General features: G+C 40.1%; 2 protein-coding genes across 12 annotated transcripts; both read left to right on the top strand.

Annotated features, from left to right (window-relative positions):
- Positions 1–44,037: 44,037 nt before the first annotated feature.
- LOC18431105 (O-fucosyltransferase 9) lies at positions 44,038–94,728 on the top strand. 7 transcript variants are annotated; one of them, XM_088851666.1, is made up of 11 exons: positions 44,038–44,869; positions 64,338–64,410; positions 66,681–66,748; positions 67,674–67,795; positions 76,526–76,614; positions 80,841–81,038; positions 81,244–81,448; positions 81,582–81,749; positions 84,079–84,246; positions 84,460–84,650; positions 94,360–94,728. In XM_088851666.1, exons 4-11 carry the CDS (start codon positions 67,781–67,783, stop codon positions 94,526–94,528), a joined length of 1,203 nt encoding a protein of 400 aa, XP_088707792.1. In that variant the 5' UTR covers positions 44,038–44,869; positions 64,338–64,410; positions 66,681–66,748; positions 67,674–67,780; the 3' UTR covers positions 94,529–94,728. The 7 variants fall into 7 exon arrangements, 6 of the variants coding, with proteins under 6 accessions (XP_088707792.1, XP_088707794.1, XP_011622189.1 ...); XR_016044229.1 differs by lacking the exon at positions 67,674–67,795 and having other exon boundaries at positions 84,460–85,351; XM_088851668.1 differs by lacking the exon at positions 67,674–67,795 and having other exon boundaries at positions 64,338–66,222.
- Positions 94,729–111,638: 16,910 nt separating this feature from the next.
- LOC18431104 (putative magnesium transporter NIPA6) lies at positions 111,639–129,699 on the top strand. 5 transcript variants are annotated; one of them, XM_088851671.1, is made up of 9 exons: positions 111,639–111,959; positions 112,072–112,128; positions 112,226–112,337; positions 112,460–112,620; positions 112,736–112,863; positions 113,000–113,137; positions 128,347–128,439; positions 128,537–128,657; positions 129,120–129,699. In XM_088851671.1, the coding sequence occupies exons 4-9, from the start codon at positions 112,503–112,505 to the stop codon at positions 129,248–129,250; spliced, it is 729 nt and encodes a 242-aa protein (XP_088707797.1). In that variant the 5' UTR covers positions 111,639–111,959; positions 112,072–112,128; positions 112,226–112,337; positions 112,460–112,502; the 3' UTR covers positions 129,251–129,699. The 5 variants fall into 5 exon arrangements, with proteins under 5 accessions (XP_088707797.1, XP_006841299.1, XP_088707798.1 ...); XM_006841236.4 differs by having other exon boundaries at positions 112,247–112,337; XM_088851672.1 differs by lacking the exon at positions 128,347–128,439.
- The last annotated feature ends 14,480 nt before the right edge of the window (positions 129,700–144,179 follow it).

Below are 144,179 nucleotides of genomic sequence, written 5' to 3' on the forward strand. Positions count from 1 at the left end.
TCAAAAACGCCGAGCTACCTATCAAAGGGCCATGACCACCATCTTCGAGGACATGCTCCATGAAGAAGTCAAATGCTACGTGGACGACCTCGTGGTTAAGTCCAATAGCTAGAGTAATCACATAACAAATCTCGAAAACGTTTTCACGAAGCTTCACCTCCACCAACTCAAAATGAATCCCTTAAAGTGCACCTTTAGCGTGCGGTCGGGAAAATTCTTGGGATTCATTGTCAAATATAGAGGCTTGGAAATCGAGCCTATTAAAATTAAAGCCATCCAAGAAATGTCACCGTTGAGAAACCTTCGAGAGCTCAGGTCTCTCCACGACCAGTCGGCCTACATAAGAAGGTTCATCTCTAACCTGTCGGGATGGTGCTAGCCCTTCTCCCCTCTTTTGAAAAAAGACATACCCTTTGAGTGGGACGAGGCAATCAAACAGCTTTTTATGAGATCAAAAGTTACCTGCTCAAGCCTCCAGTTCTCTCCACCCCTCATCCTATACGTGGCTGTGTAGGATTAGTCACTCGGAGCCCTGCTGGCCCAAAACAATGATGAGGGGAAAGAGACGGCCCTGTATTACTTGAGCCGAATGATGCAGGGGGCAGAAGATAATTACTCACCAATAGAAAAATGTACCTAGCTCTTATCTTCACAAGGCAAAAGTTGTATCATTAGCTGCTAGCGCAGCCGGTTCAGCTCATTTCCCAAGCAAACCCGATAAAATTCATTTTATCGCGCCCTTGCTTGACAGGCCGACTCGCAAAATGGTCACTACTCTTCATGGAGTTTGACATCACATACATGCTGCAAAAGGCCGTCAAAGGTCAAGCCCTTGCAGATTTCCTGGCTGCCCATCCCCTACCGACAAGTACCCCTTCGGTCGATGATCTGTCTGACGAAGAGGTCTTCCATAATGAAAACGCGTGCGAATGGAAAGTGCACTTTGACGGGAGTTCCAATCTGAGAAGGGTAGCGCGAGAATGGTGTTCTCTACCCCCCATGACGGCCTCATCCCCTTATCCTTCTCTCTCCTAGGGATAGGGTCACATAATGAGGTAGAATATCAAGCGTTCATCCTAGGCTTGGAAATCTCCTCCTATATGGACTTAAAGTGCTTGTGCTAGACTTAAAGTGCTTGCGCTAGAATTAAAGTGCTTGAGCATCTGCGGCGATTCAGAATTGGGGATTAGACAACTCAAAGGGTTGTATGATGTAAGGAAAGAGAGTCTCAAACCTTACTTCAATACCGTCAAATCGTTAATCACCAAACTCGAAGAAGTGGTCATAGAACATATACCTTGAAGGCTCATTACGCAAACTAATGTGCTCGCCAAATTAGGGGTGACAATCCAAATGACACTAAAAGGGCCCACGCCGATATGGGTCGTAGAATGGAGGTGCGCCGAATTCATGAAGGAATTCGAGGGAGAAAGCGAAAAAGAGCGATCACCCACCCTCATGTCCTAATCAGGGTAGATACTATTGACGCATGAACCTTATCTATCCCTCCAAAATCCTTTATAATTGAAGAAGAGAGAGGGGAAGGAGAAAGATCAGAACCCTCAGAGAAAACGTGCACAGAAGTGGAGCGAGTGACAGATTGGTGTGCCCCCATCAAAGCGTATATGCAGCACAAGTGACTTCCCGAGGATCCTATTGAATATAATAGGATCCGAAGATTGGCCACGCGATATATGTGCCAAGACGATACTCTGTTCCGAACTTCCTATAATGACATGCTGCTCAGATGTATCAATCCTGAAGAGGCAAAACATGTGCTCAAGGAAGTCCATTCCGGGATTTGTAGGATGCACCAATCTGGCCTTAAACTTTACAATAGGATCATCTGGATAGGCTATTACTGGCCTACTATGAATACTGACTCCATCGTGTTCGCAAAATGCTATTTAATTTATGAAATTCATGCAAGCTTCATTCATTAGCCTGCTGAGCCCCTCCACCAAACGGTGGCATCCTGGGCCTTCGCTCAATGGGGTATGGATATTGTAGGTTCCATCGACCCACCTTCTTCCTCGGGGCATGCATTCATACTCACTGCAATAGACTATTTCTCCAAATGGGCCAAGGCGGTTCAACTGAAGAAAGTCCCCGGCCCTACGGTGGCTAACTTCGTGCATCACCACATCATATATAGATTTGGCATCCCCGACCGAATCATTTCTGATAACGGCCCCCAATTCTGAAGCAGCCAAATTGACAGGTTGGTCGAACAATTTGGGTTCATGTGGAAAAACTCGACAATATGTACCACCCAAGAGCTAATGGTCTGGTCGAGGCTTTTAACAAGACTCTTTGTGACACCTTGAGGAAATCTGTCTCCGACACTGAAAGAGACTGGCACTAAAAGCTTTCGAAAATTCTTTGAGCTTACTGTATCATGACCCGAGGCTCAACATAGTTGACCCCTACTTACTGTTGTATAAGGGTGAAGTTGTATTACCATTGGAAATATAGCTACCCTCCCTTAGGGTGGCCCTCCACTACGAAATGACATAGGAAGAATGAGCTACTATTCGCTATTAAGAGTTAGATGCGATCAATGAAGAAAGATTGCATGTGCAGCAGAACCTTGAGATCCACAAGAACCGCATGCAATAAGCCTTCAACAAATCGACCAGGATAAGAGCATTCGCAAAAGGGGAATTGTTCTTCGCAGTAAGGAGACCTGTCATCACCCATGGCCAAACGAAGGGAAAATTCGAACCAAAATAGGAAGGCCCATTTGTGGTAAAGAAAGCCTTCCTCAACGGGGCCTATGTGCTAGTCAATGCTGAAGGGGAAGAAGCTATGCCCCCAATCAATGGGAGATACTTGAAGAAATATTATCCCCAAAGGATGGTCGAAGTTATATGACCTTACATTATGTGCACATCCTGATTGCATGACGTTAAACTGCTTCGCGCAATGGTCTAAGTTATATGACTTTAAACTATAGCGTATGTCTTGTCTGCACGACATTAAACTGCTTCGCACAATGGTCCAAGTTATATGATCTTAAACTATAGTGCACGTCTTGGATGCATGACATTAAATTGATTCGTGTAATGGTCCAAGTTATATGACCTTAAACTATTGCGCACGTCTTGGATGCATGACATTAAACTGCTTCGCATAATGGTCCAAGTTATATGACCTTAAACTATAACGCACATCTTGGCCGCATCACGTTAAACTGCTTCACGCAATGGTTCAAGTTATATGACCTTAAACTATAGTGCACATCCTGGCCGCATGACTTTAAAACACCTCTTCAGAAGGGCATAATTCTTCGCTCCAAATAGAACCTGAAATTCCTAGAAAGAAACTGCTCTCTGCTCTTCACCATGGAGCCAAGGTCAAGAACTAGGAGCCAGTTAGAAGTGCAAACATATGCAAAAAGCCTGAGCAGAACACTCTTGCTTGCCATAGCAACAGTTCACCCAAGCGTTGAATAGTGAAATTGACCACATCACTCGATTGGTTAGCCAGCACAAGGAGAATTTTGTGCCAGAAAAGGCCATCGTCATCCACCATCACAGCTAGATGAACGAGATTAGGTATAGGCCCGACGACCCTCAAAGCATCATGCACTGCCTTGGACCTTGCGCTCTGAAGCACAAGCAAGAAGAAGTGAGTTGAAGGCATGAAACCTCCATCTAGCATGGGTTCATCAGTGCTTTTGCACCATCTCAGACTCACTCCAGGATTTGGAACCTGAGTGCTAACCTCAGGAAATGACATGGCCTCTCGGGAGGACGCTTCAGAAAAGAGGGCTCTCTTCTCTCTACACAACGAAGGACGAAAGGGAAGTTTCTCAAAACAACAAGACGAACTGCTTTCCCACTCACTCCACCACGCCTTCTTATAGGACCGTCATCAAAGCACTTCGCTTCCCAAGCATCACCCCGTCCAACCACATGGACGCGTGTCATTACAAGGGCTCCTCATTTGACTACCATTCAAGTCTTCTGACACCTCGCCTTCCAGGCATCATTTTTGAAATATCACCAGTCAAATCTCCTACCGCTCAGCCTCCCAGGCATCATCATCAGCAAATCACAAGACTGATCGCCGCCGCTTTGCCTTTCAGGTGTCACTTTCTTTGACCACGTGTCGTCTTTAGACGCTTTCTCATCCGAGCGCCGTCTTCATGCATTAATCCCTAAGCAATCATGCTTTTTGGACGACATTCCCCATGTACGCAGGCCAGTCACCAGAACAGTCCGCTTTCCCAGCAACAAGGGACCTCCACGTGGGTTCACTCTGATGCCTCTGAAGGCATCGTCAGCAATCAACAGCTGAAAAAGACAAGCGCTCCACATGCCTACAAGGGGAGCGTGACCAACTCACACTCACCTCCTCAACACATCATCCATGAGGATCGCTGCTCCAGTAAGCCTCCTCCAAAGAAGAAGCTGGGCACGATAGAAATTATAATGAGTAAAAGAAAAAGAGCTTCAGGTGGACATAGTCAATAAGACTATGGGTAAAATCACCAAAATAATAGAAAATGGGATTAGTGAAAACCCCCGAGGGCACCATGAGTAAAATGACAACCAGACATGGCCATGAAGCCATGAATAAAAGTGTCCTGAAAACAAGAAAACCGGGCATGGTAAAAACCCACAAGGGCTTCATGAGTAAAAATGGAAATCAAAAGGCGGACGTGACCTCGAAGTCGCAGGCAAAAATGCCTCATCAAAAGGACTTGGTGAAAACCACCCTCGTGGTGCCACTTCCACCCACCTGGTTCAACTGAAAACCTGCAAGGGCGCTTCAGCCAAACAAAAAAAATCTGGCATTAGCGCTAAAAATTAAAAAAATCCAGCGCTAGTGCCAACAAAAACTCCAGTCGTAGTGCCAACAAAAAATTCAACCCCAGAGCCAAAACAAAAACTCTGGCCAAAGGGCCAAACTCAACTCTCCAGCCACAATTCCGAACATATTTCTCCTACCCTAGTGCCAAACAAAAATCTGGCCCTAGAGCTAAAACAAAAACTCCAGCCAAAGGCCAAACACAACTCTCTAGCCAAAGGGCTAAACACAACTCTCTAGCCAAAGGGCCAAACACAACTCTTTAGCCAATAGGCCAAACACAATTCTCCGGCCCCAGTACCAAACAAAATCTGACCCCAACGTCAACAAAAATGTGGCCCCAGCGTCAACAAAAAAATTCGACCCCAACATTAACAAAAATTCAGCCAAAGGGCTAATAATCACAACTCTCCAGCCAAAAGGCTGAAAACAATTCTTCGGCCAAAGGGCGAAACACAACTCTCTGACCAAAGGGCCAAAAACAACCCTCCGGCCAAAAGGCCGAACACAATTCTCCTATTGAACACAATTCTCTAGCCAAAGAACCAAAACAATTTTTTCTTTTCTTACCAGCTAGATTGATATCAACACCTACAAAAGGGCAACCGCTAGCTAGGCCATTAGGAGATTCCGTTGGCATGGAATAGTAAGCCCTCCACAAGGAGGTCTATCAGCACTCTCTCCCAAAATACATACTCCAGCACGACTTGGACAAATCCCCTAAGCGTGGCCCCAGTCCACTAGAGACCAGCACACGCAATGGAGTCGTAAACAACCAAGTGAAATCCAATCCTAGGGAAAAGCTCAGCAAAGTCTACCCATAAAGGATTGTGCTGATGCTGGTGATCAAGGAGAAAAACATCTGTTGAGAGGAAATATGCACGTCTTAGTGAGGATTCAAGAGATGAACTTCGACAACAAAGTTTCATTCTGAATGTTGCACTTCTCGCTTCTCTCAAAGTGCAACATTCATCGGGGCAAGTTGTCAGACATTATTTTTGACGTACTTACATCTTCTACGCTAATAAGGAGAAAGACGGTAACATCTTGGTCTTATCGGTACTAGAGACATTAATTGACCAAAGTTGTATCGTGAAATAAGTCCTAAACCAGACAACCTAGGAGAAGTGCTATCATGCTAAGGAATGACCTTACAACTGTAGCCCTGTGCTAGTGGCTTCAGAACAATACCAGACCACATCCATTGCATTCAAAATGTCGAAAACCCCTGGACAACCAAATTTGGGCTCAATCGGACCACCCAAAATGGTTCTACACCCATACTGCCTCAAGATGGGTAGGTTTTACACTATCGCATTGCAGCTTCACCAAACCAGTCCTCAAGCATGAAGACTGCAACATCACATCTCCAGAAGGACTTCAAGGACCCATAGTACGTTCGCCTAAAACCAAAAAAAGCGCAAATTTGGACAAGTTCTAAATCGTGGCAGCCTCGTCATTTTGACCTAAGGTATGCACTATGGCACTACTCAGAGTCAGACTTCTTTTAGAAAGAAGGTGATCTCAAAACTAAAAAAATCAGGGTTTTAAGAAGAAGACATCTCGAACCTCATGAAGCACAGCTTGAGATTCGCACATCAGATCATCACGGAAATGAGTTCAATGCAACCACCTCACGAAGAGCTGCAAACTCGTATAAATGTTGTACCTGATCCAATGTCTGATAAACACAAATCCCAATGTTACAGCAACAGTAAATCCGCTTGATCGTCGGATTCCCTTTTTCTTGTGACCTCCCAAATTAGGAAATGCTACAAATGAAGACCAAAACATACCAAATTTGGTGCAAAATAACTTTGACAATATCCTCTTTCATCTATAAATAAGATAAAGACTAAAAGCATCAGCGATCAAACGGTATTAGCGATCAAAGTTCACAAATCTAATCGGACTTCCACCCTGTGGGAAAAGGCTGCTGAACACGATTAAAGGGCATCAAAATGCTCATAATCGAACAACCATCGAGGAAATAATGACAAACCAGTTGAACCATCGCTACAAGGTTCCGAAAAATCTTCCAAGATTTAGCAATGGCACGAGGGCCCTCAGGAAGGGATGGTTTTGCCATTTGTGTAAAAGGTTTTAGGGGCATTTTGGGCATTATACCTAATTTCGAGATTTTATTCCATTTTATTTAATTGTAATTACGCTTAGTTTTTGAGAATTCACCCCTATTCAGTCAGTTCTCTATATAAACAAGCTTAAGTCATTTGTAAAAGGGCGGATTATTCATCACTAAATCAGAGGCATAACGCTTGTTTTCACTCGTCTTTTGCTCCTGAACCCTTAATCACGTCGAGAGGAGAGAGAAAACTTTCAGAGAGAGAAAATACCCATGAGTGCGTGGTCTCGATCCTTCCCAAAGAGAGAAAACATCTCTGAGTGCGGTGACCAATTCTCTTACTCTCCTAAGCTGGGTCACATCCCGAGCCCCTCTCTCCCTTCTCCTCTACATGCCATCTACCCTGCACAGGAATCTGCATTCGCAACTGACGTGTGGTCCCGAGCCAACCCATGATTCCTAACTCTCGGGTGCTCTTGCACCCTCCCACCAGCCAGCCAGCCTCTCGAGGGAACCACCACAGGGAGGGATAATCAAGCCCCATAGCAGCTATAGGCAAGAGAGAGAGAGAGAGAGAGAGAAAAGAGATGCTTGGAAAGCATGAAGAGAGTCCTCGTCCAAACTGTACTAAAAGATAGTTGGAGGGCTTCTAAGAGGGCGAACCGCCCAGGTTTGTCTCACGAACCCCAAATGACGAGGTGAGCATCCAAACGCACCCCCACCATGAAAATCTCTCTCATTGTTGGTTCCTATCCGTGCCCTGGAGAGCCCACGTATGCGCACGCATAGGTGCCCAACACGTGCGGATCCCCGGGATTGTTTGAGAAAGGGTTTTGTCTCCCACGTGTGAACACCCTGCCCACACGAGGACCAAAGAAAAAACCAGGCCTCGACCAATGTGCTAACAGTTTAGAGAGCGTATAGCTTGGCCTGTTGTGCAAAGCAGTTTAATAGCATGCGGTTAGGATGTGTGCTAACAGTTTAGAGGTTGTATAGCTTGGACCATTGTGCGAAGCAGTTTAGCGTCATGCAGCCAGGATGTATGCTATAGTTTTTTTTAGGGTTGTATAGCTTAGACTGTTGTGTGAAAAAGTTTAGCGTCATGCAGACAGGATGTGTACTACAGTTTAAGGTTGTGTAACCTGGACCGTTGTATGAAGCAATTTAACGTCATGCGATAACAGTTTAGAGGTCGTATAACTTGAATCGTTATGCGAAGAGTTTAACTTCATGCAGCCAAGATGTGTGCTAACAGTTTAGAGGTCGCATAGCTTGGACCGTTTTGCGAAGCAGTTTACTGTCATGCTGCCAGGGCGTGTGCTACCAGTTTAGAGGTCGTATAACATGGACCGTTGTGTGAAGCAGCTTAACATCATACATCCAGGATGTGTGCTAATAGTTTAGAGGTCGTAGAGCTTGGACAATTGCCGTGCAGTTTAAGGTCGTGCGGTTAAGATCATAGCTCATGAATAATACTTTTTCAAGTATCTCCCATTGATTAGGGGCATAGCTTCTTCACATTCGGCATTGACCAGCACATAGGCTCCATTAGGAAAAGCCTTTTTCACAACAAAATGACCTTCGCATTTTGGCTCGAACTTTCCCTTGGTTTGACCATGAGTAACGATGGGTCTTCTTACTGCCAAGACCAATTCCCCCTTTACGAATGATCGTATTCTAGTTAATTTATCAACGGCTCGCTGCATATGGTTCTTGTGAATCTCATGGATTTGTTGTGCTTGCAATCTCTTTTCATCAAGTGTATCAAGTCCTTAATAATGAAGAGCAGCATGTTCTTCATCTGGCATCTCATAATGAAGGGCTATTTTGAGAGAAGGGAACTGAATTTCTAAAGGAAACACAATTTCACCCTTGTATTTCAAAGAGTAGGGAGTCAACTGAGTTGGACATTAGACCATAAAACGATAGGCCCATAGAAATTTAGAGAGTCTTTCATGCCAATCCCACTTAGTATCGGAGATAGAATTTCTCAGGGCATCATAAAGGGTCTTGTTAAAGGCTTCAGCCAGTTCATTGACTCTTGGATGGTACATGATAGATTATTTCCACTTAAACCAAAATTGATTGACAAGACAGTCAATTAGATGCTCTAAAATTGAGGGCCACTATCAGAAGTGATCTGGTCAGGCACACGAAATCTATATATGATACGTTGGCGCACAAATTTTGCTACTGCAAGTCCAGAGGCTTTCTTCAAAGGGACAGCCTCAACCCATTTAGAGAAGTACTCTATGGCAGTAAGTATAAACATGTGCCCCAAAACAAGATACCATCACAACACACATAGCATGTGCCTGACCTTCGGATTGGCTAACCAAACAGTCAATTTGATTACTTTAAAATTGAGGGCCATTATTAGAAGTGATCCGGTCAGGCGCACTGAATCTACATATGATATATTGGTGCCCAAAATTGGCCACTGCAAGTCTGGGGAATTTTTTTAGAGGGATAGCCTCAGCCTATTTAGAGAAGTAGTCTGTGGAAGCAAGTATAAACACGTGCCCTGAAACAAGATATTATCACGGCACACATACCGTGTGCCTGACCTTCTTTAAGCAGGTGGCTCACCTCTTTTTTGTCAATGCATCTAAGCAGCATATCATTATAGGAGATTCGAAACAAGATACCATCATGACACACATACCATGTGCTCGACCTTCAGATCTTGTTGCACTCAATAGGATCTTTAGGAAGCCGGTTATGCTGCAAATAATCCTTAATAGGGATGCATCAATCTGTTACTGGCTCCACTTTTGTACAAATATGATTTAAAGATTCTGACTCTCCATCCCCCTCTTCTTCCCTTATAGTCATGAAAGAATCATGAGAACTGCATGAGGCATGTGTAGTCTCTTGCTCTGTGATGACTGCCCCGAATGGATGAAGAGCAATTTTTCAATAATTGCACTTCATCTTCATTATCGAGCTTTTTAATGAACTCACAATATCTCCATCCAGCTACCCATATTAATGTGGACCCCTTCAGTGGTGCTTGAATTGTTACCCCCAACTTGGCAAGTGCATTGACTTGTGCATTAAGCCTTCGTGGTACATGCTCAAGAGTGACTTCTTCAAATCCAGCTACCAATGATTTGGCAGCATTGAAGTAAGGCTTGAGATTTTCCTTTCTTACATGATATACCACTTTGAGTTGCCTGAAGACCAACTCTAAATGTCCATAAATGCTTAATCATTTCAAGTCCATATGAGAAGTAATCTCCAAGCCTATGATGAGCACCTGATATTCTGCTTTGTTATGTGACTCTATCTCTAGGAGAGAGAATGATAGAGGGACAAGCCCATCACGAGAGGTCGAGAACACTACTCCGACACCACCTTTCTCGGATTGGAATGCCTAGTTTTAGGGCTGTTCTGAGATTGCAAAAATTTCTACTACTTGCTAGGCCTTTATTGAGCGGGGGCCTCATGTTGATGAAAAATACCTTCCAACAGCATGCCCTACCGAATGTTGTGCTTCGAGAGAATCGAGAAGTGTATTCATTTGGGAATTTTGAGGGATCTTTGTAGAGTCTGCACCCTCAAGAGACTATCTGTGGTTCTGGAGCATGAGGCCTTTGTCAGGACCTCCTCGTACAGAACCAGGCTTTTTTTAAGGCCAAATGCTACAAACCTTTGGTCGACATTGTCTGTTGCCACACCAGGTTTGCCTTTCATGTGCAGGGTATCCCTGTAGGTCCCATCTAACGGAGTCCAATCGGGGCCTTTTGATCTGTTCAAAAGTTTGGTCCCCTGCTGGCTAGACGACTTTGATAAGACGTACCCTTAATCTTGTGGCAACCCTGACCTTGTCAGTATCATGCCTTTGTAATGGCCCTTAGCATTTTTGGAGGGATCTTTTCGCCATCGTCCTCACCCTCAAGGGCTCTCTGTGGTTCTGGAGCAAGAGACCTTTGTCAAGACCTCCTCATACAGAACCAGGCATTTTTGAAGGCCAAATGCTCTGAACCTCTGATCGGCACTGTCTGCTGCTACATCAGGTTTCCCTTTGATGTGTAGGGTATCCCTGTAGGTCCCGTCTATCGGAGTCCAGTCGAGGGCTTCTGATCCATCCGAACGTCTGGTCCCCTACTGGCTAGAGGGCTTTGTGAGACGTACCCTGAATCATGTGGCAACCATGGCCTTGTCAGTCTCTTGCCTTCGTATTGGCCCTTAACATTTATGGAGGGATCTTTTTTTCAACTTCCTCACCTTCAAGGACTCTTGTTGTTGTTGAATTGGGGAGATCTTATGAGGCTCTCACTCCCTGATGTGTCGTTGAAATTGGAGAGATCTTGTGACCTGACGAGCCGTGGAAACTAGGGAGATCTTGTGAGGATCTCACTCCCTGACGAGTCATGATTACTAGGGAGATTTTATGAGTCTCTCACTCCTTGACGAGCCGTGGAAACTGGGGTGTCGGCTGAGACTATAGAAATGCATCAACCTGCTTTTTCGGTCCAAGCGCCCTTTCGTGGGTTTTCACTTGAACAGGGGAAGTGGCACCGTGAAGACGGCTTTCACCAACTTCTGTTATTTTTGGGCTCTTTTACCCATGACTTTGTGGTCATGTCCACCCTTTTCATCCATTTTTACTCACGATGCTCTTTTGGGGTTTTCACCGTGCCTGGGTTTATTTTTTCACGGAACTCTCTTACTTATGGTTTTGTGACCATGCCCATCTGTCATTTTTACTCATGGCATTCCCTTGTCCAGGTGTACACCATGCCCATTTTTTTGAGAGAATGCGTGTTTTAGGGTCGTGCCTTCGCGACCTATGCGAAGCCTTTTAACGTCATGTGGCTAGTACGTGCACTATAGTTTTAGGGTCATACAGCTGGACCGTAGCGGTAAGGAGTGGCTGTCTATAGAGGCCATACAGTGAGTCTGAGGGTGACTTTGACTCATTTGGGAAGGTGGCATGAAGCTGCCTGTAGAGAGTGGATTTGATGGTAGGTAAAAAGTGGTGACCCACTAGCTGGCAGCGAGATGTCTTGCAGTTTGGTGAGCATGGGTAAGACTTTGGGGAATGAGATGAAAGTGGATGAAGGTGGCTCGCACACACGAATGGGCAGGCTAGGGAAGACGTGTGTGGCGATGCATGTAAAGGGTGCATGCACATACGTAGTCTCACTGGGGAGACAATGGAAGTATTGTAAGTGGCCCACGCAAAAGAATGGGCCGGCTGGGGAGGACGTGCATGGTGATCCACGTAAAGGGTGTGCGGGCGTATGTAGACTCACTGGAGAGAAGAAGAAGAGGGTATGCACGCACCAATGGGCCGGTTAGGGAAGATGTGCGTGAAGATACACGTAGAAATGGAGATGTGTGCGTACGTGGGGCGTCTTTAAGGTCATGCCCCCTGGACCTAGGCGAAGCAGTTTAACAACATGCGGTTAAGACGTCCATTATAGTTTAAGGTCACATAGCTTGGACCGCGGTTACACAATTTAAAGTCATGTAACTAAGACCGTGCAGTTTAAGGTCATGCGACTAGACCTCCACTACAGTTTATGGTCATATAGTTTGGACCGTGACTATGTAGTTTTAAGGACATGCAGCATGGACCTTGTACGAGACGCCATGCCCATAGGGTAGCATGGGGGGTAGGTACGTGGCTAGCAATCTGACTCCCTAGGGATAAAGATAGTTAAGGCTATCCACATGTAAAGAGATGTAGATCAAGGTGGTGACCCTACGAGGGGCAGTTAACGGGAAAGGCTTCACTAGGGATTAAGAGGTCTAGTGTGACTCCATGGGGATAATGAATATCGGTGTGCATGGAACTCTGAGAGGCCAGGGCACCTCCCCGGGGTTGAAGGAAGGATGTCTTTAACTCTCTAGAGATGATGGGATGAGTATGACCCATACATGCGTCTAACTCCGTTGGGGGTCCAGTTGGAATTATGAGTATGGACCATTCGGCATGCTGCGCATTACAGTTTAGGGTCTTATAGCCCGGACCATGGTTGTGCAGTATAAAGTCATACAGTTAGGACCATGCATTTTGTGGTCGTGCAACTAGACCTCCGCGACAATTTAGGGTCATATAGTTTGGACCTTGGTGCTAAGCCTTTTAACGCCATGGGGTCAGAACGTGCACTATGGTTTAAGGTCACACAGCTAGACCATGGTCATAAGTTTAAAGTCCTGTAACAAGAACTTTGCAATTTGAGGTCGTGTAACTAGACCTACGTTATAGCTTAAGGTCGTATAGTTTGGACCATGGTCATATATTTTTTAGTCGTGAGATAAGGACTATGGCTATGCATTTTAAGGTCATGCAGCATGGATTTAGGGTCATGCAGCATGGACCGTGGCGATACAGTTTAAGGTCATGTAGTGCGGACCATGGCGATGCAGTTTAAGGTCATGAGGCACAGACCATGGCAATGCAATTTAACGTCATGCAGCGCGGACCATGGCGATGCAGTTTAAGGTCATGCGACGCAGACCATGGCGATGCAATTTAAGGTCATGCAGCGTGGACCATGGTGATGCAGTTTAAGGTCCTGCAGCGCGGACCATGGTAATGCAGTTTATGGTCATGCAGCACGAACCATGGCGATGTAGTTTAAGGTCAAGTAGCACGGACCATGGCGATGCAGTTTAAGGTCATGCAATGCAGACCATGGCGATGTGACTCCATGGGGAATAGAGCCATTACCAGATACTAGGCTCGTTAACGGGCGAGGTTGTGGTGTAGGGAATGAACTTCTTGAGGATATGGGCCGATCATCTGGAGGGGAGCGTCAGGGCCTACATATGTCGCTAAGTGCAACATTAGACCCAGATGATGGCATCAGGTCCCTTGGTGAAGCGCATAGCAGTAACCCTTGGCCAGACGCAAAGCGATAACTCCTTGACAGTGCGTGCAGTAATAACCTCTTGACGACGCGCTCGGTGGTAGTCCCTGAATGAGACGCACAGCAACAACCTTTTGAACAAGGCACACAGCGCTAGTCCCCTGGATGAAGTCTTGACTAGCCACGCAACGATGCTACTTCGGGTCTCAGGCTTGGTTGCCCTGGTAGGGCCTTATCGCAATTAAGAGCTGGGGACTAGAGCATCATTTTGAGTTTGTCAAGGGTAGTCTCCGGTACTGCGGGGTATAAAAGGGGGAGAAACCCCATATTACTGTTTTACCAAAGGGTAAAACAATAGAAGGGATTTTTAGAGAGAGAGTCAAAGCACCTGGCGAGGGTTTTTTAGCGGGCACTTCTCGGCCAAAACTTGTAGAGAAAGGTTTTTAAGGATTTTTCTAGCGAAAGTGTGGAGCATCGCAACGTGCTTGCGAACAGTTTTCGGCCAGCACCCCAGCTTTCTAAGCAAGGAAGAGGATCTCTCGAGGCCTTGACAGAATTGCAGAGGTGACCTGCAGGAGTTTGAGTGCTTCTCTGGCCATTCTGCTCCTGAAGGGGAGGTCGCAAAGAGTTCAGAGGGCTCTGCCAATTCTCTAATTATCAGAGGGGAAGGAGAAGGGGCTGCATTGAGCTCACAAGAAATTTAGTGGAATTTCTGTGAGCCTTGCTGAACTGCTGAAATGGGAAACCAGGGAGAAGGGCAATCCGCAGGGTCGCAGGGAAGCTTTCGGGGATTTTTGCCAACTCCAGCAACAAGCAGGAGACGGGAGAGGGTTTTCTCTGTGTACGGGAGTGGATTCCCGGTAAGAAGAAGAAAGCACCGGTGGAAAACCGAAGGGTTGGGTGATCGTAACGGGAGAGGAGGTGAGGACTAATGGGACAACGATTAGTCACCCTCCGCACATGCGGTGACAGGCCACGCCTCAAGTGTCAGGCGGCGTGCCCGGATTTCAAGGGCCGCACGTGTGGCGCATGTTGACGGCTGGAGCGAGACATTAATGCGCCTTGGTTCGCGAGACGTTGATGGTCCTTGATTGATCGTGAGATGACGACTCCCTCCTGGTGGAAGACCGTGATAGTCTTGCCCTTGACTACGAGACAGTGATATTTGGTGCCCCCCCGACACATGTCTCCTTGATGATCAGCCGAGGCTTCTAAAGCTTCTGGGAGACAAGCTTCTTCAAGCAGGGACCTCATAGTTATTGAGGATGAAAAGCCTCTTAATACTGAGAATGCATCACATCCCTTTCATCAACCTCCTGTCTCTGGAGGCGAGAGCGAGTATGATCAGATAATTATGAGCAATCGGGCGATTCCCCATGAAACCTTGAGGGACTCATGTTTCTTGTTCGAAGGGAACCCATCATAGGCGCATCTTTTGTAGTCACCTCATTTATGGGACAAGTTATTCACCCTCTTATTTGGCACAATTTGGGGAGGTTTTGTTGTTTTGCAGGCCGTGATGCCTTTCCCTACACAAATCACTAAGCTCAACTGCTGTAATGTCACTGCAGACAACGGATGCGATCTTTTTAGAGCCGCTTATCAACTCTTCAGTCGGGCTTCTCTCTTTGAGCTTATCATGATCCCCTCTTTGGTAAAGAGGCTAATAGACAACCTTTTAATCTTCGATGTTCCTTGCGCAGACTTATTCAAGACTAAAGTGATTGAGATGGCTTGACAAGCTAGGGAAGTTTTGTGTTTAGAAGAGCTGGCTTCTATTGAGGAATATCGCTCCATCAGACCTCTACTGAGGTACTTTCCTAGGCCTTTGACTACTATAGATTCTGCAATAGCACACATAGGAAACCTTAGAACTAGCTTGCTCATGTTTCAGTTCGTTCACTCAGATTTCGAGATTTTGCCCTCGGAAGTTCCTTCGATATTTAAAGAGGTCGCCTATTTTGAAAATGAGGAGGACATGGTGACTCTTGAATGTAACGTTGGTGATTTGTAAAGCTTGATTATCGTGGCCCGCGAGGTGGGAAAGGACCCATTTTCACCCCAGTTGGAGCGTGGGGAATATCCTCCTTTGGTAAGAAAGTTTGCACTCCTACAGGTGGCAGTCTCTTCCATGTGAACGGCATGTCTTTTGTTCTTTCCTTTTCTTTCGTTTCACTGCTTTTGCCCTTTCATGGTTTGAGATGAAGAAGAATAGCCCACTCCTTGCTTCATCTTGTGGCAGCCTATTGTGGCTTCAATGACCTCGAACGGCGGAGCACTTGCTTCCTCACCCCTGAGTGTTTGATTGGAGAGGGGCTCATAATTCATGGTTCTCATGATTTGATGAGCTTGATCACTGCAAATGCTCCAGTCTGGGGGAGCTTTGGCTTCGATTCAAGGTACATTACTTTTGAGCTCGTCGTAAGTCTAGGTGTCGGGGACAAACTCCCTTAATATTTTTGAAGCGACGTGCATAACCTTCAATTGATTCTAGAGGCTACCCACCACGCTTCTCAACACTGCCATGGGGTCTTGTTCCTGAGAGCCGGAGGGTAGACTCTTGTTCGCCTGTACTTCTTCGATAACCTTGGAGAAGTGTAAGACCTTCTTTTGGCTACTGGTTATCCCCTTGTTCAGGGAGGAAGGAACCTAGAGCACCATCTATGGCGGTTGGTGTGTCAGTTCTGTATCCAAAAGGGTGATGGGGACATGCAAAGATGTGTAGGTGTAGGTGCTGGCATGTCCACCTCTGGGGCTTCCTCAGGCTCAGGGGCTACTTCTGACTCGTCGTTTTGTTCTAGCGAATTAGAAGTAGAGGGAGAATCTTCACCTTCGAGAGAGGATACCATGACCTGGGAGAGGTGGCAAGGTATACGTGGGTGGATAGGGGTCAAAGGGAGGATCTTGCCTTATCTTTCCTCTTCTTTGAACATGTCTGTAATCATTCACCCCAAATCCTCAACGTCATCATGAGACGAAAGTCCCGTCTCTCTCAAAAACTTCTGATCATCATCTTTTGACTTTTTTGTTATGGGAAGGTCTGTGAGTTAGTACTTGGCATCAACGTAGTAGTCTCAGCTACGAGGAATGGTCTTTTGTCAGCATAGACCATGTGTTGTCTTCCATGTCAACTGTAATTGAAAGATTGGTGGAGCGTGGAAGGAACCACCCCCTGATCGTGAAGCTAAGGACGATCAAGCAGGACGTTGTAAGAGGTATCGGTGTCGATTACATGAAACTGAGTGTAATAATTAAGGTGACCGTTGTGGGGTGCTTTTAACTTCAAAGATAACATTTCGGGCATCTTTTTACACGTCGTGGAAGATAACGGTCAAAGATAACATTTCGGGCATCTTTTAACTTCATCACCCATTTTTGCCGGCTCCTGAGATATTGATGACTCAGGGCCGTCTGCCTGATTGGACCATAAGATGAGGCGAGCTATACCTGGGATGATGTCCCACGAGGTCGGTAGCGGAGCAAGGGGTCTGAGGAATTCTTCCTCGACTAGTTGAGGAAGATGATTCCTTCGGCGGGCTGACCTAGGTGTTCAACATCTCCTTCGGGATCCCCGAGGGGGTGTGTGGATAGCCCCATCAGGCTGGCAAGAGGTGGTAGCTTGGCGGACTGCCTCACATCTCAAGGACTTGAGCCTGCTTCGCCCATGTTAAACTTCACAGGGCTGAGAGGTCGAAGGCCCTGAGGAGTCCAGTGCATACTCATGAGGCGCCTATAGGGTGGGAGCCAAGGCTTGGACATGTTCTGGAAGAATCGCTCAGTCGATGCGACCTTGCTGGACTTTCTGTGTGACTAGGGCCTCAAACCCGGAGCAGTCATTGAGTTCGTGGCCCCACACTTGATGATAGGGACACCAGAGTTTTTCCATGCCCCTGGCAAGGCTCCTTAGCTGCCTGGCGAGCTTGGGAGTGATGAGACCTTGGTGGAGCATCACTTCGACGAGGGCCTGGAGAGGGTCTTGCTCAGCGCTTCCCTAGGCTTGCGTCGGGACGTATTCTTATGCAAGCGAGAGAGGGACTCAAGGGTGTCTAGCCGGGTCGCCTTGAACTTCTTGGCACTGCTGCATCTTTTCGACCAAGAGCTTATGTAAGCCAGTGCACTTGCTAACGTCGTGGCCTCGTATCCGATGATATGCGCACCAAAGGTTCTCGGTCCCTGGAGGCAGAAACTTAGGCTGCCTTGTCGGCTTTGGGGTGGCGATTCCTTCTTCAAGCATTATGGAGAAGAATGCACCAAGGATAGTGGGTGCCCTGTCATCTTCTTGGATTGTGATTATGTGAGATGCCTCAGCTGCCTCGAACGCCTTTCTCAATTCTTCGAGCTTTATCTGACCCTTGTTGATAAGGGCTTCGATAGTGTCATTGAGCTTATAACAGCCATGAGTGGGGTGGCAGACCCTCCTGTGAGAGGCACAATACTTCTCATTTGCCTCCTGCCCAGCCAACTCTATAGTATTGGCCTCCGGTAATTGTATCATGTTCTATTCTAGTAGCAATCGAAGTAGTGCAGGTGCCCACTCCGTGTCGAAGGGGTAAACCTTATTCTGGTGCTGACCCAAGTAGTCGCTTTGCCCAGAGTTTTTAGGAGGCGAGATGCTGTTGTAGAACTGCTGCTTGCCCCTGATCAGAGACGCCTGTGCCTTGGAGACGTCCAGGATTTGAGAAATTGAGCCTTTGGTGTTAGCCACGGTGACGGCCGCGCTGATTACTGCCTTTTGATTACCCCGAATGCCGGGGCGTGAGTATGAGTCAGCAGGTTATTGTTGGGTGTTGTCGTGCTTGAACAATCCCTCAATACGTAATGCCTTAGAAATAAGCGCTGACATGGAGGGTGGATTGGATGCCTCAACATGTAGGGCTATCTCAAGAAGCATGTTCCGTATGCAGGTCTGGACTGCTTCCTTCTCGGTCAAGGGAGTGGCGTGAAAGGTCGCCAACTCTCTCCATCAGGTGATGAATTTATTAACCGGCTCACCAGGGTCTTGCATTAGGGTGAAGAGCTCGATGGTTTCCATGTTCCTTTGGACTTCGTGGAAGCGTTGGTAGAACAACTGCTCCATTTCTTGCCAAGTATTCACCGAGTTCGATGGCAACCGAGCATACCACTGGAAGGCTGATCCTTCAAGAGTTTTGAAGAACTGGCAAAGGAGAAGACGTCCGTCAGTTGCCGTCTCTCGACAGGCCCCTTGGAAGTGAGTCGTATATTGGTGAGGAGACGTGGTACCATTGAACAGGGGGAGTTTCCCTATTTGGTAGTTCGGGGGAAACGACACTTGGTCACGGTACGAAGGGTACAGCTTTTGATAGAGTGGCATTTCCTGCATGCCCAGGACCTTGTTCTTGAGGCTATGGGCCACCATAGCATCTATGTCGGTTTGGGAGACCCTGCGAGAAGAGGAGCTGTCTTGAGAGACAGGTGGGGGAGCCTGTCTAAGAGCTGTGTCCTCACCAGCCAGGGAGTTAGGTGTAGAAGTGGCCTTGGAGGCCTCTAGGCGCTCCATCTTTCCGAGGATAGCTTGCATCATTTCCTCAAACTTATTCATCTATTCCTCCTGAGTGTCGGTCATTGATCACCATGACACTGACCGTTTCTTCTAGGAGGTCAGAGTCAGGTGATACAGCGGGCTGCAGAGGCTGGCGAGTCACGCACGACAAGTCAGCCTGGAGGGGCTCAGCTTGCCCCTACTAGACTCGGGCTTTGTATGCCGATCTTGTGATTGAGGACCGATTCTTGACGGTCTTGGGACCGTGGCTTCTGGGTGGTAATCACCGAACAGTACTTCTGGTCTTGCTCAGGCTCCGGCGTTTGAAGAGGGAAAAAGGGATTACAAGGCAGGAGGTCATCAAGGGTGGCGACTTCGGCTGCCTAGGAGGCTTCCCTGGTCAGGATCTATAGGCCTCTCTTTTGCTTGATCCTGAAGCGGTTGTGGACCTCATTCCAAAACCGAGCCTAAGACCTGAACTACCCCAAGGAAGTGGAGCAGGGAGTGGGGCCCAAGGATGGAGCGCAGCTTGGGTTCTTGTTTTGGATGCTGGAGGCCTCTGTCCAACATCAAGCCATTGCCCCGAATTCCTTTATGAGGCCAGGGTGTTCGGATTACCTAGGGCTGGCTCAAGATGGTACTCTTAGGGAAGACCTTTGAGTACCAGGGCTCGAGGTGCCTGTTTGGCATCGAGAGAGCGGTAGAGGAAAGAGGGGTCGGCTCATGACTCCACCTGAGTTTGGCTCCGAAAGGGACCTATGAAGATGGTGCGTATGCACCTTTAGGGTTAGCCATCCGGGTCACTTGGTGGTCAGCCCAGGCTCGGTCAATGGGTTCGTCCGGTGGAGGCTGAGACCCACGAGCTTGCGTTTGTGAGGGACGAGGTGGGAGCTTGTCTCTCACAACGTGAAGTTGTGTGTGTCAGGAGGGAAGACGAACGGTCGCTCTTGTGCTCGAGGTGGAATAGAGCTAGAACTGCTCCGAGCTATGGAAAGCAAATGCATGGCGCATGCAGGGTTTGGCCCGAGAAGGCTTAATCCTGGATGCGATCTCAAGGCAACATGAGGGTCGCCCTGAGGTGTGGCTCGAGTGGGTAGACCACGAGCCTTTGAGTATGTGCGAGGGGTAAAGACCTTAGGGCCTCTGCCTCTGTGTACCGACCCTCTAAGTGTGGGTGCTCGGAGTAGTGAAGAACCACGGGGGTTTGCCTTGCGGCGAACCTAAGAAGCAACGGCAGTTTGCTTACCTTTCGCAGGGATGGATGGGGCAACCTTCCAACATACGACAGCAATATGACTGGCAAGATATTTACCAGTAACAGGGTGCGCGGCAGCGGAAGTGCTACCTGGAGAGTCCACCAGGGCAAGAAAGCGGGGAGGCAAAGACCTTTAAATCCCCTCTTGCACCGTCCCAGGTGAGAACCTGGGAGCTGGACGGTGAGTCCTGACTTAGAAGAAGAGTAGGGAAGGAGGCTTGAGGGGCTCACTTCCTTAGGACAGCCACAAGCACAAGGATAAGGAAATCTCTGATCCGAATGAACGGGTCGAACAACCCAGTTGCCATAGAAATGAGGGCAAAAAGTAAAGAATGAAACTGGTCAAACAAGAGTGAACCAACGAAGGAGTAATAAGTCCCCAGTGGAGTCGCCAAAATGGTTAGGTGCCTCGATCTCGCCCTCCGGATCTAGGTCATCTGGTGGCATGTGTCTTGGGTCTCTGGTGGACTCGGTACGTGAGATCGCTCTCTCGGAACCTTCTTGAGGGCAAGGGCAGGTATACCAACCAATGAGAAAGGAATTTTAGGTGGGTTTGGGACTTACTCGAGCTAACTCATGTGAGCTCCCTCTTGGATCACGAAGAATGCCATCAGCTGCTTGAGCTGGTTCTAATTCACCTCCCTTGACCTGTAATCCTCATGTTTTTCTACACAACACTTCTGTGGTTAATTTGTAAGACAAGTGGGTCGAAAAGGACCCACCCTTGTCTTAGGGCAATACACATTCATAGGAGAAGGAAATGAAGTGCAAAGTTAAGCGAAAGGTAAAAAGGAGAAGAGAACTTGACAGAAGGGAAAGACTAGCATGACGGTCAAAAGTTGCCGACTCGGAGAGGTAGCAAGACGGCATGGTTCAAAGACCAGCACGGCAGCAATACTACTCGAAACCGAGGTCAGCGCATCGGTACTAGGCTAGGCCTACCCTCAATCAAGTGAGAAGAGAAAGCAATGGAGAGGAAAGAAAGAGACGATGAAGAGAAGGGGAAAGCCGGACGTCGATAGACATCACGGTGAGCAAAGCAAGGAGGCGGTGCATCCCTTGTGGATGCGTTAGCTCCTGACAAGGCACATAGCGATGGTTTCTCCAAGGTCACACAATGATGGGTGTGGGACGCAGGGGGAGCAGCGATAGGCACCAGACGTATGGAGGAATCTCACAGACAGCAATGACTATTGCCAAGGCCTCTAGTGGGCGACGATAGGTATCGCCGTCTACGTTAAATGCGCAGCAGAGGAAGACTCATGCAGGCGGCAACACACTTTTCGGTCTTGGTTCTTTATCGAGACATCAAAGCTATGTCTGTAGGCGGCGATGGGCAGCGCCATCTACAGACTTTACTGAGAGAAAGAGAGACGAGAAGGAGGGGAGGAAAACTCGCGCATGGTGCTGCCATCGCCATGCACGGCCTGTGAGACCAAGGGAGAGGCATGCATGCCACTACCACTATCGTGCAAACCTCTGCGAGGGACAAGAGAGGGGAGAAGGGAGAGAGAAGAAGAAAAGAAATAGAAGAGAGAGAATATTTACCTCAAATCTAGGGGTACCGATCGAAAGTTTCTCTCACCTCACCCTCTCTCAAGAGTAACACCACAATTATAAGAAAAATAAACTTGTATTAAGTGAAAACTCTCTCTTGTGTGTGTATGTATCTGTTGTCTCTCCTCCTTTCTTTTACGTACAATGATGGTATGAATATATAGAAGTGTGCCCCAAACATGGGTGGATGATCAAAAGTAATCCTAATTGCTAAAAATTAAGATTAAATTGATTTAAAAGAAATTAAAAAATAGGGTGAAAAATGATAGATTTGCCCCTTCCTAACAAGTTGTGGAATTCTAGAACAGTCCCAGTGTTGCCCTAGGATTTGCATGTTCGTGCACGGCTGATCCGGGGTCGTTCTGATGCCCGGTTGATGGTAAGATGATTGTTTTCTTGTAAGGTTCGACATGGCGATCGATTTGATACCAACTTCGAGCCATGGATCATGCTTTTTGTGCACGATCATGTGACTTGAATGTTGAGTAGATCTTGAAACTTCGAATTGATAGTGTGTTCGTTCCTTGACATCTTTCTGTATTTTCTTCACTGAATCACACTGAGCATGCTGTTAAGATCATGGGGCACCAAACGCAGCTCGATTCCGTGGCCGAACGAAGATTTTGCAAGTTTGGAATTATGGTCGGAGTCAAAGATTCCAGCGACAGAATTTGCAATCTGTTCGTCGGCTTTGTGTACAGAATCCGACCGTTCATCACGTACGGGGTTTAAGGCAGAGATGGCCCAAGACCTTACACCCGCAAAGGAATTGGTCTCGCATCGATCGGGCTCGAGAGCGGCGTGATTTAGATGCTCGAGAGAGGCATGATGCCACTGAATTTTCTGCACTTTCTTCACAAATCAGCAACTTCTCTCTAGCTTTTCTTCACGCTCGGGTATCGTCATGGGGCGTGCCACATATCGAATCTCTCGCCTTGACTAGACGAACATGCCCAAATTTGAGTGTGAACTGATGTGGGACGGTTGAGATATGAGCGTCAAAATTCACTAGTCGTGAATGTCCCTTTAATGATGTAGTGTTGCAGGGTGGCCGTATGGGAGTAGCGTGGGGCTCCTCTTGTTTCACTCTTCGCCTATAACTTCTTCCTAGAGGGTCCGTTTGGGTTAAAACTTGACTTCTAGGAGTTTTCAATCGTGTCGGATCCAATGGTGGTGGTCCCACAGTAATTTGAGTGGCCGAAAATATAGCTCTAGTTATAGGGGTCCGTTTCAAGGTGCTAGAGGCCGATTATGCCGGAAATATTCCTCAGTCTGCACTGCCTTAGATATGTCGGAATGTGAAGAAACTTGGTAGGAGACTTTTGAGAGACCTCATGAAGATCTTGGGCAGTTCTGGGATTGTTCTGAGACTATCGAAATTTCCACTACTTGCTAGGCCTTTATTGAGCAGGGGCCTCATGTTGATGAAAAATACCTTCCAACAGTGAGCACTTGGCACAAATCGTGCCGCGTGAGGTGCACTTTTAGCAGAAGTCTTAACTGACCCAAATCATAGTCTAGGTGTGGGGTTAAGCAACCCCTAAGAAGATATCCAGTTATGAGAAGTGGAACTAGGCACAACCTGGTCTAGTTGAGTGCAGCCTGAGTCGAGGGTGCCTCGATCAGGACACAGCCACTGGAGGGTGCAGGCAACCCTCAATTTTCTTTTTTCTTATCTTTTGGTTTATTATCTAGTTTGAACTAAGCATGGGAGAAGTAGTGAAGTCACGAATGCATGAAAAATCAAATAAAATAAAGTGAAAATCCTTCCGGGTTCACTAATAATGCTTCCTAGCAAAATATGTTTTTCATACTTTTAAAAATTTTATTTTGACCCCCAAATTTTTGTGCAATAGGAGCAAACGTTTTGAAATAGGGTTGTGGGGTACTAGGATTTTTTCGGGACATTTGGGTCTGGGCTACACTAGGGGTGTCTCCCGAGGGACACAGTTGGCGTCTCCTGAGTGACACAAGTTGTGTCTCCCCAAAAAAATAGGGTTTTGGGTCGCAAAAACCTCGGACACTGATAACAACTATTGTTTTGGTCTTTATGGACTTAGAAAAAGTGAAAAATAGTGAAATAAAATAAAACAAAATCGAAGCCTATACATAATGAAATTGTTTCAGTTTTTGTAACAAAATATTTTTTTGGTACTTTTAACATTTTATTTTGATACAAACATTTTTGTGCAAGTAGGGAAAGGGTCCAAGGACTGGAATGTGGGTCCTGGGCCTTTTTCGGGAATGAGTCTGGGTGACACAGGTGTTGTCTCCCAGGCGACATAGGTGGGGTCGCCCCAGACAGATAGGGTTTCACAGTCAAAAAAACCTTGGGTCCTGGTTACAGTCGAACTTGGAACTATTTTGGACAAAAAATCAGTGCAAAATAGCAAACAAAAACACGTAATTCGAAGCTCGGATCAAGCTTGAACTGCCCCATGGTTGGTGTCAAACTATTTACGATGCAAATCGTAGAGATCTTCAGAGGAAGATCCCTAAGATCCAGACAAAAAACTAATTTTTTAAAAGTGTGATAGAGAATGGGGATAATCAAATTCTGATGTCAGATCTACTTAGAAATGAGCAGATCTACTTTCAAATCTGTGGCTGAGCCAGCATCCATCTGAAATGAGAAATACTACATAAAATGCAATAAAAAATAATTTAATTATAATAAAATAAACAAAAATGAAAAGAAATATAGGAAAGAGTAAAAATGTACCAGACCAGGCTAGTTGGCTCCGAGTTCCCGAGGCCTCGCCCGTATCAAGACCGACTGAGTTTTTGTCATGCGTCCTCTTGGTTTCTCTACATGTTTTGATCGGGCCTTGGCTTGGATGGATGAATTTCTTAATCTAAGGGCTGCAGATAGCCTGAAGCTAAGGCTTTCTAGATTTAGGTTTTTCTCAGATCTCACAATCTTAAAGTTTTCTCTAGGCACACAAGCTAATAAGTTCTAACCCTCAAAATGATCCCAAAATGACCTTTTTAAAGGCTCAGATCGTATCAGAGTGGACATATTAAAAAATCCACCGATTTGATAGTTAAAACTTCCACTTCGGGTCAATTTGGGCTGGGCGACACCACGTCGCTCAGACCAAATCTGCTCATAAATGGCATATTCCAGTTCTGGAGTGATTTTTGGCCTTTGGGATGCCACCTGCTAAAAATCAATCGATTTGGGTCAGTTTGGGTTGTGCGACACTAATGGTGTCGCCCAGACCAAATCTGCCCACAGTTGATAGATTCTTGTCTAGGTTAATTTTGGGGCTGTTGGGATGCTACTTGCTAAAAAGCAGCCATTTTGAGTTAGTTTGGGTTGGGCGATGCCACTGCCCAAACGAAATTTGGTCAGAATTGGCAAATTCTTATTTGAGCTGATTTTGGGGCTGTTGGGATGTTGCCTACCAAAAATCAGCCGATTTGGACTAGTTTAGGTTGGCAACACCAGAATCAGTAGATTCCAGCTCTAAGGGATAAACGGGCTCTCGTGATGCTGCCTACCAAAATTTAGGTCAAAACAAGGTGATTTGCTATTTTTAATTATTTTTTGATTAAAACAGGGTGTTCTACAAGATTCTAGATCACATGGCAAGCACTATGGACTATTGTGATCTGTGGTCTGGGGGTTTACTGGGAGAGTGTAGTCCTAAGGCTGTTTATGGTTTAGAAAACCATCGAAATTACTAGTTCACAAAACGGGGGTGTATAAATGATTATATAAGTTCTAGTCAACAAAGTTATCTTTTAACTTATATATAGGGAAAAGAATGATGAAGTCGGTGGCTTGGCTAAACACATTTTTCTGTAGGATCACCTAATAGTCAGCTATTATCAAGTATATAACAAATACACAAATGTTGTATTTGTGAAGAATCTCAAGTTTCTTTGAAGAGATTTTGTATCCATTAATTGTATGAATGTACAGACATGTCTTTTATAAACAAATACATATCATAATAATAGAAATAAATCACTGACACCTATATTATATCCATACTTACCATAAAATACAAGATATTCATTCCCATATATATTGGTTACAATAATCAACTTCCATATTAACTTGGTAGACAATATATACTTTATGTTCACACTCCCCCTCAAACTCAAGATGTTATGAGAGAGAGCAGCTAGAGTTTGAACATTAAGTTGCAGAAATGAGTAGTTGGATCTTAAGGTGCATACTCAAACTGTTTGATCAACAAGCACAGAGGAACATCAAAATAGGGCATACTCAAGCAATGAAATATCAACAAGCCTCATAAACATAAAGCTTGAATAGAGTATGCTGAAGCAATAAATAAAAACTGCAAATCTTCTGCAGAGACAAAAACAGTTGAGTCAACCGAAAAAACATAATGGCACTTGAAAGAGCCAACAGAACTTAGTGTGTATCCGTGACCGATTTAGCAGCTCGCAAACTAGGAACAAGTAACAAAACACAAACATGACCATACAAATAAGAATAGAAAACACGAAGATGATCTCAGAAAAAACTATTAGCTTCAAAAGGGGTTCTCCAGATCGGGTTTTAGAGCGTTAATGACACTATCAGATCAGATCAAAGTGGCAGGGTAAGATTTCATATGATTTTGGACCCTGGGATCAAGATCTAGAGGTAAAGGCAAAAACATGCAGAGTAGCCTTTTTTTTTTTTAGATGGGGCATATAGGCTGTTTTTATAATCCAATTTTCAACGGTGGATTTAGAGGCAGTTTTCATATCCGGCTATAGATATATATAGCAGCAGCATGTAGGAGTAGGAGCAGGAACAGGAACTGAGATCTGTTTGGACAACCATCACAATATTTGTATCATCTCGCTCTTTACGGCGAGCTCATATTTGATGGCAGTAGCAATTGTGAAGGCAGCAGCAACTAAGGAGAAATGTTCTGGCAACTTTAAGGGCAGCAACAACTCTCTCTCACGGGTATGGATAGTGTTGGTTGTTTAGTCAAAATAATGAGTGATACCATGGGGATGGCGCTCTTGTTCTCCCTGGATGGGTTTGACTTTATAACGTGGTATAATCTCTCAATGTAAGTGAGCTTCTACTTGCGTATTGGCTTACTCTCTCTGAACCCTTCTCTAATATTTGTGTAACAAATCTCTTCAATAAAACAGAGAGTCAACAAAGGAGGAGATGGAATTGACGGTCAATGGCTTGGGAAACATGGAAAAGTAGTTGGGGTATAAAAGGTTTATAGCAGTGTGGAAGGCGTAGTTGGAGCATTGCAGACAGAGAGTATGCGCTTGGAGGGTGACCAAAAAGATTGGATCAAAACATGAAGCACATTGGGCTCAAATCAAAGGTTCAGAGAGTCGACAGTACGTCATAGAAGACCCAACAGTTTCACGGCTCAATCAAACCGGATAGGATTGAAGAATAACATATTAACATATTCATTAGTACATGAATGGATATGGTGAAGATGCATCTGACTTTGAGATCATGTGAAGAGTCTATGTTTGTTTTTGTTTCAATCTGACTCGAATACCATGTGAAAGAAAAGTATATATTGTTTACCAAATTAATATGAAAGGTATATATTGTAATCAGTATATATGGGAATCATAAGTACAATATCTTTATGGTAAGTATGGGTATAGTATAGGTGTTTGTAATTTATTTTTATTATTGTTATCTGTATTTAGCTATATGGGACAATATTATATATTCATATTAATCATTGGACACTGGGTCCTTCTGAGAAACCTGAGACTTTTCACTGTAGAAATATATCAAGTTTATAGTGAATGTGAGAATGTTGTATTCATTTTCTGATTTACATCAGTATATAAAATAGTAGAGAAATTAACACTAATATCCCCTTAAATTATTGATATTCAAAACAATCCCGCTCATGTGCTAGTTTGGATGAACTCGAAACTAGCAGATTTTTGGATAGTCATCCAAAAATCGAGTAATGAGTATATTGAGTTGTTTGAATAACACCAAATTTTTGGAACTGAAATTTAAAAGATAGTCCTTTCAAAGCAAACTGCCAAAAAAAAATCAACTATACTTAAGAATTTTTTTGGATGATAAGTTGCACCCTTCTCTCCGAACAAACCTCCTACACAACACCCTGACTTTGTCTCCCCCAACCCACCCAATGTGAAGCTCCCATCACAGCTTCCCTCTCTCTAAGGTCACCCCTTTAAAAAATGATATGCTATATGCTCAAAGAGCTGACCCCTCTCGATAACATATCCTATCATGAGAAAGAAAACCTAGTACCTCAAGAAAAAGTGATCCCATAAGAGAGGAAAATGCCTACCATAAGAGAGGAAACCGCCTTCATAGCTAGAGTGAGAAAATGTAGTAGATAGGGTTTCGTTCTTTCCCTATAAGCATGTCAAAGAAAAAGAAAACCAGTAGACACATTTGGTTTAGGTGAAAGTGTTTTCTAAAGAATGTTTTTACATGAATTTGGCATGCGGTCAACTATGGGAATAATTGGTCTTATTGTAACTTTTTACACCAATTGGCAACTAATTGATGTAAAAATATTCCTACAATTAACCACATGACAGAAGTTTTTCATATAAAAATGTTTTCTAGAAAACATTTTCATGCGAACCACACATATCGTAATATAGATTGATTAGGAGAGAGATTGGAGAGAGAGAGCACATAATGCTTCCATTTGATGGTAATGTGAAGTGTTTGAATGCAACATACAAGAACAACAACAGTTATCTTTTCCCAAACCTGCCTTCCTTCTCTCATATGCTTTGAATTTACCGTTGCTCTTTCTCTAGCTCACTTTCTCTCTCTTGCTTGAGGATCCGTAGCGAAGAGATTGTTAACTCATAGAATTGGGGGAAGGAGTTGCTTTTGGGGATTTTGTGAGTAGTCATGTTATGTTCTAGAGTAAAAATAAGTAATACAAGTTAATAGATCTTCTGGATAGGGGTGGATGTGGGTATGTGAAGAGTTTTGGGAGAGGAAGAGGAGGAGGAGGAGCAAAAGTAGGTAATACAGGTTAATTTTCTATACGAGAAGAAAATTAGTTATAATTTTTTAAAATGAGTATATGGAGTGCTCTTGTAAGTTTTTTTAACAACGGACAATTTTTATTTGACACCCAAAGTAGCCCAAGTTCATAGTTGTTTCTCTATATTTTTTTACTTTTTTCCGCCCTTACTTTGGACATGGAAAGTAATTTGAGTTTTAGGATTCGTATTATCAAAGTCTAAATTATGTTTATGAGAAAACCTCCCAAATGGGATCCAAAGTTGAGGCTTCAGATAACTTTGGGTCTCGAAGCTTTCAAGTTAGAAACTTCAACTTGAAGTTTTCTAGGTATAAAGAAAAGGTAATTAATTGATCAGTTGAAAGCCTAAAGGCTTTTCTAAATCATCAAGAAGGATTAGACAAGGAGACCATCTATCTACCTTTTTGTTTACCATTATAGGTGAAATTTTCAGTGTTTTTCTTCGGTTGTAGAAAAAGGGATGTTAAATAGTTTTCAGGTAAAAAAGAAAGGGACAATTGTATCCTATCTACAGTATGCAGAAGATACGTTGATCTTCCATGGTGTGAATGATATGGAGATTACTATTTTATAAAGATTCTTGAGGTGTTTGAAGTGGTAACATGGAAGAAGGTGAATCTGCACAAAACACATATAATTAGGGTGGCATGTGAGGAAAGCAAAGTACAACAATTTGCTCAATGTATTAATTGTGAAGTAGAAAGGTTTCCACTAAAATATATGTGGTTACCTCTCTTTGCAAATAATAGAATGGTGGCTCTTTGGGATCCAGTTATTCAAAAAATACAATATAAGCTTGATTCTTGGAAGTATAACCTATTGTCATTAGGAGAAGAATTACATTGATTAAGGCAGTTGTGGCAAATCTTATGATATATTTCATGTCAGGATGCCTAGCTATAATGCAAAAAAGATAAAAGATTTGATGAGAACGTTCTTATGAGATGAATAGAATAGAAAGAAAAAATATAACCTAGTTAAATGGGATAACATATGCTCTCCAATTGTTGATGGGGAAATGGGGTTGAAAAAAATGAAACTAATAAATAGCGCATTATTAACAAAGTAGTGGTGGAGGTGTGCAACAAGAAAAATCAGTTATGGAGAAGGATTCTAGGAGAGAAATATGGATAGGATGTTGAACACAGAATTGACGCAAAAGGAACAAATAATAAAAGAGTTTCATTAATATGGAAAGGAATTGTTGCCCATAGAATTTTTTTACTTGAGGAAAAGGAGACAATGAGGGTTTTTGCAGCAAAAGTGGATTGGATTCTAGGAGAGAAATATGGATAGGATGTTGAACACAGAATTGACGCAAAGGGAACAAACAATAAAAGAGTTCCATTAATATGGAAAGGAATTGTTGCCCATAGAATTTTTTTACTCGAGGAAAAGGAGACGATGAGGGTTTTTGCAGCAAAAGTGGATTGGCGAAAGTTCTCTGAATATCCAATTTCCTCTTCTTTTGCCAAAGTAAATTCCAAAGGTAAGTCTGTGTATGAAATGGTGTAAGGTAGGGGTTTCAATTTAAATTGGGATATATGTTTTTCTTATAAAATAGTTAATAATGATGTTGTGAATAAATATGTGCAATGTTTGGCGCTATTACAACTATTTTACTATTGTCTTGAGTTGGGTGATATAGTTGTATGGGAACCTAGTAGAAGTGGAAAGTATTCAGTTAGTTTGGGCTACAAACTGCTACATTGTGATCGAATTAGATGGTTAGATACACAGGCAGGTAAAATATGGAAATGGTCTATACCTTTTAAAGTAGGCTTTTTTATGGTTGCCGAAGTTGAATAGAATTTTAACTAATCGATATGCTGCGTAAGATAGAAAAAATCATTGTTAATGTTTGCATTATGTGTAAACAGAATGAGGAAAATATTTAGCACTTATTCTTCAATTGTGGATATGAAAAGGTGTAGACACCCCATTTTAAATTCACCAAATTATGTGGTTTCTTGAACTTTTAGGATCTTAACCTAAGAAACCCAAATCCATAGTTCACACAACCTATCTTGTGTCCCAAAACCAATCTGCTCGGAACCCTGCAGAAACCCTGTTTTGACCCAGATTTCTGTAAATGCCCTGTTTTACCAAAAACTCATTAAAAATAGCAAAAAAAACCGTTTTGACCAAAAACGTTTTTGGTAACTTCACAAGAAACTGAGGAACACACCTGAAAAGAAAACTTTCAATTTGGTGCATTTTTTGTTTGTGCGGCACTGAGCATGTCGCCTAGGCAACACGACTCATTCCACCCAGCCTTGGGCGACATAGGGCGTGCCGCCCAGGTGACACGACCTGTGCTGCCCAGGTGACCCCTATAAACCCTAGGTGACATGATCCATAGATCTGAGAGCAGATCTGCTCGTTTCCAGGCAAATCTGGCCTCTGATCTAAATTAAATTTGTCTCACTTTCTTTACCATTTTATTTCTTGCGTTTTCATTTAATTTAAGGTGTTAAAATCAAGAGATCATCATCGGAATATCTATTTAATTTTTCATCATAAACAATTTGGGTGCCCACTGTGGGGCATTTCGAGCTTGATCCAAGCGCCAAAGTACAATTTTATTTCACTATTTTTCACTGTGATCAGTCACAAAAAGTACAAAGAATCTACAGGAATCAAGATCCATGATTTTAGTGCTCCAAAACCCTGTCTAATCTGGGCCACACCAGAAGTGTCGCTTGGGCGACACCACCAATGCCGCCCAGATCCAGGGTGACACTCCCCGTGTCACCCAAAATTTAAAAGATTCAAAATTTTCTAAAACTTTGTAAATCTATTCTAGAGTCGTTTTTATGACATTTCAGAAAATTTCAAAGAAAAATAAAAATTTTAAAAATACCAAAAAAATATTTTACTTGATACAAATCTATGATATTTGCTTTTGCCTTTTTACTCTGTTTTAATTTATTCCATCAAAATTTTAGTTTTTTTCATACTTCTTCCAAGTTTAAAGTAGTCTTATTTCATCAATATTAACAAGATAAAAAAATAAAAATATATTTATGTTTTTGAGCGACTGTTTTCCTTGTGCGACAAGAGAAGTGCCACCCGGATGACACGAGGTGTGCCGCCCGGGCGACATGAGGCGTGCCACCCAGGCAACACAGGTAGTGCTGCTCAAGTCCGAGCAACACCCCCTCTGGTACCCCCATCGCCCAAGTCAGATTTTTTTTGAAATTTTGCAGGCTGGGACCTGGGACTCTCTTGTGACTGCTCAAAACATTTTGGAGCAAAATAAAATTTTTAAAAATACCAAAAACATATTTTTCTTGATACAAGTATGTTCCATCTGTTGTTCTTCTGTTTCACTTTGTTTTAATTTTATTTCATCAAAAAGTTTTATTTTTCTGCTTCTGCAAGTTTTCGTAGCCTTATTTCATCAAGGTTGAAAAATAATAATAAAAAAATAGAAATAAAAATATATTTTTTGGGCTACACGACCTGTGCAGCCCAACCTATAAGTGTGACACGACCTGTGCTGCCCTATCACAAAGGTCCTAGAAAATTCTTGGGACCTCACAGGCTTATTCCAAAGTCGTTTGGCTTCTTGTCCACAAAATTTTGGCTTAAAATAAATTTTTTAAAAATATAAAAAAAATATTTTGCTTTAGATAAGTTTGTCCTGCTCCTGACTTTTTATTTTTTATTTTAGTTTGTTAATTTTGACTGAAACCATATTTTCCCTGCTTTCACCATGCTTAGTTTAATTGTGTTTCATCAAATTTTTTTTAAAAAAAAAGATATAAAAAAATAAGAAAAGTACATCAAGGGATGCTCGCGCCCTCCTAGAATTGTGTCCCATTCGAGTCACCCTTGACTCGGGCCACGCTCGACTTAGCATGGACCGTGCGTGGTCACATTGTTCTGACTTTACCTTCTAGGGGTTGATTTCCCCTCCATCTATACTGTGCTTCGAGTGAGTTTTGCCTTGAAGCGTGCATCGCTAAGCACGATCAATGTCGAGAGCTCACTTATTTCCTTTCTTGTTTTGTGTGCATTGTGTGCTTGACTTTATTTTAATATCATGCTTCTTTACACACTCCAGCACACACCGAACCGGGAGTGCTTGGGAAACCAACAAACAAGTATTTCAAAAACCCTCAAAATCCATGTTAACGGCGTGAGGGGAACCTAGCTTTGAGAGTCGAGGCGGTTGGGATTCACGTAACTTTAACTATGAGTGCCCCTCCGTAATCATTTGCCTCAAAGCAACTCTGCGTATAGTCAGACTTGGTGAACATCCTATAACAAGAGGTCAGGACCTTTGTGGGGACCTATATCAGCCTAAGCACATTTGAATAGTTAGGAACCCACTCTCAAGCCAAGCCTACCTATAATACTAGGTAAAAAAATTTTGTGTGCTTGCGTGCTTATATCTGGCTGGTTAATCTTAGATCTCAGTTCAGACCCGCTTTTGGTCCAAGCTAAACTCTCTGGGTCCAAGTCTAAGCTTGTACCCAGCTTAGCCCTTGTCCGAACCAGGTCTCGCCTTGGTCCGAACTTAGGCCCCCTTTGGGTCCAAGCCGAAGGCTCGTTCCTAGGTCATCCTTGATCCAGTTCGGGTCCATACCGGGTTTGCTTATCAAAATTCTCTGGGTCCGAGTCCAGGCTTGTACCTCGCCTAGCCCAGGTCCGAATCAGGTTCACACCCAGGTCTGAATCTAGGCCCCCTCTTAGTCCGAGCCGAAGGATCGTTCCTAGTTCATACTTGATCCAGTCCGGGTCCACACCTAGTCTGATCATTAAAACTCTCTAGATCCAAGTTCAAGCTTATACCCAGCTTAGCTCAGGTCCAAACCTAGGCCACCTTTCGATCTGAGCCAAGGGCTCGTACCTAAACAACCTTTGATCCAGTCCGGGTCCACGCCCGGTCTGATTATCACAACCTTCTTGGTCCAAGCCCTGGCTTGCACCCAGCTCAGTCTAGGTCCGAACCAGGCTCACACCAGGTCCGAACCTAAACTCACTCTTGGTCCAAGCCGAGACTCATACCCATCTAGTCTAGGTCTTAGTCTAGGTTCTAGCATAGATCTATGCTTAAAGTTGTCTCTAGAGCTAGACTAGGCTTACCCTAGTTCAGGGTTCAAACCAAAACCCATTGAGTCTAACAAGTTTCATCCAATCTAGTCTTAACCTAGATCTTAGTTAGGCGTCGAGTCTAGATCTCACCAAGTCTAGGAATCATGACCCAGGACCATAATAGAGCAAGGTCCAACCCTATGGTCCCAGCTCAGTCTAGATCTAGAGAACCTAATCAGTTTGAGAGGCACCATCACAGTGCTTCCTCACAAATCATCCATAGCACTCGTGTCAGTGAGCCGACTCTAGACCTGCATGGAACGAAACTTAGCTGTTCAAGCCGCCTTCAAGGCCACCCTTTAGAAGTCACGAGCCAATAGGTTGGTAAGGTTCGTAACACCTTGAATAGTCAAGGGGTCAGGTCGGGGGCAACTCTCCAAGACATAGGGGTTAACCTCAAATCCAGTCGACACAATAAGAATAAGGCCCCAGCCCAAATCTTTGAGTCAGTCGATCTCAGCCGTGTGAACTCCGATAGTCAATTAGAAGCTCAACATTCCAATCTTGGTAGTCAGGCAGTTAGTGGGCGAGTGGGTTCACACGCAACTAGGGAAAGCCTGCCCGAGCAATCCATCGCTAGTAAATATCAGGGTTTTGACCTAACTCGATATAAAGACAATCTTAAACTGCATGCTTACTTTCAAGACCTCCTCAATAGAGGATACACCATCCAACGCACTCAATCCAGGAAGTCAGGTCAGAAGCTCAAGTCATAGGCCAAGTCCAACATTGTGGTTCAAACCAAGATGATTCTAAGGCTGTTAGCCTGCCAATCCAGCCCACTACGGGCGAGGGGTCTAGTTCTAATCATCACTCGAGCCTGAGTCTACCTCAACTGCAAACTCCATCTGGTAGTAGTAATGGCATTCCTTCACTCTTTCAGTTTAATGCCAAGGCAAGGGAACATCCTAACCCTAGGGATAGATCATCCAACTTAGGTCCCTGGTAGACCTAGCTGCTCAAGGTCAGAGGTCTAGCTGTCATAGCAGCTTGAGTCGTCCAACCCAGTTAAGTGGTGATCCTATCCTGCAGGCCTCCTTGAATGGCCAAGGTGTGCAACCTCCGAGTAATGGGTATGCTCTGACTCAATTCAACTCGGATGAGTCTACAAGCTGACAACCGGCACATCGAGTTCAACACATTCCTCAGGCTCAATACTTGGGGCAACCCATTACATGGGTCTAACAACTAGTTCATACTAGTCACATACCACAAAGCCAGGTTCAACAAACCATACAACCGAGCCAGCTCACAGCTATAATGACAGATCAATTCGCTCGTATGAAACACCTTCAAGACTCTTAAGACAAAATGGGGATATGGGATTTCTCAACTCCTACAGCTTATGGACAAGAAATTCTAAGAAACCTAAAGATCTATCAGTGGGTTTTGTGATGCCACAGTTCAGAAACATATTTTCAGGGAAAGAGAATCCTGAGGCACACATCAACACCTACTTATTGATGGTCCACACACTGTGAGACTGACACAACCAACTTAAGGTCATGTTCTCGCATAACTTAAAAGAAGAACCCTTGATGTAGCACCAAAGATTCATGAAGGAGGACCCTCAAGCAACTCCTGACGAAATGTTCGGGAAGTTTTCCTCTCGTTATAGTGGAGGAAGGCCAAGACCCATCACCCTTGGTGAGTTAGCCAAGACCCATCACCCTTAGTGAGTTAACTTCCATCAAACAGAAGTTGGGCGAGTCTCCTTCCATATTTATAACCAGATTCAGAGAGACCGCTATGCGAGTCATTGAAACTCCATTCCCTGAATCCGCATAGGTAATCCTAGCATTAGAGATCATGACTCCAAAATATATCATGTTCTTCAGTATGGGGGCAGTCCCATACTCATTTGATGTTATGCTTGAAAGAGTATCACGATATGAGCAAGCCAAGGAAGATAAAGCCGCAGCCAAAAAAACCTCTCAAGAAGGGGAGGTAAACATGATCAAGAAAAGCAAACTTTTTGCAAACCATTCACAGGGAAAGACTAAAATTCATTCTACCACATGGAGAATGCAGACTTCTACACCAAGGGAATTCACTCCCATTGATGAGCCTATGACCGATGTCATGAAGAAGTTGCTTAAGGCAAAGCTCATAGAATTGCCGACAGCAGCCAAGATTCCTCCTTCCCATGGAGGTGGTACATCTCAATGGTGTAATTGGCATCAAAATTATTCCCATAACATAGAGGAATGATGAGCTTTCAGACATAAAGTTCAAGATCTCATCGATAACGACATGATAAGTGTCGAAAAGGAAGATGTAAATGGTAAAGAGTAATCAGAAACTCTATATGTCTCGACAAAGAATATTGATGTCAACCTGATTAACTCAGGAGAATCTCAAGCTATGCCTAAACCTGAAGAATATCCACAAATGCCTTGAAGCAAAAGAAGAAATCAACTGGAAAGTCCAGTAGATGAAGAACAAAACGAGCATAACCTCACTCAGGAGTTAATGACTAAGGATACTTAAGATCAAACCAGTGAGGATGACCTTAGCTCTAAACTCATAATCGAAGAAAGGGGAGAAGAAATGGGTATCGCATATGGGATTCCACTCCAAGATACACTCCAAAAAATGGCACAAGAAGTCCCCATCATCAAGAGTCACACTAGGGCATATGAACCCTTCAACCAAGACTTCCAAGCCAACACAATAAGGGGTTCATACGTGTGCGGCAACGAATCAAGCTCACAAGAGCAATATGAATTGGAACATAAGCTCAACCAAGGTTTTGAAGCTATGAATCCCCAAGCCCATGACGACAAGAAAATTCTTAATTCTGGGATAATAATTCGTGAGGGGGTAAATGAACAAGTGCTAAAGGGAAGCCCTTCACCCCAAAACCTTGACGACCCACCTAAGTGGGATTAATATAATGAGGACGACATGTTAGAAATTGATGTGATCTATATCAACGAGAAGGGGATCATCTTCTAAACAACAGGTCAACACCCCAAAGTCTCCCATTATGCTTCCAAACAAAGGGCCAACACCTCAAATATCAAAAAAAGATGAACCTTTAGAAATTTTAAGAAGCCCACCTGGGCCACCCAACCCACCTATTTGGGATGAGGAGCCAAGCTTAGAAGATTTAATTAAGCCACCTCTCAAGGTGAACCCAGTTATAAATGATGGAAAAGTAAAGAGCCTTGCTTTGACTATTCCCAAAGATTTAGCATCTTCACTAGAGTTGATAGAGCTCGAACCTTTGAAAATTCTAAGGGGCTCATGTGGGCCACCTTCACAAGATTTCTTTAATGATCCACCAATCTTGGATCAAGAATTGGATATTAAAAATCCGACTATGTTACCTCCTTAAGAGGCATGCTCTCTAAAAGTCATTAACCACATGAGCACAACTCCGATAACCGGAGCACCACCATATAAAGAGAATTCATCCTGTGAAGAACAAAGTCCTCGCATGAAGATGATACAATAGGGACAACTAATGAGATTGTTTGTTGATTCCCAACACGTCATAAGGCCTTTTAATACAACAGGGGCAACTAATGAGATTGAACCCTTCTTTGTTGACTCCCAACATGTCGTAAGGCCATCTAGTACCAACACAACTACTCCTCTTGTGCGAGAGTCTCACCTAAGCTCGAGCACCTAAAAGGAGTCCACTATGGAGTTAACCCCTGAAAAGCAATTCAAAATTTGCAATGAAAAAGATTATTGAAAAGGAGTTGGGTGATCAATCACCCCTTGCAAATAACCAAATGAGGCATTCATGCCTCACACTTCAAAAGGCATTAACACCTAATGTGTAACATGAAGTACTCCATTAATGGGAAAACCCTGATGAGCCTATCTATCCATACAGAAGGCTAAGGGATTTGGAAACTGAGAGTAATGTTTAGTCCCAAAATCAAGGTTCAAGTGGAGCAGTTTAAAGGAAAAGTTCAATGGAAATTCAACAACCATTGTCAAAGAGAGTTTGGATGCCAACTTGGGTCAAGGGAAATCAGAGGAAGACCGATATTAAAACCTCTCTGCCACTTGGAGGAGGGAAAGATGATTGAATTCTTACATGATCTTGAGGCGAATTACTAAAAAAAAAGACGCATATTGACCCTTCTTCCTCCTCCTCATCTTCCTTTGTCATTGTTCTCTTATTCAAAAAATAAATAAAATAAAAAAAATAAAAAATCTGCTGAGCTGAAAATCCGAAAGGAACCCCAAGTGTTGGAAAAAACTCTACCGGGCTGAACACCCAAAATGGACCTGGGGCGACGAAAAAAGAAGAAGTTCTCTCATTCCTTCTAATATCCAAAGTCTTTTCTCTCTAAACATCTCATTTTCTTCCCCTTGAGTCAAAGTGGTGTTAAAAGAAAATCAATAAGCATTTGCCTGACGGAACGTTGTTAAGGACCTAGAACGTCTGAAACTTTGAAAGGGTGAGTGGAGGAGGAACAAAATTAGAAATCCAAAGAGATTTTAAACACCTAGGGGCAGTATCATGTATTTTCAAGACTCTGCTTCGCTCGAAACTCCCTAAAACTCTCTTTAAATTACAATACAAGAGCTGAGGTTAGAAGATAAAGAAATACTTGATGATTCCTCATCTCGAAGATTCAAACAAGGACGCGACACGCTCACATAGGGTCCACCAAAGGGGTCACAAGTGGTTAAACTGTAAGACCTACATTAAAAGAAAACCATTCCCCAACAGGGGTAGCAAGAAAAAAAAAAAAAAAAAAAAAAAAAAAAAAAAAAAAAAAAAAAAAATATATATATATATATATATATATATATATATATATATATATATATATATATATATATATATATATATATATATATATATATATGAGAAATGACATTATGAGACCCTCCTACACCCATGTGAGTAGGACCCCATTTGATGGTGATCATTTGGGGTCCTACTCACATGGGCGTGGGGGGGTCTCATAGGATCACTACTCATCTATATATATATATATATATATATATATATATATATATATATATATATATATATATATATATATATATATATATATATATATATATATATATATATATATAAATAAAAAATAAAAACTCCACGGTCGTATGAGTATAAGTGCCGACTACACCATCCATCGCTGCATGACGTTAAACTGCTTAGAGGGATCTATAATTGCAGGAGTTAAAACTGTTAACCAACCTTCTTTTTCAAAATTATCTTCTTCTTTTCAAAATTTTCACTATATGTCTGTGTTTTCAAAAACTTTAATTTATTTGTTAATCGTAACGTGTCCCTACTCCGAGTTCCATTTCAAATCTCCCCCTACTTTCAAAATTTCTAAAATGACTTTCAAAATAAATGAGCTTAGACACCCATATATGATGATCTCTGTGTTGTCGGGATTACCGCGTTGCTGCATTGTCTCTCTCTTCGGATTCTGCCAGATAAGTCTCTTCTTATAAAAAGCCTTTTTCCTATAGAAAGCCATAGGAAAGCCCTAGGAAATTTAGGAAAATACAGGCTTGCAAATTTGAAACTGAAGTTAAGTGGTATGGTCAGAAAATCCAACTCGAGTTTCAAGCTTGTGTAACTCGCCGACATCTCATGTCGAAAAACCCTAAGAGGAAAAATTACCTAGGTGGGTGAGCTCCGTGAGCATAATGACTTGGAGGGATAGTTGGTGTGCCCTCTGACCATGTGACATTAGGAACAAATTTTCAATGTCTGCATTATCCTCTCTTTTCTTAAACCTATAGACAGCCTTAGGAAAGCCAAAGGAGATCAAAGAAGATGTCAGGGTTAAAAAATTTCGAACTGCAAAACCCCTAAAGTTAAGTGGTATGGCCAGAAAATCCAACTCAAGTTTCAAGCTTGTGTAACTCATCGACATTTCACGCTGAAAACCCTAGCAGGAAAAATGCCCTAGGTGGGTGAGCTCGATGAGTGCAATGACTTGGAGGGATAGTTGGTGTGCCCTCTGACCACGTGAATTCAGAAAGAAATCTTCGACGTTCACCTGCCCCTCGAAGGATAGGGAACGCCAGACTGTTTACTTCTTTGCCACTCACCTGTCCCCCGACGGACAGGGAGTGCCAAAAGGGGCCTGTAGACATCACATTTTAAATCTGACAAATTATGTGGTTTCTTGAATTTTTAGGATTATACTTAACCTAGGAAACCCAAAAATGACCAGAAACTAGTCTGCCTGCCCAAAACCCCGCAGAAACCCTGTTTTGAACCAGATTTATGTAAACGTCCTGTTTTACCAAAAAGTTAATTAAAAATAGCAAAAAAATTTGTTTTGACCCAAATTTTTATTGATAGCTTCACGAGAGGCCGAGGAACACACTTGAAAAGAAAATTTTCAATTTGGAGCCATTTTTAGTTTGTGTGGCACGAGGCGTGCCGCTTAGGCGACACGACCTGTGCCCCCCAGGTGACACGACCCGTGTCGCCCAGGTGACACGACCCGTGCCGCCCAAATCTGCCTCCCCAAAATGGTATCTTTGACTGGGGGGAATTTGTTTGTTGCAAGAGGATATCCTTTCTAACGGATTTTAACCCCTATAAACCCTCTTTTCATGGCATTTTGAGGGGGAAGGAGAGTGAAAAACCCTAGGGGACAGAGAGAAACGATTAGAGATGGAGATTAGAAACCCTGGAGCAGAAGATAGAGATCTGAGAGAAAAACTCAGAGAAAAAACCCTATCTAACCTAAGCCTGAGGACCCTAGTTCTAAGCCATTTTCAGGGCACAACCACCCTATTCAATCAAGACTTGTCGGCCGACATTCGAATCAGAGAGGCAAAGAGGACGTTGGTGCTGATACAGGCGAGCCCTCGAAGGCTCGGGAGTCCTGAGCCATTCGACCCGGATTGGTATCGTTATATTCCTTTGTTTTATTGTTTTATTGTTTTATTGTTTTAATTTTAATTTGATCTTATGTTGAATAGTTTTCTTAAAAAATCGTATTTTTGATGATTTGGATCATGTTGGCTCCACCACAGATCTGAGAGTAGATCTGCTCGTTTCCGAGGAGATCTGGCCTCATATCTGAATTTGATTTGTCCCACTTTTTTTACCATTTTATTTCTTGCATTTTTATTTAGTTTAAGGTGTTAAAATCGAGATATCTTCATCGGAAGATCTATCTAATTTTTCATCATAAACAAAATGATGTATGGGCTAAGATATTAGTCGGATTGGGTTTCACTGGGTTGGGATCTATACAGTTTGATGAACTATTTGGGGAATGGCTGATGAATGGATAAAGCAAGAAGGGGCATATAATACGGAAGGTAGCTTGAGTTGTTGTTCTTTGGGAGATTTGGAAGGAAAGGAATCAGCGTTGTTTTGAAAAATAATGCAAAGACAACAATGCAATTGCTTGAAAAAAATTATTTGGTAGGGTTATAAGGGATTGTAGTGGTTGTACATTATTCAAATTCTTTGGACCAATTGGGTTGCCACGGCAAATGAAATAGTGTAGGGCTACCTTGCAAGGTGTGAAGTTAGCTAGAAGGTTTCAAAAGCCTACTGTTATTGAAGGGGACCCATGAATATCATCAAATGGATTAAAGGAGAAGTAGAATACCCATGAGTTTTATAGTTGATCCATGAATTGATAGATTGTTGTGAGGGTATGGAACATTCTGTTGTGCATGTTTATAGGGAGAGTAATATGGAGGCTGATGGTATTGTGGAAGCTTGTGTCTCTGCTACGAGCTTAACAATTGAACAAAATGGTTGAGATATTGGAATTATAATAATTTGTATTTTTTTCTTTTTTGGTTCTTGTATATGCCAATTTTAATTGTGTAATGATGTAAGGTTTTGTGGTGATATGAATAAAGATTGTAATGTTTCTCAAAAAAAAAAAAGGGGCAATTTGGGGAAAAAAGATATAAACATGATAAGGAAAGGGACATGTGTAAATTTCTCAAGTTTAATAATAATAGAAGTAGAGACAAGGAAATAGTTAATAATGACGCCCATGAAATGTCACAATGAGTGTACTTTTGATACTTTGGATCGATAATCTAGGAAAATAGAGATATTGGAGAAGATGTTGCACATAGAATTGGAGTTGGTGGGCAAAGTGGTGATGTGCAATCATAATTTTATGTCATTACTGCATACTAATGAAGATGAATGGTAAGTTCTGTAGGACAATTATGATACCGGTTTTGTTATATGGGAAGAAATGTTGGGTAGTCTAAAAACAATATGCCAGTAGTACAAATGAGGATGTTGAGATGGATGAGTGACAAGACAAGAAGGAATAGATTTCGAAATAAATACATTCGGGAAAATTCAGATGTAGCACTAATAGGTGACAAGATGAGATAGAGTAAACTTAAGTGGGTTGGTCATGTGTGGCATATATGCGATACAACACTTGTTAGGAAGTACGATTTAGTACAAGTGGAAGGCTCAAAAGGATATGGTTGAAAATAATGAGAAAAGATATGAGAACTTGTGGCCTCACTGAGGGTATGACCCTAAATAAAACAGATGAAAATTCATATAGCCGACTCCAATTAATTAAAAAAAGCTTTAACAATAATGATGATGATGTGTATAAATTTCTTAAAAAAATAATAAAAACGTTTTATACGAATGTTAAAAAAAGAAAATGCGCTTCGCAATTTTGACATCCATTAAAACATCAAGTGTCACGAATTCTCTATGCCGAGGGACATGGTGCAATGTGAGACATTCAATACTTGCTCATCGAGTTGTTGCACACGCCATGCTTCATTCATTATTCAGCAAGCCATGGCAAGCATGTGATTCACTCGCTCTCTCTTGTACCTGAAAGAGCGCGTGGGCCCTATTACTTTTTGTCTAATAAAGAAAAGTAGAAAAACAAAGGAAAATACTCCCTTTTTTCAAGCTTTTTACTATGTTCTCTACTATTTCTAGAGTGCGTTCCATTTTATGGGAAGAAAGCCAACTTTGTTTGTTTGTTTTGAGCAACACCCTTTTTTCCTTTATACCTTGCTAATAAATCAAACTCAGGAGGCCTCCGATACCTATTTTTTGGGTAACTATCTAATAAATAAAATATAAGTTTAGTCAATTTTTATATAAAGACATATTTATTTTTGTTACAAGGTGGTCATGTTTAATTTTAATCATAAGATGTGAAATTGGGTTGCTGACCAAGTTCAAGTTAAATTTTTTTTTTTTTAAAATTTTGTTACACAAAATGATCAGATTTCACATCGAATAATTGTAAGTAATTGTGACCTAAATAGTTCCATTACATATAATCCTTATTTTTCTGGAGTTTCCATGACATAAAGACAATAGGAGCTAAATTCCCGTTATCCTAAAGTGTCATTATCAGCATCCCTTGGCCGTAAATTATAAACTTAATCTTGTCGGTATGGCCAATTGCGTTCCTCTCCAAATTTTCTCATGGATATTATAGATTTAACATATTTTAACAAATACATAAATATTGAAGGGAATATATATGAATAAGACACATTTATCATATGCGAGAAGGAAACCATTATAATCTGGTTGGCGATATTTGTCCCGGCCGAAGGCGGCTGCAAAGCTCAAACATATTTAAGGAAAAATATATGAGAATTAACGAAAAGTATGTGAGGTTTAGAGAGAGAAAGTGCAATGTGAAGGTCTAAGAGGATAGAGAAAGTGGCGACTTAAATGTTAAGCTGTAATGTTTTAAACCCCGCGGGGAGTTGAGGCAGAGGAGAGAGTGAGATGGCCTGGATTTGAAGACAAGTGCCGGTGATCATCGCACTGACGGCTCAGATCAGTTCAGATTTGGAAAGAGAGAGAGAGGCAGCTCTTTCTGTTACCCAAAATGCCCTCACATTGAGGGGAAAGAAGAGAGAGAAAGTGAACCTGAGAAATGCCCCGTCATTGAAGGAGGAGAGAAAGTAAACCAGAGAACGGCCCTCTCACATTGAATGAGAGAGAGAGGAGGAAGAGAGAGAGTGAACCAGAGAAATGCGCTCTCACATTGAATGAGAGACAGAGGAAGAAGAGAGAGAAAGTGAACCAGAGAGCTTGCAACGGAAGTGAACTCTTTGAATTGCGTACCGTGATCTCCACATTGAGAGGGAGAGAGGCTCGCATTGAAGTGTCAACCAATTTTCACCCTTCATCTCTGGTTTGGCAAAACGCGCTCCCTCTCTCGCTTGACTAGATTTTCTGTTTGGCAAAACGCGCTCCCACTCAGTTTGAGAGCATTCTTGGTTACCCACCTGATCTTCTCTCACCAACAAGTTTCTTACAAAGGGGAGGAGGAGCTCTGAAATGCTGAGATTTCATGGCCATTAGAACCAGAGGAACCAAACCCCTGGGGTTTATCCAGAGCCGAGGTATCGTTAGGTCGAAGCATGAACGCTTACAATAGGCTCGCTAATGGCGGCTTAGCCTCTTCACATTCCCCTCCTTCCTCTCCATGTCGCTCTCCGAGGTTTCGCCATTCTCGAGGAAAGGCTCGAGGAGCTTTGGGGCTTGGCCCTCCTCTGAAGTTGCAGAATGTAATACATAGGCTTGTGTATCTTCTTTTCTCTGTTGTGTATAGAAGGCATGGGGTCTTGCTCTTTGTGCCTCTTGTTTATATATGCGGGATGTTGTTTTATATGGGGTCTCTGCCATTTGAGGGGCCTGTAGTCGCTAATCGCCCACCTCCTGGATCAACCTATAGGAGTCCCGAGGTTTTCAAAAAGTTATGGCCTTCCATGCAAGCTGATGACAATGCCTCGAATGCGGTATGAGTTTTTCACCTTCAACTTTGATTGCGTGGTGTAAATTTATGAAACGTTTCTTCCTCTTTTTTTTTGTTGTTGTTGGAATTTCGTGGTTTTATTTTAAAAATGTAAATGGCCCTATATCTGTAATTTCGTTTTGTTAAATTGTAGAAAATGTGATAGATTATTGTTGAATTGAGCTAGGGCTCAGGATGTCTACTTAGAATGCTCCGGTTTATGGAGAACGTGAGGGCTTGCTTTTGTGATCTTCTTTTTGGATGTGCTATTTGGTACTGTGATTTCGAAAGTTTAAATCTGTTACTGAAGTTGTTCATTGCTATATCTAGTGAGCATATGCTTCATAAGGGAGAGAACTTTTCAGTGAATATATGCTTCATAAGTAGAGGTTCTTGCTTTTGTTTAAAGGATTCTTTTCTTAATTTTTTGATCTTTCAAATTTATTTATTTATTTTTGTTTGCTACTTTGTGCTGATGGGCGTTTGATTGAAATGTTTTTTAAAGCAGCAATTGCTGGAGAAACTTGGTTGTTACTTGTCTATTAACCAGTTCATAGAAACTCGGCTTCAAGTAAATGTTGTTGGAGTGAGCTCCCAGGTGGTTACTTCTTACAAATGAAAAACCCGGATGTTGTATATATATATATATATATATATATATATATATATATATATATATATAAAACAAAAACATGATGTGGTCGTGCTAAGGTCTGTCTTACATTAGCCTAATTTGATTTCGATGCAGTCATTTTAGTTTCCTAGAATTCTTCACATGAAAATTTGAGAAAGTCATATGGTTTTTCTTAGTCCAGAATTCATCTGGCCGCAATTTTTGGGCATTACCGTGTAGCCATCAAGTTTGAATTTTTGAACGCTGATTAGAAGAACTATGCTTTTGGTTTGGGATCACGAGAACTGAGAAAATGAAAATTTTCTCCCCAAACTCACCATGTTAGAGGCCTATAACTCTGGTTTGGGTATTAGATAAATTTTCCTTACCATTGTTTTTTTTTTTGAGTAAGGTTAACTTTTGTATTGCTAAGAGAAGTTGGAATATAGATGTGTGGTAGTCCGAGGGAACCCTCTAAACAGGTCTCTCGGTAAAAAATTGTCAGCAGACCCTATACAAAATGTGGGCTTATAAACCTGCCCTATTACAAGAGATTTACATTAGGTTAACAAAAATTGGGCTTATAGAATTGCCCGATTACAATGAGATGTTCTATGTTGTGTGCCTTCTGTGGTCTTGATCAAAAAAGGAGATAGACCGGGCGTTGTCTTCTACTTGGTTCCTAGCCCCAACTTTCGCCAGAAGATTGACGAACTCGTTGCATGTCCTTCAGATATGCTTCCATGAGACGAATGTATCCCTACAAATATAAGCAATTCCATCAAAGATCGAAGGTAGGTACTATGGAGGTGGTGTTGTCCCGGTTGCCCAAGAGATAATATTGTGTGCATCTCCTTCCACTAGAAGGTGTGAACCCCAGGAATGGTTAAAGATTTTGAGACCCAACAACAGGGCCGTGGCTTCAGCCTATTGAGAGTCTCTGTGGCCTAGATGTTCAGAATAGGTGTAGAGAATATTGTGATGGTGGTCTCTAAAGATACCTCTCGATCCTGCAGTGCCGGGGTTCCCTAGGGAGCAACCATCGAAATTGAGCTTGATGGTGCCCTCTGGAGGTGGCAGCCAGTTGTTTGATCTTTGCACCTTTCGTGGTTGGTGGTAGATATGTTTTCCCATTGGCTGAGAAAGGTGTTCGCTGAAAGGCCCTAGAACACCTTGTGGTTGGATGCCCAAAATGTTACTAGAGTAGTAACCTTGTGGAAAAGTGTTGGTACCTGGAGTTTGTGACCTAGGAATATTCTCGTATTCCTTCTACCCAAATCACCCATATAGAAGCGGCGATGGTAGCCTTCCATAAGGTTCTTCCGGCCTTCGGCCAGTGTGACGCAGATCCGAGGAAATTAGGGCCTTGACCGTCGGTGGAGTAACCTATTGGAAACCAAACATTTGCAATACTTGACTCCAAAGGTTGTGGGCTAGCTTACAGTGGATGAAGAGGTGTTGATTCGATTCCTCCTCGCTCAAGAACATGGCACATTTGTTGGGGATTGGAATCCCTCTTTTCTGAAGCTGGTCCACTGTGAGTGCCCGTTGAGAACAAGAGCAATCGAGTTGAAAGTGTGGACTTTGGGAGGGGCAATTGTGGACCAGACCTTAGAAAGGACTGACGTAGGATTAGGAGGATAGGTGGGGGTTGGATGAGTCTTTTATAAAAAGAGGCCACCGAGAAAGTACCGAAGGGGGCTAGAGTCCATACCATGGAGTCCCTCCCTTGTGTAGAGATGAAGATGGAATGTAAAACTGCCAAGAGTGACAGGAAATGGCTGGTTTCCTCATCTGAGATGTTTCTTCTGAATGAGGGGTTCTAGACTCTTCGGCCTCCTAACAATACCATTTCCTCTGCAATGGTAGAGTCCGTGTTTGAGGCAAGAAACTAAAAGGAGGGAAAAAGTTCCCTTAGGGGAGCGTGTCCTAGCCAAACGTTTGACCAAAGGTGCACTCTTGTTCCTTCTCTTGGATGGAATTTGATGAATTTGTGAACTGTGAGAGAGAGGAGGCAAACGACTTCCACGCTCCTGAATCTCTACTCTGCTGCCTCCTCTCAGGCACCCAAACTCCTTCCGGAATCCTATATTTGCTGCGTACAACTTGAGCCCATAGGGGATCTGTTTGAGTGGCTAGGCGCTACCACCATTTCCCTAAAAGGGCCAGGTTATGTTTTCTAAGGTCCTAATCCCTAGTCCTCCCTGGTGTTTGGGCAAGCAGATCTTGTACCACAGTACAAGGTGGTATTAGGTTCTCTCAGCGCGTCCTAACCAGAGGAAATTCCTCAAAAATTGTTCAAGGCTGTTGGCCACCGAGGTTGGCATGTAGAAGAGAGACATGAGGTAGACCGGAGCGTTTACCAAGGTTTTATCAAGGTGGTACGGCCAGCCATGGAGAAGTATCTCCCTTTCCGCCCTACCAGACATCTGTCAACCTTATCAATCACCTACGACCACTGTCTCCTTTTTGGTTTCCCCAATCCCAAGGGTAGACCAAGGTATGTTGTGGGAAGTTCTTCCACTTTGCATTCCCAATTTGGAATAAGCGCTATGATTTCAGTATTTGTGAGTGCCACTCCCATCATCTTTGATTTCTCTGCTCTAACTTTGAACCTTGTAACCATTCGGAAGCATATGAGATAAAGCCTCAGATTATCAATTTCTTCTGGACATCAAGGAGCACCACAGTGTCATCTGCATATTGCAGATGAGACACTATTGGACCTTGGGAACTGCTCTTGAATCCGATGAGGAGACCTTCCTGGTTCAAATGAGGCATTGAACGGCTAAAGACTTATGTTGTAATGGCAAAAAGGAAGGGGGAGAGTGGGTCCCCTTGGCATAGCCCCCTCTAGGATGAGAAGTAACCTTTTGGGGTTCCATTGATGAGAATCGAGAAGTGAGGATGAGAGTAGCATCCTCTCATCCACTTTCTCCACAGGTCTTGGAAACCCATTCTAGCCATTGACTCGTCTCGAATCGACCAGTCAACATGGTCGTACTCTTTCGTCCAGTCTATCTTGAAGATAAGACCATGCTTCTTGGACATGTGCCTTGAGCATTGTTCAAAAACACGGACCGCCCAGTGCCTAGGCGGTCAAACTGGGCTGTCCGTCCCTGAGCGGCCCGCCTACCTCCCAGGGCTTGTGCCCCCCCTAGAGAAGGAAAAAATTATTTTTTTTTGTTTTTGTTTTTGTTATTTTGAAATATTTAAAAGTTAAGAATGATGACTTTTAGGTTCATTTGAACCCTAAACCCACAAGAAGCCCTTTTAGACTAAAAAAACTCCAAAAAACTACATTTTATTGGATCAATCATCGAATTATCAAAGTGTTTTCAAAGTTTGGAGTTCAAGCAACCGAAGTAATTGCATTTTTTAGATTTCTTGCTTTATTTTGAGATGTCTTCTTTAGGAGTTAGTCGGAGTGGAGATCCGGGTTGGAAATATGGATACAACCTGAATCCAAATCACAAAAATTACGTTCGATGCATTTTTAATGAAAAAGATACAAAATGAGGCATAAACCGGTTTAAGAAACATTTACCGGTATTAAGGGGGATTTTGTCCCTTGTAAAAATGTTCCTGAAGCTGTCTGAGAGGAGATTAAACAATTTTTAAGTTATGTAAATCTAAAAACAAGAACAAGATCCTTGTCATAGATCTATTTCTGCTACTCCTAGAAGAAGTGATCCGAGTTGGAAGTATGGGTATAACCCAAAACCAAATGATAAAAATTGTATAAGGTATAATTTTTGTGAAAAAGATACCAATTGAGGTATTAGCCAATTCAAAAAACACCTTGCTGATGTTAGAGGTAATGTTGCTTCTTGTACAAAGGTTCTTGAAGCAGTTCAAGATGAGATTAGACATCTTTTGAATTTTGAAGAATCAAAAAAGGATGAAAATAAGCCTTGTTCTATCGAAGTATCTTCTTCAGCTTCTAGTCGTCGGAGTGGTGATCCGGGTTGGAAGTATGGTTATATCTTGAATCCAAGTGATAAAAATTGTATTAAATGTAATTATTGTGGAAAGGATACTAATGGAGGAATTTATCGGTTTAAAAAACACGTTGTCGGTATTACGGGGGATGTTGCTCCGTGTAAAAATGTTCCTGAGGCTACCAAGGAGGAAATTATACAATATTTGAGTTCACAGAACCACAAAAAAAAAGAGTACAGTAGTCAAGACTCTTAGGGCCTCATCTGAACAGACTACACATACTAGTAAGAGGGAGGTAGAAGAAGAAGAGGAAGAAGAGCCAGATTCAGAAGAATGATGATGGTCTCGACTCTGATGCATATGATGAGGCTTGCGCTATTGATATTCCTTTTGATGATGATGATGATGATGATGATGATGATGATGATGATTGAAGACTCTTGCCTCTTGATGCTGAGTGTTGAGTCTGTTGACTGTTGTGTAACTTGTATTGAGTCATGAGTGTTGACTTTTGTTAGACTATATATTTTCTAAATTTCTGTATATTTCTGTTGTGTTGGGTGTTGACTTTTATATCACTTGTATGGTTTTATAGTTTACTGTTTTAACAATATGGATTATCAAAATTCTCTCCTCGACTTCTATATTTTTTTTTTTTTCAAGTTGGATTGTTGGAATATGGTATATTGGAATTTTTATTTTTTTTCAACTGGGCAGCCGCCCAGGTTCTAGGCGCCCACCTAGGCGCTAGGTGGCCTGGACCCTGCAAGCTGCCTAGGACCCGCCAAGCGCTTTTTGATACACTAGCCTTGAGTGAAGGCACACGTGTGCTACTAAAGCTCCATTCAGGATTTGTCTATCTTTGATGAAAGTTGTCTGTGACGATAAGATTATTAAAGGAAGGACTTGTTGTAGCCTTGAGGTCAGAACCTTGGCTGGAATTTTGTAAGAGGAATTGAGCAGGCTGATTCGACAAAAGTCCTTTAGTTCCTCCGCCTCTTCTACCTTGGGGACTAAGGCTATGAAAGTGGCATTGATGGCTTTGTGGAGGATTCCCCGATGGAAGAATTCCTCAAAAAGGCTTAAGAAATTTGGACAAAAAGTTTCCCAAAAATTTTTAAAGGGTGCTATGGGAAACCCGTTTGGACCGGGGGCTTTGTCTTTGTCTAAGTCATCTATAGCCTTTAAGATTTCTTCTTCCGAGAAAGGTTGCTCTAGCCAAAGTCCCCAGTCTTCCGGAAGGGTTAAGAAATCTAGAGTTGTCATCCTTGGTCTTGGGCCTGTAGGGGCAGCATATATAGGGTCCAAAAGAAATCGAGAATGGCCAACTCGATTTCCTCTGGTTGCAGCAATTAGCGATTGTCCAATTTGATTATCGAGATAGTATTGTCCCTTTTGCGACAATTAGCTATTAGGTGAAAGAAGCTCGTATTTTGGTTCCCTGCTTTCAGCCAATTAACTCTAGACTTCTTGTACCAATATAGTTCTTCTTTTTAAGGATAGCGAAGTATTCCAGTTTTGTTTTGGTTCTGAGGTTTGATTCTGTGTTTGTGAGAGGTCTGGACTCCTCAGTTCGACCTAGGTCTTGGATGGAATTAAGTAGAGAGGACTTAGTTTGGGAGTAGTTACCGGGGATGGACTTGCTCCAGCCTTTGAGGGAGGCTTTGAGTAATTGGATTTTGGTTTGGAGCCTTTAACCTGCTCTTCCCGAAACCTGGCTGGAAAAGGAGTTCCACCAAATTGAAATCAGGGTGGGGCGAGACTCCTCTTGAAGCCAGGATAATTCGAATCTAAAAGGCTTCGGTCCTCTCCTAACTGCTCGGGTATCTAGGAGGATGGGGCAGTGGTCAGAGGTGGGTTTAGGTAAGGCCATGGCATGAGAACCCGGAAAATGTTCCTCCCAATTCAAGGAAAGAAGGAATCTGTCTAGTTTAGAGAGGGATTGTTGGGGTGAATGATTGGACCATGTAAAACAATTTCCTTGAAGCGGAATGTCTCGGAGTTCACTACGGAAAATGAAGTCCGAGAAGTCCCTCATTCCCTCGCTGATTGTGGGATTGGAGCTCCTATCATGTGACCATCTTGTGATGTTGAAGTCCCCACCGAAACACCAAGTAGGATGGGGTAGGGAAGCTGCGTGGTCCAATTCTGCCCAAAGCCTTGGTCTGAGAGAGGCTGAGTTGGGACCATGTATTGACGAGAATTTCCATAGGAAACCGTCTAATATTCGAGAGAGAAGTACGGTGGTGGAGAACTCCCCTAGGTGGGATGAGAGGAGGATGTGTTCTGAAGGGTTCCAGATCACCCATATACCCCCTAATGCCCCCTAATGCCCTGTCCGCAGGTATAGAGACCCACTGGCATGGTCTCTCTACCTGTTGGGGTTTAGGACCACAAAGAAATTAAAAATTTGAAGAAACTAAGACGCGAGATTCTTTTGGAGGTTGGATTTTGAGAGCATCAATTATATTTACATATTGCTTGAGAATTCCCACATAAGCGGGTTCATTACTCCATAGAAGAAGATCTCTAAAAAGGAAAAAAATGTGTAGAAAAGATTATAGTGATTCATGCGATTAATAGGAGCGATCAAGTTAAAACTACTAAGCTGGATAAGAGCAGCTCTAGCAACGTTGTGGAGGGAACCATAGCTCCTAAAACTAGGCCCTTTAATTCTACCAGCAACAATCAAGTCCCATACATGCTAAGGAAGACACTAAGCTGTGCCAGATTTTCAATTTCAAACGTAAGATAATCCAGTCCAATCAAAGCAAAAATCCAATCCTGAAAGAAAATCATAGATATTCCTCAACTGTTGAAGGGTCAATAGGAGAAAATGGTTGTCCCTGTCTTTTCAGCTTGAGGTAGCACTCTTAGTGTCGGATGAACTCCCTCGAAATAATGGAAGGTCCTACAATTCTAAACTCTACCTTGCTAGAGAGTCCAGCAATTTTAGCGATGTCCTTGTGCTCTATGCTCTCCTTTGTAAATTTGCTTCACCCTTCAATTGAATCCTTTGCAATTTGCGAGATATTTTCTGTAATGTTACTGCTGTTTATGTACTGTGATTAATTTAATTCTACAGGGAACTCTGCACAATAGAGATTTAACTTGATGCACTACTATGCCAGAAACAAAATCTCTGGTTAGACAGAGACTGCTGCGCTCCTGAAGATAATTTACTCCATGCACCTCCCACTTTGGAGTCTATATATATATATATTGCGAGCGAGAGAGAGAGAGAGAGAGAGAGAGAGAGAGAGAGAGAGAGAGAGAGAGAGAGAGTTGGACTGGTTTTCTTCCTTCTTTCTCTCCCCTCTGACCTCACTTTAATCTCTTTTAATAACTCCCATTGACCTTTTAGTGGGGGATTCTCCATTGTTTTAGGTAGGTTACAGACTCTCTCTCCCCCCTCTCTCTTTCTCTCTCTAAGGGTGATAGAGAAAAAACAACTTCTTTCTCTGGTGGATAGCTAGTAGAAGAACAACACACTTTCGAGAGTTAGCTGGCAGAAGAACAAAACACCTCTTTCTCCCTAGTAACTCAACTCTCTCTCTCTCTCTCTCTCTCTCTCTCTCTCTCTTAAATCTCTCTCGCTCGCTCTAGGGCCAAAGCTTTCAGCTTTGCAGACAGATCATGATTTATCTCTCCCTCTCCCCTCTCTCTCTATAGGAAAGAGAGATGAGTTTGATGTGTGCAGAGTGGGATCCCTCTAAATCGCGTGATAGAGAAATCATAATCCGCTTGTTAGCATTTTCATGATGACAGAAAATTCAGGTTGGAGAAAAACAACAATATGCATATTGTTCTTTCTCAAGTGGAGCTCTGTAATGACTACCACTACAGGACATGTACTTCTTCTGCCCCACACAGCTGAGCCCCACTACATGTGGTCTAACCTTTGTATTCTAGCCTTCCTGCTTTTCTTTCCCTCCTCTCTCATCCCAAGATCTTTCCCACCCATAGTCTACCCTCGCTTTTGACATCTCGACCTTGCATGATGTAGGAAAAGGTCCCTGAGGACCTTAATCACCATCTTTATATCACAATTACATACATTTAGTACACCCAGTTAAACCACATCATTTCAAAAACTCAATTTCTTATGCCATTGCAACCCAACCACTTTGTAACACTTGAATCGTTCTCCATTGATCTTGCTAGAGCCACTAGGCTTCAACTGGAGATTAGGCGATGAAGATTTCCACTACAACATCCAATCCCTAGAGTCAGCCCATCCCCAGGAGATTAGGAGGTTAGATGGAGGTGTACTACATGTGGATGCCAGCTTTAGAGCATGGGTTCTGTGTACGATGGAAGAATCTCGGACCTCGTGGACATCCTCAGAGAGGAAGTGGGTGCCTCCCAGGTAAAACCAAAAAAGAGAACTTCCAAAGGCACTAGAGAACTCATAACCTTGCCTTTGAGATCACTTCCGATCCCAAATCCTAGCTCCACGCCTACTCATGGGAGGTTCAGAAGAAGAATGCCCCAGCCACTGAACTCTCCAGGATGAAAATCCTAGTTTGGAATATTAGGTCTAGGTAGCTACCAAAAGAAAATAGCTGCCCTAGCCTAGGTTCAATCCTAGTGCCGGACATCATGGCCCTTGCCTAAACTAAACTACCTACGCTGGAGCTCTCCTAGTTAGGAATGTGTGGGGTTGCAAATGCTGCCAATGGGTCGCTCTGGAGACTATTGGGGTATCCAATGGTATTTGGGTGGCATTGGACCCCTCCGTTCCTACCTTAATCTCCTCTTCGACAAGGAGTTTCTCAATTAGTGTAGTACTAGAAAGATCCTTCAATGGACTGCAGTGGAAATACACAATAGTTTATAGCCCTAGCTGTTCCAAAACCAGAGTAGATCTTTGGCTTGATATTTAATATGAGTCCCCTACCCCCTTTGTCCCTTGGGTCCTTGGAAGTGGTTTCAATGTCATAAGTTGGTCCCACGAGAGGAACTAGGGGGGAGAATTACTGCTTGCAGGAGGGCTTTTTGTGACTTCATAGACCAAAATAGCCCATCCCCCTCCCGGGTGCTACACACACCAGTTAGACCATACGGATGAAGAACTCCTCTCCAAGTTGGATCATTTCTTGTTCTCATCTGACTTGGAAGCTCCTATGCTTTGAGGAACCATATTTCTCTCAATTGACATGCACTTGGTGGTCTTCTTTCAATGTTACAAGGTATTGACTAGAAAACTGCAACTCCTTAAAACCAACCTTAACCAGTGGAGCAAAAACCTTTCGAGAAACATTATCTCTCAAACCCAGGTCCTCAACAACAAAATCCCTACCCTTGACCAGTTGGAAGAAAGTAGACCCTTGTCTGAACCTGAGAAAAATGAGAGATTAGAGGCAAGACAGAACATCCTTGTCACCCTTAAACAAGATGATGAGTTATTGATACCAAAGGTGTATGGTAAAGTGGCTCAAAGTGGGTGATAGATATACGACTTTCTTCCATAAGACCGCCAGTTCTAGGTGTAGGGGGAAAACTATTACTTAGATATCAGTAGGTGACCAAATTTTCAACCGGCCAAACTAGCTCAATAATAGCATCGCAAGACCAAGAAACTTGGCCCTAGACCTAGCATTGATAACCTTCCCTTGAAAACTCTCTCATTCTGACTCTTTGTGACTAGAAAGACCCTTCTTTAGGGAGGCAATCAAAAAGGAAATACATGATTTAGACCTAGGACAAAGTTACCAGACCTGATGGTTTCCTTGTAATCTTGTTCAGAACCTTTGGGGATTCTCTTGCTCTTGATATTCTGAGTTTCTTCAATGACTTCTACTCCAAATGGTGTATTCACAAAGGAATGAACTCCATTTCTTCGCCCTCATCCCCAAAATCAAAGTAGGAAAAAAAATGGACTTAATTGCCCATAAGCCTCCTTAACTCCACCTATAAGATTCTCTCAAAGATTCTTGCAACTAGATTGAAGGTCTCCCTAAGTTACCTCTTCCTCTTAATCAGCTTTTGTGGCTTAACAACAAATAATACATGTCTTAGTTGCCCGTTTAGCAAACCTCTCAAGCCTTTCTAGTCAATGAGGCGTGGCTATCAAACTCGATTGGGAAAAAGTCTATGACCACGTTGATTGGGAGCTTTTCAATGAAGATTAGGCAAGAACGGGATTAAAGGCTATACTTCTTTATCCATTATCATCAATGGAACTCCACAAGGGTACTTCTGCATCTCTAACGGTTGAGGTAAGGCGACTCCCTATCACCTTTCCTTTTGGCAATAGTGGGAGAACTTTCCTCAACTTCCATTTCATGCCTCCACAGCCAGGGAGTTCCCCAAGTTTTCTGTTCGTCTTGTAGTGGTCCCATTATTCCCCACCTTTTATATGCTGACGACATGATCATCTTCTGTGATGCCTACCCTTCACAGCTCGATAGCCTCTGGTTGTTTCTCAAATCCTTCGAGCTTTCCACAAGGATGAAGGTAAACATGGCCAAAACCTGTTTGATGGGCATTGGAATGACGGACAAGGAAACAAGGCCTTTTGCTCATCAATTGGGCTGCAGTACTGAAGCTTTGCCTTTCGATTATCTAGGCCGTCCCTTATGTCTAGAAAAACCCAGGAAACACTTATGGGACACTGTCATTGAGAAATTCAATAGGAAGCTGGCAAATTGCAAAGGTAGGCTTCTCTCTCTTGGGGGTTGGATCACCCTCCTAAAAGCTGTCCTTGCTGATATGCCATTCTTCTTATGTCCCTTTTCCATATCCTTGCTTCATTGGCATCCATACTTGAGGGCCTCATGTGCAGGTTCCTATAGTCCAGCAGGAAATGAGGGTAAAAAAAACACCTCATCTTGTGGCACTAAGTGTGTAGACCCAAGAAAGCTGAGGGGATGGGCATCTATAGATTGAGTGAATTCAACCTAGCTCTTCTAGCAAAGTTGTAAAGGAACAGCCCACATTTGGAAGGAGGTTGTGGCCGCTAAATATGGAGCTAGGGGTTTAATTTCCCAAGTTCCCGTGCCATTGAACCTCAGGGGCTTGGATCAGCATAGTTAAAAGTAGTCCTCTATTCACACCAAGGGTTACGTTCAAAGTTGGCTGAGGGAAATGGATCATGTTTTGGAAGGATCTTTGGACAGGACTTCAAACTTTATTCAACCTTTTCCTTCCCTGTATCCCATAGTTGCTAACCCCAAAGCCCACATTTCAGATTATGATTTCATAGCCGACACTATCATTTGGGTCCCATTTTTAGAGGGGCATTTTCGGATGAGGAAGCCACTCAACTTCTTACCCTTTGAGATCTATTTCGGGGTTTGTTCTTCACCATCTAGGGTGAAGAGTCCTTACTTGGGGCCCCACACGTAGCAGGAACTTCTCTGTAGCTTCCATCTACGCAGACTGTGTGCATAGACACACCCCTAATACTGTGTTCCATAAGAATTGGTCTGCTCCTATTCCCCCAAGGGTCTAGGCTTTTGCTTGGATACTTGCAAATTGCAGGGCTTTAGAAGCGACCAGTTCTAAAAGAGGGGTTTCCACATGCCAAACCTTTGTGTATTCTACTTACAAGTTGAGAAGATGGCTGACCACCTCTTCCTCCACTGCCCGACCATATTCTATACGCGCTCTGACTGCTTGATTCCTTCATTATGACCTGGGTGACCCCGTGGACGGTCAAACAGCTCCTCGCGGCTTTCCTTTCTTCTTCTCTCCCTAAAACAGGATGCAACTTTGGAAGATCTTGGTCTTTGTGTTGCTATGGGTTCTCTGGAATGAAAGAAATAGTCGTATTTCCCGAGGTTTAAACCACTCCCTGACGACCATTGTAGAGTTCCTAAAAATTGCTGCCTACTTTTGGGGCATGAAAATGCCACTTTGTGCCTATGTGGGTGGTTAGATGCCTCGATCTCGCCCCCAGGTCGGGTTGACCTCGTGGCTCGTGTCTCGGGTTTCAAAGAGAACCCGAGACTTGAGACTGCTCTCTCGGGAGCCTTGTGTATAAAACAAGGGCAGGTACACCAACCGGTGAGAGAAGAATTAGGGTGTGAGGCAAGACACACCTTACCTGAGTTCGTGATGCACTCGGGCTGACTCGCGTGGGCGCACTCTTAGATCACGATGGAAAGCCCCCCAAGCCTATGGCTGATTCGCAATCCCCTCCCTTGACCCGTTCTCTCCTGTTTCTATAATTGCACACGCACATATTAGTATACAAGACAAGTGGGTTAGAGGACCTCACTTTGCCTTTAGGTGAATGCACACGAGTGTACATTCAAGGGGAAGAATAGAAAGCTGGAAACCAGTCTGATGTTCACCTAATCTTCCAGACAAAGAAAAGAGAGTAGAATAAAGATGAGAGGAAAGGAGGGGGGAATGTTAGAAAATGAAAGATTCCTATGGCTTTCAACTAATCTCTCAAAGAGGAGAAGAATAAACTCTTAGAGGCTGGTTTGTTTTTCACCCAGTACCCCAAGGAAGGAACTTTAAAGATTGGTATGGCTTTCAACCCACACTTTAAAGAAAGGGCTTTAAAGACTGATATGGCTTTCAACCAGTACTTTAAAGAAATGGCTCTAAAGACTAGTATGGCTTTCAACCAGTACTTTAAAGAAATGGCTCTAAAGACTAGTATGGCTTTCAACCAGTACTTTAAATAAATGGCTCTAAAGACTGGTATGGCTTTCAACCAGTACTTTAAAGAAATGGCTCTAATGACTGGTATGGCTTTCAACCAGTACTTTAAAGATGAAGTGTGTGTTTTAGAAATGAATGAAGTTTAATAAGGTCAAGAGAGAGAAAGAGAGTATGAAGAAATAGAATAAGGGAAGAGATGAGGAGAAAAGAGTTGATAGAGATGAATGAGAGAGAAGAAATTTGACCAGGTAGCTAGATTGTCGCAGGGCAAAGACTAGTGCGGTGACTGATTTAGCATGGTAGCTAGATGGGCACGGTGGCTTTGACCGGCACGACAGTTAAACTACTCGACTACAAAACCAACACACTGACTAAACTGACACCACGGTTAGCTTGACGTAGCAGCTAGACGGGCACGGTGACTCAGACTGGTGCTGCGGCTAAACTGCTCGACGGCAAGACTAACTTGGCAGTGCAAGGCTTAACCTATCCTCTGGTCAAATGAGAGAAGAAAAGTGAAGAGAGAAGAGATAGAAGAGAAAAAAGAAGAGAAAAGAGGGGGAAGAGGAAGAGTTAAAGAAGAGACTGAGAAAAGGAGAGAGGGAAGAGAGAGAGGGAAAAGAGGAGAGATAAGAGAGAGAGGTCAGAAGAGTGAAAAAGAATGAGAAGAAAGGAAAGAAGAGAGATAAGAGAGAGATGAGAGATAAGGGAGAGAGAAAGCAGAGAGAGAAAGAAAAGAGAGAGAGCAGAGGAGAGGGAAGATGAGAAAGGAAAGAAGAGGAAGAAAAGAGGGTAAGGAGAGAGAGAAGAGAAGAGAAGAGAAGAGAGATGAAGAGAAAAGAGAACAAAGAAGATGAGGAAGGAAGTCATGGATGGCATTAAGTACTGCCGTTCATGACAGGAGAGAGGTGAGAAAGGAGTCATGAACGGCAATGGGCATTGCCATTCATGACAGAAGGGAGAGAAGGAGAAAGGTCATGCGCAACGGTAAGCACTGTCGTGTATGACAAGAAAGAGAGATGAGCGAGAGTCATGAACGACAATAGGTATTGCTCTTCATGATAGAAGAGAGAGAAAGAGAAAGAACATGGACGGCGATTGGCTCTGCCGTCTATGATAACTGAGAAAGAAAGAGAATGAACATGGACGGCAATAGGTTTTGCTGTCCATGACGGGAAGAAGAGATGGTGAGAATGAACATGAATGGCGATAGGCTCTGCCGCTCATGACAGAAGAGAAAAAAAGAGAAAGAACATGGATGACGATAGGCTCTGCTGTCCATAACTGGGGAGAGAGAAGAGACATACACGGCAATAAGCACCGCCGTGCATGACAAGTGAGAGAGAGAGAAGAAAAGACATGCGCGACAATAAGCATCGCCGTGCATGTCCAGAAGGACTCAGAGACGACCCGGCCCGCTACTCGGGAAAGAGCCTAGGTCAGTGTCCTTTGTCAGAGAATAGGGAGAGAGTCGTCATGCGTGGCGATGTGTACCGCCGTGCACAACAAGAGGAGTAACTTGGACAGAGGCCCGACCCGCCACTCGGGAAAGGGCCCGACTCACTATACTCATCCTAAGAAGCCTAATAGAGGAAAGAACGTCATGCTCAGCAGTAGATACCACCGTGCATGACAGAGGAGAAAGAAGATAAGTAGAGAAAGGAAAGAGGAGAGAGGGAAAGGAAAGAGGAGAGAGAAAGAAAGAAGAACAGAGAGAAAGAAAGAAGAAGAGAGAAAGAACGAAGAGGAGAGAGAAAGAAAGAATGAAGAGAGAGAAAGGAGAGGAGAGAGAAGGGAAGAAGTGGAGAGAAGGGAGAGAAAAAAAAAAGAGGAGAGAAAAGAGGAGAGAAAAGAGGAGAGAGAAAATTACCTTAACCCAAAGGTACTAGACCTTTTCTTCTCTGTCCTCTTTCTCTCTCCACGTTGCCCACTAACTCAAGCTAAAGCCTTAATTTTTATTCATTCAATTGGGGTCTATTACATTAAGATATTACGTGTATATATAGAGATGGGGCCCAAACATGGGCGGATGCCCAAAATTCACTCTAATTGTTGAAAATTAAAATTTAATGGAATTAAAAGAAATTTTAAAAATGGGGGTAAAATGACGATTTTGCCCTTGCCCAACAATTCATGTAATTCCAATTCAGTCCCTACTGCTGCCCTAGAACGTGTGCAATCTTACAAAGTTGATTCGGGGTTGTTCCGATGCTCGTTCTGCCAAAAGATGATTGTTTTCTTGTTGGGCTCGAAATGACGATCGTTTTGATACCCATTTCAAATCACGAATTGCGTTTTTGGGCCACGATCATGTGATGCGAAATTTGTGAGAAACTTGCGATCTTTGGATCAAGATTGCGCCCATTTCTCTGCATGTCTTCACGATTTCTTCGCTGAATTATAATGAGCAGGCCATCACAATCATTTGGCAACAAGCACAACTCGATTTTGTGCCTAAACGACAATTTTCCACTTTTGGATTTTTGGCCGGAATCTGAATTCCGTTGGTCGGAATTTGTAGCAACTTCGTCGTTCTCGTAGGTCGAATCCAACCGTTCATCACATGCGAGGTTTGACCCAAATGTAGCCTCAGACCTCGAGCACGCAATGGAATTGGTTTCATGTCTGATCTGTTGTGCGAGTGCCGTGACATGGTCGCTCGATCGAGATGTGTCGCTGTTGATTTTCCTGCATTTTTACCATGAATCGTCAACTTCTCTCTAGCTTTTCTTCCTGCTCGGGCAACATGGTGGGTCATGCCACATATCAAAACGCTCAGCATGACGAGACGAGCATGCTCCCAAAGTTTGGGCTCGATCAGACTAAAGACGAGGGAGATACGACCTTCCAAAGTTGAGCCCGAAACTGTGAAAGCCAGTCTTCATTAATGGCAACTGGTGCAAGAAGGGTGCACGGGAATAGCATGCGGCCTATTCCTTTATAGTATTTCGGCCATAACTTTATCCTGGAGTATCTGATTGAGCCAAAACTTAACCTATAGGGGTTTTCGACTGTCCCGGATCCAATAGCGGTGGTCCCACAACCATTTGACGCTCTGGTAATAGGGTTCCGGTTATAGGGTCCGTTTAAGGGTGCTAGAGGCTGATTTTTCTCGAACTGTTTCTTTGGGGGTATTCTTTCGAATCACACTTCCGAGATCTTCTCCTTCTGATGGTGCATTGGACACACTGATTCTACTATGGCTGAATCAGTAGTCATCCTAGAAGGGCTTAATGGACGTTAGCAACTTTTGGCAACTTAATAGTAAAAGGGACTCAAGAATGCGATATCATGGGCAGCAAAACTGGAGCCACCTCCTTGGAGACTGGCTTAACTGTTTGATCATATGTCTCGCCTTTGCAAGGCATCTTCGGACACTTTCACCCATCTACCCAGCGGAGCCAACACCTTGCTGACACATTGGCCAAGGATGTAGTTGTAGTAGGCCGACTTCTTTTGCCACCAGTGCACTGAGGAGCGGTTTGCATCTTCATTCTCTCTTCCTCATCTTCATCTCTCTCCTCTCTAAGCCTTCTCCTATACTCTCTCTTCTATCTGCTGTTTCTCCAATCCACTGCTCTCTCATTCTCCCTACCCACTTTTCACTATTTAAGGACCTGTACCACACCATGCCAGTTGTGGGCTGTTTCCTTGATAGCTATAGTTTTTGGATGGAGCACTTGGCTATGTGAGCTGCTTTACTTTATCTTGCATTATTTTCTTTTCCTCTCACTTCCGCCTCAATGTTGTTTTAGAGCACCTGCTTAATGGGTTGCCTTTTGTTTCTAGAGCACCCGCTTCCCCGTATGCATGTGTCATCTTAATTCCTTTGAAGCAACTTATATTAGTTGACCTATGATAGGTCCACACATTTCCTTTAAAGGTTAATGTGGACCTTAGGCTTCTGGACCATAATGTCAAAGGCTTCTTGGCGACACATAGTATAGTTTATGTATCATTTGGGATATCAACCGGGAGCTCATTATTTTCAAACTTCACTTGTAGATTGTTCACAATGATTGGGTTGCACATTTTTGCACCATTAAGGATATTTGGGGAGCGATGTCTATCATTATGGTAGTTCTACTGTCTTAGCTTATCATTCTATAGGGATATTGCTTTGCCACCATTTACTAGGTAATGGGTGCCTTGCGCAAATACATGGGATGACTTTTCTAATTAGTTCCATATACGTGTCATATACCATTTGATAAGGCTCGGTCTCTAATGTATAATGCTCTTGTGGTGTGCATCCAGAGTGAGTCTCCTTTTGGTAATCACCGGATTCAGTTTAGTAGTGGTCATTATGTTTGTCCTATCAGCATGCCTTTGTTTTAATCTTTGTTTTGAAAAACTTGTTGAGCCCTGCACGTGAATCTATAGATCTTCTTTGTATTACCAGAGTTGAAATTTTCTTTAACCATGTGATATTTCCTCTAATAAGAAAATTGTGTTTTCTCCATGGTTACCGGGCACTGGATCTTGAATAGCTCCTGGGTTGGGAACGGGATTGTCGGATCGACATGGGCCAAAAGACCCAGTAGTCCTGGATCGCGATTTGTACAACGTATCTAACCTGGGGTTGTATCCCATATATAAAGGATCTAAATCCCAACACTCTTGGGATCTGGATCCCATTGTGCAAAGGCCGCCTTTCCCACTTCATATGGGATCTCAACCCCAAAAACCTGGGGATGACGATCTATATAAATTGGGGTCCTCGATCCATAGCTATAAAGGATTGCAGTCCCAAGGCTAGGGAAACTAGATCCCATTGCGCAATGGACATGGTTTTCTCTTCCTATTGTGTTAAATGCTTTAATTATTCTAATTCTTGATATGGTTTATACAATTACAACTCTAGTTGAATATCTATTGTCCTCAATCTATATATAGCTCTCTCATTGTTTTAATTCTTGATGTTTGGGATCACTACAGGATATAGATGGAGATCCACAAATATTGGGATTGAGATCCCTGAATTGGGGGATCGAGATCTTATGCATGATAGGCATCAAAATCCATAAATAGCGGGATTGAGCTCCCTTTGGGGGGATCCAGATCCCTATGAATAACTGATTGAGATTCCTAGAAAAAGGATCGAGCTCCCTAAAAAAAAAAAGGGAGCTCCGATTGAGATCCCTGATTTGGAGAGTGAGAGCTGGTTTCAGGAGCTGGAACTATGCCCTTTGGGGCGATCCCAGTAACTATGGTTTTCTCTTTTAATTGAAAATTTTCTGTTCAAGAGCGTGATCTGCCGAATGTGGATGTGAAAAAATATACAGCTGCAATATCCTTCTTGAGGATGGGTGCGACTATGCTGAGAGTGACATGGGTTCTCTAGTTGTATAGAAGGCTGCGTCCCATGCCCTCAAGTACTTGAATTCTATTTCCTGACTAGGCATATATTCCAGAATATGTGGTTACTTTTCTAAAACAACACATATCCCTGAATTTATAGCTCTAGTGCAGTTTCTAGGTTCAGAAAATTAGTTTTGAATGAGTGGACTTATGTTTTTGATGGCACCATCTATCTTATATTGAGATTGTTTCTTGGACGTGGAAGTGGATATCTAATTTCAGCAGATACATTTATCTTTTTCATCCAGTTGTGCTTTGAAGGAAACTGCCATTTCTGCTTTGGATCTGGAAATTTTGTTCATCCTGTAATTTTCTGCTTACATTTGGAACCTACGACTGGAATTGGGTTTGAACCGATTCCATTTGGGTGCCCCTGTGGAGCACTTGTTGGGATCCCTCTAAATGCCTTTGAATTATGACTTCCTTTGCCTCTGGTATAGAAGCACTTCTGTCACTCATCTGCTTCATGTTCCCTTTGAGCAGGTTGCTTTATGTTTCTTATTCCAGGTTACCTTGGGATTATTGTTTATTCCTAGTAACTTGATCCTGATGTGCTCATAATGTGATATATTTAAAATCACATTGCTCTGTTTATTCTATCCCTTATGTGACATGTTCGAGTAGAATGGTTATTTTCATTCCGATGTGCATAGAATGGTTATTTCATTCAGATGTGCATATGCATCTTAATGCTGCTTTTACTTATTGCTGAAGTATTTTGTATGTAGTTGTACTTTAAATTAAAACAGAAATTATAACAGAAAAAGTTTCTTTGTTTGGTCGATCAGAGGTTACTATATAACATTTATTGTGTTGAATGGTCCTTCATCTGGCATTTTATGTAAGCTGATAATTCGACCATGATTGAGCAAAAATAAATGTTAGTTAAATACCAAGTCAGGCATCTTGATCTTTTGGCTGCATCTATTTTCTGTAGCTGTCAACAGCGTGGTATCCAAGAGTTGGTCAAGGTTGGAGACCCTGTGCTAGCTGGAAAGTTTCTCGATCAGGTTTGATCCCATTACTTATACATAATGATATGGTGTTTTCAAGGACTTCATCGAGCTGTCATTCTCACTAAATATGAAGTGGCTTTGCTTGCAAATTTCAGATTGATTTGTAGCTGCATTGGCTTTTATTTTCTTGATATATAGTATTAAAGAAGACGTAAGCACAAATGGACGCCATAAAATTGAAATTCATCACTGAAACTCCAAGTGTGCAAACCTCTGTATCCCTAATGTGACACCCAATACCACACATTCTTTTCCATTAGGCTATTGCTTTTTTGATTCCTTGTATCCCATAGCTCTGTCCTAGTTTGGTTCCCTTCCAATGGTCCCTCCAGCTCCATTCCGATATACTTCTTTCTCTGGACTTTGTTATGTGCAAACCTCTCAATCTGCCTGAAAAGATAACATTAAATTAATCTCCCATGAGGACACCCCCTTTTCCTAATTTTGTTGAGAATACCTGATGCAATATCCTTTGGAATTTCTGTCTTCATCCATATCTGCCCTGCAATCTCATTGGCTGCTATATTCCAATCATAGTTGTTGGGATCAGGAGTGGGATCAGTAGTGGGATTGGGATTGGGAGTGGGGGATTGTGAAATTTTGGTAGAAGATCCCTATGGTTGGGAGTGTCATATGTACAATGCATATCTAGATCCCTAAATGCCAGGGTTCAAGATCCCAACCTTCTGAGGATCTTACTTTCAATCTTGCTCCCAACCTCTTCCTGATCTAACCTGAACTGTGCTAGTCAGTTGTCGGGAATGGTGGCAATCCTGATCTAAAGATTGGACCTGACTTGTTTAGGACTTGGCTCAGTCTTGAGCCGAGTTGACTCAAAAACAATTTGATAAGACACTTGGAAATCTATGCCTTACTGCAGGATCCACATTTTGGTTGGAGGAAGTAGTATTTCTCTGGTATGTAGATGGCATGTTGTTCTTATGCGATGCCAATTCTTCTCCAGCAGAGTGTTTAAGAGTGATCTTGAGATCAGAATTAACATAAGCAAGAGCTATTTTGTTAGAGTGGGCTAAGAGGCTGGTAAAACTGGAGTGTTAGGTGATATGATGTGATAGTGTATGTGGTCAACGAGATTCTCTGTAAACATGAGGTTGGTTACTGTGCAAATTGAATCAAGGAAAATTCTTTGGAACCTGTTGATGGAGAATTTCAAATGGAGGCTTGCAACATGGACTAGTTGATTTTTTTTTCTTTTGTCACAGAGGACTTCACACATTAAGGGTATGCTTCTGTACTAGTTTGATGTATCATGTGGTCAGTTTTTGGGTTCTGGTGGGGTTGAAATTAGAAAGGACTCTGTTTAAGGATTATTTAAGTTGTACAATTATACTTCAGTATAGCTATCTCTTGTTCTTAACCCTCTTGTGGTCTGTATTATTTTGGGATTTTAGGTATTTCTAGATTTTTGGTGAATTCTAAATTGTTGAAGGACAGTTTGATCAAGTGAAAATATATGCAAGACTCTTTATCTGGATTTCCCATTACCAACCTTAAGGCAAAGGTTGCTGACTTAATGGTGGTGTTCAAATATCCAGAGCAGGAAACATTTCCTCCCCCGAGGGATGTGAGTCCTTGTGGGTATATTCTCCCTTGCAGGAGGTGTTCTGGCGAGTGGTTTGTATCTTCAAGCTAGGTTCTTGGGATTTTTCTCAGATCTGAAGCTGCTGATATTAAACTTTTGGCTAAGTTCTTTTATCCTGTTTCTTTGGTGATTCAAATTTCTGGTCCCCAATGTGGTGGTGGTTTCTTTAGAGAAAGTTGCTCTTGGAGATACTCTCCCTAAAGGTTTGCATCATCCTTGTTAAGTTTCTTGTGAAGTCATTTAAAGTTCTGTTGGGTAACTAACCAAGAGACCATGGGTGAAAAGCAGATTTTCGATTTTATCGAAATCTGCTTTTCACCCATGGTCTCTTGGTTAGTTACCCACTAGAGTAGTTTAACTGACTCTCTGCATTTCTGATTTTACTAGCACTATAGATATGCGTAAATCAGATGAGTATAATCGCATCTAATATTCTGCGTTGTTAGTTATCAATTATGCATCTTCTTTATCTAGAAATTGATGGTCATTTAGTTGTTAACTGGTGCATCCATAATTTATACTCTCAATCTTCTTGTTTTTGTGTGAATGTAGAAATTCCTATTGAAATAAACAGGCCATATAAGAATGTTTCTACAACTAGTTGTCTTTAAAGAGCATGGTACTATTAGATGCCAAATGGTTCTTGTTTAATGAATTTCAGAGCTGCCCCCCTCAAACGGTTACCTCATCATTGAAGCTAATGGTGGTTTGAATCAGCAGCGTATATCGGTATGTTATTTTCAAGGATAATGAGAATATATAGTGAATTGAACTTCTTTGGGAACTTTTCATATTAGTGGTTTTTCTATTGTTTGTTACAACTTGATCAAATAATGTTTTTTACTCAATAAAAATTGAGAAAATGTAATAAGGGTCCATTTGGGAATTTCTAAAATCCAAGATTTGAAAACACCCCCCTGTTTGGTTTTCACATAATTATTTGATTCACAGAATCAAAGATTTCTCCATTTTTGGATTTTTTTACAGCAATTATACAAACCAAAATCCTTTGGGAAACCTAATATTTCCAAAATCGATGACCTGTGGATTCCAATCATCGAGCCCATTCAAAGAAAAGGGCCCTACTCCCATGGACCTTCTCTGTCTCTTTTGCTGTAAAACCCTTGCTTCTGTCTCTATCTCTCTCTCTCTCTCACACACACACACACACTAGTAAAATGCATACCCATCCCCAACTTTCTCTCATCTCATCTCCCTCTCTTTGATCTCTCTAACCAGACCCCCATCTCTCTCCTGTGTCTGTTTGATCTTCCCTTTAACCAGATCAATCCCCATCTTGGGCATCTCCCTTGCTGTCTTTAACATGCATAGTTGCTGGAACTTTGTAGGAAAGGTCACGGACAGGCTCCGGAACCTCGATTCCGCGGTTCCAGCTAGGAATCTTGGATGGGACGCGGTTCCCTATATTGTGATCCACGTTCCGAGCAGGTTCGAACTGCAGTTCTCACGGGTGTGACACAGTGCCTATGATTTTTTCTCTATTTGGCACTGGTTCATGTACCATGATTGAGTTTTGTGCCCAATGGTATTGTGAACCCACGTATCATTCTTGATCCCTTAAAACATATTATTGCGATTCCTACCCCATGGAATCGCGCTTCCCTGTGACAAGGATCGTGGTTCCTTGATGTAGAATCATACGGACGACGATCTCAACCACAAGGAGCTTCCAACAATCCACGGTTCTGCAGACCCGCTCTCGCTCCCGAGAATGCACCCGCACCCGACAACAATGTTGACATGTTCTCTAAACAGGTCCACCCCTCTTTCCCTCTTCTCACTCTCTTTCATTGATCTCCTTCCTAATCATAACCACTGCCACTTCTCTTTGCATGCCAACTCCTGTCCCTCCCTTCCTCCTTCCCCCCCCTCTTCTCTCTCTCTCTCTCTCTCTCTCTCACACACACACACACACACACACGCACAAACCTTGCCAATGAAAAACTCTAGAAATCCCATTGTGAAAGTTTTGAGCATTGAACATTGAGCACTAAGACATTGTTTCAAATAACTCTCAGCTTCAATTTCACTAGAGGTGGCAAACTGTTCAAATCTTCTAAAGCTTTTACTTCAAAGCAATTACTTCTCTCGTGAATCCCACCTGAATTGGGTAGAATAGATTCAGTGAATGTTCTTAGTAGAACAACTTTTCTGGTCCAATCCAATGAATCTGGTACTGTAAAAAGTTTTACGAATTGAGACTTTCTAAGAATTTGCGAACTGGATCTGTTCCAAAATTGATTGGCAGGCTCACTGATTTGCAATAAATGCTAGATTTGAGCAAAAATTTGCTAGCAGGTGAGATTCCTTGCTGTAAGAAAACTGATTAAGCTTGAGTTTGGAGCTAGGTGGATTAAGTATTAACCAGCTCAAGAATTAATCTATCTATTTTGGACCAAGGCCCACAAAAATGTCTCAGCCCCAGCCCCAGCCTTTGAGCTGGAATGACATCTAGAAGTTGTATCCTTCTACCCGTCCTCCCATCAGACATCTCTCTCTGGGCCTTCCCTCCCTTTTCCCATCTTCCCTTCTTCTTCTTCTCTTACCTCTGCTAAGTCTGCTCATCCCTCTTCTTATGCTCATGCCCTTGCGAAACCTAGCTCCAGACTGGGTGGTAGGGATGGGTCCTTTGGCAATCCATCCCCCTCTTCTTCCTCTGTAACTTAGTCGACTCTAGCTGGGGTTCCTCATTTCATTTCTTCCCCCTTTCTCCCGTTTGTTGTTCAATCCATCCCGGAGGAAGTCACGGTGAGTAGGACTAAGTTTCAGGCGTCGCTGGTTGGGAGGTTCCTTCCTGCTAGGGATGACATACGCGGAATCGAAAAATGCGCTAAAGGTACCTTCAAGGAGGACAACATGATCTGCAGGCGTTTGCTGAGAGGAGAAATCATTTTCCTATTTCCTTCTCCAAAGGAGCTCAGATCGCTCTACAAGTAGGAGTCAACCTTTCTTTCAAAGGGATGGCTTGCTCGCTCCGTTTGTGTTCACCGATGGAGGGGTCTTTCAAGAAAAAAAAGAGTTTGGCTCACTCTGGCGAACATCCCCCTACATGCATGGTCTCCTGAGATTTTCAGGAGAATCGTTGCTGCCTATGGCTCTGTGATTTCCGTTCATTGGATCTCACTAGAGACTCTTCCTATGGGTTCTATTCGGCTGTTGTTGGAAATCCTTGATGCTAGCTGGATCCCTCAAACCATCTGGTTAGAGGTCAAGGGCTTGTTCTATCCTATCAATGCATCGTGGGTGCAGCAGGCGTCCTCACCCTCTGCTCATTTCTTACTCTTTCCAGCCCCTGATCCTTCACCGAAAAACCCACCATAGATTTGGACTGAGGTCATTAAGAAAAATCGGCATGCAATAGGCATCGTCGACGTCCGCCCGACCCAGCCCGAAGTTTTTCGAGCACTAGTGTGAGGTGGTGCCCTCGTGCGACTCCCCTTTCTCCTTCCAAGCCGGGTTCTTCTAGTCGACCCAATGACTCGATTTTGGCTGATAATACTACTTCCCCACATCGGCCTGGTAAGGAATTCTGCGTTGACGTTTCACCCTCTGCTCTCTCTCGGGCTTCAATGTCAGTCCCAACCCATCTTCACCGTCTTTTCCTCAGCCCGTCCCTAGCTCTTCCTCTCCCGCCACGTGTTCTACCAGTGCTCGCCTTGGGCAGGGAGCGATCCATCCCTTCAACACGCGTCTTCCTCCCCCTGTCCCTCAGTACAATGCCCCCTCGAGCCTGTGCCTCCTTTAAATGCGAAGCTTCGGTCGCCCTCTCCCGCCGTCCACCCGTCTAGTGATTCATCCATCGGTTTCGAGTCAGGGCCACCTGTCTCCTCACTGTCCTCGCTGCCTTTGCTGTCCCCCCAGCTGTCCCTGTCTTATCCCTGTCAGTCGCCGCCGGCCTCAATTGCTGCAGTCCAGCCGTCTCCTCCCTCTGATGGACAAGTCCTCATGTTGCCTGAGGAGGGGTCTTCCCTATCGACCTTCCCCGGCTTTCACCCCCCTTTGAAGTCAGCGCCTCCTCTTCCTCTGACAACCCCCACGCCGTTTTCACCCCCTGGCCTCTCTCCGACTCATCTCTCGATGCACTTTTTCCTTTTTTACCTGAGTGCTGCCTCCCCTCACAGCCCAGCCTGCAACCCCCTTGCTTCGGATTGTCCTCCCTGTTCTCTTGGCTTTGTCATTGTCCACTCCATGGACCAACCTCCTCCCATCCCTTCGTCCTTAGCTCACCTTCTAGCCCCACATCTTTCTTTCACCCTGCACCTGGTTCAGGTCCACAATGTGCACAACTTTCAAGTGGCATGGCCCCCTTCTTTCCCGTCCTGTTGTATTCCCACTCCTCCATCCAGACCTATCATTATGTTGCCTACTTACCCTCTGGGTTCTACGAGACACCTGCCTTCAATCTTCTCGCTCCCCAGACTTCTCTGGTCCTGTTTGTCTCTCCTCCTCAGTTGCTTACCCCCTCTTACTTTTACCCTTCTTTGTGGCTTTCAGCACCCTCTCAAGTGGTCCCCCCCTCTCTTGCCCCAGACCTCCATCCTTCGTTCTCCCATCCTCTGCACTTGGATGACGAGACGCACCCAATTCCTGATACCCCAATCTCCCCCATTCACGACCTCGAGGCAGCAGAGGTGGTCAACGGGGATGGGATTGACAGTGGTGCTGCTGCAACCCCCATCTCGCCCCCTCTGCCTTGTGAAGCCCCAACTCCTATCTCTCCCCCTCTAGTTCTAGTGGCAATAGAGGCGGTCAACGGGGATGGGACAAATGGTGAGCCCCTTTCACCTCTCATCTCTCCCCCTCTGGCTCTTCAGGAGACAGAGGTGGTCTACGGGGATGAGACGTACCGTGTAGACACTGCAACTCCCATTTCTCCTCCTCTGCCTCTCAAAGAAACAGAGGAGGTCGACGGCAATGGGACAAATAGGGTTGACGCCAGAATGCTCGAGATGTACAGAATCATGGGTTTTGCCTATGATGGAATCGAAGGACCAGCGCATACATTCCTTACAGCAAACGCTCAAAGCAGGATGCAGGTGAATTTTAGAGGAAAGAGAGAACTTTGTAATCTTTTTTCTTCTATCCCTTTTGAGGGTCAGCCCGCTTTTAGCCTGTTTCTAAACTCCAATCCGACTACCTTGAGGAGGTCCCTTAGACTGGCCCCCTCTCCTCCACCCAGTGTTCATAGATGAAGTTGTTAGTTTGCAACGTAAGAGGTCTTGGAAGTCGTTCCAAGAAGGATGTGGTCAAGGATCTCACTTCCAAACACTCACCTGCCATTCTAGTTCTGGTTGAAACCAAACTGACCTTCAGTTCATTCGCCAGGTTTGGGGTAGGAGACCTAGCCAGTGGGTTTCCCTAGCGGTGAATGGGGCGTTAGGAGGCATTTGGGTAGTTTGGAACCCTGCTGATCACACCCTCACCTCCTCTTACATAGGGGAATTCTCTGTCACTGTCTTCTTAACTAGCACTTTCGATGGAATACCTTGGAAATTCTCTGCTATCTACGGTCCTATTTCCTCTAATCTCAGAGAGAGGCTTTGGAACGAATTGGACCTGGTAACCTCTCTGTCGAACCCTATCTGGTGTCTAGGTGGTGACTTTAACGTCACCAGATGGGCCCACGAGAGAAATTCCTCATCTTCTAGCTCCCAAGGTATAAGGGATTTCTCGGACTTTATTAGTCGGAATGAACTTTTGGACATTCCCCTCCAAGGCTGTAAGTTTACGTGGTCTAACCATGCTGCAAATCCTACCCTCTCTAAACTCGATAGGTTTCTTTTTTCTCTGCATTGGGAAGAACTCTTTTCGAGATCTTTAGCCCAGGCTCAACCCTAACCTACCTCGGATCACTGTCCGATCCTTCTTGACACCCTAGTTGTTAAGAGGGGTCCTTGACCCTTCAGATTTGATCTCCTCTGGCTGCAAGAGGAGTCCCTTCCTCCCCTCTTTCCAGCCTGGTGGTCTTCATACTCCTCTCTCGTCTCTGGAAGAGCAGGATTCATCCTTCAGTCGAAACTTCCACTTCTCAAAGGCTCGCTCAAGTTTTGGAGCAAGTCTATCCCTAGCAACTTCTCTCAAATCAAAACTTCTCAACTGGCCACAGTTCGATCCCTTTACCATATAGCGGAGGAAAGACTACACTGACTGATACAGAGCTTGAACTTAGGAAAAAGACCAAACTGGAATATCTCTCTACCCTCCACAAAGAAGAGATATATTGGTTCCAGCGATCGAGAGTTAAGTGGCTAAAAGTAGGGGATCTCAACACTGCTTTCTTCCATCGGATTGTCAACTGTCGTAGGAGAGATAACTCTATCTCAATGATCAAGAATAACAACTGCACCTATTCCCAACCAGATGAGATAGAATCAGTAATTGTAGACTTTTTAAGTCTCTTTACACGGCTCCCCATGGGCCTAGACCCAGAATGTCCTCTCTGGATTTTTTGAGTCTCTTTGACAATAGGGCACAGTTGTTAGAAAGACCTTACACAGTAGAAGAGATCATGCTAGGAATTGATGCTCTTGCTAAGGACAAAGCCCCCAGCCTAGACGGCTTTCCAATAGCACCTTTTAAGGCGTTTTGGGACATTTTTCGTCTTGACTTTAAACTCTTTTTTGATGAGCTTTTCCTTCGGGGTAAACTGCACAAAGCAATTAACGCTACTTTCATTGCGTTAGTTCCCAAAGTGGAAGAAGCATAGGAAATTAAGTATTTCCGCCCCATCAGCCTGTTGAATTCTTCCTACAAAATTCTTGCCAAAGTCCTTGCAACCGACTCCAAAAGGTCCTCCCGTCTATAATTTCCTCTTCCCAAACTGCTTTTATAAAGACAGATAGATTTCGATGGTGCCTTAGTGACTCACGAGTGCATTCACTCTAGACACCTCGATAAGATTCCTTTTTTGATCTTCAAAATCGACTGGGAAAAAGCTTATGACCACGTTGACTGGTCCATTTTGGAAGAGCGATGCTCATATTGGGTTTCCAAAACTGTTGGAGGAAGTGGATGCGTGGTTGCTACTCGCACCCACATTTTTCTATCCTTATCAACAGTATCCCTAGAGGGTTCTTCTCTTCTATAAGGGGTCTTCGCCAAGGAGACCCGCTCTTACCCTTTCTGTTTTCTATAGCTCCCGAAGTCTTCAGTCGCTCCTTATCCTGAGTGTTTTAGGCAAGACTACTCTCCGGCATCAGAAGCAGTAGACAAGGTCCAACAATAACTCATTTGCAATACGCAAATGACACTTTGGTGTTCCTAGATGCTTCCCCTAGGGAAGTGGATACCCTGTACCTGTTCCTCAAATGCTTCCAAAAGCCAACCGGCTTCAAAGTTATCTTTGAAAAATCAAGAATGATGGGGGTAGCTATTTCTAATGCCGAGATTAGAGGGCTCATCCCCAACTGGGAATGCAAAGTGGAGGACCTACCCACTACTTATCTTGGACTCCTCTTGGGCTAGTCAAACCCAAAAAAGGACAATGGTCCCATGTTATCGATAGGGTGGATAGGCGCTTGGCTGGATGGAAAGGCCATCTTCTCTCTATGGCAGGCAGGACTGCCCTTATAAAAGCTACGTTATCTAACTCTCCTGTCTACCTGATGTCTCTCTTCCACATGCTTGCTCTCGTGGCTAATCGTTTGAACCAGCTTATGTGGAACTTCCTTTGGTCGGGGCAAGCTCAAAAGACTAAATTCCATCTTGTTGCTTGGGATAATATCTCCCTTCCGAAAAACCAGGGTGGTCTAAGTATCAGAGTTCTCAAAAAACATAACCTTGCGCTTTTCGGCAAGTGGTGGCGGCGTCTTGCGACCCAGCTTGACTTCCTGTGGGCTCAAGTTCTCAGACACAAGTATAGGATACCTGAAGGAGCCTGGGTGCCAGATAATTCCCATAGGTATAACGCTTCAGGGGCATGGAAATCTTTCTCCATAGCCTTCTCTCTCTTCAAAAAACATTTAAGGTTTCTCCCAAGAGAGGGATCTCGTGTGAGATTCTGGTCAGATCTTTGGCTGGGCTCTTCACCTCTGAGGGAGGCTTTCCCAGCTCTCTTTTCGTTGGCGGTCAACCAAGAAGCTACAGTGGCGGATGAAGTGGTCCTCACAGGTGCAAGGAGAACCTAGAACCCTTTCTTTAGGAGGAACCTTATCGAAGAGGAGGTCACCCAATTCCAACTTCTTCATTATGGCCTTCACTCTCACTTTATTTCCAACCTAGGGAGAGATGTTATAGTTTGAACCCCAACTCCCTCGGGTGAGTTTTCAGTGGCTTCTTTCTATAAATTATTAGCTCAACCCCCTACCTTCTCGGCCAACCCCACTGTTATTGCATCAAAAGTGTGGGCTACTCTCACCCCACCTAAGGGCCAAACATTCAACTGGCTCGCTTGCTCTCATATAGCCCTCACTATAGATCATCTTCAGAAACGAGGGATTTCTCTTCCCAGCAGATGCGCCCTATGCGAAAAGATGAGGAGTCTAACCCTCACCTTTTCCTTCACTGTGACTTCTCTTTTGAACTTTGGGGAAAGATTTACAATTATTCGGCATGGAATGGGTCACTCCGCCTACGGTTAAGTTTCTCATCTCCTATGAGCTTCATACCCCTTGGCCGAAGGCTAGCAGAGCCCTTTGGAAGACCACCTTAGCGGCTACCATGTGGAATATTTGGCTAGAAAGGAATAACCGTATTTTCCAAAGCTCAAAATTACAAACTTCAGCCCTCCTGCACAAGACTTTATCCTTGGTTTCCTTCTGGGCGGCGAACCACAAATTGTTCTCGGGGATTCCAAGGACTCAGTTCCTTCCCCAATGGCATAATATCCTCTTCCACTACCCAAGACAACCACAGAGATCCAGCTTTTGGCAGCCACCCCCAGAAGGAACCATCAAGTTTAATTTTGATGGGTGGTCCTTTGGGAACCTAGGTCCAGCAGGGGCTGTGGGGGTCTTTAGAGATTACCAAGGTGACGTTATCCTTTCTTTCTCAGAGCACCTTGGCCCCATGGAAGCTCAAATTGCAGAAGCCTTGGCTCTCCTTCTAGGCATGAAAAAGTTTAACCGTTCTTGGGGACTATACCTCATTGTAGAAGGAGACTCAAAAAAATGTTATCTCATGGGCTAGTAACACGTCTCCCCCGCCTTGGTATCTCATCACTACACTTGAGGAAATTAAACATCTTTGCAGGGATATAGACGTCTCATGGCGGCATACGTGGAGGACGTCCAACGACTTCGCAGACCATCTGGCGAAAGAGGGAGCTACTAGGAAACTTCACGACCAAGCTGGGGTCGTCTCCTTTTTTGGACAAGGCCTCCGGCTCAGCACGCCTCCTTAGCTCAAACTCAACCTATCAAATAACCATCTCCAATGTGCACTACCTAGTGGAGCTTCAAAGCAGTAGGAGAAGTCGTTTTCCGGCAATTGGGTAAAGAAGAGACAAGGTTGAAGCTTTGAGACATTGTTTGAGGAGAGAGACAGAGAGGGCCAGGAATTCACATTACAGAGGGGAGGTTGATTGGGAGAGGAGCAGTGTAGAGAGAGAAAGTTGGTGGTGGATATAGAGAGAGAATCCTAATAATAGGCAGTGTAGATAGAGACATAGCAACTGAAGAGAGAGAAAGAGCTGAGAGAGATGTGAGAGAGAAATTAGGGTGTTGATATATTTATATATTGAGAGGCTTGGTAAATAAGAAATAAAATGCGAGAATCCTTTTTCAACCAGGTTGTTTTGTCCAGTTGTATTATGAGAAAGGTTCCTACGATGCCGTCTGATTTTGATAAAAGAATGATGTCTTTGATTTTGATATTTTGTTTCTCTCTCTGTTTTCTTGTCACTGGATTTCTCTTTATTTGGGTCATTGGTGGTCTGATACATATTCATGGATTCTGTTTGGTTGTGCAAGATAATTGTTTGATGAAATGCCCAACAAAGATATGGTGGGTCCTGTTTGATTACCAAACACTGGAAATGGAAATGTTTGGAAGGAATCCATGAATTTCCAAATTGGTTCTCAAATAGGAAAAAACAAATATTTGAGCCGGGAATCATTGATTTTTAAAGTTATAGATTTTGAAAATCTTTGGATTTCAGTTTCCTCAAACCCGAGTGGCCTCTAAAGATATCCCTTTCCATTTCCTTATTTCCCATTGCATGCTGTTTATCAGGCTTTGTTCTGTTGGATGTATCCTAGTAGGCGATGCGTTTTTCGTTGTTACAAACCCCAAAAAAAAAAGTGAAAAGAGAGAATGAAAAAGATAAAGGAAAATTTTTAAAAAGTGGTTTGGCCTCTTGATTTAGTGTTTCTCAATAATGTCAGCAATTTGATTCCCAGCATACCCCTACCCCTACTACACTGAAAAGAAAACTAACCTCCCACTAATGTGTTTTTTTTTTTTTTACAATTAAGGTTTTACAAAGTAAATGCTATTACCTCATTTTCTGTTTAGAAAATGAATGTCATTAACTGTTTTTCCTGGCAGATATGCAATGCAGTGGCTGTGGCTGGCCTTCTGAATGCCACACTTGTAATCCCAAAGTTCCATTTAAATAGTGTCTGGAGAGATTCGAGGTTAGGAACAGAGTATTAATACATTTCCTGAATTATGACTATTTTGTCTCTGCTCTCTGTCTTGATAATATGTTTTTTATAATCGTATTGAGTTCTATGATTAGTTGAGCAATACAATATGATGTGTACTTTTCAATTTTATTGTTGAAATGTTACCTGTTATCAAATATTTCAAGTACAATTATCCCTCAAGCTAAAATATATGAGCATAACAAAGTAATATATGACATTGCCTGAAGTTGTCCTATAACTCCCTCATGATTTCACGTCGACATCCCAAAGAGTACAAATGGGCAAGACAATGAAGAATTCCTGCACGTATCTGTAAGATATTGTGTTTTGTGTGGCTGTATAGGTTCTTTGTATTGCATTTAAGGGACGAGCATCATTGCTCACTATAGTTCTGCATGGCTTCAAGCACATAGTTGCATGGAATGTGAGCGAAAGAGTGCATATTTTTCTGAGGGGGTTGAGAGAACCGGCTTTCCTATACATTTTAGAACAAAGTAAATATTTCAATACCAAATATTTAATTGATGATGAGTACGTACTTGAGTGAAAATATAATATACGTCATCACATTTTTTTCTATATCTGCCCCTTTGCCTCATAGCTGAGGATGGTTTAATGACTTAATGTAGGTATATATAAAAAATTATTACAAGAAGGGATTATTTTGTATGTCTTGATTTTTAACTTTTATCATTTATTTAGGGATAGGGCCTTACGAGGTCTGCTCTCTCATCAAAGTCTAAAATCGATATCAAATCTGATTTTTTTTTTTTACATTGTAAATGTGAAATCTCATTTTACTTTAAGAAAGTGAAAGACTGTTCTTTTTAATATAATTGATGGTGCACCAAAGAAGAAAGCCACCATTTTTCTATAGAAAGGTATGTAGGGCTTCTTGGATTGCGTTTGATGTCTTTGTTGTTCATTTAAATTCTCTTCCTTCTATCAATCAAAGTTTGTTTTCAAATTAAAAGAAGAATATGGGAACATGTTGTTCAGGAAGTACCATTTTTGATATGTGATAATGTGGTTTTGAGGTGGTGGCATGACTCTGTCGTGAGTTCAGATAGAACTTAAAGTTGTGAGCGAACAGAGTGTGGATGTAGTGGGGTAAGTTTTGAAAATTCATGGATTCCAGTATCTCTCCATAATATCGAAGTGGATAATGTAAAAGTTTGTGTATATGTTTAGGTTGGACATAAGGAAACTTGCAAGGAGAAGTTTTTAATTAGCTGGAGGAATTTTATAGGGACATGTTTGTTTTGTTAAAATATTTCTGGATTGAACTTTTCGCTGTTTTTTTTGTTATATGGCCTGCAGATGGGAAAGATTTGTGACGATAGGTGAGAGGATTATTGTCTTGGCATGGCTGACATGTCCGCTTCAAGTGCAAGCTTGTTCATTGCAAATAAAGCTTATGTTTGTTGTGATTAGGATCTATGAAATAAGTGGCCATGTCATGTTCACAATATTTTGACAGATCCAATAGAGAGACATCCAACAAGGATAGCAGATGCCTTGGTGTGATTTTCCATCCATGCCATGCTCTATTCCTCCACTTTTCATTTGTTTCTCATGTCATGTGTCCTTTGCAATGAACGAAAAGTCGACCACCTGACCGCCTAGGCGTTGTCAAGTCGGATAGCATTAGGCGGAAGAAATTAGGCGCCCACCTAGGTGGTGTAAAAGGCGGGCACCTAGGTGCTGCCTCGACTTTGGCGGAAAAAGTTTTTCATGAGAGGGCAGAGATAAGGATTTGTTGGGCCATTCTTGCCCCCAAAAACAATTTTAGTGAACTTTAGAGTGAGAAACATCTTGCAAAAAACTAGATTTGAAGATTTTTTGAGAGATTGAAAATTTTTTCCAAATCCTCGAATGGTCATGATATTAAAGGATATTCATCCCCAATATTGAGGCTTATAAAGGATGTAAAAGTGGAGATTTGGGATCCCAAACATTTCGGTTTGACCCGAAATCGAGTCCACTTCAAGAAGGTTGGTATATTTCAATAGTTTTTACCAGGTTTTGTATTTTTCTCCCCTTAATGTCTAATGATGCTATTATTTGTTTTTATCTTTTTTTTGATAATGTGTGATATATATATATGATATGTAATTGTCTATTTGGACTATTGTTTTCCATTTTGATATGTAGTTTGGGTATTTGGGAAAACAGTTTAATAAACAAATCCATTGCCCCCAAATTGAATGAATATTGTTTTTTACTTCTTTTTTTTTAGTTGTAAACGTGAATTTACTTGTATGATTCATAAACCATTTTTTTTATTTTTTATAATTGAGTTCATAGCCTTTGTTGGTCGAATATAGACTTTGTGTAGTTTGTAGCCTTTGTTGGTCGGATATGACTTTTTGCTAATAACTTTTGAAACTTTTGTGACATGTGAGTGACTTGTGATTTGCAAGATTTAAAGGACATCTCGAGTTGATTTTATCTTTTAATGTTGCTTTTGAGTTATAATTATTTCATATACAGTCTAAAGTCGTAAATGTTTATGTTTGATCTATGCTTCTGGCTTCCGACATCTTAACAATATATTATATACAAAACTTATTGAATAAAAAACCACACAATTCTATATACAATAAAATGGGGGAAGGTGTGGGGGATCCAAATTTAAAAAAAAAAAGAAAAAAACAACATTGGCCGCCTTAGTACCTAGGCGGCCCAGAGCCCCCACTGCCTATTCAGCTGCCTCCGCCTTCTTGGATATGGGTCCTTTGAGATTATTCCTGTTGTATATATGATACTAGTTCACTTGAAGCATTCTAGGATAGAGATCTAGATTAGGTCCTGACTGAGATGCCTTGCAATTTCTGATCTAAATGGGGTTTGGTTGCCTCTGGAATGCTAGTAGAGTCCTCTAGGGTCCATACTGCCTGTGAAAATTAGCTTACTTTTCAAACAATTAGGGTAGGTTCGCCTGTGTTTGTTTTATGTTGGGCTTTTTGAGCCCCACTTAGTGGGTTTCCTGCCCAGCATATGGAATTGGTGTGTTCTCCGGAATGCTGGTAGAGTCCTCTAGGGTCCATACTGCCTACAAAAATTAGCTTACTTTTCAAACAATTATGGTAGGTTCCCCTGTGTTTGTTTTATGTTGGGTTTTTATGAACCCCACTTAGTGGGATTCCTGCCCAGCATATGGAATTGGTGTGTCCTAGTTCTCAAATAATTCCATCATTTTTCTTTTGATATTTAGAATGTACACTTTATGTAATTAACTAATTACAAGTTTAGTAGTATACATGGAAAGCAAGTTTAGTAATAATAGGAGTACAAATGAGGAATTAGTTAAGATTGATGGCCAAGAAGTATCTAAAAGAAATTATTTTCGATATCTTGGGTTGATAATCCATGAGAATTAAGAGATTGAGGAACATGCTGCACATAGAATCAGAGTTGGGTGAACGAAGTTGAAATGTGCTTCTGGAGTCTTATGTGATCATTGCATACAAGTGAAACTGAAGGAGAAGTTCTTAGAACGGCTGTAAAACCAACCATGCTTTATGGGCTTGAATGTTGGGTGGTTAAGAAAAAATATTTCTATAGAATGACTGTTGCTGAGATGAGGGTCTTGAGATGGATGAGTGTGGTGACAAGAATGGATAGAATTCGAAATGAATACATCTGAGGGAACTTAAAGGTATCTCCAATAGGCAATAAGATGAGGGAAGGTAGACTTAGATGGTCTAATCATGTAGAACGTCATCTTAGAATAACACCAGTTAAGACTTAGGAGGGGCAATTTATTTCAAGTGGAAGGCTCTTATAGGGCAAGGGGAAGGCCCAAAAGGACATGGATGGAAGTAGTAAGAAAAAATATGTTGATTTATGGTCTGATTGAGGGTATGGCCCTTGATATAGCGGAATGGCGGAACATGATTTGTGTAGTTAACCCCAAATAGTTGGGATAAGGCATCAATGATGATGATTTTTTATTTTTTATTTTTTATTTATTTTTTCCTTTGCATCATTTTGAATCATTTTCATTTTCTAGATAATCATTTGTTTTGGTGTTTGCCACGCTCATCCCTAAGTAGCTAACAAACCTTCATGATTGATGCTAGAAACTTTTCTTGAATGATGATGTTCACTGTCTCAATGTTCTGATGATATTTGTTGTTATGTTTGATATGTTTCATGTTACAGAATATTGAACTGAATTACATATTTACTACCATTTCTGGATGATGCAGCAAGTTTGGAGATATTTTTGATGAGGAGCATTTTATTGATATACTTAGAAATGATGTTAAAGTAGTAAAAGTGCTTCCGGAGGCTATATTGCAGCAGTTTGACAATAATATTAGCAACATTGTGAATTTGAGAGTTAGGGCCTGGTCAAGTTCAACCTATTACCTTGAAAAGGTCCTCCCCAAGTTGTTGAAACTAGGGTATGCATTTCCTGTCCCGCCTTCTGAACTTGCAAATATGTTGTTCCTCCAGAGTTGGCTTCCAGTTATTGTTTGATTTTAATATGAAACAACATTCTTCTTCTAGGCAAGAACTCTTTTGTTTCTGTTTTTACTATGCATGGTTATTAATCATTTTCCCACCACTCTTATACGAACATCACTTAAGAATGAATTAATGTTGCAGTGCTGTTCGTATTGCACCTTTTTCAAACCGATTGGCACATGAAGTTCCACTTTATGTCCAAAGCCTTAGATGCATGGCTAATTATGAAGCATTGAGATTTTCTCAACCTATAAGATCGCTTGGGGAAAGTATGGTGGAGCGAATGGTTAAGAATAGTTCCAGGACTGGTGGAAAGTACGTCTCGGTGCATCTTCGTTTTGAGGAGGTAAACTGTTGCTTTACATCCTCTTGAGAAAGTTTTTACTTCTTTGGTGCTTTTTCTGCTTGTTTTTCTTTATCAATATGATAATAGACATTCTATAATCTCGAAATCTCTTTCTATTATTTTCATATTGTAGGATATGGTTGCTTTCTCTTGTTGCATATATGATGGGGGTGAAGAAGAGAAATGGGAAATGGATAATGCTCGTGAAAGAGGTTGGAGAGGAAAATTCAATAAAACTGGTCGAATAATCAGACCTGGAGCGATTAGAATGGATGGGAAGTGTCCTCTTACTCCTCTAGAGGTTTGTAACTATATTTACTCTACTCTGGATGGCTTTATGTGCCATGTGCAGATTCGTGATTGCATCTTTTGGAATGTAGAACCTAATAGTTTTTTTATTTTTTCTTTTTTAGTATCTTCTGTTTATTACAAATCTGTTCTTATAACTCAGAAATTTGGTCTAGAGTTTTAGTTGGTCATTTTGTGGCACATTTGATGACATCATTTTAGCTGTGGACCTGTCCAGTTTCTTGTAGGTTTTTTCATATTGCATGCAATGGGCAATTTCTCATTAATTTGCTCTGTGCCCCCTTCTGTTTAGATCAATTAATCTTGTCCAATGGAGAGACCATGCTCCTTAGTAAGGTTGAAATTGTTTTTTGTTTGTCCATATTTTAGAAGATTTTAGGTTTAAGGATGCATCCTTTTGACAGTTTGTCTTCTGCATCGGGTTCAACTTTACTGAGAAATTCACTATTAGTGCCATGCCAGTTAACCATTCCTCTCTCTCTCTCTCTCTCTCTCTCTCTCTCTCTCTCTTTCTATATATATATATATATATATATATATATTTATGGAGTTCCTTCATTTTTTTTCCTGGTAGCTTGCTCTTATGGAATTACTTCAAAGCTGAAAGAACCTGCTACTGATATTTAGATGGTGAATCTTCAAACATCTAGACATGAAATAAAGGGAAATGAATAATCAGCAACAGGCATGAATTCCTTGATTATCTTTGTGTTATACAATTATAGTGCCTCTACAACCCTTGGATGTTTCCTTAGGTCCATTGAGAGATTATTCATGGACTTATACATTTGATCTACATGCATTTGGACTCGAGTGAATACTTTTCCTTTTCCCTGCCCAGTCGTTTGTGCTAGATTTGAATCTCCAAAATGTGGAACATGAATTTATTTTTTGTTCAGATTCTATGGAAACTATTTTGAAGTGATGATATTCCAAGCAGCTCAAATATTGAGAACCATGAAAAATTTGGAACCTTTATTCTGTTCTTACCCTTTCTCTTATTTCTCAGCTTCATATAGTTAGCATTCCATTGTGACTGTACAGGAATCTCATATTTGATTGCATTCCTAGATAAAATAAAAAACAGGAGTTTGTGTAGTTGATAGTTTTTATAATTTAGTTGTTTCATGTGACCTGATCCATTGTTACATGGGCACCAAATGAGTATTGGTGCCCCACAAGTATCTTGGTTGGTAGATACTTATCCCAAAAATTGGACACAATCCGATACACACATACATGGAGTTTCATTTACCCAAACCATTTGTTTTCTGGTTAAGTAATAAAAGTTCTACGATTGAATCATAAATGAAATAAGCTATAAAGGAATACAAATTTAGTGATAATAGGAGTAGAAACGAGGAAGTAGTTAAGATTGATGGTCAAGAAATACTTAAAAGGGATTGTTTCCAATATCTAGAGTCGATAATCCAAGAGAATGGAGAGATTCAGGAAGATGTCGCGCATAGAATTAGAGCTGGGTGGGCGAAGTCGAGATGTGGATTCAGAGTTTTATGTATTCGCCAAATACCATTGAGACTGAAGGGGAAGTTCTATAGGACAACTGTAAGACCAGTCATACGTTATAAGACATAATGTTGGGCGGTCGAGAAACAACATGTCCATAGGATGAGTGTAATTGACATGTCCAGACAAGAAATGATAGAATTCGGAATTAATATCTACGAGGGAACTTAGGTGTGGCTTCAATAGGCAATAAGATGAGGGAAAGTAGACTTAGGTGGGCTGGCCATGTGCAATGTAGACCTAATACAATACTTATTAGTAGGTGCGGTTTGATTCAAGTGGAAGGCTCTAAAATGGCAAGGCCCAAAAGCGGATAAAAGTAGTGAGAAAATATATGGTGACTTTTGGTCTTACTGCGAGTATGGCCCTTGATAGAGAAGAATGAAAAAACAAGATTCTTGTAACCGACCCCAAATCATTGGAATAAGGCTTGGATGATGATGAAATACTCAGCTATAGACTAAGAAATCTTACTTTTGGAGGGCATGGGTTTGACCCGTGCTAATGCAGTCTTTTAAAACATGCTTTTGACATGATGCCAGTCCGAAGGCCACATGTTGTGTTAAGATTGATTTTAGCTAAATGCTGGATTCTGAAGATATAGGAATATTGTACTTCATGTGCTTGTTATGGGCCTTTCTGTTTTTGGTTCTAGTAGTTGACGGCTATTGATTCTAAAAATTTGTACTTATGATGTCTAGACATGCTATCTACTTAGGTTGTGAAGCTCACTGAAGCTATTATCCAAACATATTGAATATTACGTATTGAATTCTATTAGTTGATTTTGTAAGGTGGGAATGATGCTGAGGGGCATGGGCTTTGACAATACTACATCAGTTTATGTTGCTGCTGGAAAGATATACAAGGCAGAAAGATACATGCTTCCTCTTCGGCAAATTTTTCCTTTGTTAGAAACAAAAGAGACTTTAGCTTCACCTGAAGAGCTTGCTCCTTTTAAGGTATGATCTCCATAACACTTACAGGTCTCAGTGATTATTACTGTTGAAATATGCAATGCTTCATCACTTGTTGATATGTTGGGCATACCTTTTTTATCATAGTTTATCATAGTTCCTTTTTTTTGGCATTTATTTTGCCATGGATACCAAAGATATAAATGACAATTGTTTAGCAGGTAACTTTGGAGACATTATATGTGGGCTGTGTTGCAGGGCCATTCCTCAAGGTTGGCAGCTCTAGACTATACTGTGTGCCTCCATAGTGAAGTATTTGTTACGACTCAAGGAGGCAACTTTCCTCATTTTCTGATGGGTCACAGGCGCTTTCTTTACAATGGACATGCAAAGACGATTAAACCTGATAAGAGAAAATTAGCATTATTGCTAGATAATCCAAATATCAGGTCTTTTTTCTTTCTTTTTTCAATAACTTTGAGATGCAAAAGTTTGATCCTTTATTATGCAAATATTATTTTTAGGATTCTTATATATAAGGAAAAAGGTTTTATGATTTTTTGGATCAGTTTCCATGGCTGTAAAAGCATGAAACTTGTCCAACTGATTTTGTTGTAGTTTGCATGCTATGAGTTGCTCAAAAAATTTGTTTTTGTCTGTTTCTTTTATTCTTAGAAGAAATGTGCATTTTATGCTTGGGTTGGTTTCTCTAATAGGCGGTAAGTTCATAACCAGAATGTGATCATAAAATTGAAGTTTGACATAAGGTGAGCCACAATCATGGTGATTGTTATGAGAGGAAATTGAAGCACCTTTGGAAGATTACTTTTCAGAAATAGTTTTTCTAATTCAGTTTCGAATTCAAAATCCCTGTGCTTTATATACATTGCTTCTGTATAGAACGCAAAATACAGGCATTGAGCAACATTAGACAAACAGTGAAGAAGATATTCCAGGCATTCACCTCATGATAGCATCTTGGGTGAATGTGTAGCATCTATTCGATGATTGTAGATTCTTATCCTATACCATGTTTCATTGTCTTTGAAGTCCTAACTCGGATTGGAACTTGCCAAGCTTACAAGTCGCTTCACACCAACTCAACTCAGCCAAGTATCAGTATAACTCAGCCCAAAGTGGCTTGACTCGGGTGAGTCTATTGATAAAACACAAGATTTATTTGGCTGCCAAAGCAATTCAATTTCGTCAAGTCCCAAGTCAAACCGCTTAATTCCAAAACATGGTCATTTCACTTGATCCTTATCTATTATGAATATTCACAAGAAGAGAACTGGATTGGATAGATCATATTTTAAGAGCCCCTTTGAAAGAATTTATGTGATATTCACTCAGTTTGGTTCATCAGTTTTCTGCAGGGGCATGTGAATGCTGATTGCAGGAGGCATGATGCGCTCTTTATAACTACATTTAGCATCGGTTGCTTCAGATACCTGGTGTCTCCTACAATATCATTTAGGACAGTTCTTCAGTTTGTTTTCTCCACTGAAAGTACTATAGGTTGTATAGGAACTTTGGGCATTTTCAGAATTGTGGATATCTTCTCTCATTTCTCTCCCTACAGCTTAGATGATTCATCCAGGTGCTTTAGATACCTGTCCTGCAAGGGCTTCCTTGAAATGTGAACTCATCCATGATTTCATTTAGGTAACCTAGACTTCATATGTACATTTGAGATTTTAATTTGATTGGTCATTGTCCCTGTTGTTTCTAACCTTTTTGAACCTTAAATCTTTAGGGCATCTGTTAGTTGCAATAGCAGAAAGACTTTTACCCAGGTCATTCTGATGTGGTTGGTCAAGTAGTTGGTGGATCCATTGAGAAGGATGGTACACTTGGCTAGCATTTTTTGTAAATAATTGTTCATGTCATCCTCTGCATTTCTTTCATGCCACTTAATACAATACTAATTATGCCTAAGATGCCCATATACGGGCATAGATATGGTCATAAATGCGGAGCATGGTGATGCTACTCAGCATTTCTTGAAATTCAAGATGCGTTTATGGATAAGTGTATCCCATAGTTACTGGATCTCTCTGTCCAGGTTGCGATTCCCCTTCGGAGTCCCGATTTGGCGATTCCGACGAGGAATCTTAACGGAGCCCATTTCCTTGAAGTTAGGAATGTCGATTCTTTATTTTAGGAATCTTGATTTCAGCTTTTTGTGAATCTCGATCTCAATATTTATGGAGTCATGATTCCAACTTTTTCGGATCCCGATTCTGACATTTATTGAATCTTGATTCTACATTTGTCGCTTCCCGATTCCACATATAATGAATCTCGATCTGATTTTTTATTTTTTTTGTTATGGATTAATCCATACCATCAAGTACCTCCAATCATTGGTCCAAAAAACTGCAATTAAATTAATATGAAAATTCTCGATTTGATTTTTTATTTTTTTGTTAATCCATAACCACAGGCATCAAGTACCTCCAATCATTGGTGCAAGAAATTGCAATTAAATTAACATGGAAATTTTCTTCCACCATAGAATTTTGATCCAATTTTTTTCGGAATCCTGATTCCACAAAATCATGTACTGATGTTCATAGGTGCACGAAATTGTGATGTGTTGAGCGTGGAATCTCACCTCAAACATTTGTAGGTTCTGATTTCAGTTATCTGGAAACCCGATTGGAGACATTGTTTCCCATGGTTTATAGGTGCTCCAAATAATCATCCAATGAACCCAATGCTAAAGTATTTGTAACATGAATCAACTTTCAAATGCAAATGTTTAGAAGTAAGAAGTACTCTACATATATGATTCTAATGTCTTTTGCAGGTAATAAAGGCAGGTATAACTAGGGGGATGGAGCATTAGATCTTGTTCTTCAAGACTCGAAAATCAACTCTGAGGCCTTGGTCTCCTTTTATAGTCTGCGAAATCCAAACGCGAATTTCAAATGCGTTCTATATTCTCTTCAATTATTGCACTTCCTCTGAAAAAGTAGATTCCACCCTCTATTAGTGCACGACCTTTGAAAAAGTAGATTCCATAATTGTACGTTATAAAAGGTGATATCTTTGTACAATGCTCCATTATTGTACTTTTTCTACAGTAAACGATAAGCAATTATTGTACGAGCTTGGACACATGTTGTGTGCATAATGTCGGTAGAATCTTCATACAGTGAAGGGTGGGACACGTGTTATGTCCATACCGTCATCAGTTTTTTGTATACTGAAAATAGGACTCGTGTGCTGGATATGTTTGCAGTCGTACCGTCCTTTCTGATAGTTGCATTTCTTTTTTAGCAAATATCATCTTTCCATCATGTTGCTGATGTTGGCTTCTCCAACACTACCTAGGCTACAATCACTGATATTTTCTTGCCCTTCCATAGCCCAGTAATTGGTTTCAGCTTAGTCCATAAACAACTCTTATGCTTCTATAGACAGATCTGATGGTTGATCCAAATTGATCGGTCTTTCACATTTGCTCAAGAAGTCATCTGTTTCTTTGATTTGGCTATCAGTGGAACAGTGACTTATGTGTAGATCAGTGGCAAAAAGTCTTTTTCCATCACTAATTTTAAAAGAATGTCTATTCTTTAATTCACATATTTGTTGGCAGAATGATACTATATTTTTTTTGGCAAAAGTTTTTACATTGATTTCATGGACTTCTTTATCTGTCACTGCCGCGTCTTCGTCGAGTGTGAAATCGTTATTGGTGGTTTCCATTAGATACAAAATTTGGTATGACTGGAAAAATCTTTCTCTAGATCTCCATCCGATGGTGCTTGTTATTTGATAAGTAAGGTATTTATTAAATTTCCATGATTTGGAACTTTATAAATCATACTTTTTATAAAATTAGGGAAGTTTCTTATTTGCATCCATTCTAGATGCTAAAAAAGTAGAATATTTGGATTTTTATAAAAACTAGAAACCTGTCTGGTTTCTACTGGGAGACTTTGTTGAATATGTTTTTGAAATTCAACAATTTCTTTATAAGTGTTGGCCCACAACCTTGACTTTGAGCAAACTGAGAATAGGAAGCTTCTCTAGCCTCCTCTTCTTGATTGGACCATGGGAATTGTCTCCTGCCTCTTCCTTGTTTAGGAGGAGCTTCTTTGACTGGCCTCTTGCCTTTATCCATTAGATTAATCTTTCTGATTAATCCGAGTTCCTGCTAAGAAAATCTGCAAGGATATTGTTGGTTCCTTTGACAAGTTCTACTTTAAAATTGTAATGATGGATTTGATTTGACCATCTAATCCTTCTTGGATTATTTTTACCTTTTTGTTTATTAAAAAATATTTGACAGGTTTATTATCTTTTCGGATAGTAAACTCTTCAGCGGCAAGAAAGATATGAAATCGTTTGATCCTCTTAAAACTGCGAGAAGTTCTTTTTCGTAAATGATATAACTTTTCTCATTTGGTTTGAATTTTCCAGAATTATATCCACAAATGAGTTCTTTATTTTCTACCATCGCTTTTAAAACAGCTCCCCAATTTTCATTCGAGGCACATGTTTCTAAGATGAGTTTATCTCCTTTCGGAAAATAAACAATGGGTACCCTTCAGTTCAAAAACAAAAATAAACAATGGGTAATTTGTCGAGATCTTTTTTGATCATTTTGACTACTTGTGTGTCCTATTCTTCCCACACAAATTCTTGATTTTTCTTTAATTTATCCAAGAAAGGTTTTTCTTTTTTGGACAGATTAGGAATGAAATTTCTTTTATAATTCCAATTTCCGAAAAAACTCTGTAGGCGTTTTTTATCTATTAGTGTATTAAGAAAATTGTTTATTTTGGAAACAACATGTTCTTGCAATCTTATCCCTTGTTAGTCTAAGATTATTCCAAGAAATTATATTGAAGTCTTTTCTACTTGAATCATTTGAGGACTTAAAATAATTCCATTATCTAGGAATTTATCACTGACTATTTTTAGATGCTCTTTGTGTTCTTCCAGAGTTTTGGAAAAAGCTAGAACATCGTCGATATAGACGACACAAAAATCTTTTAGGTCTAAAAAGATTTTATCCATCCATCTTTGAAATATTTGAGGTGCATTGCATAATCCAAATGGCATGACTTTCCATTGGTAATGACCATAAGGAACACTGAAAGCAGTCAATGGTCTTGATTCTTCGGTTAGCATTATTTGCCCAAATCCTGATTTGCAATCAAATTTGCTATAATATTTAGAATTTTTTGTTTGATGAATCAATACGTCCTTTCTTGGAATAAATTTTAAATTTTTATTTAGCCTTTGATAGTTGATTACCATTCTGGCTTTTCCCTTTTTTTCTTCCTTATGGTTTCTTACCGTAACCGCTAGACTAGAATGTGAGATAGTAGTAGATTCTATTAGTCATTTTTCTAGTAAGTCTTTTAGTTGTATGGAAAATTCGTCTATATCTTTTTTGGTATAGACCATCGGTTTTACTCTTATGATCCTATTTGGATCACAGAGTTTCAGGCTACAATATCTAGGGCTTTTTGTCCATAATTTCAGAGGGTTTTCACTGAAATTTGGCTCGAGTGTTTTATATACCCTATGCTTTTCATTGAGTTGTTCTATTAATTCATTTTTATTACTTTCACCCCGTTTTTGAGAAAATGCGAATTGCCACCTATATTTATGTTCTTCTAACACTGGAATGGAAATTTTTTCTCCTTTCTGAGTTAATACTATTTCTTCATGGTAAATTTCTATAGGATAATAATCTTTGAGAAAATTATTACCTAAAATAAAATCTCCATGCATAAAAGGAAAACACAGAATTTTGGGTATAGAAAATTTTCTTTTTCCTAACCGTGCAGATACATTTTTGGCCTTATACTTGATTAGAGTATTATTGCCATCTATTCCAGTTGTGCTTAATGGGCTTGCCATTTTTTCCCATTTTTCTAATGGAAGTGTTGTAGGACTACAGGCGCATGTTATAGCTCCTATGTCGATTACAATATCAAGGTGATATGGTTTATATGCCAGAAAATTGAATTCTCCTAGAACAAACAAATACTTTTTTTTATTTTGATTGTGAGAAAATATGATATCTTCATCTTTTCCAATTTGAATTCTAGAAACTTTCAAACTTTGTTGTAAATATTTGGATTCTTCCTGCCGATCAGATTTTTCTGAATCTTCCTGTTGATCAGATTTTTCTTCTGAACTATTGCCCGGGAACAAAGGTAACTTTTATCATTTTATAACCTATTGGTTTCATTAGATCAACTTGTTCTGGTTGATCGAAGCTTAATCTTCTTCCTTCGATAGGATTTGCAGGTCTATCAAGACTTAATCGTCTATTAATAAATCTTTGATTAGTGAAATATATATTATTTCCTGATGCTTGAAAAGTTACTGGATGCACTTCCTTTTGGAAGATTTATCGGTAAAATTTTCTATCAACCAATTTGATGGTATCTTTAAATCTCACCAGTTGATTAAACTTTGGCAGTATTTCAGTGTCAAAGTTGCGAGGTTCAAATACTTCCACAATTTGATTATTTATCTCTTTTGTGGATTCTTTGTTATACTAGTTAGTTCGTGAATGGCTTTCCATTCTATGGCTAGGTCGAAGCTCTCTTCTTTCATTTCAACATTTTTTGTCTGGATTATGATTTTTACAGTGTCCTAGATATTTTTATCTCATACTGAGATAAAATAATTAGGTGTTATTTTGAACCAAACCTTCCAGTTACAAGGTTAGATTGTTGTCCTCCTATTATTGCTTTAATAGGATCACTGAACCTTTTGTCCAATGCTACGACTAGAATTGGGGTGTCGATACCCTGTCGAAATAATAATGTTATTTCAATCATTATAATTTCAATATGCAAATACCTTAATCTAGGTTAGTGCTTTATCATTTTTGCTTTTTTTGTTTTGTCAAAATTGCAATTTCTACTGATCCATTTTCAGATGCTTTAGCAGTTGTATTACCGCTAAAATGCTCAAAATGTCTGGCATTCCAAAATTGAAATTTTGACATTTTGTATATTTCTTCTTTTTTAAGAATTCTTTATTTTTCTAATTTTGATTCATCAATTGTAAATTCTTCTTGTATTATATCTCCAAGTTTAAGAACTTGCTGTTCTTCTATTGAAGATTCAAATGCTGATGCTTCTGAGATAGTGTCATCATGCATGATAAAAACTAGTTCTGAATCACTGTTCTCAGATTCAGTTTCAGTTTCTACTTCCAAAATTATTGATTCGTCATCAGAGAGTTCTTCTACATAACAAATTTCGAAATTATTTTCTTCTAGGATTTTTATCATCTTTTTGATGTTTTTCCTTTTTTCGGACAATTGGGTGCAATGTGCAATATGTCCTTACTTTATTACAGATATAACATCTGCAACTTCTTTTTGGTTTGTTGTCATTTTTCTTAACATACCTTCTTTTTTTGTTGAAATTCTTTCTTTTGTTCCATTTCCACTTTTTCCATCTAAATTTTTTCTTTTTGAAATTTTTCTTCTGATATTTTTTATCGCATCCAAATTCTAAATTATTTTTGAGAATTCGGTTACACTCTTTTAGATTAAAACCCTTTTTAACTTGTTTAGCTGCTTTTAGATTTAAACAATAGTTTTCAGTTTGTTTGAAAACATGTCTAATTCTGTTTCCAAGGGTGTCTTTGGAGACTGTATCAGTGATGTACTTTTCGTAAGTAGATTCACTGATTTCACCCAGGGGGGAGGTAGTTTATGAAAAAATGCTGTTTCCAGAAGTCTGTTTTGATTTCGTCCAACATCTGGTACCATTTTTGGTACTCTTTAGCAAATTGTTCAAATTCTTGAATTTTGCATAATTTTAGTTTAGACAGAGTATAATCCGCATCTCTTTGCAGATTAAAATCTTCAACCTGTCCACAAAATTCTTCTTTTAAGAGTTTTGTGAAATCTTTTAGTATATCATCTAGGTTTTTATTATTATCTGAAATCCAGGTGGTCTTTTCTACCTATCCTCTGGTTGAACTTTCCCACTTTCGAAGAAATTGCAAGGCATCTCCTTGAAATATTCCTGAAAGATATTCCAAAAATCTTTCTTTTGTCCAAAATGGTTTATTTTGGGTAATGACTAAGGTCATAGATTGTGCCCAGTCATCAATGGTTTGCACATAATCATTGAAAGGGATATTTTTTAGATCCAAATGTGTCTGATTAATGTTAATGTTTTGTTTGTGAAGGTCATCTCTTCTTACATTAGTTTCGAGTACAGGATTACTAAATGAAGGTGAAAGTTTCTCTTCTTCATTTTTTAGAAAATCTTCTTGTCTAAGATTTCTTAGATAATTCTCAAAATCGTTTGGAGTCCAGAGCTTGGTCTCCGGGTCAGAGTCCAGATGGTCTGGCTCTTCAATTTTTCTTTTTCCTTTTTCTTTAGGGTTTTCTTCTTCCTTTTTCTTTAGGGTTTTCTTCTTCTGAATCGGAACTATTTATCCCATTTATAGAAATATTTTCCGATTCTTTATCATTATGTTTGTTAATATTTGGGGGCAAGTTGGGGTTAGGTTACACTTTCTCATGGCTTCAGCTAAAACACTACAGATCTAATTGGAGGAAAAACCTCAAATCTGCCAACTCTCACAATGAAGTGAAATAGATCATTGACACGTCTACAGCATAGATCAATCAAGAAAAGGGTTTTTTCCTTTATTTGTTTGCCTTTCTTTGAGAATTTTCATTATTCTTGAAAATTATGAGTGAAAATCCTCTTTTCTTTCTATTTTTTCTCTTGTATAAAAGTAAAGTTAGATTACTAGCAACTCTGTGACACAATGTCTTTACTTTTTCCAGTTTTTTCATGAGAAATTTTCTTTTCCCGAAATCATTGCCCAAACCATTTTTTTCTTTTTGTATCGGATAAAAATTTTAATTCTTACCTTGCAGGTTTCCAACAAAACTGATCATATAGTTCATTTTTCCTAAAATCATTGAGAAAGCTGCTTTTGTTCATTTTACTGTCATAGAAATAAAATAGATTTCTTTGCTAGTTCTTGGAGTTTACTCTTTGTTGATTAACCAATATTAGGATAGAGCACTCAGATTTTTCTTTTTTTTTGTGAGAGATATGTATTGAAATATCTCTTATCTGTGACTTCTAATAGGTTTCTCTTTGAGTGTTTCTATGATTATTTTTTTTAGTTCGGTTATGTTTTGAGGCATTCACATCCTGGTTGAGTTAGCCAGTTCAGATCATGGGTCAATCCAAACCAGGAGCCTGTGAGTCAGGTCAAGTTTTCAGGAGGGCAAAAACTGGTGTGGAAACACATTTGTCATCTGATAGTTATTTGTATCTATTGTATATTCTTTTCGAATGTAAGTTTTGTGATGGTCTTCCAGATGGATGTTAGTCTTGCGATTAATCTCTCTCTTTCTCTCATGTATGTGTATGTGTGTGTTTGCATGCATATCTTTATATGCATGTACATATGTCTGGACGCATGTATATCATGGGAACTTTGTTTCTCGGAGTCCTTGTCAAGCTGTTGTAGATTTTAATACATCTCTGTGCACTTGTGTTTGTGTCTTTGCATCTCTCACAGAATATCTTGGTGCAACTTGTGCACTTTGTTGCCTGTCGTCATATGATATTTTAGCTAGTTGTGGGTTTTCCGTCACTACTCTCTTAGAATGGTTGCTGATATGATATTCATGCCCCAATAATTTCCATACATTAAAATAGTAACAAAACTGAGAACTATCCTTCTAGCTTATTCCTTATTCAGATTTCTAATATGACCTCAACACGAGTGCTAAACATGTTGACACCAGTTTAACATAAGCTTTAAACATTAAGATAAATAAAAATGGCTCTAGGGACCCATTACACTGATATTAATGAAGCTGCATGTTTACACCAGTTTAACATGAGCTTTAAGCATTAAGATAAATAAAAATGGCTGTAGGGACCCATTACTCTGATATTAATGAAGCTGTATCTATAATCTACCTGTTGTTAGTACATGTGAAGTTATTTATGATTATCTCAAGGCAGTTGTGAACTCTGCCTAAACTGTAATCCATGAGTTCATTTCAATTAATTATCGAAATTTTGTGGAGAATAGCAATATACTAAAATCAGATTGCTTCATTTCCTTTTGAAGTTGTCTTGTGTTCCAAAGGGCAAGTATTTTAAGCATGCGTGCTTTCTATTGCAGATGGGAAAATTTCAAGCGCCAAATGCAAGCCATGCTTCGGCACAGTGACTCAAAGGGGATTGAGATGAGGAAAACTAACGGCTCGCCGTTTACCTTTCCCATGCCAGATTGCATGTGTCACCATATGGAAACGGGAGTTGCAGGCACTAATATTACAATGGAAATATAATGTGGTTCAGATTCCGTGATATGTTGCGAGTACTGTGATGTCAATCTATAGGGTGAGGGAAATTCTTTGCATCAATGTTGCATGGGGGAGGGCTGTCAAGATTTTTATATTAATTGAGTTGCAATTGTAACTCGGACAACAAGAGAAATTGATTTGTACATGAAATCTTCTTCTGTCTATGAGATCCAATTCTTTTGTGAGCTTGAGACCAGCAGCTTGCTAGAACTTTTGAGCAAATAAAAGTCGGCAAGAATCCAACAACCCTCCACCAAAACTCTTGGTTCAAGAGTCCTTATGTAGTAGGGTTAATTCACGAAATCATATTCAAGATTTTCTGTTATCAATGGGTGTGTCATGATTATAATATTTCTCATGTTCAAATGAGCCAAAAAATTTCACACATTCCAGTCCATTTCGTGTGCGTCCTACACCAAAAATCAATAACTAATAAAACAAATGCTACTTGGAGCTGCACCTTGGCGAAGGCATTGTTTAAAGCACATGCAACATCCACTTTATTTGATAGCAGCACGAGCATGCTGAAGGGAACTTGGTTTCTACTACAGTGTATATGAAACTTCATATTGGGAGTCATATTTGGACAATCCTTTCCCATACAGTGAGATGGGAGTCCTCTTCCAAAGATTACAAGAGACTCACCCATTTGTAGGTATTATTAAGATTTGAATGCTGAAATTTAATATTTCCTGATATTAGTTTCTGTAATGAACTCCCGGCTTGGAAAGAGCTAAGCATATAAAATTTGATCTATACTATCAAGGTCTTCTCAAAGGGCAACAATGCTTTAGCAAATTGGTAGTTCAAAGACATGATGGTTATATCGGTCGTACACCAGGAAGATGTTACGCCCGTAGACTTCCATCACTAGGTCACATACTGTTTCAGTCGTCAAGGCAATACCTATAGGTCGTGGAGGCAAATGTGAAACTGGCTCATTAGCTGACCGATTTCCAGCATTTGGATTGGAAGAAAGTTGTTTTGAGGTGTATCCTGAGGTATTTGACGCGTGCAATATCTTTAAAGTCTAAGTTCAACATTTTGTGCTCGTAGTTCTACATCTCTTTGAGCCAACATGGCTGTTAGGCGCACCTTCTTTTGATTATGTTACGGATCATCTGCCCCGCCAGCCATCATTACATCTGTTAGAGGTTCCTGGAGGTCCGGATGATTCGTTATTGACGCCTGTGATACCATTTCTACAGATGTGGACCAAGTTTTCTGAGCATTAGTCACACACCCAGTGATGTATTGTGGGTTTGTGTTAGCTTGGCGTAGTTTTGTTCCCCCTCTCTTCTTCAAAAGTTTGACAGGCAGGGTCCATCATTGGACGAGAGATACAAACTTTCGTCGAAATTCAAGGCAACTTTATCTTCCCGTGGCTTTTTGCCTTTCCTATCATTGTGTTCATTAATTGTGCCTGCCATATTCCACGGGCATATTTCAAATAGACCATTTCCCATGTGGTGTCTGACTTCCTTAGGAACCATTCCAGGTTCCGAATTTGCAAATCTGGTTCACATTTTTTCCATGAAGCTATCATTTACTTGGACGGCTTCTCGTGCTTCAGGGCAGCATATTGGTTGAGAATACTTCGTACCTTCTTGAGCGTAGCTCTCATCTGTGATCATTACGAATGGGTGAGAGTCATAGACCTGGATAAGTTTGGTTTAGACATTGATCTGATTGTCGGATTTTGGACATAAGTTAAGGATCCAAAAAAGTTAGGCTCTCAATGAGGTCGGATCGCCGGCCTTTGAGTATAAGTTAATGATCCATACAGGTTAGCGTTGCAATGAGGCCTGACCGTCGGCCTTTGTATATGAGTTAAGGATATAGAGAGTTAGGCTTGCAGCGAGGCCTGACCTCCAGCCTTTGAGTATAGGTTAAGGATCTAAACGGGTTAGGCTCGTAATGAAGCCTGATTGCTGGCCTATGAGTATAGGTTAAGAATCCAGACGGGTTAGGCTCGCAATGAGGCCTAACTATCAGCTTATAAACAGAAGATGAGGATCCAGACAAGTTAGGTTTGCCATGAGACCTAACTGCCAGCCTAGGAATAAAATATGATGATCCAAGCAAGTTAGGTACGCAATGAGACCTAACTGCTAGCCTATGAATATAAGATGAAGATCCAGGCAAGATAGGTTCACAATAAAACCTAACCGTCGGCCTATGAACAGAAGATGATCCACACAAGTTAGAATTGCAATGAGGTCTAACCACCGGCCTATGAATCTTCCTTGGCGAACGGGGTATCCGTGTGGTCAAAGGCTCGATTCTTGCGGTTCCCAATAGAGAAGGCGAGTGGCTCATAGTGGGATTAAGTTGGTGCTCATTTTCGCACATCGCTTTTGACATGAGAGTCGCTACGGGTCGACGTCCAACCCTGATTGTTAACAGACTCAGTCTACAGTTGTCACCCTCTATCGGTGAGCTCGAAAATTGAGAATACTGTCGGAGGCCTTCCTCATTTTCCCAGAGGACTTCGTGTCCATGAGAGAGGCCTTAGATAAGCGTTGTGGAATGTCCTTCTCACACTGCCCAAGACAACGATCGTGGCCGACAATTTGTTGTTGTTTAATGGGGTTAGTGAGGGTGATTGCTATCAATAGCAAAGTTGACTTATGCCTGGGGCTTCAACTTGGTTTAACCTCGCGCTCTCGTGACTGGAATGTCTGCCTAGCTGACTTTCCGATGAAGTACTCGGCCTAGTAGGAGTTTTGCTGAAAATGGGTTGAGACGCTAGTGCTGAAAACAAAGACGAGACATTGATAGTCTCAACCAAAAAGGATGACGGAATGGCAGCCATAAGAGAATCACTTTTGACGATTTGTGTAAAATACATGGACTGATCATCAAAGCAGAGAGATAAAAAGAGAGAAAGATTGAACCAAAGAGTCTCTGACATGAGGACCAACCTTAGAGAGAGAAAATGTCGTTTTTTTGTAGACTCAACCCGAGATGAAAGATGGACTCCTCTCCAGTGGAGTCGCCAGAGATTTGATAGCTTTGAAAATATATTGCGTTAACGAAAATGTTTAGAACATTATAACTCCAAATTAAATGGATAACCAGAGGGCAAACACAATTGGGGGCTAAATTTTTCCTAATGCTTCATAGGATAGAAACAAAGGGTCTTACATATAATACTGGGTACTAAGGAATTATAAAGACTTAAATCTCTGTTACAATTTACATCCTCCTAAATGCTAGGCCGAATATCCTTGATTTGAGCCTTGAAGCCTTGTGGTGCTTAGGACTCAGATTTAAGGTTTTTAGGAATTCCCTTGACCAAAATATCTAAGGGGGTGTCTACATACACATTAAACTTTATCATGTGGACAGGAGGGTACATCTCCAGTGTGAGGATACACTCAAGTAGACCACACCTACTTCATGTTTGACTTACATTACTATATGAAGGAAGGTGGTGAGAGGTTGTACCTCTTCATGAGGAGGTTACTCTCCCATGAATGGTATGCACCATGCACCATACACTATAAGGGTGGCCATTCATGAGGAGGTTACTCCCATATAAATGAGATGGCCCTTTCTCTCATTGTAAAAGGGGGAGGGGTGGAGGTCTCTATACACTACAACATACACGAGAAAGTGTGAGAGCTAAATTCTTAAGAGAGAGAGAGAGTACAATCTATCTCTATTTGAGTTTTAAGAAGAGACACATCCCTAAGAGATAGAGTTGTGTGTGGGAGTCGACCTCGGATTGCTCCTCATACCACATTTGTTGGAGTATTCATGAGCTTCCACCTCGCTTGGGATTTGAGACTGGAACAGATTTCGACATCTTTAGTGGTTGACAGACGTGGCTACGTGCGTTGATCATTCCTCTCCACATTCGTTCACCCTAAATCTTTTTACGAGCACTCAGGTATGATATTCGGTTCCCAAATGATTATTTTGCTTCCGCTTCAGCTCTTGGATCGTTCATTCCAACACTGGTATCAAAGCCATCGTGGAACCAAGTTCCCACTCGTTTCCGCCTTAGTTTTTTGAAGGATCAATGATGGTTAGCCTACGATGTTACAAAGTGCACATGATGGTTATATTAATACCATGAGTAGGTGCACTATGTAACCTTATGTACCGACCTTATAATCATGCAGGCCTTACGCATTGAGGAGTTTCCACCTTATATATGGGCTACGATAGTTGATGCCTCTTAGACCATGAGCGTCATGGCTACCTGATTTTATAGGCATCACACGCTAAGCCATGCATGGCAACCATGCATGGCAGGTCCTACTTATTTTTTTGGCATTTTAAGGTCACATATAAAGCTTTTTTTTAGTGGGAGTGCATCTAGGAAGGTGTACCACTTACAAATTGCGAGGTATTTGAGATGCTAGAACCAATAAATAAACTTGGTATTGATTACAAGCAATAGCTCAATGTAGCCACGTGGATTTTCATATCAAGACTTTTAAGGGTCATGTTTTTTCAAATAACTAAACAATTAACACGAGTAAAAATGATAATCTAAGTGCAATCATGGATCAAACAAACCATCAAACATCTATAGTAATAGGTGCAATTTTGTTGTTTTGACTTAGAATGGCTTCTAAAAATGTGATCACGGATCTCATTAAAGGTGATAAGTTGAATGGGAGCAATTTTCCTAACTGACATAGGAAAATGACCACATAGGAAAATGCAATACTTTCTAAATGAGCAAGGTACTCTTGAACACCTAATTACCATTAAGTAAAAACCTGAACAAGGTGTCGCAAAGAAACTTCTCCGTGAATATGAGGCACAAGACAAGGCTGACCATAGCACTAACTTTACTTTACTAAGTGTTATGGTTGATAACCTCATTCGTGAATTCAAGGGATTCACCATGACGAAGGCCATGTAGGATGTGCTTCAGCAGAAGTATGCTAACACTTCCGCTACTTGGTTATGAGACTTATCTATGACTTTTAAGATAAACAAAATGCCTCCACTCATCTTTTGGAGCTATAACCACTCTAATTGCCCAATCAAGCAAGCCTCGAGGTCGTAAACCTCGAGATAAGTCTAGGAATAGGGCATCTCAAAGGAAGGTGCAACCTAAGCAAGACGCTGAGGAAAAGAATAAGGCCAGGCATAGACGTAGGAGGCATACAAAGGACAAATCTAAGATAATTTACTACAATTACAAGAAGAAGGGCCGCTATGCACGTGAATATCCTAAGCCTAGAAAGGTAGGAACTCATTTTCCTAGCTATGCAAATATTTACACTCAGGTGCTTGTTGCTCATTCACAATTTACTGGGTAGATTGTGAATTCAAGAGAGACAACGCATATAGCGAGGGATTGAGAAGGGTGCATTGAGCTTCAAACTTTGTTGGTTGGAAGCCAGAAGATCTTCATGGGGAACTGTGCATCAGAGAATGTGTTAGGGGTTAGAACTTACCAACTACGATTCTGAAGTGGATGTACCCTTCCTCTCCATGGCGTCCTCTATACACCCGAAATGAAAAAAGTTTGCTTTCAGTTTATTATCTAATTAATGATGGTTGGTTTATCAGTTTTATGTTTAATTATGCTACCTTTATATTTCCAAATGGTTTTCACTGTTATGATCAGATTATGAATGACTTGTTTATTTTGAATAATGATGATGTTAATTTTTCACTTCCTTCTACTTATATGACATCTTCATCCTTTTCCACCTCTTCTATTATACACAACTCCATAATGTGGCGTACTAGGCTTGCCCATATAAGAAACGATATGATGATCTGATTAGCCAAGAATGATTGTTGCATTTATCCATAATAAACATGCCTATCTGTGAACCATGTATAGCTGAAAAATCAGCAAGAAAGCCCTTTCCTAAAGCAAAGAGAGCAATTAGTCATCTAGATATAATACATTCTGATATTTGTGGTGCGTTTACTTAGATGGTGTGTAATGGCTCCCGTTATTTTATCACATTTATCGATGATTATTCTCGCTATGGGTATCTATACCTAATCTCGCATAAATCGCAAGCAATGAACTACTTTCACTGTTTTATGATAAAGGTTAAAAATCAGTTGGACAGAAGAATTAAGGTTCTTAGTACTGATCGAGGGAGAGAATACTTATTTGATCAATTTTAAGAAGCTTTGTGAGAATAAGGGAATCTGTTGACAAGAGATGATGTCCTACTCTCCGTAACAAAATGATGTTGATGAAAGAAGGAATCAGACTCTGTTGGACATAGTGAGGTCTTTGATGGCTCACGCGAATCTTCCAATATCATTTTGGGGAGACTTAGTCTTTACTGTTATGTATGTCCTAAACAGAGTGCTATTAAAATCCGTTCACAATACTCCTTATGAGTTTTGGGTAGGTAGAAAGCCAGATCTTTCCTATTTACATCATTGGGGGTCAACGGCACATGTTCACATCCCTTCTTAATTGACAGAGAAATTGGATAAATGGTCTTTCGAGTGTATTTTTGTCAAATATTCTAAGCACTCGAAGGGATATGTGTTCTGTCAAGAACGTGATGGTGGCAAGATGAAGGAAATAGAATCTCGCGATGTAAATTTTATAGAGACGAAATTCCTTAATAGGAAGCGGTCACGTATGTTAGAAGAGCTCTATGAAGAGCTTGAATCTCATACAGACATAGGGATGGTTCCTGCACTTGAGGTTAAAAATGAGAATTTTTCTATGATTATCAATGATAGTGAGAGTGAGCTACTAGTTGAGAATGAAAAAATGACTCGGATTGAGTCACCGACTATGCTAGAGAGGGTGAATCGCAAGTCAAACTTCGAAGGAGTCAACGTGGGAAAGTTCATCGTGGACATTTTGAAGTAGAGGGTCTCACATACTTTTCAATTGATGCTGATGAGCCTAGCTCATTTCAAAAGGCATTGTATTCTCTTGTTGTGGACCAGTAGATATCTATTATGAAAGACAAGCTTAGTTCCATAGAGCAAAATCAAGATTGGGAACTTGTAGATTTGCCACCTAATAGAAAATTAATTGGAAACGAGTGGGTCTTAAAAATCAAGAAAAATGCAGATATAAATATAAAGCCTACTTAGTGGCGAAATGGTTCACCCAAATTGAGGGAGTGGATTATAATGAGACATTCTCCCCTGTGGTAAGAATGACATTGATTCGCCTAATCATAGCAATCGTCACACATATGAACCTAGAGCTCTTCCAAATGGATGCAAAGACTGCTTTTGTAAATGGTGACTTGATAGAAGAGATCTATATGGAACAACCTAAAGGTTTTGTAGCCCCTGGCCTTGAGCGCAAAGTGTGTATGCTCAAGAAGTCCATATGTAGTCTTAAGTGATAGTGGATACAAATAGAGCAAATTTTAAGCCAAAAAACAAAGCAAAATGCACACCATCAACAAGTCACTTGCTTAAAACCAAGCTAAGTGAATAAGTTACAATCCTTTAAATAACAATTACAACCATTTCTAGTCTTGTAAAACCATGGTAAATAAACTCAAATACTAACCACTTATAGGGCAATTACATATAAAGCAAGACTAGCTTATAAATTACACTTTCATAGCACAAATTACATAAACTATGTCCTAAAGCTTAAGTACAATATACAATTAATCTTAACAAAATTCTAATAAATAAAATCAACTAAATAGGGGATTAGAATGCCAAATTAAAATCGAGAAGCCATGTTTCGAACCCCTTGTGTCGATGCCACGTAATCGGGCCCGATAAGGACTTAATTTTATCCCTTCGGATTGTACAAAAGTGGTTCAATCTCACAAGAGTATCTAATCCAAACGAGAAGCAATTACATACCTTAAAATCAATTCTTAAGATCTCAATACACTGACATTATCATCCAAAACATAATGCAAGAAGATTGAATCGAAGCAGATAAAAAACAAGAGGGCTATAGCCAAACTACACACGATTGTCCCTTAAGCCACCAAAACAGTCTTGTATGAAATGATTATGAACCTCGATAAGTAAAAACGTGATGAAAAACTTTTGGATACTATGCATGATCATGGATACTATGCATGATCATGGATACTATGCATGATCATGGATTCTCATGCATATAAGTTATAACTCATGAAGGACCACATTCTGAATAAGCATGATGAAAAAGATGATCAAATGGGAATTCTAAGATCTATGAAACTTTTGTAAATTCAAAACTTTAGCAAATATAGATGCCAACAATATGAACTTATGGAAAAAAAAATCCAATGTTGTTTACCTTGATAACTGTACAATATGGGCTTAAGCATAAGAAAGGAGGACCACCATCAAGATCACCATCACTGAAACACTAAAAGCCTTTTGAAAATCAAATGGGGGCTCTCTCTTCAATTTTCTTTCACAAAGCTCTAGAAAAAGGGGCGGGGATACAAATTTTCCAAAATGGTTTAAGAGTTGAGATAGGGTTTGAGATCTCATGATGTTCTTTTATAACATGGGTGTAACCTTAGACTCAATCAGCACCCTTGATGCACTAATCCAAAAGCACATGAGATGCTAATGTACCTTGCCACTCATTCCCATCCAACGACTAGGATGAGGGATGAGATTTCATACCATTATCACTCACCCTGACCCGAAGTTATGCCATTTTACCATTTTGTCATTTACCTATGTTTTTATTCCAATTGCATCCAATATGCCATTATAAAAACACCCTTAGTTTTTTTCAATAATATATTAGAGTAGATAGCTACCAAGGGTAAATGGCAAAGAAGTAATTAGCAAAGCTCACACATTTGAAGATATTCTACTTTATCAAAGCCAATCACTTTGTAGATCTAAAATTTCAAACCAATCAATTTAAAAATAAAGTCCCCTTCACACATGTATGTGAAGATACTTTTCAACTCAAATTTGAAAATTCATTTTCTCTTTAATATCAAATAAATTAATTAATTAAACTTCACACATGTCATGCATGACCCATGTGTGAGTTAATTAAGACATGTGATAAAAAAGGGCCTTAAGTTATAAGGAAATGATCTAATGCAACGGTTGTATAGTAGTATAATGCAACCACACATCTAGAAAACTATATTTTTGGCATTTGTATGACCCCAAATTTGTACACACATTCTCTTTATCCTCATAATCAATCCCACGAAAAAAAATTCAATTTGTACCCTAGATATGGTCAAAATTAGTACCTATACAACAATGAATCTTGACCATCCATTTTGTGAATTTCAAGATCTAGGCATTAACAAATTCAAAATCACTTCTTCCTTTTTTATCATTATTAATCTAATGATGCTAATGTTATATAAAAATTTTGGAAATAAAAAAATCCTTCTAAGGCCTATATCTAACCATCTCAATAAAATGGATGGCTTATATTAATTAGGTTAGAATGAAAACTTTCTAGAGCATTTTTTCTAAATTTTCTTTTTTGTGATTGTTCTTCAGAATGAAAAGATTGTACATTAAAAAATTTGTGTCAAACAAATGTTTCTGACATGGTTTTTTAAGATCGTTGCATTATAATAATATACAACCATTGCATGAAATCATTCTGCTAAGTTATAACACTATATAACAAAATATAATAATATATTACAAAACACCATAACACAATCCCTTATAAAACAAGCAACCAAATTCCAATTTGGTCCCCCCACCTAGAGATCAGCACCAAGCTGGGTGGTGATCCTAAAATAAGGCATGGAGTGCCATGTGGCAGCCCTATGGCCACTCGACGCCACATGGCACTACCAGGTTATGACTAAAGTGGAATTTGAGTCAAACAATTCGAAAAACCTCATTTTTTAGCAAATAAAATTTTGAAAAATTCTAAAAAATTCACAATAAATATTTAAAGTATTTTCGAAAAATTATTAGGTTTTTCGCATCTTTATAAAATCAGATAAAAGGTGTAGTCTGATCTCAGTCTAATAAGTGTAGGTATTGGAGTACTCCATTAGGCTAATCCTGAATGATGTTCCGTCGAGTCTCAGATCGACCTAATAGACCTATATTCCACAGTCTAAGGTAGGGACACGTAATTGGCCACATCAAAGCTGCTGAGTCAAAACTTCAGATCATCTGGCTCTCAATGGATTACAGGTGTATCTTTGTGGGACATGATGTAATTCAATTATAGAGGTCCTCTCAAAGCATATGTGCACTGGATCTTCCAAACTCGGATAATGAATTTGGAAGAGTGGCTTTCTGTACCAAATGAAAATGCACATACCATGTAATAGTCTCGTGTTAGGATATGGACTTATGTCTCATAAGTCTTGCCATTCCATACATGGCAAATACTCAATACGTACTCAGGTTCTATTTTTCTCATTTGGATTCTCTAAGCTCTAGCCCATCGTAGCTAAATATGAGGATAACTTATAAAATCCTGACTAGGAGGTGACCCTAGTACCTCCTTGAGAAATTATTTTCTCAAAACGTGAACTCTCGATGCCTCATGCGTACTCAGGGTAAAAGAATATGGGCTCCATTTCGCAAGGCGTCAAGATTTCAATATCTCAATTGCTCCCACTGAATGAGAGACTACTGGAATTTAGGCCTTGATAGGTCATTTCCAACATTCTCCCACTTGGCCTTTTGAGACCTGAATTCGTATATCTCTCTTTTTCATTATCGTTCACAATAAATCAAAGCATTCATACTCATCTATAGATTTATCATTCACAAGCAATAGACAAAACCATAACAACTATGTCAATCTCCTTAACATGCCTCACAAAATCACTTGCCCCCAAGCCTTTGGTTAATGGATCTGCATGCATAGCTTCATATGGAAAATAACCAACTTCTACTTCACCAGCTTCTATCTCTTCCCTTACTCTATGATATTGAGCTTTAATGTGTCTTGACTTGCTATGGAACCTTGGTTTAACTGCCACTAATATTGCAACTTGATTGTCACACATGATTATAATAGTTCCATGTTTTAGAGGGTTGAAGTTAAGATGACTCAATAGCTTTTTAATCTAAATGGCTTCTAAAGTTATGGAACTTAAAGCCATATACTCAGCTTCCATGGTATATAGGGCTACAACATCTTACTTCTTAGTGCGCCAATAAATGGTACCACCCCCATAAAGAAATAGATAATCCGAAGTGGATCTCGAGCCATCTAGGTCTCTTTGATAGTCGGAGTCTGTGTATCCTAAAACTTTAAGCTCACTCTCATTGCCATAGGTTAATCCATAATCAAATGTTCCTTTCAAATACCTTGTGATTCTTTTCACGGCTTTCCAATGTTCTAATCCAGGATCACTTTGAAATAAACCAATGAAGTTTTGAGTAATAGTTAGATCTGGTCTAGTTCCCCATAGTTAAATACATTAGTGATCCTACGACACTTCGATATGGGATCCTTACCATGTCATTTATCTCAAGATCATTGTTTAGTTTCATATTGACATTTAATTTTCCTCTCCTTCCCACAGGTGTATCTATAGGCTTGAATTCACTAATACCAAATCTCTCAAGAACTTTCTTGCAATATGTAGATTGAGATAATTGAATAGTGTGGGTTGTTCTATCTCTTATAATATGAATCCCTAACACATAAGAAGGCTCTCCCATATCTTTCATATCAAAGTTATTTGATAGTATTGCCTTTGTGTGCCATATATGGTCTAGGGTGCTATTAGTTACTACAATGTCATCCACATATAAAGTCATGAAAGTAATGTCACTCCTACTAGTCTTATAGTATACACAATTGTCATTTTCATTTGGTTTGAATCCATATCCAACCAGGGTTTGGTGGAACTTGAGGAACCATCTTTTTGAAGCTTGTTTGAGGCCATAAAATGATTTGTTAAGTTTGTACATGACATTTTCCTTTCCTTTTACAACAAAACCCTCGGGTTGGTTCATATACAACCTTTTGCTACATGTCTTGCCTTGTATTTTTCAATACGCCTTTTGGAGTTAAGTTTCTTTTTTAATATCCATTTACATCCAATGGATCTAAGGTTTGGTGGTAAGTGGACTAACTCATACATGATTCTTTATGATTGAATTTATCTCATCTTGCATGGCTTTTTTCCATAACTTATGATCCAAACAAGGCATAGCATATAGGTAAGAATAAGATTCATCATCGAGTTCATCATTAATCCTCTCATAGTCCTCCCTAAGGTAAGTGAAAAATGCAGGTGATCTCCTTATTCTCTCACTTCGCCTAAGTGGGATGGTTTCAATTTCTTTGTTAAGCTAAAGCTCATGGAAGTATACTCTCTTTTGGGTTGATTCTCTTTTAAGGAATTCATCTTCAAGGAAATGGACATCAAAGCATTCAATCATATTACGATTCAAGAGGTTATAAAATCCAAATCCCTTCCTATGACTTGAGTATCATATGAAAACACATTTTATGGTTTTAGGATTAAGTTTGGACCTATTTTGGGATGGTATGAGAACATGGGCCGAACATCCTCAAACCTTGAGGTGCTTTATTGAGGGAGGTCGGCCCATGAAGAGTTGGTAAGAAGTTGATTGAATTGCTTTGGTGGGAGTCCGATTAAGGACATATGTGGCTGTTAGAATCGCCTCTCCCAAAAATCTAATTAAAGATTAGCGGTACTCATCATACTTTGCACTATCTCAACAAGGGTCTTATTCCTTCTCTCGGCAACCCCATTTTGTTCAGGTGAGTAAAGCATCGCGGTTTGATGGACAATCCCATATTGGACACAAAGATCTTGGAAGCCTTGAGAGTTGTATTCCCCACCCCTATCCGATCTAAGGTTTTTGATGGTTCAACCTAGAAAACTTCCGCTTTATATTGTTGGAATTTGGTTATGGCCTCACTTTTGTTCTTATGAGATAGTTGTGACCACAACGAGAGTGGTTGCATTTCAATTATGTATGTTTAAACAGCGGTTTAAAAAATAGATCGGTGCCCCGGATCGGGCACCCCAAAAACCCATTCGGACCGATGAATCGGCATTTCGGATCGGGAATCGGGTGAATCGACAATTTTTGTCTCAAAAAATCTTTAAAAAATAACTATAAATATCTAAAAATAATAATATTTTAATTTGTAAATGAATTTAGGAGTGGTGCATTATGCATTTTCATTACTTTATAAAAATAGGTGATTATTGAGATGTTGTTTTTCTATCTGGATGTCTGTATAATTAAAATAAATAAATTAATAAATAAAATATAAGACTTAATTATCATTGTAATTAGTATAATTATTAATTATAATATTATAATAAACGTTATTAAAAAAACAAGGGTAAGACCCTCACAAATAAATAAACCTATTATATAACAATTAGTTTGGATAGAAATATAGAATTTAGAAATATAAATTTACAATAATATTTTAATAAAATTTAAAAGTAAGTAAATAAATTCATACTTGCAATGTGAGGTAACTAGTTACAAACACTTCCATATTAGAAGTCCCACATAAATTAGTATCACATCAAAGTATCAAACATTTATTAATTTATTTTACTTATCCAAAATTATTACAACTTAACTAACTATAATAATATATATGGAAATTGAGGTTGTTAGTTTTTAACTTTATATTTTATAATTATTTTACTATACAAATAAAAATATAAAATGTCTTATATATCATCTAATTTAAAAAATCTTATTTACAATTATAAGAAAAAATAATATATTATAAAATTTATAATATAAATAAATTAATAAATAATATAAAAGATTTAGTTATTAATAAATTAAAAAAATTATATTTACAATGTGGGATAATTGATAAAGCATCTTGAAATAAATTCTAAAGTGGTATGAGTTAGTGTTATTTTTCAATCTTAAAATATTCTCTAAACTTTTTTTTTAATATTCAATAGAATAGAAATGGTATTATTGTTATTTTATTTTTATTATCCTATGAGCTAGTACTAATTTTTTAATCCTAATTAACTAATTAATTAATTATTACTCATATAATGAAATAATGCCATGATGTAATAGCTTAATATAGTTTTTATGTTTTTTTGGTAAGCAAATTTAAATTTTTTTGGTGAAAGATAGGGGTGATGGGCACCCAATTATTATTTTTAATAAATTTTTTCTTTTTTTATCTTCAAATTTCCTTGCCACAATAGGACATACAACTTTCTTATTCATGACGGACATACACCGTCACGCGTACACCATCTCACTCCAATTTATCCCAAGCTAATAATATTTGCCAGCCTTTTTTCAACTCACAGATATATCCCACGTCGAAGCGATGTGAGACGAACGAATCTTATAAAAGAACCCAACGATCAAGCTACATTGAATGTTGTCTTGGCCATGTGAAGCATACGTATTGCACGCTGGCTTGAAGGAAGGATTGTCAATCACGTGTAGGGCTTCAACAACGCCAGTTGGCTTGAAGGAAGGATTGTCAATCACGTGTAGGGAGGAAGGTGTGAAGTGCTAGCTGGCATGAAAATTGTCAATCACATTTTAAAAAAACAAGGGTGCAAAAAACAAAAGCCGGATTGAAAAATAAAAAAGTAGGAACCACCCGGTTTTACCAATACTACATTTGGAGCGGCGATGGTATCACCGATACCCGATCCGGCTGTTGAAGCTTTTTAAGCTGGCATGAAGGAAGGTTACTACATTTGGAGCGGTGATGGTATCACCGATACCCAATTCGGCTGTTGAAGCTTTTTAAGCTGGCATGAAGGAAGGATTGTCAATCATGTGTAGGGAGGAAGGTTCAATCCGGTGTAGGGAGGAAGGTGTGAAGTGCCAGCTGGCATGAAAATTGTTAATCACATTTCAAAAAAACCAGGGTGCAAAAACAGAGAGCCGGATTGAAAAATAAAAAAGTAGGAACCACCAGGTGTTACCAATACTGCATTTGGAGCAGTATCACAGATACCCGATCCGGATTGCTCGATTCCCGATCGGATCTACTATTTTTGAAACACTGGTTTAAACTATTACATGTTATTGTTGAATGACGTATATTAATATTTTTGAATTGTGAATGACATATATGATGTGGGTTGAGATATAGATGCATCAACGGTGAATATAAGTAGTGCTTAAATTATTGCACGTGATTGTTGAATGGGCGGATTTTTTACTGCTTATATTGTGTATGAGTGTTTGAATGGGTTGATTTCTTAATGGTTGCATTTTCAATTATGTATGTCTGGAATTGAACGGTTAGATGGTAGGGGGAGGATAGAACTTCTATAATGTAGAGAATTGGACGGCTGGATGGTAGGAGGAGGATAGAACTTCTATATTGTAGGGAAAGTATAGAAACCTTTCCCTCAAGTTATTACCAAAAAATAATATTGTACTTCACTTTCATTTGATATTGTATTCCAAAAATAATATTCTACAAATTAATAAAAAATAATAATATGTATGTCTCAATTTTAACATTTACATCTTGCCTATTACTTAAGCTAATACAATACAGATACCCGATTCTTCTTTAACTTCCTAGTAGGTTATCAAATACAAAACTAGGAACTTCTTAACTTCCTAGGAGGTTATCAAACACAGAAACTAGGAACTTCTTAACTTCTCAAGAGGTTATCAAACATAAAAATCAGGAACTTTTTAATTTCACAGGGATGTTATCAAACATAGAAACCATGAACTTCTTCAGGAACTACAAAGTTATAATTCTTCGATAACTTCCAATTTCCAGTTCGTGTTTTTGCTTCCAGTTATCAAATACGTCCTAAGGGAATGTACTATACCCTCGAATACACCAATGTTGAGAACCCCAGAGAGAGAGAAACAAAGGCACAAAAAGCGAATACCATGAGCGAGAGAATGGGATAGAATAGGGCTGAGAATTTATCCAGTTTGGATTCAAAACCTGACTTTTAGACTATCTGAATTTGGGTATGGATCTGAGATTTGGATTCGAATGGTCAGATTCGAATTCAAAATTTAGACCCTAATTTAGATCGGATTTGGATACAAGTGGATCCGATCCAAATCTGACAATTATTAAACTATTATATACTATCATATATATATATATATATATATATATATATATATATATATATATATATATATATGTGTGTGTGTGTGTGTGTTATATAATAAATTTTTTATATATGATTTTATAGATATAAAATAATATATAAATAAGTTTTTTCGATCCGATCAGGTTTAGAACCAAATCTGGATCCCAAATATATACTTTCTGTATTGAGATTCAGATCCGAATATTTTGGATCCAAATCTAAATCCTAATTCCATAAATACTTTTAGAATTCAAATCCAAATCCTAGTGGATCTAGAGCGATCCGACCCACTCTCGGCCCTAAGAGAGAGACAGGCATTCAATATAAGGGGACATCGCGTCTGGCGTGGTTTGTGGTGCATAGTGTCAAGTGCACGAAAGAAAACTCGGAACATTCAGACTACGGAGTGAACACCGCAATGGGAGCCACACGTGTGAGATAATGAGGTCACATTTACACGTGTCTCACTCACGTGGGTACCTTCGTGTTGTGTAACTCTTCACGTAGAAAGGCCGACATCATCTAAAAGATTTGCTTCCTTTATTTATTACGCTGTGTAAATGTGGTCGATGGACTCGTCTCGCTCATTTGGACTGGCTGGTACGACCGATAGAGAGAGATGGTCCTCTGTATTTGCTTTGATCTTCTTTCTGTCTCCAAGCTTTCACTTTCCTTTGTATGGGACTGAGAGAAATATTTTCACACGTTTTCTTTCTCTCCTACGAAGTTTACACGCGTTTTTCTCATGTATTGTTTCTTGAAAAGTTTCGACTCAACGATTGGTTGCAGAGATGATACTTCTCGATAGCAACATGATGATAAAGATCTGATGGGTACCTCAGTTTTCATCTGCTTGGTCTGATATAGTTCTCTGTGGTGATTTTTTATTGTCGGTTTGAGCTGTTATAGCGTTCTTTGAATGTTAACTTGGCTTATTGGTTGGATGGTTTTGTTTGTGGAGGTTGAGTGGTGCTGTATCTTCCTGAGATTCTTATTGGTTTTTCCCCAATTGGGCTCGGAAATTCTGATTTCATGGTAGCAGTGGAGGGGACTGTTTGAATTGTTCCTTCATGATTGAATCTGTGAAAATTGGACAGTTATTGATGTTAGTTTTGTTAGATCTTTTAGTTTTAAGTATATGTGTGGGTTTTTTGGGTTGGAAACACTGGCCTGTTATCCTAACTGTTGGGAGTAAGAATTGGTGATTTTGAGACAGTTCGAGTTGGGTTTCAATTACAGAAATAGGGATTTAAAGAAAGTTGGGCTGGTTTGATTTGGATTTTCATTCTGGTTCGGGATTTATGCCATGGCTCTGAAGCCAAAAGCAGCTGGAAGTCTGTTATATACAGATAATTTAAAAGGGTTTATCCTTGCTGTTGTCTCCAGCGCATTCATTGGAGCAAGTTTCATAATAAAGAAGAAAGGCTTGAAGCGAGCAGGGGCCTCAGGTCCTCGCGCAAGTAATTCTCTGAACTTCTTTGATTAGCAGCAATCTTGAAGCTGTAAATATGTTTAATTAACTATAAATAAATTTTATTAACTCCATGTTTTGTTGAAACCATAAATGCTCAGGTACTGGAGGGTATGGGTATTTGTTAGAGCCTCTTTGGTGGGCAGGAATGGTGACCAGTAAGCCTTTATTTCCTCCAAAAGTTTCTTAATGGTTTCTGAAAGATTTTTGTGTGAATAACAAACCATTAGCAAATAAATGGGTGGTTGATTTTAGGTTGTGAAATATGATGAACAGTGATAGTAGGGGAGATTGCAAATTTCGTGGCTTATATTTTTGCTCCGGCTGTTCTTGTTACACCCCTTGGTGCATTGAGTATTATTGTCAGGTAAATGAAAAGAAGTTTGAAATACAGTTCCACAATAATCTCTTTAAGCTGAGACCCAGGTGTAAGCAATTTTCAAAATTCCTGATTGTGAACTTGTTACCTTTGTTCTTAAAATGGGGCAGTGCTATTTTGGCGCACTTCTTATTGAAAGAGAGACTTCAAAAGATGGGAATTTTGGGTTGCATCATGTGCATAGTTGGTTCGACGGTGATTGTGCTTCATGCACCTCAGGAAAGTTCTCCGAGTTCCATTGAAGAGATTTGGGATCTTGCAACCCAACCTGGTATTTTTATTTCTTCGCTTCCTGGTTGATTGATCTATCATACATTTGTGGATTACATGGCTTTTTTATAAGATTGATGGTCCCTTTTGATGCCAATTTCCTTTCTTTTTACCAGCGTTTCTCTTATATACGGCATCTGCTGTTGCTACTGTACTGGTATTGATGCTGCATTGTGCCCCTCGCTACGGACAGACAAACATAATGGTTTACTTGGGCATCTGTTCTATTGTTGGCTCCTTGACGGTAATTCTTTAATAGTATTTATTTTGCAGTTTAGATGTGCTTTGTCTTTTATTATATTAGTCCTAGATTTGTAGAGGTATTTCTGATATCCATCAATATTTCTTAGTTCGTTGGGTGTTAATATGTTCATGTGCAGGTGATGAGTATAAAAGCCATAGGGATTGCCATAAAACTCTCACTGGAGGGTACGAGTCAGGCTGGTTATCCTCAAACATGGTTCTTTGTAATGGTGGCGATCACCTGTGTCATTACTCAGTTGAATTATCTAAACAAGGTCAGTTGGATTTCAAATGCACAATTTATGTAGTACATGCTGAAAATACAGTATTTAGGTTTGCTTCTTTCACCCACTGATTAAAGTTAGCTTAATATTGCACTAAGTAATGACGAATTCACTTATCTTTGTAAATATGAATGTCATACTGATCTTTATGTATCATAACTCTGCAAAGTGTTGTAGTCCTCATTGAAACATTTGCTTTCCAAATGTGAACTTATTTTTTAGTAATGAGGAGTTTGTCTTTCCTGGCCTTAGGAGTTCAGAGACTTGAATGCAACATTTTCAGACATATCACTCTTCGGGGAAATTTTCTTAGTTTTTGTTTTTTTTGGATAATTTAGTGGGGAAGACAGGCCCCTACCTTTTTTTTTAAGTAGATTAGGAGTTAGCTTCTCTGAAGGTGTTAGTAGGGTGGTGTTATTGATGGGAATGGAAACCACAACGTGGTGACTAGAGTGTGGCATGCTACCACCACAACCTCAGCCCCATTCCCAAAGGGTAAGTCAGTGGGGATTTGGGCCCTTACCCTTTGGTGAGAATGGAGTCAGAGATTTTGTCATAGGGCTCGTTGGTAAAAGTGGTAAAGTCAGTGGGGATTTGGGCCCCTACCCTTGGGTGAGAATGGAGCCAGAAACCTCACCATGGGGCTTTGCAATACTACCGCCAAGGCCCCATGATAGTCTCTAAAGGGGGTAAGTCAGTGAGGATTTGGACCCCTACCCTTTGCTGAGAAAAACGTATTTGGAAATTTTCCAAGTTGTCCTTCACTACATGGATAGACTAACTAATTGTGTTAGTTATGCAAGAATAATTTTGGGAAACCTTTTCTGGGTAAATGTGCATTTGAAATTTAACGGTACACGGTACAAACTACCAGGGATTGTAGTACCAATGGCACATGGAAGTCTGACAAGAGAAGTGAATTTTGTCCTAACATAAGGGGCAAAGGCCCAATAAGATATATACAAGGCAACACACATAATGGCCAGCAATTGAGGGAAGGAACCTAGACTTATGTCACCTTATCTCAGGCAGAGTTTAAAAGCAAGTTGTGCAGTTGGAATAACAGGTAATTTGATGAAATGAACTTCCTACCATCTAAACTTCATAACAAGTGCATCCTCCCAAGTAACATAGACTTATATGCACTGGTAAAGTAGAACCCTAACTCGAGAGTCTAGAAAATAACAATATTGTTTTATTTTGGAACCCCAACAATTGTTTATTGAAAATGTAACTTTGATGATGGGTCTCAGACAAGAATGTTATTCAAGAGATGGCTCATGCAATGAACCTCAAATAGTTGTTTCCATATTTGGCATGTAATCACGTGATCTGAACTAGATAAATCACAATATAACTAGCAAGCCATCAGAGGAAACAATGGTGAGATGCATTGGGTCAACAATCACCTAATTAAGTGCAAGATTGATCAATCATAGCATAACATCTACTTGATGGTACGAGCCTCTTTCTAAAAGTGACCTGGTAAGAGAGAGAGCTCTATAGACTTATCTGTACAGGTTGACTCCCTTCTTTATTCTTTGGTCTTTTTTGGTGGTTGATTGCCATCTTTGAACACAGTAAATCTGATTTTATATCTTTTTTACACTTTCACCAATTCATTTGGGTAATATTTTGGATCAGCATATTTACGAATTCATATCCCTCTAAGCCACTGAATTCTGCTCTCTGTAGTTGTCACATCTTGCCTCTTGTTTGATATAGTGAATAAGAATTCCAAATCAATGCCCACATTTCATTTTTTAAAACTATTTGAATCAATGGTTACTTTGACTTTTCAAAGTTCCATAACCCCTGGATTTTCAACTCTTCTATATGGTTGTGGTCCAGAAATTAGATACTGCATGTAGTAACCCGTAACAGCGACTCATTCAACTTCAATGTCCTTTGATGTATATGCGTTCTTTCCTTGGCATATATGATACCGATCAGGTGCAGTGAAGGAGGAATGCTATGCGATGTTTTCTACTATGTCAGCATTTAGACAATGTAGTGCTAATTGGAGGACGGTAAAACTTAATGAATGAATATGTGTTTGTGTGTGTGCGCGCGCGTGTGTGCGTGCATGTGTGTGTGTGTGTGTGTGTGTGTGTGTGATGAGATCTTCCATGTAAAGCAGCCCTTCTTAGGTATGAAGATTGCATTCATATTGATTCAGCCTGCTCATTTACTTTTTGTCTTTGCCTTGAAATTGATCATAGAGCAAACTCAATATGCTTGTCTTGCTTCTGTCTGTGGCAAACCTATAGTTAAGGGAACTGTGGGGGTAGGGTGGTGTTCCTGCTCCGGAACCTTGATCCCACGGTTCCTCCTAGGGATCTCATAGGGACCCCGGTTTTTCAATTTGGGATATCGCTCCCAAAATTTTGGGATCTCAGTCCCAAATAAAGGGGATCATGTTCCAACCATTAGTGGATTTTAGTACTATTTCGAAATAGATTCCTGCTCCCATCAACCATGGTCTAAGGTTTTGGTACATTATAATCTTGGGTTCCATGCATGTGGAATCTACTTTCAAAAACAGATGAATCCAGTTCCACAGTATTATTACACCCCTCTCTCTCTCTCTCTCTCCCCACCTACCCTTTTTCTATAAGTGACAAGTTTTATAACAGAGCAACAAATTTAGGATTCATGCAAACGGCTAGTTTTATAACAGAGCAACAAATTCAGTATTCATGCTATGATCAAATACAAGATTATCCAATAAAATGTCAAATCAAGACAAAGTAACCAACACAACATTCATATTTTGATCCTAAATCCAAATTTATCACATAAATCTTAGAAATTCAATGCATCAAAGCACATGCAACATTCGTGTTTCAATCCAAATACCTGATTATAGCATAAATCACAAAATATGTACGAAAAGCAACAAAAAAAGGATTCATCTGATCACTATCTCTCCTCTGTCACTCTCTCTCCCTCGCTCTCGCTCTCGCTCTCACTCCTCCCTGTGCACAGCTCTCTCTCTACTGCACACAACTCTCTCTACTGTGCACACACTCAACTCTCTCTACTGCAGACACACACAAGTCTCTCTATTGCGCGCACACACACACCTCTCTCTTCCTCTCTCTATTGCGCACACACACTCAACTCTCTCTCCGTCTTTCTACTGCACACACACACTCAACTCTCTCTCCGTCTTTCTACTGGACACACACACTCAACTCTCTTTTTTTCTTATGCACACACGAGTCACATAAATACACAGGGAAAGAGCACAAGCCCACATACTTGTAGCGTGGGAGTGTTGGGAGGAGCGACCAGATTTACCAGAATGATCACCACAAGCTAATGGCGAAGGAGCTGTGTGGGCTGGTTTTGGGTCCAAGGACTAATATAGAGGGAGGGAGAAATTGGGCGGGGAAGAGGGAAGGTTAGGGGGAAGGGGGGGGGGGGGGGGGTGGGGGGAGGCGGGGTATGCGTTGGTGATCGAAGTATGTAATTGATTAAAATAAGGGAAAAGTTTATATAGAGCCGAGGCTCTAAACAATTAAATTTGAGCCTACCTCAAAACTATTACTAGCCGAGGTTGTTTTGATGCCCAAATATCTTCAAATTGATCATCTCGACATCAAGATCTATGGAGATGAGAAAAAAATGGATTGCAAGTTTTGGGAATAATGTATTTTGTAACCCATTTTTGGATCGTCAAATTTCAATATTTTCAAGTTTTCATAGATATGTTGATCTACACTATTTTTGAAGCTTTAAACTTTATAAATAAATATAAAATATATTTTAAGGCTATCACAAAGGTTTTCAATATTAAACTGCATTTCTCGACACTATTTGAACGTAGGCTCTAATTTGATTGTTTAGAGTCTAGGTTCTATACAAATTGCACCCTTAAAATAATAAAAAAAATCCAACTTGTGTACATGTAGATTATTTTTTCAATTTATGTGTAAGGAATATCTTGGTAGTTCGAGGGACTATGTTATTAAAGTTATACCTGTAATGGGATTTGGAGTATATATGAGAATGGAGTACATAATTATACTATGGACTATCTAATAGAGTGATCTATACTTTTAGCATTTATCAAGTAGTATATAGGCACCAATGTATCAAATTTTAGTAATATGCATTTAATTAAATAGGGTACGTCATACACATTAGATTTTGGACTAAGGACCACGGACTAAGTAGCCAAATAATCCATACTCTTTAGATTTATCAAGCATATAGGCATGTGTTGTTGCATAAGAATATGGTTTGATGCACTTATTTAAACATAGGATAACATACATAATACATTTTGGACTATGAACCACATACTATATAGTAATGTGCCTAAACGTATTTAACATTTCATCAAGTAGCATGTATGCATCAAGTAGCATGTATTCTTAGAAATAGGGCACTATGGATTTATTTAATTATAGGTCGTCATATGCTCATATATACATATTGGATTTTGAAACATGGACTATGGGCATATACAGTAAAGTGTTCAGTAGTATTTCGCATTTATCAAGTAGGATGTAAGCATGTGATGTATAGAAATGGGGCACTATAGATTTATTTAACTAGAGAATAGCATACATATTGAACTCGTTCTCTTAACCAGTGGTAGTTGTGGACCTTGGGGCCAATCAACTGAGGACCTTGATTCCTATACTTGAAGAATCTCGATATTAGAACAAGAGGAACCCCGTTTATGACAAACGGAAACCTCGATCCCTTAACTAAGGGAACCCATATTAGCTCTACTTGACAATCTCGTTTAATGTGTAGTGGAGCTTAGATTCTTGTCAGTCAAAACCTCGAACCCATCGAGTTGACATCGTCGTAGCTCAACTGTCTACAAAAGTTTTACAGATTGAACCTGAATGGTCTGAAAGAATGCCTTTTATCCCAGACGTTTAGTCCATGAAGTATGGATTAGATTGTCGAGCACCTAACTTTTGGCCACCACCTCCCATTCTCGACTTATTGCTAGAGGAACTTATATCAAAATCTTGTGCTCTGTAGCATTGTTATTCCTCTCGTACACTAGAGCAACTTATATTTAAAAGTGGTACCGGAAAATGTAGAAGCAAAAAAAAAAAAAAAGTTGAGATGGTGCAAGAGAAGAAAAAAATTTAAGAGAATAAGAGGAAAGATAGGAAAATTCCTGGAAAATAGGAAGAATGGGGGAAGTCAAGTCTCTATATATATATATATATATATATATATATATATCTAGGGTGAGGCTATATATATATATATATATATATATATATCTAGGGTGAGGCTATATATATATATATATATATATATAGGAAAGAGCTAGGGTTAGCCTACTAACTTATATGAACATATGAGCCCAACGGCCCAGATTGAATTTGGGCCGATCTGACGATCACGGATGTACGGTAGTCTTGAATTTTATTTTATTTTTTACAAATCTAAATTACTTGAAATTTTAGGTGTGTGTTCTTTTCATCAAGACGCACCTAACAAAAATATAAAAAAAATTATTCGTGAAAAGCAAATTGACCAAAATACCCCCCGAAACCTTTTGGGGGTATTTTGGCCAATTTATTTCATGTAAAATATTTTTTTGATATTTTTTGAAGGTTCACCTATTTTTGATGAATACACACCTAAAATTTCAAGTGATTTGGATTTGTAGAAAAAAAAAAAAAAATCAAACACTACCAGACATCCGTGATCGTCAGATCGGCCAAGATTCAATCTGGGCTGTTGGGCTCATATGTTCATATGAGCTAGTGGGCTAACCCCAACTTTTTCCATATATATATATATATATTTATATATATATATATATATATAGGGTGAGGTTTGTATAAGGTGCCAACCTTATACTATTGAAGTACCTTGAAACTATGCAAAAAATGCAGTTTCGTTGCTACAAAGCCTTGCGATGATATGAAAATATATTGTTGGCCCCAATTATGAAATTTAAAGTTTCAGAAATGGTGACGATCAAGCAAATCTATAAACTCTTGAAAATGGATGGTTCATATAATGTGTTGGAAGATGAACTATTCATGTCTATGATTCTTGTGGTCAAGATGATCGATTTGAGTGTTTTCCATTATAGGAACAACCTTTTTATTGGGATTTTAGGTTCATACAGTATAAGCAGTGTTTCAAAAAGCGCTAGGCAGGTCATAGGCGGCTTGGGGGGTCCAGGCCACCCAGTGCCTAGGCGGGCACCCAGAACCTGGGCGGCGCAATTGAATCCAAATAAGGATTCTGCAGTGCTGTTATGTCAGTATCAGTTATATGTATTGCAATACATAATTCAAATTATACTACATATTAGCATTTAGCACACACTCCATAAACATAACCATAATCCATAAGTCGGTTCATACTCCATATCCAATTAAAACTTAAAACTTACAATTTTACAACCAACCAAATTATCAAACCAAGTTATCAAATAATATCACACTAGTACTGCAGTACACCACCATGAGGAAGAAAACAAAATTGAATTATGAAACTATGAAAGTAATACTTGAAGACTCAAAAGAATTTTCAATAGTTCAATACACAATACTTCAATCAAAGTTCAAACTTCAAAGTTTAATAGTTATTCAACAATCAACTTTCATCATTCATTCATCATCAAAAAATCTTGGGTTAGCTGCATTGACATCATATTCATCGAAGTCGACGGAGTTGTCACCCTCCTTCACATATTGGTCTTCCCTGTCCTCCACCGTCTGTTTTGAATCAGCCTCTTCTTCCTCCATCCTTGTTCTCTGTGTATACGATCTAGTTGCCCTAGGAGGTTCAGCTGATGTCCCTGAAGCATCCATGACTATGTCCCATGTCAATCCTTCATGCCCCTCGACTTCATCATCATCAACTAACCACTTTATAGCATGGTCCATATTTTTTGATCTAATGGGGTCTCTCTTAGCAAACCTGTCCTTCAAGAATCGATTGTACTTGACATAGACTAGGTCATTGAGCCTCTTTGATTCAAGCCTGTTCTTTTTTTTTGTATGAATCCAACAAAATCAAATGAAAGTATGAAACTAAGTAAAATCTAATATCTATGGTTCATGTATTATTTATAAAATTATACAAATTACCCTTACGGCCTTAACCCTTCAAAAGTACTCTAATTGCGCTCACAACCGGAAGAAGAAGTGGTTTGGTTTAAGATCCGAATGACCAACTTTTGTAAATTTGGATAACTAAACCCATGTTGGCTCCACCGATGGGCTGCTAAGATATAGAATAAAATCATAAATAAATAATAGAATTACTTGAACTTGATGAACTTAAAAATATTATTAATACTTGGATCAATTTTGGCCTTTTGCCTCATCGCCATTGGACTCCAAAAGACTTTAATGAGCACTTGTAATTTATCAGCTCATCAGCGCATATAATATCCTGCATATCAGAATCAAGGACTGGCACCTCTACACATTAAATCCATTCATAATTGGATCATTTGTTTGTATATCGTTGTTAATATAAAAAAAAAGCTGAGTTTAAATAATAACCAGCTGCATGCAATGGCCGATGTAGCTGCCTATCCCACTTCTCATCAATAATCTCAAAAACAGGCTTGTAGTGGGTTTCTTCATCATTGAAATTTTGGGCTATCTCTCTTTTGCATTTCTCCATAGCATCATATATGTAGCCTATAGAAGGCTTGTTACTATCAACCATGCGAAGGATTTTGACAAGAAGAAAAAATACCTTAAGAGCGCCCTTCACCCCTTTTCAAAAAGCCTTAGAAAGTATAATATCTCTCACCTTCTTCCCAACCTGATCTTTAGACCAATTGCTTGCTGTCCACTCATCTGAGATAAACATTTGCCGCAACTGTACTTTCCTTGAATGTATGCTATCTAGGCATAAGTACCAGGTCGCAAATCTCGTGACCCCGGGCCTCACAATCTCTTTCTTCTTTGTAAATGTATGCATCATGCTGAGGGTGAGACAGTGGCTATAAATGAAATTTGTAACTAACTTGGCCTGTTTTACTGCACCTAATATCTCGGTTAAACCGCCAAGAGCCTCAAGCATGAGGTCTATACAATGTGCTGCACATGGTGTCCAAAAGATTCTAGGATAAGCTATGCGCAACAAATTAGATGCAGCAACATTAGGAGCAGTATTGTCTGTGACAATCTATACAACAAGATGCTACCCAACCTCCTTGATTCTCTTCTCTATCATTTAAAATATGTAATGGGCATCTTGGATATGATCAGAGGCATCAATAGACCTCAAAAAGATAGTCCTTGTAGGACAAGTCACAAGCAAATTCATTTGACTTCTTCTCTTCTTATCACTCCAAGCATCAGTCATAATAGAAACCCCATACTGAGCCCATGCATCCTTCTTAAGTTCTATAGCTTCCTTCGTGGCACTCACTTCTTTTTTTTAAAAAAAACTCTGAAAGCTCATATGGGGTTGGGGGTTTCATTCCAAGGCCAAATTGGTCAACTGCCTCTATCGTAGCATAGAAGCTGCTTAAGCGAGCGGTATTGAAAGGAATGCCTGCCTCATAAAACTATGTAGCAAGATAATACACAGTTCTACCTCTCTTCCTTCTTGATTCTATTTTCAATGGTGGTTTACTTTTTTGTTTTCTCTCCTGTAACCTCAGGGTCAGGCCGAGGTAAAAAACTATCCCTAGGGCCTCTAACCCGAGGCTTCTCAGTCCGAGAACCAAACGCAATTACAACTCCCTTCCCCTTTCCCTTAATAATGGATTGCTCAACCTCTTGACATCCCTCCCTTTCCTCATCACTATCATCATCATCAAAATTGACCCAAACCTAATCTCTGCTATAGAGGCAAATCTCTCATCTTTTTACATTTTCACCATGTTCAAAAAATTGTTTATTTCCTCTTTAACAACATCATGAGTCTTTTTACATGGGGCAACATTCCCCCTGATTCCCGCAAGATGTTTCTTGAATCGGTTTATGCCCCCTTTTGTATCATTTTTACAAAACTTGCATCTTATGCAAATTTTATCATTAGGATCTGGGTTATAGCCATATTTCCAACCAGGATCACCACTCGTATTAGATCTCGAAGAAGATATCTAAAAAATAGTGCAAATTACTCGAGCAAAAAAAAAAATTCACTTATTTTTAGTTTGATATCTCAATCTTCAAATTTCTACCGCAAAGATGCTTCTAAATACTCAAAATCTTCTAAAAAACCTCCGAATAACTTTGCAAAACATCAAAAAGTAAATCTAATATCAATGGGTGATGTTTTTGATCAATTTTTGTTAACTTTGAGAAACCCTTCGATCCTAAAAAATTCACCAAAAGATTTTTGGGGGCTTTCTCTCTCTAAAATTGACTCCAACAAGTTTTTGGGTTCAAATGAATCTAAAACCCTAAATTTTGGCCCTTAAAAACAAAAGAAATGACCAAAATTCTCCCTACTGAAATCAATTTTTACCTCTGGGTGGCCGCCCAGGGATTGACCGCCCAGATTGCCGCCTAGGCTTGGGCGATGCGCCCAGGTCTTACGGACATCCTAGACGTTGGGCGGCTGCTTTTTGAATCATTGAGTATAAGGTTAACACCTTATAAAAACTTTTTCCATATATATATATATATATAGGGAAAAGATCCTGTCAGCCCATGGGCTGACTGCTACAGCAAACGCCCACGGCCCAGATTCAATTTGGGCCGATCTGACGGTCACAATCTCATTTCGTATTTGAATTTTCATTTGTTTTCTACAAATCCAAATCACTTGAAATTTGGGGTATCTATTCTTCAAAAATAGTAGAATCTAATAAAAATATAAAAAATAATTTGTAAAATATAAATTGACCAAAATACCCCTGAAACGTTTCAAGGGTATTTTGGTCAATTTATATTTTACAAATTATTTTTTTTATATTTTTATTAGGTGCACCTTGATGAGAAGAATGAATGTTCCAAATTTCAAGTGATTTGTATTTGTAGAAAAAAATTAAAATTAAAATACGAAATGAGGTCGTGACCGTAGATCAACTCAGATTCAATCTGGGCCATGGGCGTTTACTGTAGCAGTCAGCCCGTGGGTGTATGGAATCCTCTCCTATATATATATATATATATATATATATATATATATATAGATATACATATATATATATAGATATATAGATATACATATATATATAGATATATAGATATACATATATATATAGATATATATATATATATAGGGTTTGTCTAATACAAAGGTTAAAGTTAGAAGGGGTTTTGATGGGTGTATTTATCAAAAAGATCATTACTTTTTGTCTAAAAACTTATTTTAATAGGTAGCTTAACCTTTAAGCAAGGGCAAATTTGATATTTTTACAAAAGTACAATGGCATTTTGGAAGTTAGTATCCTGAAATTTTATTTGTAGAGTGCCCTTGTCTTTAAGTAAAAATTTCAACTTTACCTTTTATGGAGAATACAAAAGTACCCATTGTCATGTAGTAATATTTACAAAATTGCCCTTACTTAATGATGAAGATATCACAAAAAGTAAATTTTTTTAGAAAATAGACTACAAAATTGGTAAATCCACTCTTTACAACTCTCTCTATCTTTAACCTTTGTAATTTGAAGGGTTGTAAAGTTTAGATTACCCCATGACACAAATCTATGACAGAAACCTAAGAACTCTGTGGATCTAGAGTTTCTTGAGAAATAAAAACTTGTAATTATTGAATAGAAAGGTGGCAGCATAACACATACTGGACGTTTGATGGCACAAATCTTGTAAAGTTTGAAGTTTCCTCCCAAGTAACTCAAATGGTATTATTTTTCACATCTAGAGTTTTTACCAGGAGAAAACAAAAGAAAGAAAAAAATCGAACTGGTTAATCGATTGCAAAAATGACTATAAAGTACTTACATAGCATTTAATACACATATCCACCAGTTTGAAAGCTTCAGAACCACCCAAAACTGCCCTTTTAACAATGAATGGTTTCTAGATTTTTCATTTTGTAGCTTGCAGATGACTTGCTAAAAAAAAAGGAAAACCAAATTACCATATCTCTAAAAATAGGAGCTTGAGGTTGTAATTTCTTTTGTGTTGTCATTTGGTTTGTGTCCCTTTTTTTTTTTTGGTGGGGGTGGGGGGGAGGGAGGATGGGCGGTTGGGTCAAATATTGGGCCAAGAAGCCTGGTTAATCCAGATTACACCCTTTAAAACCCTTTATTTTCACCAGAAAGTCTGTTTCCTGTGGATATTACTGTTGAAAAGAAGTATTGAACTCGCTGAGCGTTGACTGACTGAATTCAGACCAAAGTTACCAGGTCTCTGTTGGAAATATGGCCTATCAAGGCCTAAATTCCAGTAGTCTCTCATTCAGTGGGAGCGATTAAGAGATTGAAATCTTGATGTCTTGTGAAATGGAGCCTAGATTCTTTTACCCCGAGTATGCATGAGGCATCGAGAGTTCACGTGTTGAGAAAGCAATTTCTCAAGGAGGTGTGAGGATCACCTCCTAGTCAGGATTTTATAGGTTAGCCTCATGTTTAGCTGGAATCGACCAGGGCTTGCAGAATCCAAATGAGAAAAATAGAACCCGAGTACTTATTGAGTATTCGCCCTGTTTGGAATGGTCAAGACTTATGGGACATAAGTCCGTATCCTGACACTAGACTATTGCTTGATATGTGCAGTTTCATTTCGTACGGGAAGCCACTCTTCCAAATGCATTATTCGAGTTTGGAAGAGCCAGTGCACATGTGCTTTGAGAGGACCCCTGTAATTGGTTGGATCATGTCCCATAAGGGTACACCTGTAATCCATTGAGAGCCAAATGATTGGAAGTTCTGGCTCAGCGGCTTTGATATGGTCAATTATGTGTCCCTGTTTTAGACTGTGGAACATAGGTCTATTGGGTCGATCTAAGACTCGACGGAATATCATTCGGAACTAGCCTAATGGAGTACTCCGATACCTATAGTTATTAGCTTGAGATCTCGCTCTACCTTTTGTCTGATTTTATAGTGATGAGAAAAACCTAATAATTGCTCAAAAATACTTTAAATATTTATTGTGAATTTTAGAGAATTTTTCAAAATTTTATTTGTTAAAAAAAAAAGAAAGGATTTTCATATTGTTTGGCTCAAATTCCACTTTAATCTTGACCTGGTAGTGCCGTGTGGCGTTTAAGTGGCCGTAAGGCTGCCACATGGCACCCCACACCTCACTCTAGGATCACTGCCCAGTTGGGCATTGATCCCTAGACGGGGGACTAGATTGGCATTTGGTTCCTTGTTTTATAAAGGGTTGTGTTATGGTGTCTTGTTATATATTGTTATATAATGTTATAAATTAAGGCCCCCTTTTTATCACATGTCTTAATTAACTCACACATGGGTCATACATGACATGTGTGAAGGTTAATTAATTAATTTATTTGATATTAAAGAGAAAATGCGTTTTCAAATTTGAGTTGAAAAATATCTTCACACACATGTGTGAAAGGGACATTATCTTTAAATTGATTGGTTGAAAATTTTAGATCTACAAAGTGATTGGCTTTGAGAAAGAAGAATATCTCCACATGTGTGAGTTTTGCCAATTACGTCTTTGCCCTTTAGCCTTTTGTGGTTATCTACTCTAATACATTATTAAAAAAACAGGATATTTTTGTAAGGCCCTGTTGGATACAATTGGAACAAAAAATGGGCCAAGGACAAAATGGTAAAGTGGCATAACTTAGGGTTAGGGTGAGTGATAATGGTGTGAAATCCCATCTCTTTATCCTAGTGGTTGGATGGGGATGGGTGGCTAGGTACATTAGCCTCTCATGTGCCTTTGGATTAGTGCATGAAGGGTGTTGATTGAATCTAAAGTTACACGCATGTTATAAAAGCACATCATGAGATCTCAAACCCTAACTATCTCAACTCTTGAACCATTTTGAAAAATTGTTGCTCCCCTCCTTTTAAGGTTATGTGAGAGGAAATTGAAGAGAGAGTTTTTAGAGTTCCATTAATGGTGATCTTGATGGTAGTCCTCCTTTCTTATGCTTAAGTCCATAGTGTGCATTTATCAAGGTAAACTCCATTAAATTTTCTTTTCTCATAAGATTATATTTTTGGCATCTATAGTTGCTGGAGTTTTGAATTTAGAAAGGTTTCATTGATCTTGGAATCCCCATTTGATCATCTTTTTCATCATGCTTTTTCATAGTGTGGTCCTTCATGAGTTATAGCCTATATGAATGAGAATCCATGATCAAGCATAGTATCCCTTAATTACTTTGCTTCAAACCCATCAAATAATTTAGTCTCAGAGTGTCATTCTATTTTCAGAACTTTTTCATCATGTTTTTACCTATGGGGGGTTCAAAATCTTTCCATATATGACTGTTTTGGTGGTCCGAGGGACCACCGTGTGTAGTTTGGCCATAACTCTCTTGTTCTTTATCCGATTCGATTCAAACCTTTTGCATTATGTTTTGGATGATAATGCCAGTGTGTTGAGATATTAAGAAGTGATTTTAAGGTGTGTAATTTCTTCCCATTTAGATTAGACACTTTTGTGAGATTGAACCACTTTTGTGCAATCTGAAGGGACAAAATTAAGTCCTTATAGGGCCCGATTGCTTGGCTCGGCACAAGGGGTTCGAAACATGGCTTTCCTATTTTAATTTGGCATTTTAATTCCCGCTTTAGTTGATTTTATTCTTTAGAATTTTGTTTAGATTAGTTGCATGATGTATTTAAGCTTTGGGACATAGTTTATGTGTGCTATGGAAGTGTAATTCATAAGTTAGTCTTGCTTTATATGTAATTGCCCCATAAGGGGTTGGTATGTGAGTTTATTTACAGTGGTTATACAAGACTAGAAATGGTTGTAATTGTTATGTAAAAGGATTGTAACTTATTCACTTGGTTTTTAGCAAGTGGCTTGTTGAAGGCGTCCATTTTGCCTTGTTTTTCGGCTTGGAAATTTGCTCTAGACTTTGTATCCACTCTCACTTTCAAGGGTCCCGATTTTGAAATTTTCGGTTCATTGATCTCCCACTGTTAGGGATCTCGATGCCTGTTATTAGGGATCTTGATACCAACCTTAAAGACCAATGCAACAACTAAACTGATGATTTTCTTGATTATAGCCAGCTAGCATTTTTTTAATATACTTGCATTTCTTGCTTGCTATAAATAATGCGATCCCTACTTTAAGGATTATACAAAAGCCTAGATTATCATATACTTTAAGGTTGATAGCAAGATCCTCAAAAAGTTTTGATCAATATTCCTAAAGGTTGGGTCGCAATCGCATTCCCTAACATTTGGGGATCTCGATCCCTAACATGTGCATTGTATGGATGCCATTCCCAACCTTAGGGATCTTCTAGCATTTCACTATCTCCTGTTCCCGATCCCAACAACTATGATTCAGACTCGGACACTTTGGTGATTTTGATCGAAAAGCACCTGGGTCTGTCAGTAGTTCTGTTCAAAACAAGGCCCCTGGCGAAGTTTGGTGCCCTCTGTAGTTCCACTTGAATAAGGCAATTCCAAGAAGGAATTACCAAGTTTTTGAACATCGTAATTGTATAATCTCTATGCTTGCTAATTTGGTGGAAAACCGTCAGCATATCTCATCAAAACAGAGTATTCATAATAGTCCTTCATATTTTAGTGGAATATGTATCTCTAAAATAGAATTATCTCACGAGGATTTAACATGATTTGAGCTAAAATTCGAATCACCGTGACATAAAAGTTGGTCGCTTGACTTTGATAAAAAATATTGTGATTGAGCAGCAAACTATATTATTTCTAGGAGGTACAAGTGCATATAAGCATCTTGCATGGGACCCATCACAAACATTCGTCTTGGTTACAAAAAATGCATTTTGCTAAACTTTATCCCAGGTTCAGATTCCCAAAGAGACCCACCCAGAAAAAGAAAAACAAAGAGCCATCTCAATTTTACTATGATGATGTCACTATGTACTCCGGACTATTGGACTATGATGATGTCACTATGTACTCCGGACTATGATGATGTCACTATGTACTCAGTGACTTTTCTAAAGCGAGCATGTTGCATTGCTCTAAGATACAGTGCATATTCTTTTGATTTTGTGCTTAATAATAATTTCAAACGCTAGAATTGAGATAAACATGGATGGAAAAACCATGTTGGCAAGAACAGAACACGAAATGTTTTTATTCTTGACAATTTGCTGGGGCTTTATGGCAGGCACTGGATACGTTTAATACAGCAGTTGTTTCGCCTATTTATTATGCCATGTTTACATCTCTTACGATACTTGCAAGTGCCATTATGTTTAAGGTAAATGCACCCAATCTTTCCCAATCTTTGGCGGCATTCTGTATTTAATTCTTTTGATGCCATTATATATGTTTCCCTTTGCTTTTTGTTTTTTTAGGATTGGTCTGGTCAGAAGGCTAGTAATATTGCTTCAGAGATCTGTGGGTTTATCACGGTGCTGTGCGGTACAACTGTCTTGCATTCTACAAAAGAGCCTGAACCACGCCCCATTGCAACAGGTAGGGGTGTGCATGGGCGGGGGGGAGGGGGGGTGGGGTGGGTGTGTGTATGTGTGTGGGGGGAGTGTGTGTGGGTGAGAGTGAGAGAGTGGTAGAGACACAGAGAGATTTGTCTTCAAATCAAGTCAAGAAGGCTATATTAGAAAGTATTTTAGTTTATGAAAACACACCAGAGAGAGAGAGAGAGAGAGAGAGAGAGGGAGATGTCTTTCTACATGTAAGTGATACTTCATTGTTACCATTCATATTTATGAAAAGAATTCTATTGAAATGTATGTTTTGTTATATGCCAACAAACACATTTATCATCATGAAGAACAATTTGATCTTTTCCCAAATAAGCTGTATTTTGAACCTCATCTGTGAGACAAGTGTGTCCTTCTGTTTCTGGTTTTCTAAGGCTTTGCAGGTTCATTATTAATTCGATTTCTTGTTGTCACGGGTTTTTTGTGCAACATGCAGATTTATATTCCCCACTTTCCTCTTCCATAATGTGGCATATCCATCAAGGCAATGGAGATGTTAAACAGAAGGATGAAGATGCATTATCTGCTAATATAATTACTATTCTCCGGCAGGATCACTTCATGTAGATAATACAGTTGTCCTGCATATCTTCATTTTCTAAGAACATGATACCCAAAGGTCAGATATGATGAGAATCATTAAATGGGAGTTTCCTCGGGGTCTTAACAGGGTTTGGAGCACTTGATCATTCCCTCAAGTGATTGAATGCCACTGCTGAGCTTTTATATGATCTATTCCATGGGCCAGAGCAAAGAGTGGATATTTTTATTTGTTATTTGTTGGTATTTATTTACATGCTATTCTTTTGTAACGGGTATATTGGGTGAAGCTTCACTGTGTACCAGTCCTCCCAAGTCCATCTGTGAGGCCCCATGCTTTCCTTTTTGTGTAGATCATTTTCATTTGCGTACTTGAAAGAAGCTTATGTGCTTGCACCTCAATAGATGTGCATGGTTTCTTTTGACAAGTGTGAGAATGTTCGAGAGATTATTGAAATGAACTTACTTTCAAGGCAGAGAATTTCAATGAGTTGCACTAGAAAATAAGTGAAAAGTGGTGATTTGTGTTTGTGGAAGATTTTGAAAATCCACTTTCTAAGAACTTTACATTTGGAAACTGAGCATTAAGCTTTGCTTGGCAATATTACTTGTGTGAAAAGAAAATGTGTTGTTTTCAGAGAGAAGTTCACTTTCGCATTAATGAAAACAAAAGGAGGTCTCGATAAGTAGGATTCGAATAAAAAATGCCCAGACGAATTTGTGGTAACTCGAGGGATTATGAGGAAGTCTTTCACATCATTTTGCTTGGGCCTGGGTGGAAAATACATGCCCGGTAACACTGTTATGGTTAACCATAATAATTTTCTGGTTTCTGACCAAGGAGGCCTGGCTTGAACTTGGGCTGGGTTAGGCCTAGCCCTGGCCTGGCCCGGCCCTTGTCCTATAAGGATAGCACAGGTTAGGCCTAGTCCGAGCCAAAAACAAATGAAGGAAAAATAGAAGAAAAAACAAGGAAAGAGGAGGGACTGGCCAGAACTAGCCCTTGCCCGGCCCGCACCTCATATGTTGTAGCCCAGGCTTTACTTTTTATGGCGGGGCCGGGGGGCCTTTCCAGCCGTATACACGACCGGTTATAGCGTGATGTACCTCCTCTCAAGCCTGTAAATGGGATCACGGAATAGTTCATTTTGACCATCGGTTGAGAAATGGGTGGAGGAGCTAAGTGTGGCACTTTATATGTTACATGAACATTAATATACCATCCAAAAAGAAAAATCGTTTTTGAGTTGCATGTGGTGTTTGAAGGGTTCCTTAGGGCCCTTCGAGTCCTAGGAAATAGATTTTGAGAGTTGTTTTGATTCAAAACATTGGATCGTGACCGACGAAATGTCGATGAATGAAAATTATTGCAAACTGGTGGCAAATACGAATGCCAATCAGATTCTAAACAAGGGAAAATACCATTTCAGGGGTCAAACCCTAATGTGAATGCCAATTAAAAATCCTAATTATGGGGCACTCCATTAAAATTAAAGGTTTTACTTTTTGGGACTCAAAATCTCTTTTGTTTTTCTTTCTTCATATTCATACTTATTGATGTTGAGACGACCAATTAGAGGTTTTTCCAACATTAAAACACTTTTTCCGATAGATTTTTGAGGTGCATCTTTAATTCTGCATCTTTAATTCTACGTTTTAAGGTTGCAGCCTTATATAAACTTATTTTTTACTTTTTAGCTTTTATTTCTCTTTGGTACTTCTCAGAAAATATATTCAATAATACCCAATTGGTTTTGTTTAGGGTCGGGAATCTTGAGCAAAAACGAGTACTTTTGCAATTTGATTTACTCTGAAAAAGTATGGTTACTCTTGCCATTTGGGTGGGCCTCTTTAGGTGTATAAAATTACTAAAAGTTTTATTTATTTGAGGTTCCCAACCTCAAATAGGAATAATTTGAAAATTTTTTAAGGATAGTTTTTGAGAAGGCACCTGAGTGATGATAAATAAGAAATTAAACCCTCTAATGTTAATTTTTCGATCCCTTCAATCACTTTATAAGAGGTTATCGTAAATCATATTTTCCTTAAAAAAACTATGCAAAGATAAAATAAATATGGTTCTCAGCAATGTTGTCATCTTTGATTTGGTTCTCTCCAAGAAGCTAAACGGTAGTGTCTTTTGCCAAACAATGCGAAGAGTAGAAGTCATTCTTCTGCCTAAGACCTGAGCCTAAGAGGCAGGTGGTTCAGCCAAATTTGTTGAGGGTAAATTTTGTAATTTATTATTGTTTAAGGGGTAATTAATGGAGTATTTTGATATTTTTCATTACTAGTTGGATCACGTGCGTTGCACGTAAGAATGAAACATGAAAACACATAATATACAAATTTGATACTTTAGAAGTCCCTAGTGAAAATATAAAAATTAATCTTGAATCTTGACAAATTTTAAACATCACACTATGAAATATAGATTTATATAAATTTTTTAAAAGATGGAAAAGTGAATTTCTACTTTGTGGTAAAGATAAAACATTATTTTCTAACATTCTAAAGTTTATAATAATAGTAAAAATTGGTTATGGATAATTATGGATGCATATTCATTCATAAAATTATATTTAAACTTTTGAAATGATGAAATGCAAATTTTTTTAAAAAATGATTAATTTAAAATGTAAAATTTTAATAAGTGCATCAAACTCCTATATAAAATATGGATACATGTGTTGCATGAAATATAAAAATACATAAAACAAATCTCTTCAAAATATAAAAGATAATATTATTTGGCTGGACAGTATGTGGAGTGCACTCGGAAGCAAGGCCACAACCAATTTTGCCATCGGATAAGCCAGAAGAAAACTCAAAAAGAGAATCTCATGTTACAATGAATTACTTTATGCATGAGAGTATTGGTTATAGAGAGAGCCGAACAATTTCATCTGGATATAGAGAGAGCCGAACAATTTCATCTGGATATAGAGAGAGCCGAACAATTTCGTCTACTTCCAGCCAAAACTCAAACCAATATTAGATAAAATATGATTCTAAGATGAACGTGGATACCAACTATAAACTTTACATGGGTCTTTTTCTCTCTCTCTAAAACCCAACCCCATCTATACTGGATTTATATCATACATATATTTAGTGCTTTCAAGCCAATCCATCTCTCTCACTGTCTATGGGTTTACATCTTTGGCTCCTCCGGAAAGGATCACATTAATGCTCTCAAGCCAACCTATCTCTCTCACTTTTTAGGGGTTTACATATATGGTTCTTCTGCAAAAGAACACATTAATGCTCTCAACCCAACCCATCTCTCTCTCTCTACTCTACAAAGGAATATATCAATGCTTTGAAACCCAATTCTCTGTTGGTTTTTTTTTTTTGACAATCATTTTTTTTACATCACATATACTTACACATACAATCCAAGCAAATCTCTCATGGATGGAAGCTGAGAAAAGTGCATCTAACCTAAAAGAGTATGAAATCATCTCTCCAACTGTTACCAACAATCAAATATCTTCTTTTGTCTTCCAATCACAAAGTCTGTTAAAATAGACCTCGAAAAAGTTTGACAGGGGTAAAAAGAAAAGTATGTGGATGAAAATTGCCATAAAGCCGTTACAATACTACACAAATATATGTGAGAGAGACATAAAAAGGAAGAGTGGAATTTCAAGATGTTATATGAAATTGCAACAGTGTGCATGGCCCTTTAACAATTAATCATCTGTCGTGGTGATTGATAATAGGCAAAACTTCCGCATATGGGAATTCTGAATAGAAGTGATGTGAAACTCTTCAACCTAAATCACCATGCTCACTTCATCTATCTTGATTAACCTATGACAATGATTAGCATGTTGAGAGACGATAAATCTTGCAATGTCACATGAAATGATGTACCTGCTTCCTTAGGCCACTCCTCATATGTGACAACCCATTTCCCAGATCGGAGAAGCCTGTGCAATAGGTTGAAGTATAAAGGGATTTTTTTCCTAGATAAGAGAGGCTTGTGAAACAGGTTGAGATTACCCAATTCACTCTCTTGAACATTCATCAAACAAATCAATTCTCTCTCTCTCTCTCTCTCTCTCTAACATTCATTAAACAAAGAAAAAATCAATAGTAAAGCTATAGAAATAACTTACCTTCTAGTTAAAGTATAAACCACAAAAATAAAGAAATAAATTCTCATTTATAAAGGAATTCATTAATGCTTTCAAACACAATTCTCTCTACCCCTCATTAAGAGTCTCAATAAGTGTAAAAACAAAGAAACCATATTACACAATATCATTTACATTCATGAATCAAGGAGAAAATATACCTAAAAAGAAAGAAAAATAATAATTAAAAGAAAAAAAGCAAAAAGATCACATAAGAAAGTAGAGTTTACAGTACCACTCAGAGGAGGAAGACGACCTATACAACAAATTGAAACTTGAAAGAATGGTATAGAGAAAGAATCAGGGAGAGGCTCATTTTAAATCATGCATATACAAAACCCTATGAAAATCTTGTTTTTAAAAATACTGCATGTCATAGGTACGAATATATATCCATGCCTGTTTTGAAAATTTTCTTCATCCACTATTTCGTACAACCCATGAAAATAGGGTAATTATAGCAAATATACCTATATTTTAGTTTAATTGGAAGAAAATCCCCAACTTTCAAAAACATCGTCTACAACCTTTTTTTCATTTTCGAGTGTTTTTTGATGAAAATGACCTTCACGGTAGTCGTTTTACCGTAATTCATATTAAGTTTTATTGTAATTAAAATATCGTAATAACTTGAAGTTGTATTATGGTAATTAAAATACTGTAATAACTTGAAGTAGTGTTACGATGCTTTAAGTACCGTAATAGATAACATTTTCTTTACGGCATTCTTTCTACTGTAATTAGGTGCTTGACATTGAGGGAGAGGAGAGAGAGATGAGACTTAAGAGAGAAGGGTTTTACATGTGAGAGAGAGATTTGAGAGAGAAAGAAGGAGAGAAAAGTGGCGTGGAGAGAAAGAGAGAAAGTTTAGGGGCGGATGGAGATGAAATAGAAATAAAGACGGGCGCGAGAGATGAAAGGGATAGAGATGGTTTGTTAGGCGATTGAGAGAGATAGAGGGGGGAAGTTGAAAGAAAGAGGGGTACATGGGATTAAAAGTGCCGTATAAAATGAGTTAAACATTGCGATAGTTAAAATACCCTATAAAATGAAACATTACAAAAGAAAGAATGCCGTAAAGAAAATGTTATCTATTACGGTACTTAAAGTCCCGTCATACTACTTCAAGTTATTACGATATTTTAATTACCATAATACTACTTCAAGTTATTATGATATTTTAATTACCGTAAAACTCTATATAAATTACAGCAAAACGACTACCGTGAGGGTTATTTTCGTAAAACAAAACCCGAAAAATGAAGAAAAAGAGTATAGACGAGGTATTTGAAAGTTGGTGGGTTTTTTCCAATTCAGCTAAAATATAGGTATATTTGTGATACAACTGGTTTCCTTTCTCTCTTCCCTTTTTTCCTCTTTCCTTCTCTCTACCCTTAGAGTATGGAAACAATCTTAGATATATATGCAATCTTAGATATATATGGAATCCTTCTCTCTCTTCCCTCTCTCATTCTTTCCTATTTTAGAAGACTGAGTTCTCTCTGTCTCTACTTCCACTTCCTCTCTCTTGCACGTACTGTCTCTCATTCTCAAATTCTCTTCTAAAATATTTTATTCTACCTCTTACACGTACTCTCTCTCCTAAAATCTCTCATTATCTATCTCTCTTGTACATATTCTCTCAAATAAATCCTATTAAAATCTTGTATTAAGAGATTATCTCTTTTTCTACTCTCATCTCTCCTATAATTTATGCGTACTCTCTTTTTCTATTCCATTTCTTCTTATTCTCCTCTCTCTACTCTCTTTCCTAAAATCTCTCATTAAGTTATCTCTCTTGTACATATTCTCTCAAATAAATTCTACTAAAATCTTGATTTCTTAAAATCTTGTATTAGGAGAATATTTCTTACTCTACTCTCATCTCTCCTATAATTTATGCGTACTCTCTCTCTCTTCCCTTTCTTCCTCTTTCTCTCTCTCTACCCTTAGAGTTAGGAACGTGTCCTACAACCTCTATACAATTAGGAACCTTTATTATTTTCGCAATACGTATCCACCATTTAACTCTTGCTTAATAATGTAGTATAGATATATAAGGAAAATTTTATTTGAAATGCAAGGGTAGGTTTAGGGTTCTTTGTGAGTTCATCTTACACTTTAAGCTCTTCTCTTCTCTTTTTTTTTTTTTTTGACACATTGCCGTGTTCATTCTTTATTAATCTTTCAATCGATCTACACATACTAATGGTTATAAAACTATAAATATCCATATCATACTGCATCCTAAGGCATAAATTTTCAAACAAAATAACAACATTAGTGTTCTCCGCAAACTCATGAAAATGCTCCCCATACATAATTAAAACTAACCCTACTCTCTGAAGTGTCGTTCATTTATTCTTATAAATTCCTTAAACACGAAGGGACGTTTCATTTCTCCTCCTTTACTCCATGTGATTGCATTCATAGAGTCCCATCTACTATCAACTTTTGATTAAATTCAATGGCCAGTTTCATACCTCGAATAAGTGATTTCAAATCTTGTCTACGATGAAAATCTGACAGATCTTCTGATGAAGATCTCTCGAATTTTAACACCTTGAACTTATTGAAAAGATGTAAATAAAATGGTAGAGAAAGTGGGACAGATCAAATTCAGATAGGAGGCCAGATTTACTCGGAAACGAGCAGATCTACTCTCAAATATGAGGCAGAGTCAGCATGATCCAAAGCATTAAAATGCGATTTTTAAAACAAGTTAACAGATCAAAAATAAATAAAAGAAAAAGATAGTAAAAAGAATAATAAAGAGAGAGAAATAAATAATACCAAACTGGGTCGGATGGCCCGAAATTCTCGAGCCTTCGAGGGCTCGCCCGTATCAGAACCGGTCATCTTTGTCTCTCTGATTCGGATGTTGACCAACATATCTCTAGTATAAGGGGTTAGATCTAGGGTTATTATGCCATAATTCTAGTTTTGATCTAGTGTTTTTGTACCCTAGGTTTAGGTTTTCTCAATCTTGGGGGTTAGTACTTCAGGAGGCTAGGGTTTATATCTTCTTTAGGGTTTTCAATCTAGAGATTTTTTTAAAGTTGTCCGTCTTTTTGGGGTATGGAGGAGTTGGTTTCTAAGGATTTTGTAATTTCTAGAAGTTGAATATGAATTCTGAGATTTTCTCTAATTTTTTAGGATTTTTCCTAAATTTTTAGGAAATTTCTAAGGGTTTTTCCTCTTTTTGGTCTTTTTAGGTAATTTTCCTAATTTTAAAAATTTCTAAGTTTTTTTGGTCTCTTTTTTTCTCTCTCCTTTTGGGTTAGGGAGATGAGGTATTTATAAGATTCAATTGGTGATTTTTTCTTAAATTTTTTTGAGTTTTTTTGAAATTTTTGGAATTAATCTTGAAGTTTTAGCCTTATCAAATTAAAGAAAATGCGTTTACTGTATCATCTGATGCGTTGACTGCATCATCAGCCCACGTCTAGACCTGTCGGGCCCGTTACAGCCTGGCCCATGGCCTGACACTTAGGTCTTACAGGGATTAAATTGTCATTTATTATATCTTTTTATCCGTAGGTCTGATTCAGGTGATTCTTGGACCGTTGGAAAACGCTTGGGCTCTACTTCAAATTGGGATAGAATTTGGGTAGTTTTAGGGTAATTAAATTGGGTAGTTTTGGGATAATTAAATTTGGCACTCTCTATACTTCGAGGGATAGGTGAGTGGTAAAGAAGTAGACACTTTAGCGCTTCCTATCCTTCTAGAGGCAGGTGAACGTCAAAGATAAAGTAAACATTGTAAATTTCTTACTGAGGTCATGTGGTCAGAGGACACACCAACTATCCCTTCAAGTCATTATGCTCACTGAGCTCACCCACTTAGGGCATTTTTTGTCCTAGGGTTTTTGGCGTGAGATGTCAGTGAGTTACACAAGCTTGAAACTCGAGTTGGATTTTTTAGCCATGCCACTTAACTTCAGGGGTTTTTGTAGTTTAAATTTTTAACCCAGGCATTTTTTTTGATCTCCTTAGGGTTTCCTAAGACTGTCTATAGGAGAAGGCTTTCTATAGGAAGAGACTTGTCTAGCCGAATCCGAAGTGAGAGACCAGGCAGCAACATGACAACGTGGTAATCATCATATAAGGGTATCCAAGCTCTTTTATTTTTTTAAGACTTTTTTAGAATTTTTGAAAGTATGGGGATATTTGAAATAGAACCCGGAGCAATTACAGATTATGATTTTAACAAAAAAATTAAGGTTTTGAGAAAACACAAGACATATAGTGAAAATTTTGAAAAGAGAAAGATATTTCGAAAAACAATGTTGGGTAGTAGTTTTAACTCCAGCAACCATAGAGTCCTCTAAGTAGTTTAGTGTCATGCAGAGATGGACCATACACTCGACCCTTTTACATCAATACGGGGATAGAAGGAATCCATCGAATAGGGTGGTTGTGCCCTAGATACACCCAACCTTTTTGTATCATACGGGACAAGACGGTACTTGCCTCGACTTTTTTACGTCGCAAGAGTTTGACGTTTTTTCATTGAACAGAGTGGTTGTGCCCTGATACACCCGACCTTTCATGTCATACTAGGATAGACAGTACCTGCCTTGGCTCCTTTATGTTGCATGAGTTTGACGTTTTTCTATCGAACAGGGTGGTTGTGCCCTGGATACACCTAACCTTTCATGTCATACGAGAATAAACGGTAACTACCTCGGCTCTTTTACGTCGCATGAGTTTAACATTTTTCCATTGAAATAGGGTGGTTGTGCCCTGGATACACTTGACCTTTCACATCATATGGGAATAGAAGGTACCTGTCTCGGCTCTTTTACGTCGCACGAGTTTGACGTCTTTCCAATAAACATGGTGGTTGTGCCTTGAATACACCTAACCTTTCATGTCATACGAGGATAGAAGGTACCTGCCTCAGCTCTTTTACGTCGCATGAGTTTGACGTCTTTCCATTGAAACAGGGTGGTTGTACCCTGAATACACTCGATCGTTCACGTCATATGGGGGTAGATGATATCTGCCTCGACTCTTTTATGTCGGACGAGTTTGACAACTTTTTTGTCTCGGCTTTTTAACGTCGCACCAGTTTGACGTTTCACCTGTTTTGGCTCTTTAACATCGCACAAGTTTGACGTTTTTCCTGTATCGTCTCTTTAACGTCGCATGAGTTTGACATTTTTTTTCCTGTCTCGGCCCTTTTAACGTCGCACGAGTTTGACGTTTTTCTGAATTGGACTTTGGGACATCATACGTACACACAAGGATGAGCTTCCTTCATTTTGTCTCTGGGGATCCAGTTGAGAGGAAAATGCTCCCAGACAAGCCATTATCGTTATTGGCGATGTTCACCCATCTCCGATATGTGGTAGTTAGTAGTTATACTCATACAACCATGGAGTGCCTGGCTAGTTTCAAGCCTTCATAATAGGCATTGGTAGTTGGCTTTGAGAACGAAGTCAGATTGACTAACAGTTTAACCTCTTGTAGTGAAGGAGGAAGTCCTTTCTAAAAGGGTTTTGACAATGGAGGGTTTTAACAATCAGATTGAAAAAGCGCTTTTAAAATGGACGGGCCTTACAGTATTGCCATCTGTGGCCCTTTGGTAGTCATTTCTTTATTATATTTTACCCAAAGATGATGAAAGGATTTCCTCGTGGGATCATGAGAACTCAAAAGTCTCGAAGTTGTCTTCTTACCTTTGGAGCTTTCATCCTGTGCTTTGCGGGTCCATGAAGAGTTCTCTGGATTCTTATTGAGCTTCCATCTTGGAGAGGTCCCGATGTTTCTCAGGATTCGTTGAAGTCACTTCGATTTTCCATTCATATCACGCTCTCGCATCTTTTTGAGTTGGTTCTGTTGGGAACTTACAAGGTTTAGGAGGAGTCTTCTTCCTTAGGGTCTGCTTGTGTCATATTGTTGGAACTTGCAAGTACTTGTTTGTACTTGAGTGTTTTTGAATCAGAAGGTCATTCTTGGAGATTTTTTTTTTTACCCGTGATGCCCTTTTGGGTTTTCACCACGTCCTTTTTTTTTTTTTTTTTTGTGATTTCTTTTCAGGTTTTCACCATTATTTTGAGCCCGTTACAGGTAGTATTTTTTGAGATACATTGCATTGATGGGGTCGTTGAGCTCGCACCCCTCCTGATTCTTGATCTTGTAAGGATTGCCTACGTGCACTCAGGTGACGACGGATGATCCCTCCCAATTAGGTTTGAACTTGCCTAAAGGCTATGGGTTTACAAGAGTGTGGAAGATTTTCTTGAGTACCATGTCTCCTTCCCTGAACTGTCGAGGAACAACTTTACTTTGGTGTGCCCTATCGATTCTACGCTGGTAAGCAACAATATTTTGTGTTGCTCGTAGTCGTCTTTCATCCAAATTAACAAGGGCAGCTATTCATGCTTCGATCTTTTGTTCCTTATCTGAATCTTTATGGATAAGCACTCGGAGAGACGGTATACACCAACGAGTATGGGGTCATGCCAGTAGGAGTCTTCTCAGTTGTCCGGTAGGCCCATAGTGCGTCATTTAGCTATTCTTGTCACTCTTTGCCACCTTCTATTATTCTGTCTATAATTCTGAGAAGTCCTTTGTTTGTTGCCTCTGTTTGTCCATTTCCTAGAGGGTAGTAAGATGTAAGGAATTTCTGCGTTATCCCAAACTTTTTGCACTCCTTAGAGACCTTTTCATTTTTGAGATTGGATCACTTGTCAGTAACGATTGACTCAAGAACACCGAACATAAATACATTATTGTTCTTTATAAAACAGGCAACATATTGTCCCTCAATTTTGACAAATAATGCGGCCCCTACCCATTTGGTGAAGTGCTCTGTAGCCGTTAATATAAAACGGTAGCTATTTGAGGCTTTCGGTGAGATCACTCCGATGATATCAAGACCCCACATGATAAAGGGCCATACAGGTGGTGTTGAGTTGAGTGATACGGACGGTGTATGGATGATGTCTCCATAAAGTTGACATTTGGAACACCTCTTTACGAACTTCCAACAATCTTTAGCCATGGTGGTCCAGTAATAGCCTTGGAGCCTGATTTTCTTAGCTAAGGCAGTTGAGCCAGAATGACCTCCTTCATTGTGTAACTCTGTCAGTACTAGGTCGATTTCTAGCTGATAAAGACACCGTAGAATAATGTCATCAAAGGACTTTTTGAACAGGAGATCACCTCTCACTAAGAATCCATAAAAAACTTTCGAAGGGCTTCTTTATCCTTTTTGGTGGCTCCTTCAAGGTATAACCCATCTTTCAACAAGGACAGAACATCGTGGAAGCATAGTTTTACCTTAACTAGCGCATCTAAAGCCATGAGAGACATTTCCCCATCATTCTCATTTTCTTGCTCTATTTCTTTTTCGATCCTTAGCGGGGAAGGATCATGTTTGTTCATGATATAGAATGACAACGTGATAATTTTTGGAGGAATATCAACCATAGAAGCAAGGGTCTCAAGGGCGTCGATGAATCGATTATTTTCCTTAGTTTTATGCTGAAAGGTGATTTTCTTGAAATATGGAATCATCTTTTCCACCTTTTCTTGACAAGGCTTGAGCTTTTCTTCTTTCACCTTCCAAATCCCTTGAGCTTAGTTTATGACGAGTAAGGAGTCACCAATCACTTGTATTTGTTGGATTTTCATTCTCATGGTGTTCTTAAGCATGACTATCAAGGCTTCATATTCAGCATTGTTATTGGTACATGGGAAATTCAATCTAATGGCTGTTGGCATTAAAATCTTCTCGGGTGAGCATAATATGACTCATTCCTTGCACCATCGAAGTATAACTCCCAAATTAATTCCTCAATTGTGTGAAGGTTCTCATCAGGGAGATCCGTATTGACGGGAGTGTTATCTAGCAGTGTGTGTTCAGCTACGTGGTCAGTAATGACTTGTCCGTTGATCGATTTTTGAGTAACATATTCGATCTCGAACTCGCTTAATGACATTCTCCACTTTGCCAAACGTCCGTTTAGGACGGGTCTCTTCAATAGGTACTTGAGTGGGTCTATTTTTTAGCTGAGCTTGACTGAATTAGATAGACATAGTGTCTTAACTTCTACATTACCCACACAAGGATCAAGCAATGCTTCTCCACATCCGTGTATCTTGTCTCATAGCCCACCATAGTCTTGCTGATGTAGTATATTGTTTGTTCTTTTCCATGGTTATTGTATTGTCCTAACATTGCCCCCATCGTCTTATCTCTCACTGACATGTATAGGAACATGGGTTTGTCTAGACTAGGAGGACAAAGGATGAGAGGTTTGGTGAGGTACTCCTTGATTGGATCAAATGTTTCTTTACACTCATTATCCCATATGAATGGGGTATCTTTCTTGAGTTGTCTATTAAACGACACGCACTTGTCTGCTAATTGTGAGATGAAATACCTTATGGCTTGTATGCGACCTTGCAACACATGAATTTCTTTGATGTTTCAGGGAGAGGGCATTTCAGTGATGGCTCATATCTTGGACAGGTCCACCTCAATGCCTCTTTGGCTTACTAGAAAGCCTAGTAATTTACCGGATTCAACCTCAAAGGCACATTTTGCGGATTGAGTTTGAGTTGATGTTTTCAGAGTCTTTCAAAAATGGTTCTCAGGTTGGTGAGATGATCCGGTCTAGTCTTCGAGTTGACTAGAATGTCATCGACATAGTCTTCCATGATGGTCTGCATTAAGTTGTGAAAGATGCTAGTCATTGCTCGTTGATAAGTTGCCCCTGCATTTTTTAGGCCGAAGGGCATGACTTTGTAGCAGTAAGTTTCTCATTACGTTATGAACGAAGTCTTGGTCTGGTCTTCTTTTGCCATGGAGATCTGGTTGTAACCTGAGAAGCTGTCCATGAATGGCAACATCTCGTGCCCCGTAGTGTTGTCGACCAAGGCATCTATGTTTGGTAATGAAAAATCATCTTTTGGGAATACCTTGTTGAGGTCTCTGTAGTCAACACAGACTCGGATCCTCCTGTCTTTCTTGGGTACGACCACTATGTTAGCCACCCATTTTGAGTAATCGACGGGGGTATTGAACTTTGCCTTGAGTAGTTTATCGAATTCTTCCTTAATTTTGAGCTCAATGTGGATCTTTTGACGTTAGAGTTTTTGCCTTATAGGCTTTGCCCCTTCGTTGAATATGAGGTGATGTTGCACCAATGTGGGATCTAGCCCTGACATATCATCAAATGGCCAGGCGAAGACGTCACAATATTCCTTGAGAAAGGAAATCATATTTCCCCGCTCCTCAAGAGATAGCGAGGTTCCAATCTTGGTTAACCTTAGGTCCTTCTCAGTTCCTAGGTTTATGTCGATCGTCTCTTCGATGATAGCTGTTGGGTCACCATCGAACCTCTTCTTGAATTTCTCAACATGGGAAGTGAGTTCTTCAGGTTGAGGGATTTCTTCAGACTCTTGGCTCTCTTGATCTTCGTCTTGGCCATCCAATTCGTCATCTTGGGTATTGTGCACCATTATCGTGCTATCTTGAGTGTTCGCCATTTTTGAAAATTCTTTTTTATTCTTATCAGTTTTTATCATGTTTTGATTTTTCAACAGTTTTTGAAATAACGCAAGAGGTGTCCCTTATGGGACTTGCGAGAGAAATGTTGGAAACTGGAGGCGCAGGGTGGTTAGATGGCCACCCTGCGTCTATCCATTTTTTGGCACTGGGACTTGAAGGTGCCGCTGGTATGCTTCCAGCAATTCTTGAGATAAAAGAGTGATCGACCAATTCTGTTCTTGGGTTTGAATCGGTGGATGAGCGTGCTTGGCTATGTTAGAGACGATTCTGCATACCTTCAAATCTAGGTCAGCAAAAAAGTCTTCAATTCCCAGTTATTGAGTATGTTGAGATGTGGAAGAAGAGTTATTTCCCGTTGGGGATACAAGGATCACCTTAGGCCGTTTTGAAGGATGGGCATCGAGAGGATTGAGGCTTTGAATGCCTCTAGATACAAAACCTGGATAGCTTGAAGGCTTCATCCAGCTTTGCAATAAGGTGAGAGATCACCCAGGACCTCTGCGATCTCTGTTTTTAGTTTTGGCTTCGAATGATTCAGAAATTGCCTCCATTACACCTTGCCCTTGACTACCCAAGCCTTGGCCTGATTAAAAGCCTTGGGAGAAGAGATGTGCCAAGCTTTGAGGGACCCGAAACTGTATCAATATTGACATTGGATAATGTCATCCATCGATGCAGAAGTTTGCAAAATTTGAGGGACAGTGTCGCTGGGCTCTAGGTGTAAGGTGGTACAATCGGCTTGCTCGAAGGAAGCGAACGAAATTTCTCCGAGCTTGATCCCTACAGCTAGCTTCCCGTTATGTATACTAGGATTGAGAAAGCAAGGGGTTCAACACATACCTTTGTGACGCCTTTTTAGTTGGAAATTCGAGGTATTGATGGAGTGTAGAGGCGATCACGAGGTTTTCATGCAGCCATGGTCTTCCTAACATCCAAGACATAAAAATTTATCACTTGGATGGTAGGGCCGATCTTGAGTGTGAGAGGCAGTATGCCTTCAACTTGTCTTTTGGTTCCGTCGTATGCAGCGATAGTTAGTTGACATAGCTCAAAGTCATCCGGGCGTATCCGCTTCACTGCTTTTATAGGGCATATGTTTATGGATGCCCCATTATCAACAAGAACTCTTCGTATCTCATATCCTTGCATGAAGACGGTGATGTGCAGAGGTTGGACGTGAAATCGATTGAAGCTGACTTGGACGTCATTGTTTGTGAACATGACTGATGTTGGTGCCATCAGCTGGTTGATCATTTCGCACAACTCATCCGGCTGTGTGTTGCTCGGG

The sequence above is a fragment of the Amborella trichopoda genome, chromosome 11, assembly GCF_054954075.1.
Source record: "Amborella trichopoda isolate Santa Cruz 75 chromosome 11, AtrichopodaSantaCruz75HAP2 v2.0, whole genome shotgun sequence".
NCBI lineage: Eukaryota > Viridiplantae > Streptophyta > Magnoliopsida > Amborellales > Amborellaceae > Amborella > Amborella trichopoda.

Excerpts from the sequence above, each read along its gene's own strand:
- LOC18431104 (XM_006841236.4), top strand. The coding sequence starts at position 111,806 with ATGGCTCTGAAGCCAAAAGCAGCTGGAAGTCTGTTATATACAGATAAT. Across the intron at positions 111,960-112,071 it reads GGCCTCAGGTCCTCGCGCAA|GTACTGGAGGGTATGGGTAT; the intron begins GTAATTCTCTGA and ends ATAAATGCTCAG. Across the intron at positions 128,658-129,119 it reads ACCACGCCCCATTGCAACAG|ATTTATATTCCCCACTTTCC; the intron begins GTAGGGGTGTGC and ends TGCAACATGCAG.
- LOC18431105 (XM_011623887.3), top strand. The coding sequence starts at position 44,492 with ATGAACGCTTACAATAGGCTCGCTAATGGCGGCTTAGCCTCTTCACAT. Across the intron at positions 64,411-66,680 it reads CTGGAAAGTTTCTCGATCAG|AGCTGCCCCCCTCAAACGGT; the intron begins GTTTGATCCCAT and ends AATGAATTTCAG. Across the intron at positions 81,039-81,243 it reads CCCAAGTTGTTGAAACTAGG|TGCTGTTCGTATTGCACCTT; the intron begins GTATGCATTTCC and ends TTAATGTTGCAG.